This window comes from Andrena cerasifolii, chromosome 3 (assembly GCF_050908995.1).
Source record: "Andrena cerasifolii isolate SP2316 chromosome 3, iyAndCera1_principal, whole genome shotgun sequence".
In the NCBI taxonomy this organism is placed as follows: Eukaryota; Metazoa; Arthropoda; class Insecta; order Hymenoptera; family Andrenidae; genus Andrena; species Andrena cerasifolii.
Genome location: NC_135120.1, coordinates 17,052,964 through 17,188,067, shown reverse-complemented (window position 1 = coordinate 17,188,067; position 135,104 = coordinate 17,052,964). Strand labels below are relative to the sequence as shown.

Below are 135,104 nucleotides of genomic sequence, written 5' to 3'. Positions count from 1 at the left end.
GGCCCGCTTGTTTCTTAAACGCTGTGATTAAGGAGAATTTCTTTCGGTGCTTTGATTGTTTCTTTATTATCCCGACCGGCCAGAACTTTTCGACGCTACGAAGTTTTTAATAATTGAAACAGAAGCAGCAGCGACGGCACGGAAGAGAAACGTTTATCAAGAGACTTTTTAATACGGTACGTCGGTCGAGTAATTCCTGGACTTTAATTATTTCGCCCATTTTTCTAGGTCGCAGGGAACGTTCTCGTTTAAAAGTAGCAAAAAGATTCAATGTCCGTATGAAAGTTCGTTACGCGTGCCACCCATTTGCAGCTAGCTTTTCATTAATTATCTTAATTGTGCCACTTCCTCGAGTTTTCGTCCCCCTTTATCATTCGCTTCTCCTTCATGATTATTTCGCACCGCGCCGCGATACCGCGAGCACAAAGATAAAGATATCGTTCAGCACGTTTCGCAGTCAGAGGAAAGGCAAGCAATACTTATCTGTTGGTATATAAGTACCTTGGGGCAATTTGTCACCGGACGCAGCAGCTGCTGCACTTCCTCGAGGAGCAAGTCCATCGAGCAACGAGCCTGGGCTTCATCCCGCTGTTTCAGCTAGAAGTAATCGCGGCTGATTCGCCCTACGTTTCCCCGCGATTCATTCTAACGCGCTTTTCTTCGTGACAGCCGCTGGTTAGGTATGCTAGCCGCGTCGCGGAAATGCACAGAGAGTCCCGAGGGTTTGGGTGGGTCCTCGGGCAGAAGTGTGGAAGTGCAGCGGGCGATCGCGTGCAAAAATCTTCCGAGCCATCGCGTGTTAGCTCCGCAGGCCTGCCGCTCCTGTCCAACTTTCCAGCAACTCGTCTGTCCGTAGATCCAGCGAAAACACTAAACGTAATGACTGCAACGTATACCTACGTGGGTAGTACGTTGCACCCTGTTCCTCGAGATAGATTGATTTCAGGGAAGCTCACGGACGCGCCGCGCCCATTTCTAGGGCACGTGAATCGGTCGTTTAAGCACGTTACCTTTTAGCGAAACGCAACTCCTAATCCAGACATCCGAACTCGATACGCAAGATCTCTCTTTCCTTCTCCGTTTCGCTCGAATTCTTGCCCTCCACTCACTTATTCGCTCGCTAAATTACATCGAAGCGCGACGCTTCATCAATCAAATTTCAAGCAGCTGCGGCGGAACTGAGATGAAAATCAGACGTTACTGGGGGGGAAACTGCCGCACGCCACGGTCCAGGAAAGCGCGTTGCCCCCTGGAAATTCGCAATACTGCTCGGAAATTCGGTAGGTCGTTGATTAACGGGCGGGAATAGGAGCGTGTACGAAGTGGTTACAGCAGATTCCCGGAATACTGACTGTAATCGGACGCAGGTGTACGACAAACAGTTCCTGATCGAGCGTCATTAGCGAAATTATTGGTTCATTAGGGATTGGATGATGCCGCGTCTCGGGTGCTCGCCAAGACCCCTGGCGGTCCCTAACCCGAAACGATTGCGAGATAGAACTGTCCCTGTATGAAACTGCTCCCGGTCCAAGGGTCCTCGAGTCCGTGTCCATCTCTCAGATTTACGACGTTATTACGAGCGGTAACCGTTGACCCGCATCTGGCGATGCTCCAGGCCACATTATGCCTGCCGTTGTATCAATATCGCGGCGTGATATTCGACCAGCACACTCGTTACGAAGCAACCTCGGTGTCTAGATTATTCGCGCGCCCTGCGGGGAAACGTCGGCGCGGCGTCGACGCGCGACATCTTCGTTCTATCGAAGACTTTGCTCGTGTTTCCCTATCGAGCCGGCCTGCTAATTAATTATGTACACCAGGTAATTGGACTCGAGGGTCTGCCTCGAGCTTCCCTCTTGCAAGGCGACCTCTGCTTTCGCAATTTCACTTCCAGCAGGATCCAATGAAATTGTCGTCTTGTTCGGCGTAACCGTGGGACGTGTTCCACCGCATGGCCATTACAAACAATAACACCAGCCTTGTTAGCCTTAGTGTAGTTGCGTCTGTCTCAAACGCATACTGCTGCGGGCAGGTAAACATTTTCTTGTCTCGTCGAACCCATACAGAGGGATTTTTCATTTTAACGTTAGGTGACTCGCGTCGTATATCGGCGCACGGTTTCTCTGACAGTTCCTGTTTACCCTAATGCCAGTGATAGAGTTACTTCTACACCTTCGTGGCTTGCTTCGCGAACGAAACTCACCCGTCAAATGGGAAGAAAGGCTCTTGAAGACCTGACGGCAACGTTGACTCGTAAATAATTTAACAGTCGGGGGCTTTGGAAGCAGTCGAGACGTGTCGATGCACCGCGAATGGTGCGCGTCATCACGCTTTTCATATTTCCATTTGTTGCATCTTTTATTAAAGCCCGAGCATGGAAAGGTGCAGCTGTCGTAGGCAAGCTGGAGAAATGGACGTGAACATTTTGCATAACCCGATGACATGTTCCCCGGTCGTGTTTGGTCCATAATTCATGCGGCGAACGATATCGCCGGGCCGCTCGGAGCAGCCCGAATCCGCCGGTTCTTAAGCTCTCCTCTGTGCGACACGCGACTTGTTACTTCTTACCCATCCACGTCCACCCATCCGAAACAACTCAGCTCGAGGCGCGCGGCTGCATAGCGCATCTTTCCACTCATCGAAAATCTTCTCGCATTTCTTTTTACATTACACGCGCCTATTCGGTTTACAAAAGAGGGAAAACAGGTCGGCGCTTTCAGCGGACGCGACGTTCCAATTAAACCGTTCCTCGTGATCGTTGTCAAGTTTTTCCGATGACAGTTCGAGTGGAAAACACGTGGCAGAAAGCGGGCTTGCAGTCTCCGCCGTAGTTGTTTGGCCGAACGTTCCAGCATTTCGTTTACCCGGCAACAACAAAAACTGTCAACTCCCCGAAGAGAATTGGTGCGAATAATTCATCGAGCACGCTAACCGTTGAAAAACAGTTTGCAGAGACTCCAGAGGGACAAGGAGGAAATAAGCAAATTTGCTCGCGGAAGCTCCGCCGTAGAAAACCGGGGGATGTGATCGCGTGGACATTGGCTGCCGTAATTCAGCGTTTTTACGCCAGCCGATAGCGATCGCGGGGCGAACTTTCTCAGCGCTGGTCCCGGGACTTTTTTACGGGGAACCGTAATCGCGGCTGCGATAACTAGTTTTATATTAACTGGCCAGAGGCTGGACGACGTTTCGGCGGGCCAAGGAAACTGGACTAGCCGATTACCTACCGTGTAAACGCGTAACGATTCGCGTAACCATGGGTGTGGCACACTCTAGATAAACAACGAATCCACTTGTTTCGATCAAATATTAATCGTCCCGAAGCCCACCAAGTATACACTGACTTTAGAGGGACAGTCCCAAGTAGTTGCATTTAATAACTCGGACGGCGCGCACTTCTGTCTGCTTACTACACTTTCCCGTAACTAGCATTCGTAAAAGTCTTTGGGCAAAGCTTGATCGGATATCATTTGGAGTTTTAAAGTGCTGAATGGTACAGGGGGTAAATTAGCATTTACCCGGAGGAACTGTGATTGTTGCAACTTTTTGTAAGCTGTATGCTCCCGAGGTCCGAAGTTATACCGTACCTATTCGCCTCCAAGTGCAAGCTGCGTAACGGTAAGAAGTTTTTACGACGACTTTTATTAACCTCGTCGGGCCAGATTTTTCCCAGGGAGACTGCGTTTCCTGGCACCACTTCATAATGCTTCTTTATTCAGTTATGAACTTCAATTTTCAAATTATAGTACTCGGTTTGATCAACCGATCCCTGTACGATTGGAGATTCGTGTGAACGTGGAAGACCGTAACAGGTCCAGTAGTATAAGTACACGATGTGCCTGACGCCGTGGAGGTTTCAGTCAACCGAGAATACTTGGTCCTACATCTAATTGGCATTCTATCCTACACTGATATCGATATCGAACGTCGCAATAATTGCTGACCAAATACACGACGCACTCGTCCAGGTTTCTACTACTCCTGCTAAGAGTCCGCCTGGCTCGACGACAGGCCACAGATCGCTTCCGTTTTAAATTACAGTCGGCGAAGTGATCAAAGGTCTACTTCTCGTTTATTTTTCGCCCTCTCTTTCCCCGGATTATTCGCGGTATCATCGTTCCTATGGTCCAGTTGCGAGTTTTAACGATCCGAAGTCTATCATCAAACGGTCTTATTCCCTTTTTACTCTGCCGGCGGTCTTTCACCTTCCAGCAAAGCCCTCGACGCGCAAACACATGCACGGTGAATCTCGCCAACTACCATTGTTCATTGCCTTTGAACACCAACAACTACAAACATCTGCTTCTATAATTCCTGCGAGTTTCTAAGAAAATATCAAACTTGTAAAACGATGCAACGGTGACAACGTAGGTGTGTATATGCCAGTACGTGGGAAGTGTTGAAGGAGGAAGGATAAATCGTCGTTTCCAATCTGCCGCAAAAAATCCTTGTTCCTCGTTGCTTTTTTTTATCCGAGTCCACGTTTCTGCGTTTTTAAGCGCGAGACAAATCGCTGATTTATCACCACAGTCCCGGGGGCAGTCGAACGTTGTAGATCGTAGGGGTGCTAAATTAACCATTTCCACGGAATGCCAGCCGAAAATGGCTGACACTCGATTTCCTCGGTTCCAGGGCCGTCGCGACGATCGAGGGCAGGTACAAACTACTGCACACAGTGTGCTGGAATCTCTTCACAAATTTGCACCCTGATACCTGCAATTCCCAGGGAATCGATCTCATGGGAAAATGTGTGCGCGGTTACTCTCAATTATAATTCTAATTTCAAAATCATTTAAATTACTTTCTCATTTTTTCACAATGCCATATAAGTGTGTATTGTAAATTATAACGTTGCAATCTCAATGTTTATTTATACTAAAGTGGACATCGCTGCTCCCACGCTTCCACTAGTTGTTTCACAGCTGAATTACACGCTTTCTGAGGAGCGCTTATTGTACACTGTACAGACGGGAAACATACGTTATATTCCAGGTTTGGAATGCTAGAAAGTCGGAGCAAAGTTCAAAACAGAATCACCGGGAGAATCCAGCAGAGAAACGCGGAACTAGTTTCACCTACTTCGAGGGGCCTGCAAGGATCAACCTTAAATTCGAGATAGCAAGAATCGTTTAAGTGGCACCACGCCGTGTAATCCCTGAGCGTACCTGATAAATCTTTTCGTACGTTTACTGTAGCTCTTGATCTATTAATTGGACTTGCTTGAATTTTCTAGGCGCTTTCCAAATATAAACGGAATGGAAGGATCGCCGCAACAAAGTAGAATTTAATTGAATCTCTGTTTTCACTGTAGAGAATAATGGACATCCAATTCCACGGTACCGAAATCATTGCCAAGTGTTCGGGTGTTTCAGCAAAGTAAAAGAGGAATATTCGACGGATAAAGTAGCCATTCATCCGCTGTCTGGCAAAAAATTTTTAATTAAATCGCTGCCGGCTATGTCGATATAACAATGGGGTCGTAAAAGCGGGAGTGCCGTTGCACTTCTTCAAAGGGGAAATTACGCGTACACATTGTTCGTCTTACTCCGAACGGTTCGCCAAATGAGGAATAGTGAATTCGACTTTCATCGATGTTGCGTTAAATGCGGATTTGCCATTCATTTAATTGAAATCGGCAACCTCGCAGCGGTATGCATTTAATCAAAAGGAATTTCAATCTGGAATTACCTAATTATTCCAGAGGTTGTACGAGTATATCTACGAATAATCCGAGGAAACAAGGGGCAGGCGATATTTTAAGAAAGGTTAGCTCACGTAGACGCGAATAGATATCATGAAATTTTCCTGCATCTGCATATCTATACGGAACTGAACAAGCCTTGAATCTTGAATACCCCTGTCGCGCATCGCGAGAGAAAGAGTTACGAATTTATAGGGACAGGTGTTTTTAGACTTCTGAGTGGTACGTTGGGTATGTTGGTATATCGGTGTGTTGAACAGGGTCACGCCGACATAGCAGAGAGAAAATTTTGGCCCCGGGGCGGAGCTTTCTTTGCAAGAAGAATAATACATCAAGCCTGTTCGATCCTCCCGACATCGCCGTTTCATGAAATTAGATGGGATCACCCGGCAGGTGTACGTTTCCTGGATCGATGTGTGTGTGTTTGCATCACCGCGGATCTCGCTGGGAAAAACCGTTTCTGCTTTGACGATTCGTTTGGCCTTCCACGAAACAAGTGCAGTCGGCCTCGTGATTTATCGCTAAGGAAGCTCCGCTCGAAGAAACCGATGCAGACACGCGATGCTCGGTCGATATGAGAAAAATAGCTGCGGCGGCGCTGAGCCACTTCTCGATTCTCTTCGCCACGAGGCTTTAAAATTTTTTCTCCAAACGAAGTTTAACTGCGAAATTAAAATCGTCGATTCTTATTTCTTACTATCAACTACCTACTTGCTTAGTTACGTACACTGGCAAATGTTCGCAAGTTTTTCTTCCCCACAGTTTCTTGGCATACATTCGTGTGCGAAATCACCGTTAAGGGGAGGTTCCGGTCTAAATGTCGATTTTTTTTTATTTCATTTTTCGAATGTTCCATCTTTTAGGAATACGGGTTTAAAAGGATTTGTTGAAATTCGTAAAATTCCCGAAGTTATAGGCATTTGAGTAGCGTACAACTTTAAACGCGTTTTTCTCGAAACAGTGTTCTCAAAACGGTGGGCGCTGTATCTCCAGAAATTATTATCCGATTCGACTGAAACCTTTTTTATTTTGAAGAATATACTTCTGGCTAGGGTGGGAACTAGACAAATTACAAAAAAATTAAAAATTTATGATTTTCAAAGGCGTTGAAAGGACGAAAAATACAGGGAAAAGTGATTTCAAACTTGAAATGTCGTTATTTTCAAAAAAATGTTATTTTTGTAATTTTTTCTAGTTCCCCCTAGACAGAAGAATAATCTTCAAAATAAAACAGGTTTCAGTCGAATCGGATAATAACTTTTGGAGATACAGCGCACACCGATTTGGATGAATTTCTTGACGCCTTGACTTTAACGGCTACCCAGGGCCGTCTGTAATGATTAATTATAAAACAAAAAATATATTTCCATAACTCAAGATATCCTTAATACAATGCAAAAAGTCTCATTAAATTATATATAGTAGTTTTCCTTTAATTAATTCCTAAATATCACCTATTTTGCGGGGGGGGGGGGGGGCTCTAGACCGGAACCACCCCTTAAGCGACATATCAAAATGCAAATACAATAACTGCACGACATCGTGTCTCCATGCCCCTTAGGGACATTGATTGGAGTCTCCCCTTCCACTTCCCTCGTCCGTCGTCATCAATCGTCCTCATCAATTGATACGATAAAGTAGCACTTCCCCTGCCCCTTCCGCCGCCTCGCCTATCGTCATCAATCGGGACCTCTGTATCGTCATCGATTGCTGACCCGAAGTAGCACTTCCCTCTGCAGCCCCTTGCCACGGGTTGATCAGAACCCGCGCTGTCATGTTGCTCGTACCTATTGTCGAATCGACTGGTGGTTCATTCATTGTTAATCGGTGAAGGACGTAGGTATATTTAGCGCGAAATCAGAACGTCAGAAGCAAAGAAATAATTCACTGCTGTGTAACAGTGCGAGCAGAAATATTCCTCGAGCAAAACAACACGAGAATAGGTAATAAACACACCGTCCCAGAAATTCAATTATTTCCATGCTGCTTTCAGATTTGATTAGAAATAGCGGAGTGTATTCCACACTGTTTTTTATTAAATAGAAAAGAGGATTGTGCGCTACTTAACGACGTTTTCGTTGAAATAACTGAAAATGTTCCTCGAACGCGAAGGCGCCAAGCTTCCAGTCGACGGTGCAGCTACGCTGCATTGTATGCACCTGCACACGATGCATGTGCAGAGCACGTTACATAGTGCATCTAACGGATGCGCGGCTGGGTGCACCCGATTTCATCTTCTTCTCGTTTCTACCCGGATAGATGCTTCCGTAAATCCATGCCCCATTCGTTCCATTTCGTTATCTTTTCAATCCCTCCCACCCCCTTTCGACTTTCACCGTGCAACGTTTGAAAGAACGAAGAAGCAGCGTCGCGACGCGAAACGTGAATTCGTGAGTGATAAAATCAATGGAGACCACTGGCGTTTAACTCGAAACCCTCGATGCTTAACAGTGCTCGAAATAAGTTCTCCAGCTTGACGCTCCTTTCGTAGTATCGGAGATTGCAGGTCGAAAGGAAAATTTAAATCGGGGAAAGGAAACTCGAAGGTGACCAGGAAAGTGGCAGTTTCTCTGTTAGAGGGGGGGGGGGGGGCGGAGTGTACAGAAGGTTAAACTCTTAATGGATTCCGGCGTCAGCCACGGGGCAAAAGGGTAAACTTCGATTGCGTAACTTTTGGATATCGTTGTTCAGCAAAGAACGGCGACCCTGCTTACGTAAAAATTGCACACCCAACTATTCCGAAACTTCTAAACTTAAACGCTCCCCTCCTGCTTATTCTTACTAAGAAAATGTAAACGTTTACCACGGCACTGTAATTTCAGCTGCGAAAAACCATCGACTCCCGGAACTTTGCAGACGCTCGATAACGAGTACGATAGGTTGCTGCAAGAAGTCAAACGTAACTGTTATCCATTATTATTAGCATACCGTGATCAGTGCGTACATATCCAAGTACCTCGTTAAATCTCCAATTTAAAATTCCTGAAAGACTGCGAGGCTGAATTAAGTTCCTTTCGCGACAGCGCTTCGCGAAAGCGACGCGTTAGATCGTCCTCTCCGAAAAGCTGAGGCACCCTCGACACGGAGGGATCGCTAAACTGGGAATACAGTTTGCCCATTAATCGTTTCTTCGCGCGGTTACGACATGGCGAGGTTCGCCAATAACTTGCTCATGCAACAGACTCTGAGCAAACAAAGTCGCGGTGGCTATAATAGAACGCCGTTAAATTTCCCAGTAATTCACAGGCACCCGCGTCGCGGAGTCATTAATAACCGACCCCGTAGCCGGCCGAATGCCGCAATTTTAGTTTCGGCGTTTCACAAATAAGGAAGGGCCCGGTAAATATTTGAACGCGACGCGATCTGCGGGGCAGAAATCGAAGGCAGAGGAGGCCAGGTTGACTGTGCCCCAGCTACACCCTGTTTCCCGAACCAACACACGAAAATACGTCTAAATCTTTAACGAACACACCGGCTACGGGGATAGACTCGTTCCGGCATTAAGACTCTCCTTTACGTGTGCCGTTTGCACGCCAGAACTTCCTAGTTACGCTTCAGTGTAATGATACACGGTTTGTTGGAGCGCCGCGTATTTAAGACGCTGAGTAGCGTCGATCCGAATGCGAGTCACTTCAACTACACCTTTTGAACTCGTTGCAGCGCCTTCGTACGCGACCAAGTTCTCGGTTCTCGGTAGCATCGCGGCAAAGGCAGCGGAGTTTCCGGCGTCCTTTGATCGATTCTATGCTATGGGATGTGGCACACGTAACACCGACTGCGTCAAACACTTCAGTATCTCGGGAAATTCGTCCCTACTCGTGCAAAAATAAATTCTATTTCAAGGAATAGGTATCGAGGATTTCGTGTGTCAGTATCACAAATTGATTTTAATATAATATCACTATCTCCTGGTGGATCTCGGGAATCCAGTTCTGGACTCGCTATCCTCTCTCTCTCTCTCTCTCTCTCTCTCTCTCTCTCTCTCTCTCTCGCTGGAATAATTAGGAGCGTCCACTAAGGAATTATTAACTTTCAACTTGCCGCAGGCTCCGTAATCGTCGGGCAGCGTACGATTCACGATTCGCGACTGATTCTCGGTGTACGTCAACCCCTTCGTTAACTTCTCGTAACGACAGCCTCGAGGAGCGTTTCATCGCTACGACTGGGGCCCTGCAGAAACAAGGGCCGGGCTTCTAAAGCTTGGACGCTTCAGTTAATTGTGCTGAAACAAATACCGGGTCTTTAAAAATTGAGCCGTAAAAGTGGTAAGCTCGAAACGTCCGCATAGAAAAGTCAACGGTCCTCAAGGTCTTGACACAGTTCTTTGTGGCACAGTGTCGTTGCGACAGGGGTTTCGGGATGGCCGCAGATTTATGCGCTCGCCCGACCACCATCGAGCTCGCCTTTCCTATGTAAATACCAAACCATCGTGTTTACGCAGGAGAATATCGCGATGCAAAGTCCGTTTTCATGGAATCATCGTCTTCGCTCGGCGAAGACCGTGAAAGGCGTTTTGACTTCGATCAAGTAGTAGGGGAGATCGGGGCAAAGTGAACCTCGGGGTAAAATGAGCTTTCTTAATTTATTCTTTAACAATAGAATATATTTAGAAATTTTGGTGACCTAATAAATATGTGTAATACCACAATGATAATTATGCACATTCAGATATCGAAAAATGGAAATTCATTTAAAAAATTAAAAATGAAGTTTTAGAGACTTCCAATTGGTTTTCTTTTCAATTTAGCTTTTTGGATAAATCAGTCTGAATTTGTTATTTTAACTCCAATTTTTTCTGCGTGTTTGTAACAAGCTTATAAACATACGTGTACACGCGTTTGAGAAAACATTAATCCTAACATTATTAAATAATTCATTTTCCACTGAGTACACATTCGGGGCAAAGTGACCGGGGTAAACTGACAAGGGAACATCCCGAACCCGGAAATTCAAAAAATTCTGAAACTTCATGAATATGTAGGGAATTTCCCCCTGATTACAACGCAATTTTTATTTGCTGCCTAAATTCACTCTAAGGAGGTGTAATTGACCCCTGAAAATCCAGTTATTTTCCGATTTTCTGTTATAACTCAAGAATTGTAAAATAATTTGTTCGCCAAATGATAGATCTACATAAAAGAAGTAACTTTTGTCTTGAAACTTTTCTTCTATTTCTTACATTTCGCGAGTTATAACACAAAATCGGAAAATAGCCGAATTTTCGAGGGTTAATTTCACCCCCTTCGAGTGAATTTGGGCAGCAAACAAAAATGGCGTTGTAATCAGGAGGAAATCCCCCACATATTCACAAAGTTTCAGAATTTTTTGAATTTTTGGTTTCGGGATCTTCCCTTGTGAGCTGCAAAGAAAAAATGCGCGAGTGATGTGCGCAATAACCGAACCTGCCAGCTAGCTGGGAAACCACGCGACGTGCTGGAACAGAATTTAACCACAAATAAATGAAAAATCTACCACAGTTTTTGATAACCACAAAGGGTTAATAATTACCTATATCCTTAATTAAAACTCGTATTCTATTTCAGCTCACTTTACCCCATATATGATCGTTTTGGCATTTTCTTTTCAAGTTGAATATGAATATACTTTAAGTTTATTTTAAGCATTGCTATTCGTCATTTATCAATAGTAATGTTCAAATTATATTATAAATCTATTTACACGCATTTTTATTGAAAGGGAAAAATTTTATTCGACTTCAAACTTTTTTCGCGTCACTTTGCCCCGGTCTCCCCTATTCGTTGAAACAACGCGCTTACGTCGCTACTAAGTAGTAGAATGCTTGAACATTCCCCACGCACGAAGGAAACCTTGGCCGATTTTTGTGGCAGGCGATTTATTCCAATTAGCTTTGGAAATAGCCGCAAGTGTTAGTTTAATTGCAATTAGGAGCGCATTAATATGAAAATTACTCGGTTCATCGTGAGGATATTCAAAGGGGATGTAAATACCGAGATTCCGACTCGATTACCATATGTTATGTTGCTATCATAATAATCCCTTTACGCAAGAAGTTCCTGGATATGGAAAGTGGCTATGTGAGAAGTGGAAGTTTTGATTGCCATATCAAAATTCATTGGGGTTAGAGCTTTCGCACCTAGTTAGGAGCTTCGGTTGTGGTATCGAGAACGTAGTCTAAATCGGAACGAAGTCTGAGTCTTTCCCAAGAATCATAAAGTGCACTCATATTTCTCTTCAAGCACTGGCGAGAAGGGTCGCAATATTTTTTACAGATTTCGAAGATTGGCGAAGGTTTAACGAGTGCAGGATTGGGGAAAGTGGGGCATAACCGGGTGCCTAATGTATTTTTCCTGCTAGCATAAAGTCAGACGGCAAAATAAACTTTGGACACCGCTAGAAATCTTAATCGGACCATACAGAATCAAAAAATAAGAGTTCTTATTTGAAAAAAATTAATTGGCTAGCAGGAAAACAAGTTTTCTCGGAAGTATGCAAGTACCCTATAGTTGTGGGTAATATCGGGTACCTATTAAAAAACGCATAAAATATGATATAATTATAAAACCATTATTACTATTATTTTAGAAACCGTAAAGAAAGATATTTTAACAAATATTAGTTTGTACATAAATTTATTTTAATTTATCTAGTGCACAAAAATCACAAATAAAGGTCTCGTCGCCCTCCTCAATATTTGTGCAAATCTCATGAGCCCATCCGCGATCTATGCACATAATCAAGATTATTATTGGATTGTTTAAAGATTAGAAATCAGCTTCTACAAGACATTTACGCCATACATAGAAAGTATGGGTACCCAATTTTTCCCCATACTCAAATACCCGGTTTTACCCCAAATGAGGTGATTTACTAAACATTAAATATTTACACTGCAAAATGCGATAAAGAGCCGGGTAAAACGTAAAAATACTGTGTAAAGACTACAGAATACAATGCAGCACTTACCGTAATAGATTCTTTAAATCCAACTGGTATAAAAATGGCAATTCACCAGCGCAGCACTGGAACTTTTCAACTCGAAATTCTTAAACTTCTCTGGATGAAAAACTACGAAGGTCTTTGCGCTGCGATTGATCTCGTAACGTCGTGAGGTCCACCCGAATGTGACACCATACGTTGGGTGCATATCGCAGCTCTTGTCTTAGAAAAACAGTGATAACCCGGTCTGACCCGCGTAGCCGATTTCGCCCCGCTTTCCCCTACTAGAAATATATGTCAGCGTAGCGGTGTAAATATCCAAGCATATTCGGATTATTCGGGAAGAAAATGTTACGGCTAATGGATTACAGCGTGAACTGTATTACACAGGCTGTTTAACTTGCGCCAGTTATAAATGAAGCAACTTCCCACGAGTCAGTTTGGAGAGAGAAGCGGATTCCCGGGGTTGCTGAAGTAACTTCTTCTAAACGCCACTTTGAAAAGCAAACGAACAGTGAAAGATGAAACCGCCGTTAATTCTGACGGTGAACAGATTTCAAGCGTGCCGGCGACAGTGGGAATAACTTGGCTGCACTTTTCCGAATCATTCGGTTACAGTTTCCAAAGTTTTACTATTAGCCCTGCCTAGCATCTGAAATATTAAGTGAAATCTGCTTCTTCCCGGATCCGTCCTAGTTGCGAATTTCGTGCGGCGACTCGAACGAAAAATTTTTGTAGTAGCGTAATATTTCGTCCGTGATCGCTATCTCAGTGTTTGCTTGTCGTTGCCACGCAGGCCAAGGCAAAGACTGCGAGGCTTCGTTAACAAAAATTCTACGAGCACACACGCGGAAGAACGATGATTAAATTGCATGAAAACTTTTTCTGACTCCAATATTTCTATGCAAGTGGAAAATAAACGAGAGCTGAGAAAAACGACGACTGCGCTCGTGCATTTGATCCGCTTGTACCCTGCTACCTACTGTTTGTTTAATGCGAACCGTATTAAGAGGAAGAACAAACGTGTGAAATTGTGCTTCTGTTTTTTTTTTTGTCAACGTATAATGATGCTGAATTGTTTGAAAACAATCACGGTGGGTTTTCGACTGTGCAAGGGGATGAGCTTGGGCGAATAAACTTGTATTCATTCTAGAAGGTGTTGTACTTTGAACTTTGAACCTAGTTGGCTAATTGGTCAGGATTTTTGGCACGAGTAATCGTGACTCGCGTTATCGCTTAAAAATGGTGGGATATTGTATAATTTGTCGATTCGGGGCGCAGTTCGATCAACCCGAATAAGGACATAGGGAAATGGATGGTCGAGACGCGGGGAACTCAGGGATTTATTCTCGTGCCACTTCCACAGTTCCAATTATATATTGACACGCTGCGAGAAAATTGATGACCCGATAAGTAGATTACCTCCTGATCTCGAACGAATCAGAGTTGCTTTTCTGTCCTCTCCACTTTAATTACTAACTTCCGTTCGAGGAAAGGAGGGCAAACTGTCCAAGTAATCCCTCCGTTACACCTACATTTTTAATAATTTTTAAACGACTACGACCCTCTTTAGAGGTTAATAGAATAAGAGTAGTACGAAAGAAAATTAGGGCGAGTCGGCATTCGGGGGGGAAATACCAGGGAATTGAGTGGCTGAATTTCGAGTATTTCATCGCGGAGGGTAGACGTATCGTTTCCCTGCTACTGTCCCGTTGCATTATTAAGCGGTTCTTTAACGAGGCGCATTCGGCGGTCAGAATATTAGCGAATCAAAATTCAAAGCACGCGATCCACGGTCGTACCTACGAAATGAAACGATCCCGTTAAAAAAACGATCGTGGTGGTGGGAAAGGATGCTCGGCGGTAGGGAGGAAGGACGGAGGGCAACCGCCAACCAGGGCGACTGAAATATCCTCCTCAACGAAACGTTAATAGCCTCATGGACGCCGGAACGGGGATGGAATTGTCCCGTTGCCACGGAAAGAACTTTCCACGGGCTGAAGTGACACAGATTGGTCTCCGTGAACTGCTGTCACTGCTGCGATGCTCTTCGCACGTGGATCGCCGAGTGGTGTTACTTGATAAGAATGGGGCGCTCGGTAATGAGACAGGCTATGTAAGCTGTATCGATAAAAAGTCCCGCTAATTCCCCAAGCAGAACGCTTCAATTCTCGGTGTTTAATGGATTACCGTGATCGTCGCGGGTGCACGAGCACGAACGCGATGCTGACGAAATAAAACGGATCCATCGATCCGTCGTAGGGGAAAAACAAGCGTGGGCGTCCTCGAGCAAGAGCTGGGATGGGCAGGACAGGAATGGACTGGGCTGAAACACCTTCCCCTCCCCGATGAAGCGTTAATAGCAGCATTGATACTAAGGCACGAATTAAACTGCGCCGTCTGTTTCATCTCCGAGCGGAAATTAATTTCGCCCATCTCGCTACCTGCCGGACCGACTACAGATTGAGCGTATTTTAACGAGAACGCCAGATCCCGTTTTACGTTCCTCCCCGACGGATTAACGGGTAACAGAGCACGCCTATTCTTCTCCTATTTGGCTTTGCATTCCGAGTCCCGTTAACGGTCACGTACCACCCTCTGCTTTCCCTTTATCATATTATTGCGTTGAGGGGCGAATTTGCAACGCGCAGGGGTGGACGGGGGGGGGGGTGGGCGTCCGTGTGACGGAAATCGGGCAAAACAGATTTTTAGCAACACGCGCCTGTACTTCTGGAATAATTGTAAATTATAATACTTCAGCATTGGAAAAAAGGAAGCTTTACGAATCGGCTATTTGAATACCTACTAGGCTGGGTTTGGTAAACGGGAGTTGGTAACGCGGTTCCATAATGAAAACGGTAATTGCTTCGATCGCGACGTGAGCGAGTATTGTCAAAGTGCTAATCGATCACTGGCATCGAACAAATGGTAATTAATATATAATTAAGGAGGGAGATAATGATCCCGTTGAACCGTGAATAATGATGCGATGAATAAACATCGTTGAGTAATTTTAGTGGAATATCGGAGACAGAGAAATTACAGCGTGTATAATGTATATCTTGCATTTATTATTAAAACAAACTTCTCACTGCTGACGTACGAGCGACGTAGGTTTCATTTACTATTTCAGGCCGTCTCAACAGTGGCGCGATGGGAAAGCTTGTAAGACAATCAATCGAAATAATGCATTGAAACGGAAAGATTAAAAAGACGCAGAATTTGTTAAATAAGATCTATCGATTCGCTGGAAGGGGCGCGCTGGACGCGGAACACCGCAGCTCGTTAGGAGAATCGAAACAGAATGCACGCTAAATACCGGCGGGTATCGAGCTCCGCGACGGGAATTTTCAAAATTTACGATAATTAACGACGAAATAATGGAATTGTCCAGCTGCCATGGCCATAGTCGGACTTGGAGCAAATACCCACGCGAAGTGATACCGATTGAAACGCGTTGGGACAAAACGAGTGCGTCATTGAATGATTGTTACGTTTGATTGGTAGTTAACGCTGATTAAACGAATGGATGCACGGGCACGTGAAACTTTCTAATGCGGATTCTTTCCAAAGCGGATGATCGAATGGAGAATAAGCAGATGGGGATAAGCTGGAATTACACGGAGAGGAGTAGTAATTAGCATAATAATGGGAACGTATTTGCGAGCATGTGAAATTCTACGGTCGATGCTGGATTGGAGGAGAGGTAACAATTCACGGGGTACAAAGACATCTTGTAAGGCATACATCTCGCGGGATGAGACATAAAGATAACAGGACGGCTGTGACTACCCAGCTGGAGCCAGGAAAGTTTCGCTGCATAATGCAGCCTGCCGCGTGAATCTTATTTTATGAGCGACACGCACGGGCAGCGATACCCGGCAAAATAATTCTTATCGAAATAATAAATGCACGGATGCGCATCTCGAGGCTTGGGACGGCTGCGAGGCAAGCTCGGCCCTCTATCCCGAGACGCCAGTCTCGTTCTAGCAAGATGTCGTAACGAGAATTAATCGCGGCCTGTCGTCCATCTCATTCGGGTCGCTGATTTTCCAGATGACAAAATGAGATGGCGTGTCGTTGTCACTGATTTATTGAATCCCCGTGCAGCTCGAGCCTGGAAATTGTCTTTCGTTTCGCAAGCTTCGTCTCCCGGTTCCATCCAGGCTAAATGCATACGTGCATCGTCGGGTCCTTACTTGCTGGGCGAGAAGTGTAACAGCAATAGCAGATTTAGCAAAAGCGACTCGTTCGATTGTTAGATATCGCGCGACAAAAGCAAAGCGAACGTGAAGCTCGAGTTCCCGACGTTTCAAACTGTTAGCGTGCTTTAAGGACGAATGCAACGCAGGGAATGTTGTTACGGAAAAGTCGCAGGCAGGAGAGGCTTCTATCGATGCGATGGCTCGGAGAGTTGCTAGCGCAGTTCAATTTCCTCAGCCATTGTGAAGCGTTCTGTGTTCATAATTCGCTCCGGAGCAACGTTTCATTCGGTCTCTATTTTCTCCGCGCGACACATCGATTTCCGGGCGTAATCGAAGAATGCGCGTGCCGCGCGGAGAGCCAGCCATTCGTGTGGATAAAGTTTGAGGGATCTGAGAAGGGTCGTCCTCGAGGCGCCGATGAATTTTGAACGGCGGATAGCTGGCTAGCTGATGATTCAAACGTTATCAGAGGAGGACACGCGCACTCGTACCTCCTGCGCGAAAAGGCGGCTTTTCCACGGCTGCTGCACCGCATAAATGATACATAAACACTAGCCTGTAAGTGTGTACATAAGCGCGAAAAGCGCGAAGCCAACCGCCGCGCCGTTCCACGTAACGAGACGCTTCAGGAAACTCGGCAAACATACATAGGAATTGGAGCCTACTTCTCGTTTCTTCAGCTGAAGTAATATCGGTGCGTCCTTTTCCACCGTTCTTCTCTGATTCCTCTTCTATGGCAAGTATAGGTTTTCGTACAGAACCATTGTAGGTATCTTAATGTTTCTTTGGTGTTAGTAGACCAGTGCACGGTTCGTTTGGACGATTTCAGGCGATATTTGTTCGTCGGTAGTTTTTATATTATACTGGCAAAGAAGTGACAAGATTGCTTCTGCGGAAATGGCGATCTTTTTGTTCGTTTGCTCGGCTGAAGAGTGCCATCGCGCTACACGCATTTTGTAGATTGTAGAGAGACGCGGTCTCCGGAGCCTCGCGCGAAGCGTTCGTTACACCGCGATTCCGGAAATGTATTCTTCCAGGTTGATGCGGGCGGAAAGATGCGCGTACTCTCGGCCCACATGGTCGTTTTAGCACTCTTCACCGCGTCACTACGTGAAAAAGAAATGGAAAGCAGCCGGCATAACGGACGCATTGACGTGTCGGAGCTTGGCGTGGTCGTTTTCTGCCACCGCCTCGGCGCATTTATGGGTTCTAGCGAAAGGAACGACAGCGAACAAAAACAGAAAAATTCAACTCGAACGCTTTTAGCTACGAAATCGCTTGGCCGAGTGCGACGCGATAGTGCCCGAAGCCTTCCCGTCATTCCGCCGGGAGGCGGCTATCACTTGTTAATCGTTCGATACATTTTCAGCTGCCAGGAAGAATTCCCACAGTAACGTGTCGATGATATTCCACTGATGAAGGAAGTGGGTGGTTGTGCAACTTTAACTGTAGCATAGGTCTTGTTGTGAAATGGCTATCCACGAATTTAGGTAGATTGTAAAAGAGTAACCGAGAAAGGGTGGGTACATACTAGGGCTGGGACTATTTGTCGAATTTTTCGGTATTCGAATATTCGAATACTTGAGTTGCTCAATTATTTGGCGAATATAATTCGAATATCCAAGTATTCGAACTCTATTCGAATATTTAAGTATTCGAATATTTAAGTATTCGAATACTATTCGAATATCCAAGTATTCGAATACTATTCGAATATCCAAGTATTCAAATACTATTCGAATATTTAAGTATTCGAATACTGATGTATTCGAATAGTATGGTGTGAATTATAAATCAAGTTCTTTAGGTTCATTTGTCAGGGTGAAATCTTGTAAGCTAATTTTGACCCACTTCACAGCATACTATTCGAATGCCTTACTCATAACGAGGCTCACTACCCTCAGTGACCGTCGTGTCTTTTCCGACCTGATGTCTCTGTATAGGGTTATTCACGGTCAGATTAATTGTCACGAGCTCGTTGCATCGTTACGTTTTCACGCCCCTGAACGGTCATTGCGTCTGAGACCCCTCTTTAAGCCAAAGATACCGGAATTTCACCACTATCCTGCTGACCCCATAAACCGTGCCATGGAGGAGGTCAATCAGTGCCTCGCGGATATAGATTTCTTCTCTATATCTCAAAATTCATTTCGGAATCAATTGTTATAATCTTTCAACCTCGCTGTAGCGTTTTATTGTTTTCTAATACGCGGACGGTTTAATCTTACTTGTATTTACCTGTATATTATGTACTCTAAAGGGTTTTACCCGTATATAATAATAATAATAATAAAATAATAATAATACTGATATATTCGAATAATAACATTCGAATACTGAAATATTCGAAGTTTATTCGTAGCATTCGAATACTTGTAAAATATTCGAATATTAAATTATTCGAATAGTCTCAGCCCTAGTACATGCATGCGTTGTAAGTTGTAACACGTCTCCCCCCAAGCAGAATGATGTCTCCTTTACCAAAACAGCTTGCCTTCATACGATGCAAGGAGCGTTAGATGCGAATGCAGGTACGCTTGCCAGCTTCTCGACGCCCTGCAAGGATAATGCGGCAGACAATAATAATAATTATTCGCCTCGCGGTGCTCGTAATTGCCGAGTGTAACTCGTGATTCCACGATGTCCGCCGCATGTACGAAGTTTGTTAGGAGCGCAAAGCGTCGCGCCGCGATGGAAATTTCCATCGTAACGCGGTTATTCCGCGCCCTCCCCTTTTTCACCCCGCCAAGGGGAGAGGAATAAATTAATTCCTGTCAAATGATTCCTTCCTTTTCCTAATATAGTCCAAACAATTCAGCCTGCAGGCGGAACACTCGCGTCTCCGGCAGCTCTTGTTCCGCTAAGGCGCGCGCGCACACACGATCCCACTGTGCTCTCATCTTTGTCCCGTTTGGCCGGCTGCCGCCAGCGTTTCGCGCGATAACACCGAGATTATTGCCGTCTGCGATGGCACAGGGAAGCTCCTTTCGCGCCTGTTTTATAGGCGCGAGTACCGAGGGAAGTTGGAGAGATTTGAGCATTAACGAGATGCTCCGTGCATGCGGGCAGAGCGCGGTGGAGGCTGTCGCGCAATCCTGTAAATTTCGATGCGTCGGCGTTTCAAAACCAATTAGGAACGTTAATATTTTCATTCCTCGCTCCTACCATTCGTGACGCTCCGAAGATGGAAATGTCTCTTTGAGAAGGTGTTCGCCAACGAGTTACCTACCGCTGAAAGTATTTGTATTTGCCGAGTCATTAACTATGCCGCGGGATCAAAGTTTATTTGATTGCATCAATTATGCAGCGAACGTTCACCGGCGTGGCTCGGTGTCTGAGAGAGATGATCGCGGTTGGATCTGAGATTATCCGAAATCTGAGCAGCATACATACCGCTACTTGGCAAGTTCAGCCGAAGCCGGGCCCTGTTTGTTCGCCTAAGATCGTCTGCCTACCGTCGAGCATACCGGAATCCGAAGTGACTGCATAAGAAAGTTTGGCCGACCGACTAACTTATCACTCCCTTGCTCCCGAGCTTTGAATCGATTCGAAGTTAACGCAAACGTTCTTGTTGCTTGAGTAATTCGCAGCCGGAAGTTTGCGTCGTAAGAGATTCCGGTTATTCCCACGGATCCACGCATAAATTAGATAGGGCAGGGTGGGAGATAATTGAGGCGACACTCGTATCGACTTGGCGGGAACTCAAGAGGCAGAAGGAACGAGGAGCGAAACTCCCCGTTGGCCATCGAGCCCATCGAGCCCATCGACATAAAGGAGGATTTTCAATTAAGGCACAGCGGTTTCCCAGCTCGTCGAGAGACCGTGGCGCGGTGTTCCCGTCACGAGGGCGTCCGTATGCCGAGAAAGGGAGGGAAAGAGACCGGTAAAAAGCTTAGCTTAACGCGGCGAGGGTGTAGATTAACTGACGCGTCCGTGGCTCGCACGCGGCTTGCTCGGCAATGGGAAAAGCTGCTTAGCCGTTGGAGAAGTCTGCAGCCTACACCCTCTTTGGATCCGCGCAACTTTGCCCGAGGGTCTTGCACAATGCCAACTATAACTTATGCGCCATCCTCCCTCCCCGTCCTCCCAGCTTCTCCTTCACTCGAGAGTAGTGGCTGCATTACTCTTTCATTCGCCTCAACCCCCCTCGCGGTTTACCTTTGCATACACGCTGGCGTGCCTTCACTGCGACACCGTGTCTATTCGCTTTTCCTCCGCGACGAGTATGGACTCTTTCAATGACAGCGTTTTCCAAGCTGTTTTAACTCGCAACGCGTCTTGAAAACCTGTCTCAGCTGTCCGACCAAACGGATGCTGCTGGCGTTTCGACAGCTAGCCCCGCACATTTTTACGCTTTTTCATTCCTCTTTGCGCTTCATAACCGTGTACTGCTTATGTAGCACAGACGAATAGCCAAGGACCAGGGATAAATCGCTACTTGCAGCAAGTAGACAGCGTGCAAAAAAAAAATAGTAGTACCCTTTCGATTTAACATTTCAACAGTTTACCGTCAAAATAGGAGCACTAGGTATATTACTCTACCGAATTTTGTCCCTCTTTTTAACTTCGACTTCAAGATCATTCTCATAGAGAGCGCAGAACCAGCTGTCTCGTGTCGGTTCACCGATGCTGTATGCATGGGGAAACAGTATCCACCGCAAGTACTCTGCCAAAAATCTGTATCCCAAGTTGGGAAACCCTGTTTCAGTGAAAATATCCGTGTATGCGCGGCCCGATTGACAACATTCAACCGTTGCGCGGAGGCGTGCGGTTGCAAACGCATTGCTTTTTCCGTAGCGGTTCTTCCATTCGTATTCATACACCCTTTTTATCCGCTTTGTCTTCCTTTCCCTTCTACATGGGGGATCATGTTCCATTTTCTTGTTCCCTCCCTTTTTCCGCTGCATTTCTTCATTATGTCCATCTTCGTCCCCCTCATTGTTATACAGAGCGCGCCGAGAAGCTTACGTAAAATCTGGCGTATAATAAAACTCCCCCCGTAAGTCTTATTCCAAATAATAAGATCGTCTGTCCCGGGAAATTTGAATTACTCAATTAAATAAAAGGGAACGACCCGGCCGACGATAAAGCGAGAAGGAAATATTTAGAAAATTTAGACAACCCTCTAAGAGACTTTGGATTAAGCCACGTCTCTGCTGTTGGCGACATCAGAAATATCACGCGGAACACGCGGACTTTTTCTGGTTCCATTTCCAACAGCTACTTGCCATCGACAGCTTGGTTTTTGTTTCCGACCCTCGGAAGACGGGGGATTTAGGCCGGCATTCATAGTCGCTACTTATTCTTAAGCAAATGCTTAAGCATGCGGCATCCTCTACTAACCTAGTAGCTAGTAAAGGATGCCGAATGCTTAAGCATTTGCTTGAGAATAAGTAGCGACTATGAATACCGGCCTTAGTAGCGATTGGGGTCGGAATGAACAGATTTCCCGGAGAATTTTGAGGAAGCGTGTTTCAGCCCACAGTATACGGTACAATTCGAAAGGTGACATCCCTCGAAATCGATGAATGAATTTCGTGGGTAGCGAGAGTTTTACCAGTCACAAAGGTAATAGACTTTTAGAGCAGCCACTTTTCGCGTTACACCCCGAATTACGAGACGCCCCGCGCCCGGGCCCCGAGTATTCCCCGACTACCCGGTGAATTATTGCCGGCGTAATTGTTTCTCCGATTCGTTTCGTATCCGTTTCCTTGGGAGCTTTGGTGGGAGCGATTACCGAACACCGTGCCGCACCGAATTGGCTAGTTGTTCCATTGTAATTGGGAGATTAATCGTGTCAGTGACGATTCTATTTTCTCGGGAACAGCACCGCGGGAACGCCACGGCCGCGGCGGAGGAAACAAAGTGGCTCGGCGTGTCGGGGGATCGCGCGGAATAGAGATCGCGAATAATAGAGACACGTAGCTTTCCTTGCCTCTAATTAGTAGCGACGTGTCCAAGGCGGGTCCAAGTCGTTTTAAAGATACCGAAACGGGGCAACGAATGAAAACGACTTGTCGGTGAAGCGACGACAAAAAGGCCAGCTTCTTATTCCCGAGGTCACGTCGAGTCTTGGCAAATCTCCTGGTCCATAGAACTTCTCCATTGTACCTCCTAAAGTCCAGGGAATAACAGCGCTGCCCGGTATATCCGGCGACTGTTCGAGGAATGGCTTTCATGCCGCAAGTGTATAATCTAGATGGGTAACGAGCGTGGAACAACGATGGACATCTCCGCGGGACCAGCAAAAGAAGAATTCTGGACATAAACGGTCTCCGCGATAGCTGTGCTACCACCATGACGACGAACCTTCTGTATTTCAAACTCGCGATCACCGCAACACTTATTTCCTTTCTTCCGTCGTGTTCGAGTGAGCGCAGAGTTTCGTTGCATCTGCCAGTTCAATTCGGTATGAAAACGTCACGCGATACATTTTACCACTACTAATTGCTGATCGCTGGGATTTTGCCGCACGACAGGCATGTCCGAGTTTGTTGTAGATCGCTTGGCAGACGTTTGAAATTCTTCTGAGAAAATTGAAGCACGAGCTACTACGGACATGTAGTGCCTCTACGAGCTATAGTGACTTAGGTGTGAGGTACCCAGCGGGGTCTTAACCGATACCCTGCTGGGTACGCGCCGCTAAACGTGCCCCCGCTACTACCTCTTGCAGGACTGTGTTTAGGGAAGACCAGTACAAAACCTGGGCCCTAAAGGGTAAAAGAAGTTATTAATATAAAATAATTTATATTGCTACTGTTCTAATGCAGTACATACACCTTACTGAAATGGATTTGTATTTTATATGTGCTGACAATGAGACAATTTTTAACAGCCAGTAGTAAAGTTTAATTGGTGTCTTTTAATAATGATAAACAGTATCTTCAATTTCTGTTTTATTGAAATCCTGATTTTTTATCGAGATTTTGGCACGAAAATATCAGGATTTCAACTTTAAATAGCCGCCATTTTGTTTTAAATTAATATTTCGGAAAATTCTCTCCTTCAACCTGAGGATACATTATTATACTAACGAAATCTTTTTTGTTTTTTGACTTTAAATAATCTGGTCCCGAATGGCAGTGCTCACCGCAAAACGAAATTTTTAAAAATGCTCCTTGGATGTCGGTTGTTACTTCATTATAAACGTAAATATTTTTCTACGAAAAAATTACCAAATGTTCATTAAATGTTGCTCTTTAAAGCGCCAAAAGTTTCGTAAAAATATACGCTTCCGCTTCTGCAAAAAAAAATCACAAATGTTCGTCTCTTTTCGGCCGCCTGACTAGGTATAACCCCTTGAGACCCCGCTGAGTGACCCTTACACCTAAGTCACTATAGCTCGTAGATGCACTATACAATTAACTGGAAACATTCTCTATGAATTATACATTTCAGAGGAATGCTGTTAACAAGCAACGTCCGAAAATATAATTATGAAACAAAAAACTCCTTTTTCGTCTGCAATTTTTTCGTACAGTGCTGCATTTTGGGCTGCGTGCTGGCAGCTATGTTAATTATAATAATTTCCACGAAAACACAGTTGCAATGAAAATGTTCTGTTTCTCCATTTTCCTTCGTTCGCGGTAGTTGCCCGGGCTTAACAGATTATCTTCGCCGAAGAACCAATCCTCAGCAGTCAAGCCTCGTTACGTGCCATGAAACAATTCTCAGCCGTGTATAACCGCTTCAGATACAGCGCAGAAATGGTAACGCAGCGGAGCTGAATCTTCAGAGGGCGAATAAAATACCCGCAATGAGAAAATTCCTCGGTGAGTAGCAGCCTGCGGTAGGTTCGCTTATGCCTATATGGGTGTGTTCACTCTTCAGTGGGAATATCTCGAATGGAAAGGGACTTTTAAAAAGGGGACTCCCTCCGTAAAGATGTCGAGTTATGATAATTTTCACCCTCGGTTCGGGAGGGGTCGGCGCGGCGGGGCGAATGAATGTCACGGGGTCGAAGATAAGGCCGCCGCGCCGCGCCGGAAGGCGGAAAAATCGTTTTTCATCGAATCAACGGGGCCGCGCGTTATTCTCGAGCGGGAGGACGCGAGAGAGGAACAGAGTAAGGGAGAGGGTCGTTCGGGAAACGCGCGAACAGCTCATCGACAGGGACGAGGATGCTGGACGGAAACTGAACGCGGTCCGCGCGTGCTAACGTATCTCTATGGAAATAAAGCGAGCCGAATGGATTTACAGGGGCAGCTTTGACGTCCCTTCGCCGGAACGTGGCATTTTGTCGTAGCATCCGAACCAGCGTAAGCCACTTTCCCGAAGAGGCAATTCGTATACGCAAATATATACATACATCTTATTCATTCGCGTTGCAATGAAATTGAATGCGTACTTTTACCCACGTCCCTTTTATCCGGTCCTTTCTCTCTTTCAGGCATCCCCTACCTTTTGATCCTCCGACTTCCACTCCATTCTCTTTACCGTTCCTTTTATCCCTACCCTTCCCTCGCACTCCCCCGTGTCTCTCCTCTTCTCTCGGACAGAATGTTTCCCCGCTGCTCTGTTGCGCAGCCCAGTCAGCCCGTGGAACTTCGTCCCGTAGAACAGACGTTCCCCAATTATTATTATGAAGGCACAGTTCCAGCCACCACGTCCAATTACACCTCGCCAGAACTAATCTGTAAGTTTCTTCGGTAGAATTTCGCGCCCGCAACTGGTAACAGGATTTTAAAAGCATAACTCATCCTCCCCCGCCACGGTAGTCACGCGAACCGAGTCTCTGATAGGCGAGAGGGGGGCGAGTTATTGCTTCTTCGTTACGTTGATGGGAACATTAAGGACCGCCACCGTCTCCGATTAATATGTAGGTACCGTTACGACATTGCAGCGAGCCACGCGCTCGTCGGCTTCACGATGGTCGTTGCGTCCTCTTACAGCTCCTCGTGCCCGGGATGCAAATGGCGAAAGTATACACACAGTCGCTTTCTCGGCAAAAAACGGCTCGTTAATCAGCACCGTAGATTGCTAACGCCCCGCCGAGTATTTTCGCGAATTTTATAATCACTTTATTTCGCGTATACGCGCCTCGCTACGCTAGATAGGATATCCAACCGTATTATCTTATTTTGCTCGCGAGAATTTTACACGGTTACGCGATTTATTTTAATCTCCGTCGCCCCGAGTTTTTTCTGGATAACGAGTCTCTGGGAGCTGCAACTTTCTCTCAGCTTACAGGATCGTCGCGAAATGCGACAAATTCCCGGCCTTTCTAAACAATTCAATTAATCACAAACTCTTTGAGATTTTCCACCGATTCGTTGAACCGCGGATAAAGCGAGTCGAGTGAAAGGCTAGACGCGAAGCTGCGAGGTCACCGTTATTCCAGTGGAAAAGATCAAAGCTGGTAACTAAGGCACCCTGGTTCGTTTCGCACTTTTACAGTGGGCAGCTGGTTACGTAACTCGATAAGCGCCGAAGCTGGATGCAACGGGTTGCCTAAATTGAACCACGCGAGAGATATGTCGGCTCCACGGGAACGTAAGTGGATGTTCTCCAGCAAACTTTCACCCAGAATAGCATTCTCTTCTGCACAAGCGTCTTGCACGATTCTCACGAATATTTGCCGTGCACTCCGCTCCGCTGCAGTTATACATTCGATACTTGCAATACCGATATACATATTCGTCATTTCCGTATGACCTTCCACCCCCGACCGTCCAACTAGTCACATCTACTTAGTATTTACAGGTCCACCTACTTTCGTCCTTTTCCGAGCCTCTTGACAGCAGTACCTCGCGCTGCCCACTCTTCCTAATGTTTCTTTACTTCCGAATACGTTCGGATGTAACGAAACACGCTCCTGCGTATAAATTAAGCTTAACCTTAACAAGAATCTTAAACACAAAATGCTTCCTCCGTATAAGCAAAAGTAATTTTCTGTTCCATAATGCATTTCTGTCCATAACACGGGGACTTTATTTATGCCGCGTATAGCGCACGTTGCGTAATGAACCTGGCCACGCTAGAAATGTTCTACGCGTTGCTACGTCGCGACTGGTCGATGATTTTTCTGTGAAAGCGATCTTTTAAGGGGTCATTATGGTAATCACGCCACAAAATTCGGTAACGTTCAGGCTTTTTTTTTTGCACAGTGAGTACAATGAATGGCAATGTCAAACATCTTTTTCATTTATTAAGCTACTTGTAATGTATACGGAACAATTTTTTATATACACTTTTAATGGTGTTTTTTCAATGTTATCTGGAGTTCAAAATCGCGCCTCTGAAAAGAAATACCTCCCTGGCGGGAGTGATTTAAGCTCACAGACTCATCTGAGACAAAAAAATCAAGCTGATTCTTAATCACTATGAGTACCGCGATCGCAGGTGCCAGAATTAGCCGCGTAAGTCAACATTTAACAAAATTACGCGCATTCAAACTTCAAGTAAGAATGGATAATTTCGAAACTTGGTTAAAAGAAAATTAGGTTGAAAGAAAATTCTCATTGCGCCACGTCATTCCTGACACTAGACGCCTCTCATTCGAGGCATTATTGTGTATTTTCAAGGAGTAAGTTGTTCAAATGGACCACTTCGAGTGGCTCGCCCTGTATAGAGTGAAAGCGCGGAAGCCAGGTTGAATGTATCCTTTCTGAACGGAATCGAGCGCTGAGGATCGATGGAATGGAAAGTACGAACGGTGCGCAACATTCGATACTGGACGTGTACGAGACCTGAGAGCTGCATTATCTAAGCGTTCACTGAAATGCGTGGGAAGTTACAAAGTGCCTGCGCCAATGTCAACCGAAACGAAAAAAAAGCGACGCGTTCGGACCATCCTTCCGAAATGCATAATTAATCGATAGGGGAAAGAGGAAGCAGGAAAATCGATGCGGTGGTAACGCTGCATTCCCCATCCATGTATACTTCTCCACCAATTATTCGGCCAGCCGTTTGAGCGATACCGTTGACCGTACTCGGCAAGAGCAGCGTTCAAATTAACTGGGGTAGATCCCAGTGTTATTGTACGGTTACAGTCGCAGCACGGTGGAAACCAAAGGGAGGAAAAAGAACGATCGGACTTCCGTTTCTAAATGACATTTCCTTTTTACGCAGGCGGGATTCTGCGGATGGCGAAGGAGGCGGGAGTGGAATTACCTACCTCGCATTTTAGGGAATTAAGTCGTGTCCAGCGGAAAATTCTTCCTCCAATCTTATGCAAATATGGGATTCGCTGGAACTACGTTCCGAGTCCCAGAATATCGTAAGAAAACTCGTTACTCCGTCTTCTTTTTATTAAAATCCTGCAATTCCCGTAACAAGTTTCATAAAGATAAGGTAAACGGATGCATCGCTAAACACCCATATAAGAGTTTATTCTTGACACGCAGGGACAATTAGCACGACGTCGCGCATAATGTTTTCCTCTTGTTTATCGATTTGCAAACAATATTAATTCTGTCAGCTATTTGCGTTTGTCATGCTCCATTACGTTACTTGTTTATAAAGCAAACAGACTATAAAGCTAAAGGTTGAAAGAACTGTCTGAACCGTACTGTAACCAGCTCTCCGAAATATAAAGCTCTGTGCAAAGAAGTATTTATCCTACACTGTCAACTTTGGACAAGTAATGAATGTCCTAGAATCATATCCTGCGCTACGAAGCACGTGGTCGCGATTAACAAGACACGCTTCTCAGCTATTCTACAAGGGGCCTTGTATTTTAGTGAAACAGAAAAGGATACTCTGAAGGGTGCCGAAGGTTCCGGGACTTCCGGGTGACTTACGGTTCGATGTATTTGACAGGTACGTGACGTCTATAGAAGAGGAACGAGAAGAGGAGGGCAGCTGCGGCGATAAAATAGAAAACTAGTCGAAAGATCTTCACGATCCTGATATTGGCCTCGTCCACGCAATGCTTCTTGGCGGTGGCGGCCGCGCAGAGAACGTAACTCTCGATGTCGATTTCCGTGGCAACCGGAAATGCATCTTGGTCTTCTGGGGTGAGACGTTGCTGGAGCAGGTACACACGATTCCTCTCTGCTGACCACGGCCTCGATGAAATTGACTCAAGGGATCGAAGTGCATTACGAACTCTCCCGTGCTCTTGAAGAAGCCTGCGGAGAAGCAAAGGTTTTTACCTCGACGACTGATCTTCTCCCCCTCCCCTAATGCCGGCCTCCTTCCAACCTTCTGTTGCCCCCCTCCCCCGCGCCCCACAGTTGCATCTATTTCTTTCAAGAGCGGCGCTACTTCACTTCACCCAACCCGTCCCGATTTCCCTCCAACTCGTTTTATGCGACAAGTTCCACGCATCCTTCGCCATCCTCCCACTCCTGCTCCTCTGACATAAGCGTGCATCCATTCCGTTCGATCTAGCTCGCGAATGTTTACCGCTTCTCGAAATGTCAACGCTGGACCCTCGAACCGACGCGGACGACCGCGACGAATGCAATGAAACCGGGATGTCACTCGAAATTCCAAACTACGGGAAAACTGCGGATATTGAGTTACCACCGGCTCCAGACGTTGCCACTCGTCGAACTCGACCCTTTGGCATCGGCTAATTAAAATTTCATCTCTCTTCGCTAACGAGTTACTCGCGTTTCCTCCGTTGAAACATTCCGCGGAATTCTCTCTGCACGCCTCTTTCAGCTTTGCGGAATAAGAATCGAGGCTGTTGGTTTATGGTTTACACTGTCGTCGGAGAGATTCGCTGCTGTACTTCCGATAGGGACTGGTGGCCGATCGAAATGAAACTTGGTGGGTATTACGAGGGCGTGTGGAAAGACCCCAAATATAAAATTTTAGCTGCGGCAATTAATGCGTTCAAAAGATACAGGGGTAATTGTGCATAAAATAGTAGGGGAGAGCGGGGACAAACGTAACGGTGTCATGATAGTAACACACCTTCTCTCCTCTTCCACAAACAATTCCAAAACGTTTGCTAAAAGGTAATTGTAGGCTAGGCCAAATGTAAAAAATGTTACTTTTGTCCCCGCTCTCCCCTACACCTTACAGATTTTTTTTAATCACTTTACCACGGTTCCCCCTCTTAACAATATTTCTGTTGACTTATACCGACACAACGCATTCCACTTTCCAATTTATCCCGGGTATTAGTATTGGTTCGGACTAGATTAGTGCGCGCAAAGCATGGTAGCGAACCGATAAGCGTTTGGCGATGCTAAAAATGAGACTGCGTTTACAAAATTTCAAAAATAAAAAATGACAGCACGGGATGGTTCCCGGGTAAGGGGGCCTGCACCAACGGCCCAAAAAAATTTCAAAAAAAAAAATTAAAAATAATTATTTATTAATATTTCGGAAACTAACGAATACCCGTAGCTACAATTTTAGATTTAGGGTCCACTACCCCCTCCCCCTAAACCTCATCTCAATCGGCCACCGGTCCCTTTCGGAATAATATCCCAATTCGCTCATTGACGATCGAATCTGTCTTTGCTGGCACGCGCGTAGATTTGTAATTAGTCAAAAGTATCGGTTGCTTAATCGCCTGGTATAATTAGACGCAGAAGCCGAGCCGTAATTTCCACCGACTGATGAACGGGCTTTAGACGTCGCGCTCGAAACAACGTGCACCCGCACGAGTGCATAGATCGATGCGATTGACTCTATATCGGTTCCCGAGGGTCGGAACTAATTGCAGAACTTGCTGAATGACGGCTGATGTTTCGGAGATAATAAGGAGCGGCAAGTTCTATGAGGTGAACTCGGTGCATTGACGTTATCGGATTTACAATTTCCAGAGCAGAAATCGCGAGGAAATGCCTGCTTAAAACTTGAGCATGTTTGCCGTCACGGTGTTAGCGCTATATCGTGACTGTTCTATCGAAAGTACAGCATTAATAATGGACGATGGAAAGGAAATTGGTAAAAGTTTCAGCTCGTATAGCGGGGCATGCAGAAAGGGTAAATGGTCGGAAAAACATCTTCTTCCGTTCAGCGTGACGACGGTACAGCATATTTCATAACTAGAGTGCAGAATCCGATAGGTAGCCGAACTCTCTCAACTTCCCATAGACAACGATTAAACTCCATCGACAGGTCCGCGGAGAGCGTGAACATTTTCGTTGAAAATGTAAGTTGCAAACGGCACGGCGCGGCCCCGCAATTTCTTCGCGAATTGCTGGCTGGACGGAGAATCACGCGGTGGGAAAAGTTAAAATCGCGCGGACCAGTTCTCCGCTGGCAAAGAAACGTATTTCAATGAGGGAGCCGTCAGGAATTTTCGGAAAGTTTCTCCGTCGCCGGACCAAACTCGCGATTTTTAAAAGCAATCAGAGACCGAGCCCGCAAGTTTCCCCGCGGGAAAAACGAGTTCCCTTTCGGCTGTTTGTCTTTTTGCCTCCCTCGATCCACCCCCCCGCCCTTCTCCACTGTCCCGTCGAATACCGCGGAAAACGTGTTTACTTTGGTATTCGGCTAAATCGTAGTTCGAGACAACTTTTACTTTTTTACGATTGCATCGCATTCGCCAAGTGTGCCGCGGTCTTTTCCCAGCGTAGCCTTCTGCAACTGAGTGCATCCCGCGCGCCTCCGCGAACACTGTGATCAAACTTTCCTGAAAATCTTTCTCAATGGTTCTTTCCGGCAACTTCAGCCGCGGATTTCCTTCTCCCCATCCTTCGCGGGCTAGCTCGCGACCGGATAACTCAACTCCGTTTCCCGCGAATTCATTCTCAAGGGTCGCGTACGTACAGGCTCCGAGTTCCCAGCTTTAGCGCGTGGCGTCGCGTCGCAATGGAAATTGACTAGGAATTGCGAACCGCGCGAATCGCAGAATATAATGAACTGCCAGGAAGAATTCTGCCGCTGGATGGTGGGAGCCAACTTTCCCGATCGAGATTGTCCGCGATTACAGACCAACTCGGGATCGTGCAAAGTTTCCGATCGACGTGGATTTCGTCGGCTCTCCGGCTGAATGGTCGCGATGCCCTTTCGCAAATTTCTCTAGGTTCCCCGGGAAGTAACTTCCCGAGTGTCAACAGAGTCCCTTCGGACTCGATAACCGGGGCAAATCTCGGATATCGTAAATTTCCAGTTCGTTATACCTCTTCTTCGCTCCGAGCAGGCCAAGAATCGTGTCGCAAAGCGCGGATGGTAACCATTCGAAGAACAGCACCAAAAGCCAATGCAGGAACGCCACGGACGTCATTCCGCGCAGCCCAAAAGTCGGGTATGCAAACTTTCGGTTGCCCCGGCCACCCTGCTTAACCAGCTCGTTCCATGTGCACCCGATCGGTGCCGCATTGTACACCACTGCCCCCTTTACGTCTTTCCTGCGGTAACAAAAACAGCAATCATATACATATGTTTCCGTAATATCTAGATCGATCACTCTAAAACTTCGTCATGATATTTATAAAGTAGTATACAGCAATTCGATTCTTAAGAAATTCGAAGGAACGCTGCACGCGCGATACAATTACAGGCGCAAAAGTAATTGAGCCTGCAGCTCTCCGCGTTTGAAGGGTACGTTCTATAAAAAGAGCAGCCCTATCGCGGGATATGCAGAATACGTGACGAATTTAAAACTCCACTTTGCCATGGAATAAATTGTGGTCGTTAAACTCCACCCCCCACCCCCCGCACCCCTGTCACAAACGCTTTGCTTTGAAAAACGAACTTACTAGGGCCCGAAGCAGCAGAACAACAGTTCTTTCTTTCATTATCGTCGCAATATCATTCTCGGCGTCCATTTCGCCGGGACAGGAAGCAGGGTATATAAAATCCTTTACCGCACGAACGAAACAATTTACTCTTTTCTAGCTGAATTCCTTTCTTGGATTATCGCATAATAAACTGGAAGCTACGTAATGCCAGCGATCTAGCAATTCATTAAGAATACGTTTGTTAATCAACTGGCCCGTGGAATTGTTTCGGGTTTCAAAGAACCTCGAGGGAATAGGAGTGGGAACCGGTAGACTGTTCATTTGGATAAAATACGATTGTTTTCTCTGTGTATAAATAATTGCTGATTTGATGTTGGGTACCGAAAAATGACAAAGTGATCCTTAGTTCCAACATGCGAATACTTGCTTGAGTTACATGCACTTCTGAGAGAATCCAATCCGCGAAATTGAATAGAATTTTAAAGCTGCTTTAACTGCGTTACCAGGTATGTAACATGGAGGGAAAAACGCAGCAGTATTTGCGCGTAATTCCTCGTGGAACAATAGCCAAGGCTATTTGAACCGGTAAACCGCCGTAATGCGACCTTCCGCTGGCGCTGCTCGATGCCCCAAATGTTGTGCGCTTAAACTGCTACCTTTACCTAGTCCCCTCAAAAGAGACTGGCATGCTCTCATAAAACGAAACCGCGTCCATTTAACGTAAACTTTAATTGCAACGTTTTATGGCTCTAACAGCGAGAGAGCCGGCTGTAGGCATAAAGACTCGCGAGTTTCCACTGCCGCCTCGATCGTTCCACCTTTAATACGAATTGCGGTTTCGCGCGACGAACAGCTTGTTTAAATTCTACCTAATATTTCTATTACGCGAAACCTTCCAAGGCAAACTCGACGATTGATTATTTAACTCCGCCCGCAGCGGTTTACATAAGAACGAGTGAACGAGTTACACGTATGCCATGCAACGTTTCCCTCCGCGTTGATTAACTTTCTCCACGCTCGTACTGGAATTACTGAATACTGCAACGTGCGTGAAATTATTCCAGGATTAGCAATTATTACGCGAAGCTGACTTAAGTAAACGTCAGTTTTCTAGATCAATGTTTTCTGCCAAGCAAACTGCCAGCGATGGTGATATGACTTGGGTGGCTTCGAAGTGAACCCGCCACCCTGACTTATTTAAATTCTGTTTCATCCAACCCTTTCTGTGCACTGCACCTCTATGCATTGCACCTATAATCGTGGCAGTATTTAGCGGAATCGCATGGGTTTAGTAGAGAAAGTGGAACACGCGAAAGGAGGGAAACAGAGTCGACTAGCAAGAGGAAGAGTAGGATGAAGAGAGCACTTACGCGGTGGCTCGTTCCCAAGCAACGGCGATGAGGGTGTTGACCGTCAGGTCGATTGGAATGATTTCCGCTTGAAGCTCAGACTTGCCCAGGGCGAGGCCAGCTCCTACTAGGAAAGCTGTCGAACCTTTGAGGACGTCCACGTAACCAGGCCCGGGCTCGCGGTGAGCAGGGCCAACCAGCGGAACCCGCACCACAGCTATCGCTCCATCAGGCACGCGTTCGTTCTGCAACGACTCGGTGATCTGTCCTCTGTGTCGGAAAATGCTCGAGACCCCGACCAACACCTCCAGTCCGGGCAGTTCTTGGCAAAACTCGTACACCACGTCGTGTGGCCCTGCCGCGTGAAACGCCACGCTGACACCACGCAACAGTTCCTTGTCCTCTTTGCAGATGCCGAGCCCATCGTACAGTAGATTACCCTCCAACGCCTTCACGCGAGAAATCGCGTCTGGATCCTCTGTCCGTAGCCTCTCGAATCTGTGACAAACGAATGCGAGACTGGTTGTTTGTCGGGTTGGACCTTGGCCAGCTTTCAGCCGGGTATCAAATTCGATGATATTCCGAATTATGAGCTGCTCTCGGCTCGCAGAGGCCATAAGAAAGCGCTCAGGGTTATTGGATTGGAAATTCAATCACTGTTTGTGCTGCTTGATCTTTAATACCCGGCATAATACTAACAGGTTAGCCACGCGACTGAATCGAAGAATTGTTCCCTCTAAGTTCTCCTTAAGGTGCCTTTCGTTCGGTAAAAGCAGCTTTCGATTCTCGGTACAATTCCCTGCCCGAGACACGTAACGCGCGAAATTGTGGGCAAACACTGTTTTCAATAACAGCTGAGGGCGTCTCAAGCACACTTCCACGCCCCCAACTACAGGTACTGTATTATTGAACGACTATGCACGCCATAACCACTGGGTCTGCTATCCTATCAGCAGTTTGTCGCCTGGAACATCTAAATTCAGAGGGGTTCAAGATTCTTGAATCACACTTCTGATTTTAGCCTTTAAGTTTTTACACACTTGGTATCGCTACTTCAATAGTTGTAATCAATGATTAAGTAGTAACCTAATTTAATTCTTTTCGACGTCATTACAACGCTTTTGCTTCTGACCAGTGATCCACGCGTTACGGAACGTCTTTGAATTTCCGCAAAAAGAAGTAGCTGAATTGCGGCGAAACGAATCAATCACCCACAAGCACGAAAACACCTCGAAACGAATCGTCCCTGTGGCTTCAACTGTGCCGTATCATTCGATTGGCGGGAACGAATGAAGCGCAGAGATTTCTCCGGGGAGCGTCGCTTCGCGGATTTTAATTCCGCGAAATTTCAGGCGCGTCGACGAATTTCGCGTGAAACTGGTAGACGGAGGATCTCTCGCCGGTGCGGAATCCTCTTTATAATCGCGGCAGAGAGGGCACCGACGCGTCGGGGAACGCGTGCTAATGAAAATAAATTTCCCCGTGCCGCAGAAAGTACCTGACCCGGCCCTTGGTTGCCGTGGTTGAGTTTTGCCTCGCGTGTCTTACGATGCAACTGGGATCGTTACGGTGGACGATCACGTAACGCCGCAATCCAATTTATACGTCTACAAGCGTATACGTACGTGATGCCCGTGCATTTCTCGGTGATGTTGCGCGTCGTCCTCTCGAATCAAAACATTAGAAAAATGGAACAAGCTGCACCGCGACCCTTCGCTCGAGTAATGGTCGTTCGTAGGATTTTACTCGGGTAATTGTGCGATTAATTTAATGACCGGTTGGCCCTTAATATTCCTTTAAGCAGGTTTGCCAGCCATTAGTTTGATGTTCTATTCCACGTAGCCGTTTGAACGATGAATCTGTTTCAATTCACGAAGCAAGTATCTTCAGATCTGAAGGACCCTGTGTTACGAACAGCGAACGCGAGATAATTAGGCTTTCTGTAATTCGCTTCGAGGGAAGCAGGTAATTATTTGCTGCTGTATCGTGCATGAAAGTGCATCTCGGTCGAGGCTTACGTGTCACCGATAAAATGCAATTAATCCCTGACGATGTTGCTACCATTTATTTTATTCGTGGATAACTTGCCACGTCACTGTGCCACGTCAATGATATTAAAGCGATAAACAAGAGTTATTTCTGTTTTACTTGTTCCCAATAGGTAGGGGAGTTAGTTGACTAATTCCCTTTAATTGTTGTATTGTGGAATAAATTATGCTGCGATTTGCGATATTGAAGCATATGAATGACCAGCTTGCCATTTAATGTGTCGCCGTGACAAAAACTTGCGTGTTCTATCAGTGAGAATGAAAAATCGAAAAAGGTCGGCGGGAAGTAAATATTTTTGAACCCATATTTGTGGGTTAGTTGACTTTTTCGTCTCGCTACTCTAAATACATTAAAAACCACAACCTAGACTCGATTAAAACGATTTTCAAAATTAAGCCTGTATGCCTAATGAAATTTGTAAACTTTTGATATGCAGCAAGTCAACAAAATACCAATGGTCTATTTATAAAAATTAGAAATGTTAAAAATTAGTCAATTAGCCCCGGTCTCCCCTACTTTTCGTTTAATGCATAGAGGATGAATAATTCTATCCCTTTTTTGAGTGTACCTATATTTGAAAAGACTTAATGAATTGGCACAATTCCTGGGGGCGACTATTGCATTCCTAATGGAAAGCTAATCCCCATCCGCTAGTGTGTCTAATAAACTCTTGATTAGAATGGAACGCTGCAGCATCTAACGAATGGTTGATTAAAGTCAGACGCAATATCTAACGAATATGCAACCACCGACTGATTACACTGCCGCGATACACTGTGTAACGAAGGATCGAATGCAGAGGGACCTAGAGAGAAACAAATAATCGGAGGAACAACCTCGATCGTTACGCAAACTAGAATGTCACGGAGAAATAATTTGCTTCTCTGTATCAATTTTACTGCATCAAATAGCGAAGAAAAATATTCCTTTTTGTTGCATGAAAAGTAATCTTTACAACAATTCCACTTGCAGCGTAGAATGCTTTTGTTTTACAATGTAAAATGTAAAAACGAATAATGGCAAAGGTGGAAATAATGCAGAACGCCAATATTTAGCGTTGTTTTTCCCTGCAGTAACTGTTTCCGTTGCGTCGCTATTAACCATTGTTATAAAATAAACTTTTGCCGACAGCAATATCTACTCGCCAATACTTGCATTCTACATCCTGCCAATTTACTGTTACGATGTCAGCATTCAACGATAGCTTAAAGTGAATAATTGCAAGGAATATGGAGCAATTGATATGCACGACAGCATCATCTGATCATAGTTCAGGACGACCGGCGCGCCCGTTTGCATTAATTAACTGCGCAAACATACGTATTTTCAGCAAACTTCATTACCGCTTTGTAACCATTTACTGTATCAAACATCCACTACAGTCTATAAACAGGTCTTTGAGGGAGTTTGCAAATCCCTGCAAATTACCATACATTACTATCCCGCAAAATCATTCTCGCCCAGCATAAATAAACGTAACCTCCACTATTTCGATCCTACCTGTCGTCCAATTAATCCTCCGGAAAAAGTTTCAATTTCAGTTCCCACTGAATCTTCTCACTCCCTACTAGCTTCGCACAAATGAACTACCATTCTCTGTAACTTCAAATTCTGTCAATTTGAATGGAAACACGGAAACAATGTCGACAGTGGGTGCAGTTAGCTCCATGTTTGCACGCTGTATTGCAGAATACAGAATTTGCAGAGGATATTTAAAACTCGCGTGATCCTGTTAGCAGGCAACGAAAGCCGTCATGTATCGAGAATGACAAGAGCGCGATCTAATTCGGGGAACAAAGTTCCAGAAACGTTACGTGTCCCTGAAGTTTGATCGAGCAGAAGGTTTTCACGCGCACCAACCGAGCCTCTGCTCCGGGCAGATAGTCCGTTTGCGATTGAAAAAAGAACGGAGGAAGGAAAGTTGGCGTTCATACCGAGGCGACAGGAAGATCTTCTTGATCCTGTCGTCTTTATTGAAGCCGTTCCTGGATCTGATCACTGCATAGACTTTGAGGTTGGGGAAGGAACGAAGGATCTTCTCGAGGAACGCCCGACCCACGTCACTGGTGGCTCCTGTTAGCAGGAGCTCGCGGTCCGCGTACCAGTCGCGCAGAGACATGTTCATTGACTGACTGATGGGAAAAGAAAGCAGCGGCAGCGGCAGCACGCTGCTCCACGTTGCAGCCCGCTCAGCGTTCACCCGATCGCTATGCTACCGGCTTTCCTTTGCCATTTTCAACGCTATCGCGGTGTAACGCTGGCTCCTGGAAAGCACTGGGAGGCACGATCGGAGCACGGTGTAGGAGACTGCGGTCCCCCGGTATCTAGCAGAATCGAGGAAATTGATTCCCGAGGTCGACGCTCCGCTGACGCGCGAACAAACTGCTCCTTTCGGCTGAGGTGCTTTCTCTTCCCCGGAAATTCTGATTCCAGGGGTTCGATAGCAACTCTCGACGCGTCGCTCGTTCGACAGTTGGCGGGTAACAAAGTGGAAATTGCGAGGCTCCTCTTCAGCCTGGAAAACATTCGGCACACGGAACGGTTATATTCAGATTCAATTACCTTCGCTAATTTGCCGGCGGATTTGCCGATTTCACAAGTATCTAGTTACTACTTAGCTAGCGGTGACGAAGAACCGCCGACGCGTTTATCTGTGAAATTGTCTGCTAACGGTGTTAAACTTCTGTATGGCGTTCACCTCGTTTCTGCTACGATTCAGTGTATTAATAGAAGACTCGTCTCATGTACCGATTTAATTCAATCGGAAGCTCAATGATATCCCGTGCACAGGTTTCCTCTTAATGCCGTATATATCGGCGCTGTTGTTGCAGTCCAAGCAGCAACGATACTCGAGGATCAGACAGTCCTTGATCGCGTTCAGACGGCTCACAGACGTCCGGGGCATCTTCATGTAAATGAGGCTACAGGTACGTTTACCAAGATTGCCAACAACGCGGGGTTTGCATGAAATCGAGCACTACGTGCTCGCACCGCCCAGCGAAGAGTTTGAATATTACGCGTTTATGCACTTACAGACATCCTAACGTATACCCAATGGTAAACTTAGAAGGATATAACATCATCATCTCGAATTGGGCGGTCCCGGACACGTGGTGGAGAACGCGGAACAATCCCATTTACCGCAACCCGCTACAAACAATGTCTCGTTTACATAATCGAGTACTGAAAAACGAAATTTGAACGCAGCTATCAGTTTTGTCCCAACGGGATAAAATCGTTTTACAGAAATAAAGAGGGATTGTGCTTTCAGTGGCGCTAACTATATAATACATGATCAACGTTTTCACACGTCGATTTCACTGGTCCGCCTTGAATTTTCGGAACACCTACTCGCGACCGAAAAAAAGGAGAGGCGTTAAGAAGATTTCGCGGCAAGCACGGTAGAGAGGGAACTCTCCAAATAAATATTAAACGGCACACCGTGAAAGTTGCTCGTGGCGCGGCGCAGAATAACCTCGAGGGAAATGAAACAATCATTAATTTGCATTTAAACAACGAAAATGGTCCAGCGGGCGTATGGTGTCGCGGGCTGACGTTAATACACTCAGCGAATCGGAGCGGTGTGACGCTGAATAATTATAAACAGAGAATCCAGGAACATCGGTAGCCCGCTGGTTTTTTTCACCTTTCCGGCTGGTCGACGCACGATTCTCCTGTAACTCTCCCGTCCGCCACCCCTCTTTCACCTCCCGCTTTATTTCCATCCATGAATATGTACATTTTTGCAGCGCATTCGCGCACGTGTTTCGCCACACGGCCGGCTACTCGCCTAGGACGTGCCAGTTATGCGTTGTTTGCGAATGCAAAATCGGGCCAATTTGAAGGAAACCCGGCAACTGGCGGCGCGAAAGATGCGTCGGCGGACGCTCTGATGGACGTTCGTTATCAAGGAACGTCGATATCCATCTGTTCCTCCCTATCGATGATACTGTTTGCTCCCGTCACGAGTGTGTTTCGGTCTGCCACTCACTTTCGGCACGTCTTTTCGGACACCCGCAAACTTTGCCTCGGACGTTCGGATTACACCTGTTTTTACTATTATCTCTTCCGCAAGAGATCTGTCTTCGCGTAATAATTCGGCAATGAGTAGCCTCCGAGTGCCAGCGCCGCGAATTATAAATAGAACGATATCCGTTACTCGACTTAGGATGGCTATCGCAATTACCGTAAGCGCTATCAGGATTTGCAATTCCGATGGCGAGCCGGAGTCGATATCGATCGGTACTTAATAGAACGCCGTCGTCCGAATTAGGAGCGAACGAGATTAGAAAATCCTCGTTAACATAAGTGATAGAATTCGAACGGGGAATTGGTGAAAAGTTTGATCTAATCGCGAGGAAATTGAAACGGGAAGGAAAGTTGAACCAAATAGGATACACCGTCAGGCAGGAATTAACGCTTCAGAGTTGGATGTAACGAAGCACGAAAGCGACAGACTATTTTCACTCACTATCGATTACGAAACACGGGAGTGTAGTTGCAAAATTACGTCACCGTTACACGTACCCGCTACCTCGTCGAAGGGGACGCAGAAAACGTTGCTGCTGAATTTTTGTGGATTCGCTTTGCCGAGATTCGCAGGCTCCAGTCGAAATCATTTCGTCAGTCGACGCAACGCGAGTTAATTACCGTAAATTAATAACAACGGTTATTAACTCGTCGACGCGACGGGGAATTACCGCGCGCGAACGGTGTAACTGGAGGAAATATCGTAACTGGACGGAGCGGAGGACTGGCAGCCGCTACAAAAGCGAAACAGTTGATTTCAGCACGCGTAAACGAGCGAAAATTTTTAATTACGATTCGTTCCGGTGATTGCGCCCCGGATTACAACGATGCGTATTGCTTGTCCACCTGCGTCCCGGAAAGAATCGATCCGTCGCGTCGTTACATTGCTCGTTACGGGAGAATCCGGGTCGAGGAAGGAAGCGACGACAAAGAAGCGTGAAAGTGTTTCAGAAGGCGCGAGGGAGATCTCGAAGAGAGACGATCCGATGACCTCATGGACACGTATTGTGCAAGAGACCGAGTCGCTACGATACGGTAGCGCGCACCGATACGGAGACGCGTCAAGGTGCACGCAAAATTAGAATTTTAAATTCGATCCAGGTATAGCTGTTTAACAAGAAATGTTTTACAGATTACTGCCTCGGTACTGCGACGTTGCGTGTTTACTGAACGAAGGTGCAATTACCAGCTGTGTAATAACAAACAAATTGATACACATCGCGCTCCAATTTGACCAGCACAATCTGTATTACCCGATACTTTCGATTACGCAAGTTTAACTGCCGTTGCAGTCCAGCGTACAAGTACGCATAGTCTGTTGCAGGAATATTGGTTCGCAGTAACTTAACTGGCAATGTGATAGTATTCGTATACTTAAGGAAAGAAAATACTGCCTATTAGGTGACGCGTTCAATTTCTTGAAATAATAATCATTTTTATTGCGCGTGCAATCGAATAAAAAGGTATTACAACCTAGAGTCCTAGAATCTACATGCAAAATCTGTACCAAAATTTTGGTGCACCCTGTATAGGTAAATGTGTGACGAACCGATCCGGTTTCGCACGTAATCCTTAAGGGGACCTTCCGGTCTAAAAGGGAACTATAGGGAAAAAGTGATTTCAAACTTCAAGTGTCGTTATTTTCTAAAAAAAATGTCATTTTTGTAATTTTTCTAGTTCCCCCTAGACAGAAGAATAATCTTCAAAATAAAAAAGGTTTCAGTCGAATCGGATAATAACTTTTGGAGATACAGCGCACACCGATTTGGATCAATTTTTTGACACTTTGACTTTAACGGCTACCCAGGGCCGTCTGCAATGATTAATTATAAAACAAAAAATATATTTCTATAACTTAAGACATCCTTAATACAATGCAAAAAGTCCCATTAAATTATATATAGTAGTTTTCCTGTAATTAATTCATAAAGATCGCCTATTTTTTTGGGCTCTAGGCCGAAAGGTCCCCTTAAGGTGGAATCACACGGCGCGTGTATCGGCGAGCTTGCTCGGCTCGCCCAGGTTCGGCGATTCGGCCTGGCGAGCACGACTCGGCGAGCCATGACCGAACAGACGGCGCGTTAATCAGCGAATCACGCGCAAAGATCGCCGATTCACGCGCCGTCTGATTCCACCTTTACACATCGAGGCTCAGGCCGTAAAAACCTGCCAGAAACCATGCTTCGGACTTTAACCTTTGAAATCCGACAGATTTATTGCATCGCAATGCAAGTATCTTTTACTTATCCGGTTCGTTTCATTCGGTATAACCAAGAAGCTCCAGCCGCATCTCGTAAGCTTGATATTTGCAAACGTTCTCTTCGCAACACTTGGTCGGTCTCGTCGCGCGTGCCAAAGAAGCAATCGCAGCCTTAACGAGCTGCAAAGAACACAGAAGTTGCGCGGCTTAAATCTGTAAAGGAGCTTTTCGAAAAAACGGATGTCGAGCGGGATTTCAATTTGTAAGAAGCACGGAAGGTACTTTGCCAGGATTAAATCTTTTTATAAAGGGAGATCCGCGCGGTGCGCGTAAGAACAAATTACAAGCGAGTTTAAGAATTTCCCGTGGAACAAACTCTACCTGCTCGAAGATAAGGAAAAAAGGAAGGGAAGCGGAAAAGTATTACATCGAATTAAAGTCAGGGCGGAAGTATGCCGTGAATTTCCCGAACGCCGACGAGCATTTCGTTCCTGTTTAGGGTAAATTTTTCATCGGGAACGGTTTACGCGTAAAATGACAGAGTCCCTTTCAAGCTGCTCCCGCGAAGAGCGCTCAAAGGCCGGGGAAAGGGCTAATAGCGTACAAAAGTAACGACGTCCTTAAAGCCGCCTACGCATCACCAGCCTAATTCCTTAAAGTGCTCTTTCGGCACGTTAAATCACTTTATCACATGCTACACTGCAACTCATTCTGAATGGCTAACACGCGATATAAGAGCCACCGCTGAAAGATCACCTTTCCGAGCCATTACTGCTGGCATACGTTCGCCACCTGTCCGCAGAAACGTTTCATCCTTGGAATGGTTTTTTGATAACGACGACCTTCAAGTCCAATGAGCTCTGACTCGTGTCGTGGCTTCCTTAAAATCGCCATCTTCGCACACAATTTTGCACTCGTGCCAAGTCTTGCGCGCTTAATTTAATCTTTACGTGGAGCTAACTTGATGATATACGATTATTCTTACAAGCTGCCTAACCATCGTGCCGCGGGCTTCCGTTCAGCGCTTACGGCGCTTACTGTTACTCCTATCCATGCCTATTATGCTAAATACCGTGAACCAAGAGGAAGCATCGTTTTTCCCTTACTAAGGGAAACAACCGTCGAGATGGGCCATTCGCGATACCGTACGGCTCCGGGTACGCGGAACACATGGAATCGCGCTATTACGCGGCAAGATTAAAATTTGAATTGTTGCAGATACAAATTTCAACGTCCCGCGAGCCATCCAAGGTATCCGCTGCTTTCTAAACAGTATTAATGCAGGCTACGGGCCTGGGCACGCGTTATTATGTACACGACGAGGGTAAACGTGTTCTTAGCCTGATTAATCTAGTTGCACAAACACCCGCTAATTTCCCTCGTTTTCACGGCACGTGGGTTTAATCGTAAAACACTGCTGGAAATAGCTACCGCTCTGCTTTCGGGAAGCACGCGCGGCGATCAAAGGGGGGACTCAAAACTGCTTTATGATTGTTTTATTACTGTTAGCCGATATATAACTGCTACTCTGTCTTGAAGGATGCAAATGGCGTTGGTACATTATATTAAGCGATTGAACTTTAAGAAGACGTCTTCCAAGCTCGAAAACACGTAATTATTTTAAATTATGGTAATTATCAAAAGGAAGGTTGCGGAATTGATTGAGTGACAATTGCCAGCCGATCTTGTCACCGTCCTGACGATCATCTCGATGACGCTGAACGTCTCCGTCTCGTTCGCCGCGGCCTCGGCCTCTGTCAACATCTCCTCTACAGCGGAGTTCACGGCACACGCTCTCTGCTCTAGATCGTAAACGTAGCCGAACCTGCAAATGCACTCGTAACCGCCTGGCATGTTGATGCAAGTCTCCCCGTCGTCGGACGAACAACTGTGCTCGCCGCGAGAGCACTCGTTCACGTCCACGCAGAGGCCGAACCTCGATGACCATTCGTAGCCAGGCTCATGACACTCGCAGCTGATATTTATCCGATTCCCCATCAAGCTCAGGAAATCGCGATTTTCTTGCTCGTTTAAAGTGCACGTTCTGTGCGCTGCAAACAAAGGCGATTAATATGCCAGAGCTTGAATCCTTGATCTACGAGAGTCTCATATATGCACGTATATTTTGACAATTTCTACGTGAAACTAGCCGCGTACAAAGTCTATAATTAATCGCCCTACTTTGTAGGTAGCGCGAGAGGAGCGCTATACAGTTCAGGACACCTTGGATAATTGGTAAATAGGTTTTCAATGATGATTAGCTCTTGGACCACTTTTAACCGCGTCATTCTACTAGAGATTAACGCGTCAATAGCTCGCAAGAAGCGAAAGCAAGAAAATGTACGATGGGCTACTTAGTTGGATCGGTGAATTAATGGAGAGCTGTAATTATAACAAGAACGTTCCACGTGAGGGAAATTATTCAATGCCCCAGAATGAAATTAGCCAAGGTAGCTTATACCGAAATGGAAGCAATCCTCTTACAGCATGAGTAGAAGGTGATTTCTACACACCCGCTGTGTTCCCAGCGTAGCAAGGATTGAGCGGCGACTGGTAACAATCGGTCATGGTTCGGATTTGCTTCATGGGGCAACAATGATCAGGGCAGAAGCTATAAAGGGCGCAGGCATACGGCTTCGAGTCATCCGCTCGGGGATCGTGGTTGTCACCTCCGTATTCGATCTGACAGTTTGCGTGATTGCCACAGGACTCTCCGAAAATGCTCAGCTCCGGTACGCCGAGCATCGTGTACCAGCACATGTAATAACTCACGGTGCTGCGCCACTGAAATCGTTCTAAGTCAATGTCCCTTTGTTTTTCATTGCGTCGACGGAGCAGAGCTAATTAGTAAACGCCTTTGACGCGCAACGAATACAGTAGAAAGTAAAAGAATTATTCAAGGGATAAAGATATCATCGGTACACTGACCGTTTACTCTCCCTCTTGATTGAACGTATGGGTACTTGCCTATTGGACCTTGAAAGGGAACCATGGTTAGATTGTCGCGTCTCTGAGCCGCCATACAATCCTTTTGAGCGGCCAACACCTGATCGGTATTCTTTATAACATCCAATTTTTGTTCGTTCATAATCGTGACGGTGTCGTCCTCCCGCCTTAGAGCAATGAGCTTAATGATCCTTTCGAGATACCTGAGACACTCGACGAAGCTAGCCTCGCAATGCCTGCATACACAATCAGGTCGATGCACTTGAATTCTTACGATTTCTGTATGACGGTTTCTGTGCCAACGGCATAACAAACTGTTCAACTGATCTTCAGTCAACTATTAACTCTCGTCACGCGGTATAATCATGGCATTGTTTATCTTGCGTGTTGGAAATTGAATCGAGTAATCAATTTAGGTGCCGATTGTAAACAGTCTATTGCAAACGAATTAATTAAAGAGGAGCCTGTACCTAGTCCGCGAATAGGACGTGGATTCTGCTCTGTCTGGCAATATTGCCTCACGCGTTGTCATAACACTGTCGAAACCCGGTAATTATACCAGGAAGTTATCGAACGCGTTTCGGCAACGTAACTATCGAATAATTCGGTATGGGTGAACAGAGCATCGGATCAGCCGCGGTATCGAGTTAATACCTGCGCACTTCCCAATGCAAAGACCTCAGCGGCGGTTTCGGGAAATCCTCGTACAGTCTGCTAGGCGAGTCCTCCGGCCTCCTGTAATACCGGCGATCGTAGTCCTGAAATTTATGCGCCCGGATGTAATAAGCAACGTCTCGGATGATCTTGTTCTTGTCCCAGTTGGCGTCCCAGTCCTCGGTGGCTTCTTCCACGTCTGGCACGTCGGTTATTTTTATGTTGGGATCCATAACCTGTTCCGTCATTGGTACGGTCACAATTTCCTCTTCCTCCTCTTCCGCTTTCCCAGTTTTCTCCTCTGCAGACCCCGTCATCGTTGTTACAAGTGGTAACGTTTCTCCCTCCGCCGAGCAGAGTGCATCAAGGATGTAAACGTGAAGAAATGCGTACAATATTATCCTCATTATACGCGGCTCCTATAGTACTGACGATTCTGCATTGTTTACTGGATCCAACTTCACTACCCTCGAATCTATCACACCTCGGCTTTTCAGTGCCCAGGTTGCTGTTAAAAATAATTCCTTTGAAGATCGTAACTCGAAGAGCATGAGAACTTGGATAACCTTAGAAATTTCTAAGATAAACAGTGACCCAAGAAATAGCCTCCTTTTGGTTCCACGATTTTGGAATTGAATTTGGTGTCAAATGCTACTTTATGATGAGACATCAATCACAACAAAGTTTCAGGTTGAGGTGAAAATTAATTTCTGAGATGTGGAATTGTCACCTCAACTTGAAAATTTATTGCGAATGATGTCTCATCGTAAGATAGCATTTGGCATAAAATTCAGTTCCAAAATCGTGGGGCCGAAAAGTGGCTAAAACAGGCTTCATTTTTGGGTCACTCTTTCGGGTCAGGGAGTTTCCTGACAAAGTTCCTAGATAGCCCGAAATCAGATGCAGCTACTCTACGTGAGAACGATCGCTCATTCCGATGCTCGATCTCTAAAAGAGATCGAAAATATCGAAGTTTCGGATCGACAGTCAGAGCCCATCTGGCCGAGTTTGGTTGGACATCGCAGAGGCGGTCGGTTCTTGCGGACGTATTTCGTTCTTTTCTCAGATTGGCGAGCAAATGTTGACCCAGTTTCAGCTTTGGATTGGACGTTACCCGCTCTTCCGAAACTGCTGACTAGAATACGCGATGAGCGAGAAGTTAGGGTGGTTGTTACGTTGTCTTTCCCCCGCGGGGTGAACCATCGGCCACCCGAAATTCATGCTGGAAATACAATTTTCGTATCCCGGAATGTTTTCCCTCGGAGGCTTCATTTTTTATCGTCTTTGCTTTCCCACGCAATATTACGTCGAACGATGAGCCTGCCAACCTGTTGACCGTCACTCAATCTACAGAGTTTCAGGGCAGATCTAATCGTTCGCACGAGTAAAAAACATAATTTGAAAAAATGATGTTCAACTTTGAATAATCGGTCTGAATTTGCTTCGGTTAATTTAAACTGTGCGCTAAGTAGTTCTACTTAGGTAGGGGCGAGTTGAGAGAAGTTGAGTGAAAATTTTTTCTTAGTTTTTAGCAGGGGTTGAAAACAGTTATGGTATCGGTCTCGGTTCTCGAAACAGTTACGAGAACCGAAATAATCTTGAAACAGTTACGAGTGAAAACGGTTCTGGTCTATATCGGTTTCGGTTCTACAAAACCGATGTTATATCGGTTCCGTAACGGTTATAAGATCCTTCATCGCTGAGCCTCTCTATCTAGAATCTCCCATTTCAATACTAAATTTACAGATGCTGTCTTTCATTTCGCCCTTTCCTGCATTGATGGAGTTTTGAAAAGAGAGACACCAGACGGAGAGGCCCAGCGATAAAAAGACTTATAAACAAATCGAATTTCCATTAAAAAAATGTGACTTTGATCGTAAATATTTTGGAACGTGCTACGCATACCTGATGCGTAACAAAGAGAACACATTACTATTATAAAACCGATATATAATCGTTTCGGAACCGATATAATATCGGTTCTGTAGAACCGTAACCGAAATCGGTATGGCCAGAAATTTCGGTTCCCTGTAACAGTTATTCAGAATATCGGTTCTTCATAACCGTTTCAGTCAGACCCGATATATAACAGTTCGAAACAGTTATTATCGGAACCGTTTCAACCCCTGGTTTTTAGTTTTCTCTATAATAATCCTACTTTCCCAAGAAGAGATCTAAAATGTATAAGTTCAGAAGGCAGTTGCTCGCAAATCAACGAGGAAGGAGATTTTAAGGTGAAAACCTCGACTATCATCGCGGGAATGCATAGAAAGTCGCGTTTGTGCATGAACAAAATTGTACGTACAAAGTGTTACGTGAAATGTGCCGATTTCGAGCGTTGCAATTGTCCAATCGCTCTTTAATTGGCAATTCGAGATAAGATTGAAATACAGCGCGCAATCGATGCGAAAGGAAACGCTATCTGGGTAGCGTTGAGACCAATCTAATGGGACGGTGCAAAACCACACCGAAAATTCGATACCACCGATTCCACCCGTGCCGTGGGACAATAAACTGAAATGGGAGAAACGGTTTACTGTCCCATAAACCTATCCGCGGGTTCGATAAATGGTGTGTTCATAGAAAAAAAGATTCACTCCTTAAACGCCTTATGTTCGTTATACACTCGGTTGATCTGAGATTTCTCCAAGGTATAAACGGCAATATATACCTGCACAGTTCTTATATCCAGCTCGAAGGCTCGCAACTGATGGAAGCGCAGGGGAAGGGGAAGAATGGAGGAAGGTCCATGAATGCAGAGCATAATCGAAAAGGAAAGCAAGCACGGATGACACGGTTCTTTGAGTGTTTCACGGGAATAAGGAAGGAGGGTACGTATAGCTGTCGCAATAGCGAAATCCATTTGACGATTGGAAGCTTCCGCACACCTTTGATACACTTCGTTCCGCGAAACGATGAACCATAATGGAGAGTGCACCATTTTCGTCAAATGCAAGCTCGCACCAGCGCTGAGCGGTGCGCCTAAGGATCCTTCCGGAAGGCTCTCGTGAAAGAACAGAACTCCATTTAAAAAGTGTTCCATTTAAGCCCTGTTCCTCGTCAGAGCCGGGCGGGGGTATGTTTCTCTAGAGGAGATTCTTCGAACAATGAACTGGGATGAAACAAAACGGAGAGTGACGTCGCCGACCACGTTCTTATGCGAATTATGTTCCCGTCGCTTGGGAAATTTCGAAATTAATGGGCTGTAACGAAAGAATGGTGCACGCTTAGAGACAATCCCCGAGTCAGAGTTCGGTTGATACTTGGCAACAGGGAGGAAGTAAAGCGTGCCGTACAGACGTACAGACCCTGACAACAATGGCGAAATCCATTTGGGGGATGACGCGCGACTACCCCCGCCAGAACAGACCCGAGTTATTGAAAGCTTTTGTAACTTTGATTCCCTTCGAGTGGAGACACGATAAACTATCGTTGAAAAAGTTCGTTCGCTGCCAGTAACGGCTGTTTAACGGGAGCAGCCTATGGTTTGTATCCTGTTCCTACTGCCGCCACCTTTAAGGGTACTAGGCAGTCGTTCCTGTCTAAAATGAAGCATTTCTGTTTCAATTAATTGCCAAGAAACCAATTGAAACTGAGACTTGTTCTTTGGCATGAAGTTTATTAACATCATAAGCTTTAAAAAAATTGTTTGTGTAGTCAAAAATATGCATTATATACGACGCTGCAGATGGATCATTAAAAAGGCTTTTTAAAAAAAGTTTCTTCTATTTCGCAGGGATAACTAAGAAACGGAGGTTCCAATCGATTCAAAACAAATTCGAGGATCTTCAGAAAATGTGTAGTTTCGGACCAGACCTAACTTAAAGTTAACGAAAACTATTATTCTTTATGAAAATAAACTAAAACCCCATTGAGACCCCATTGATGAGGTTTTACCATCCCCCAAGCCCCAACAGTTGAGGTCTTAGTTTATTTTCATAAAGAATAAGAGTTAGAACAAAAAACCAAAAAGTTTTATTTTCTACATGCCTAAAACTAGAGAAGCACCTATGGAAATCCAGAAATATTAATTTGTCTCGAATTGTGAACATGGGGAGAAAAAGTGCATTTTTTAAAAAAAAATGTCAATTGTAAAGAATATATTCCAGATATCGCAAAACTGACAAGCACTTCGCTAGATTTAGGCATGTAGAAAATAAAACTTTTTGAGTTTTTGTTCCAGGTCAAACGGTATAGCCGTGAGATTGAACAGCGTGGAAAACGTCGCTCCTCAGGATCTTGCGTATCACGGCTCTACCGCCGCCATTTTGTAGGAAAAAAAAATACGATTTTTTCCGGCGAGAGTTGTACAATAAGAGGCTTCATATTAAATTGTCTGTTTATTTCATTATCTTCCTAAAAAAAAATGCCGAAAATGACTGCAATTTTGCTCCGTCCAAGGTGGTTTAACCCCTTGAAAGGGTGTAGACTCCGATTTGAAATAAATGCTATACAGACATCTCTCATTAACGAATGATGGATTAGACGATTAGAGTCTGTTCCAGCCTTAGACAGAGTTCGCGTCTTCGTTTCAGTCTTGTAGTCGAGTTTATCTAACATTTGCAAGTGACGCGCGTGGTTCCGAGATAATTCTCTGTATGCACAAGAGCGCGCATTCAGGAACGAACATTTTTCATTACTTCGATGCGCGCGGAACTCCCCGAGAGTTCGGAAACGTGGCGCGCGAGTTTTGTCGAGTGAATCGAAGGTAAGGGTGTATCTGTCGCAGAAAGATGTCTGAATAGGTTTATCGATCGCCGCGTCGCGCCGACACGTTTCGGAAGAAAATTACATAGATCAAGGCTGGTAATATCTGGATGCGGGATTTGCGGCTCGGCCGCCGCGCGTCGTTCAGGCGACTCCGAGCGGAAATTTCCGAACGCGCTTCAACTCTAATCCGTTTTAAAAGATCCCCGTTGCGGTACACCAGCCATTGAATTTCAAATCGGCCGACGAAAATTCGGAGAACTCCGGTAAACAGGACTTCACTCTTCCCCGATGGTATTTCGGAACTTTTTAAATATCCGAACTCGCGACGCGAGATCGCAGTCGTCGGACATGAAAACGGGCTGAGAGGGTGGGGGCAGAAAGTCGAGGATTTGAAATAACGTTCGGGGAAACTTCGAGGTAGAGGAATGTCGAGTGTGGAAAGAATGTTTGACAGAGCGTCGCTTGAAACGGAACGTAAGCTGCGTTGCTGTACTGCGTTTTTGCTCCACCCTCTGCCCTAGAATAATTCGTCTCTAAATATGCAGGTAGTATTTCATTTAAAAGGACAACATGTCCACGTGTGCATATAACGACGGTCATCGATATCCTCCTGAATGAAATGTCCAGATCCGCTCTGCGGGCAGTTCTTCTATGTCCTCAAACTTTTAAAACAATCGCAGCAATCGATCACTTTATATGCACCATCTGTATCAACCCAAAGCTGCCGTACTTTTTATATTCATGCGCCTATTCTTACGAGATCGCAGGCACGATTATGCAATGTGTACCGCGGTGGTTGGTGGTGCATAATATCTTCTCGGATATCCTCGTCTCTCGAGCATCAGCGACGTTCAACGAGCCGCTCGCTTGTTCATCCACTCTTCCTTTTCTCTACCTACATCGCGACAAGATATCGCTCTCAAGAGAATCTCTTCATTGGTTCAAGATTATACGCTAAAAGATTTACTTTACTCGGCTTCTAATTAATTCACCTGCCAATTTAGTTTCCCGAGATATGCTACCCCTAAAACAACATATCGTGATGCTGCCACGATTTTATCTTCCTTTCGATATTTATTATGCATTAAGGAGTTACTTGCTGGGCTACTTGTAGCCCTGACCAGTTAACGACAAGGCAAGCTGGAACGACTTCTGCGACGAGGATAATTAGTTGCCTTCCCTGGAGCCTCGTCTTGTTCGCGATTAACAAAGAGTATATCCATTTTGAAGCCATCAAAGTCAAGGGTATCGGCCACTCGCATCACATGGCAAAGGAGAATGGCGCGTACCGAAGCAAGCGTGCCCCAGCAAGAGTGCGGATGAAGGAAAAGGGCAATTACGCGGTCGTTGTATAAACGAATCAAGCGCTTCGGCGTACCTTGTCACAATCGACTGAATTAGTCGGCGGGGTAAAGGGTCGCTTTAAGGCGAGCTGCGAGCACAAAGGCCGGCGATAAGTAATGGCGAAAGCCACGAAGAAGGAAGCCAGACGCAAAAAGCAGCCGGCTAACGGAAAGCTCGAAAGGAGGAGAGCTTTAATTGCTTTCGAATATCGACGAGTGTCGCGGGAACTCCTCTAATTTGAAAGTCAATCGCCAGACGTGAAAGGCGCGAGCAACGGCCGATATTATTTATTCGAGCTCCGGCCGAGGCCAGCGTTCGCGTCCTCGCAACTTCCACTAAGGGCCATGCGAAAACGTTGATCGATATTATGTAGTTCGATGTTGTTTTCAACGACTTCTTCAAGTGGCGAAGCAGTTGAAGCGCCTACAGCCCCTGCTGAATTCTTGCCCCCTCGGCATCGTTAAATCAGCTGTTTTCCATTCTTCATTTTCCGGTTAGTCAGTTGCGATGAGAATTTAATTTAGTCACGCGACCTGACAAAGGACACCGACCGGTCACTCTGATACTGCCAGTATATACGGGTTTCAATTATGAATCATTAGCGTTTTCCTGCCGAGCCGTATAGGTTTTTTTTTTCCGTTGACAACGCGGATGGCGGGGGCGGAAGTCGTTGCCGCCGATATTGCCGAAGCCGCCTCCGGGCGTAGCCGAAGAAAAACAAGGAACGACGATAGTCCCATTATCGGGAAAACTTACCACTCGTCGAACAATTCTGCACCCGTGCATTTTCATTGTTTTTCAGACCGCTGCGCTCGCTCCAGCAGCCTCCCATCCCTCTATTTGCACCTCGACAAATGCAAGATTTAACGAGCTTAATGCAGAAAAATGACGAGTGTGTGCGTAATAAGACGCTTCTCGTCGTTTATGTGGTTCTTATGAAAACGTACGCTCAACAGACGCAAACTACCGATTTTCCCACGCGATGATGCCTCGACAACTTTCTTCTCGTTTCTGGCGAATATCTTGAAAGGATACAAAAAGAGCGTTTGAAGTTACGCTTGCAACGCGAAGATCACATTTTCTTTCTGTATATTACACAAGTGCCTCAGAGTCAAGCGGAGCGTACGCTGTTTTCCTTATTTGTTTCGTTCGCTTTCCTTTTCTGATGTAATGTAGCTATAATGGTTAAGAGATGCAATTTTTCAAATAGAAATCGTGCCGAGTACCTACAGTGGTTACGCCTGCACAATTGTGGCGTATAATTATATTGCGCAGGTTTGTAACGTTGATCGTTGAGTCACTCGATATCAACAATCATTTATCCCCGATTTTTTTAAACATCGTTGGCTTCGCGATCGCACAGCAGAGTGTTTGGGAAAGAATTTAACAGTGAGGCGAGAGGGCAGCTTTTACCGGTGATGAGCACACTTGGCTCGTTTAACGTTTCAATTATCTACAGCCGTTCAGCTGGAGTATTTGAGTAATTTTGTCAAGCCACGTAAAGACAATGTGACAGATAATGCATTAACGTTACTTTACGACTGACAAAGTGAAATATAATGGCGTTGGAAGCGTCAGCCCTGTGCGTTACATATTGCATCTATAAAAGTCAAACGCCTTTCCTATGATACTCCGAGTCAATATACTTTTCCATCACTCCGATTCACTTTATGGCATTTTTTCGTCTTCCAACATACTCGAATATTTTAAAGCAGGGTGGCCTGTCTATCAGTGAATTCTCAGGCGACAAAACACATCGGAATGTTTTCTCAAATATTTTCTAATAAGTTTTAGCCCAAAGGTTGATGTCTGATGTTTTAAGGGGTTACCTACCGTCAGGAGGTAGAAAAAGAATCGATTCTTCGGGAATTTATTTCAGAAAGTACATGCATATTCTTATGCAATGGTTTTTGTATTCAAATGAGGGACACTTTAAGACGTTATTATATTATGTTTTGGTATAAAAATATTTAGCTATTGCAAAATTACAACTGATTTCCCGGAAGCTATTTTTAGAACGGCGACCACGATTTCTCCAAAGCCGCACCACCAATCTTTCTGAAACTTTGTAGGTTTCTTCTAGACATTCAAATCTAGGCTTCAATCGAAGCATTTATTTTTCCAATGCATAGTTTTTATTTTATGGATGAAAAATGAGTGTTTTTCTACGAAAATCTATCATTTCACTTTAAACATCTGCCATTTTGTCCCAGATTAATATTTTGTAAAACGGAACGGTTAAAGACTAGATAAACTATTGTACTAACTAAATCTTCTTCGTTTTTTTATTTCAGATAACCCAGTTCCGAATAATGTTGGTCACCGCAAAACGTGTTTCTAAATACAGCTTCCGGGAAAACAGTTGTAATAGTGCAATAAATAAATATTTTTATACCAAAACATAATATAATAACCTGTTAAAGTGTCCTTCATCTGAATACAAAAGCCATTGCATAAAACTATGAACGTACTTTCTGAAATAAATTCCCAAAGATTCGATTGATTTTCTATCTCCTGACGTTAGGTAACCCCTTAAAGAACCGTTTCTTTATCATAGCTTGTTAAATCTATCCTGCGGTTACGATATTCCCAGTTATCACTAACCACTGCTGTCACGCGACCATACACGCTGTAACTAGTTTACGAACTTTCAAATTGCAAATTAGCAGTGTGTCTAATAACACGTTCCACGCAATCCGCAATTACACATCCACGCTGTATCGCAAAACGAAGGGAACAAGTTCCCCGCAGACTGCACAACTTGCCGCGAATTGAGCAGCATTTTCCCGCATTCTCAATTCCATTTAATTTTTCGCCGTTCTCCCGGTTGCCTGGAGCTTCTTCATTCCCGAACACAATCAGCCGCCCGGCAGCTGGTGACGCTGATACGCTGCCGTTCAAAATGAGAATAATATCTAGCGGTGGGCTTAAAACTCGGCGGGTCGGTCGAAATTTATCGCAAACATTTTTATTTCAGCTTCGTACCCTCGGCATTCTAAGCGTTCGACGCAACTGTAGCTATTTTTCAGAATCGCGCCGACGGAAAAGCGGACTCCAAGAACTCGGCGTCCACGAAATGTCTGAAGTTCTGATAATGAAAGGGTATTTAAAATGCTGGCCATTCTGCGGAGGAGAAAATTGCTTGGGAAGTTGGACGGGAGAGAATCGAATGTCCATTACTAATCGCGTCACGCAGCAAACGCTCGAGGGATCCGAGTCGGTCAGCCGTGCTATCCGAAAACGTGGCGGTGGAGGTGCGCGGGAGCTGGCGGTGTATACATATAGGACATAGCACGCGAGATGCAGAAGCTGTTGGCTGCGTACCACTCGGCGGACAGGCATGACTTCTATGGGATGTCGCGCGTCCCTGTACTATTTTGTCGGATATTAATGGAAGCCGGCTTGATAAATGAGCTGGTCGTGGGAGGCACGCGAAAAGATAGGGGAGACTCTCTCTGGACTACCATCGTTCCACGACTACCGCCTCCGGGCTTTAAAGAGAAAAGCCAGTCTGCTGTCCTCTCCTGCTACACCTACCCGGCCAGCTACTGGGTGGCGGATAAAACACGCATATCCCGCGCCCGCCTGCGAATTCCCGATTCGAGGATACGATAGTGCTCGAGGGTAAACCTGCTCGAACCGTCCAACTTAACTGGCTTCTAAGTGAAAACGCAGTGGAAAGTCGCAGCAGACTCGCGCGGACGTCATTTTTAATCGATTTCAATTCTGGCGGCGACAATTTCTTGAAACTGTCGGTGTCCACTTCGCCGGCTAAAATGGTACCTCGTAGCTCGTACAGTGCCGCGGAGTAGACGGATGGCAGTGTTCCCGTGAAATTCGCGTGTCCGTCGCTTGAAAATTGTCCCCCGAATCGGCCGTTCGGAAGCTCGTTTCGACCGGTGACATAATTGCGCCGTTCAATATTTTTCCTTTCGCCAGTCCATTTATTTAATCCCGCGCGGCAGATAGCCGCGATAAAATACATAACACCGTGAAAATATTTGCTCGCTTTTCACGTTCATTAGCCCTTGATATTTCTGCCTCCCCCCAAGTCTCGTTCGCCCGCCCCGCTTTGCCGGCGCATTTTTACTTTTCGCTTGTTAATTTTCGGTCACGCACCACAAATTGTTCTGCGTCGCGGAACTCGTCATTGATTAATACGTACACCGTGCCCGGCGCTTCGGTGTTTTGAAGTTATATACGAGCCTGCGCGAAATCGCGGCCGTAAACGGGGGCAAGCAACCGGATTGCAACCGTGCAGGGCTCGCTACGTTTGCGGCAACTCTTTCGTGCGACTTGTCGGACGGTAAAAAATTTACAACCGGCGTAAGAGGCATAGGTGCGCGTCCCTCGCCGACCGCGCCGCGGACGCTTTATTCCCAACGTGTCGCGCATTTAAAACGCTTAAAACGGGGGATTTCAAGCGACAGGTACTCTCATCTTGCCCGACCATCTTGCGCGTAGTAGGATTTAGTCGCGCGTTTGTCCCTAAAGACACGCTGGAACGCACGAATCCCGGAGCACCGCGGGCGAGCGGACGCTCGCGCGTAAATCATGGAAAGAAATACGTAGCCATAAATCGGGTGAAACGTGGGGAACACGGGATGAATTAAAACGCCCAGTTCTCGTATTTACGGAGTCCCTTCATCTGGCGCACGTACCGCGGCTGTAATAGGAATTGACACGTAGACGCGGCGCGTACGCGTTGCGAAACGCGCACATCATCCGAACGAGCTAATTACACGTGTATCGAGTAACGAGACAAACCCGTTTATCGATTCGAATTACCGAGAGATCCTGAATTAACGGGCACGAACTCGCCGAGTTGCTTTCCCCTGAGTTTCTCTGTTCGATGAGCGAGCAACCAGCAACACCAATGCGTGTTTAAAGGGAGAAACTGGAGCCGGTAGCGGGGGAGGCCGAAGAAGCCGCAAGCTTTTGCTGGTTTCGCTAACTCGTTCGACCCTTTTCACGATCGCATTAATTAACGCGCAAATGACAATCGATCCCCTCCGATCTCGGCATCCGGGCGGAATAGCCCGAGCCCGTAGCCGTAATTGCGACGGATTTTCGTCGTTAATTATGAGCCGATGATTTTTCAAATAATCTAGATCGGAGGCAAGTCGATTTGCATGTTAATCGTCGCGTCCCATCGGCGTCGCGCCGTCGATACAGAATGCCGGTAATTAACGACGCGTTTTCAGCAATTTTTCCGTCGGCCGGATGAACCAACCGCCCGCTGGCAATAAAACCAAAAGGACGGAATGATTAACGATATAATCACCTTTCCGCGTCGCGTACCACACACCCGTCACATCGTGCGGTATTAATTTTCAAGTGGCCCAAAACTACATCGTTAGCTCCGATCAATATTCGGATGATAAATCGAATCTTCTTGCTCGAATTTCTTCGCCCCGTCCGTAACCATTTAATAGCGTCGTCCGAGGATCTATCGTCCAATGAAATATCCAGCTGCATTGTTCAGTGAGAGCCCGATCGAAACACGCGAATAAAGTGTTAGACCCCGGGGGGTAGTTCGTTAGAATTCCGCTTTCCTGGACGCTGTCGGAAGTTCTTTTTGACGTCGGTGCCTCTGCAAGGTGCTCCCAACAGTAGATTACTGTTCGCAATTTAGTATTTGTGTTTCAGCAACTGCGATGCCGGAACTTGCATCGAACCTCTGAGCGTCGTTAACGCCTCTTCAATAAATCCCCTTTGGCAACTGATCCCCGAGGACTAAATTACCATGTCTAAGCTGTCGAATGAATCAAGACGTTAGGCCTTGTCAATTGTCAATTTAACATAGGATTCGCGCACTGATTGCAACGCGACTGCCGGTCTAATTGTAAGTAGAGCAAATTCTGACGTTGCGTCGCTTGAGTAAAACAGAGGTGGGGGTAGGAACAAGCGAAATGAGGGGCGAAATCGAGTAGTCAGTGATTTGTCGATATTAGTGGATAAACTGAGGCAGACGGCGGTGGTACTGCTTCAGCCTCGATACGAGTTTCGAGAAAATGAACGAGAGATCAGCTGAATAATCGTGGATATTCAAGGGTTGTATGGAGAAACAGTGGGAGCCGTGATTCGTCGGAAGCGCAGGCAGGAACAGTTATAATCGACATGGTTGCTCGAAATCAAAGAGGTATAGAATAACCATCGACGAAACGTTGGTCTCATTTGCCAGACGCATAACAAATGGAAGTTTGAGGGAGGAATCTCCGTAGCGCCCGGCTAGGTTCGTACGTGGCGACCAAGTTCGCTATATCTACTTCGATTTCCAACTATTCGCAGAAATTCACCGTCAGCGTATTGGCGCAGCTCCGGGGAATACTAATCAAGTTTTCAGGTGGTTCGTAATAGGGAAGGGTGGCAGGGGGCAAGGGGGAAAGGGAATTAATTCCAACTTCAATTAATACCTACGGAATACCACGCTTAACAATTCCGACATTCCAATATGACGAGCGCCTCCTTTGTTTGCCGACAGACGATCTTGTATCGGCTACCTTCTTTTTCGGCTCTATCGACTTCCTGGTATTTCCACTCGGTACAAGATGATACGGCGAGAAATAATTTAATCACCTAAAGCTGTGTAATTTCAATTAGTCGCTGGAACGATTGATGGACGAAGCCTAGCGGATCTTCGGCTCCTCGAATGTAATTTTCCGTCAATTACACAATAAATAATGAAATCTGTATAGGGTAATTTTGGGAGAGATGCCGCACTGAGAGAGGTGCCGCACTTTCGGCATTTCAGGGTTATCGGTAATAAAATACAACACTGTCGATTTTATTTACTTTAGGCTGTTAGTTTCGGTTAGATTAATAAACGAGAATTTGTTACTTTTAAAGATTTTGCTATTTTTCAAGGCAAGCCTGCTGCACATTGCCACAGTGGTTATTCGTCGAGTTTATTTTTGTTATTGTAGTAGTTAAAAATTCACAGTTTTTCGTGAATTTTTATACAACTTTTATAATACGTTACTCTGTGGAATATTTCTCGGCCAGAATAGGTCACATTTGACGTAGCACTTAGAAACACGAAAGTGGTTGCTATGTCGACTAAATGATGTTTTTAATGTTAAAAATACAGAAAATGAGTTTCAAAATAGATACCGCGATATCTCAAGGCAAATTATATATTTTTTAATGACAAATCTGATAATCCAAACATATTTGTGGGCTTTTTACTCCTCTTCCACATTTTACTTTTATTTTATGTGTAATGAATGTGGAAGGAAGAAGAAAAGACAATTAAATTTAGAAAACAGAAATAATATCTGAACCTATTTATTTTTCCACTTTTATTGTATTTTATAACTGTATAAATTAAAAAGATGTTTCATTTTACTTTGAGTTTACTCATTTTTTTTAAATAAAAACTTAAAATTAACAAGTTTAAATGGAAAATTAAGCGTTTTTCGAAATGCGGCACCACTCCCGCATGTGCGGCGTCTCTCCTAAATTGAGTATCTTTTTAGTTACAATTTTTTAAGGGTGACAAATATTAAAATTTTGATTTTCTTTAATACAAGTAGAAGCACAAGATGTTCAACTAATAATATGTATCCTTGAAAACAAACTTCATTACGAAATTTAGACACGGTGACAATTTTGCGTAAGGTGCGGCAACTCTCCCATAATTATCCAAACGTCGCCTTTATTCCTTTCGAGGGTTACTTGGAAACCCACATGATGCATATGTAATAATATTTTGAATTCCTTCCTCGAAATCACTTAAACTTCATTTCACATCAGTCTCGATGCAACAGTTCTTAATTTAGAATCAATTTCCTAGCCCGAGTAAGATGCCCAATCAGACGTAATTCTGATGTTATTCAAGTGAAATCAGCAAGCTGTCCCGACTACGGTACAACGCTGCTTCAAATGAAAATCACCCGAAGGAGGTTGTAGGAGAATGGCGTTGCGTATCGTTTGCTCCCTGTAGGCATATTCTATCACGGAGCAGGCATCTACTTGATTCGTTTAAACGAGACGATCACTTTGAACGTTAGCGTCACGGAAGGTGCACTACTTCGTCGGTTCGTTATTAAAGTTACGTTCCTCCGAGGCAGACGTCGCGTTGCTTTGAAAGTGGTGGAACGACACCACCAAGCCGGCTCGGTTGGAACTACCGAAAGTCTTAATCGCGAACAGCTCGGTTGTCCTCGAAGCTGATGATTCGCGGGAGAAAGGAACGCTCCTATTAAGCAGGATCGCGCGATTACGCGAGGCTGTCGCGGAGGGGTACGTTTTCCAGGACGACGCGACGGCGTCAACCCGCTCCAATTTGGCCGTCCAGGAAGGAGCGCGGCACAGTAATACCCTGGACAAGCTGGAATCGTGCTTGTCAGCTCGGTTACCGCGAATAATGGATGTGACGGTAACTCACGTTAATGAAGCGCACCATTTACATCTCCTCCACCTTCCCGCGCTACCAAATGCGCGTTTCACCCCTCCGTGGCTTTGATAGCTGCGGAAGCATCAGCCCCCACGGTTTCTGCGTTCCATTCGGCGAACCCTCTAGCTCCAGCACGACTAGTGACTACCAGTCGCTGAATAGCGGATGCGATTGGCAACTGCAGTCATTTCCTGCTGCGTGTATCCTCCTTAGAGTCATACACTGGTACGCCGCGCGCTGTTTCCTCAGATGGCAGATAGTAGACTAAGAGCATGCGAGCATATGTCTTCTGGGGTAACCGAGTGCCCGTCCCTATCCGTGTTAATCGTATCTCGGTACTCTCCAGTTTTCTTTCAAAGGAATGGAAACGTCGCCTACACAGTGGTGACGTCAAGCGACGCGGAACACATCACTAGAACGTGATAAGGAATTGTCGAAAGGATACTCGACTGGCCGCGGTAATTCTGCTAGGAATCGGGGACAAGAGGACTCTTTCTTTCGGAAACAAGCGCGGAACGTGGAACACGAGCCAGGGGTGACCTGCGACCGCCGTGAAATCGTGAGCAAGAAATGGGTGGGCGCGTGACGGAGCACTGACCCCCTTTCGCCCCCAAAAGCCTCGAAAAGAATGGAAAGGAATCGCACCAGTCCTCTGTTCTTTCGTCCTTTGCGCGGAGGGTTGAAGGTTGAAGAGGGAGACTCGCAGGCTGGTTGAGTGCTAATGGCGCCTTGGGCCGAAGTGGGATTTCGCGGATGCAGTCCCTGGGGCGGCACACTCCCCGCGGTTCAGAAAATACTTTTGCCTCGATGCCATAGCTCCAAACAACAGTCTCCTCGGCAGCTCAGCGCGCGGAGCAATTCGCAACCCGATAAGCAATTCGTCTTTGCGCATTACTGTGCACGTTAGTCATCCATAGTGAAAATTATTCACCGTGCTCCAAAACACGGGTTCAACTAGGCCATTATTGATCGCCAAACGCGATAAAAGAACTCGTAAGTGTAAGGCATGGTTAACCCAGCTCGCGGTCGTATCCAACTGAACCCTAACCCGGATCGCGGGAACCCACGGAACGTCTAAAATATATAGAACGTCTAGGTAAACCTAGATAAACCTAACTCGTATGTCACCTTGACGTTCGTGAAACATGGGACGCTTGCGTGAATCTAGATAAATCGAACTTTTATCGAAGCTAGATGCAACTATCGCATAGAAGTATACTTACGTGTAGAAATTTCGGTTGGTTTAATCTAAAGTGGATTCATAGGTAATCCATACGGTTAACACAGACATCCGAGTTTCGCGAGGTTAATTTGAATGCAGAGCAGAATGAAGTAAAATACAGCAACGAGCAGGATTACACGATTAGTCTGTAAAAAAATGGTTTTTGAAGAGTATTACATACACCGTGTTAAGGGATTATACCTAGTCAGGCGGCCGAAAAGAGGCGAATATTTGTGAATTTTTTTTGAAGAAGCGGAAGCATGTATTTTTACAAATCTTTTTGCGCTTAAAAGAGCAACATTTAAAGAACATTTGGTAATTTTTTTGTGGAAAAATATATACGTTTGTAATAAAATAACAAGCGACATCCAAGAAGCATTCTTAAAAATTCGGTTTTGGTTTTCCGCTTCTTGAAAAAAAATTCACAAATATTCGCCTCTTTTCGACCGCCTGACTAGGTATAATCCCTTAAGTGCAATGCATATTAAACTATGCGGAGGGGACGTTAATTAGAAAACGTACATAGTTCTTGGTCTATGAAACTTTAGCCAAAACTCAGGTGTACGCAAACTATCGATGTTCCGCGAATAAATTTTACCCCAAAGCTTCTGAACTTGCATGGCGTACTATCTGCTCCACTTAAGCTATAGATAAGTTGTATAATTCAAACGCGAAATAATTAAAAATTTAACGGTGTGTCTTCCACTAAAAGACCATATCATAAATTTCGAACTTCCTAAAAACAGAACAAAATTCCACGAAACCTAGTTCCCGCCGGATGGAAATTTGCAAGAGTATAAAAAAAAACTGCTGCTAGTACGCTTGTTCGAAGTTCGAACGAAGTACCAAACAGCTACAAGGCTCGCCGAGCCGAGCCGACGCGAATTCATTATCAGAACATACTATTGGCCGCTGGCAAGAGGGTAACGTTAAAACGTGAAAACGATCGTTCCCCACGGAACGAATTACCTTCGTAAATCAAGAGATTTAGCCGTGGCAAGATTCCACGGGGAAGTATCGAACGTTTAAAGACACGCATATATGTTATATGTATAGGCGAGCAATGTTCGCGAACGTTCGCGTCTTGCGTCATTCGTAACGACCGGAAGCCGTCGGTTGGCCGTTCGATCGCGAAATTATTTCGCAATCAGTGCCCGTAGCAAGATTAATTCGAGCTCCGGCTCGACCGCAACCCCGAATCCACGCCACCGACACCCATGGAAACAGAGAAGCATCCTCCGACACAGGCGGCGGGAGCGAGAGGCTGACGAGAACCGGAAACGCGCCGAGACGCCTACCGGCCACCGTCGTGATATATGTGTTTTAATTCCGCGGCAAAGCCGTCCTTTATTTATTGGCTTTCGTTACAGGATATTGCGACAGACTTCGTCACCCACCGCCCCTCCCATCCCTTACCAATACCTACCTCCTTTTTTCTCCCGTTTTGTTTCCTCCTCAAATACACACATACGCGTGCTTGTCTCCTCCGCTTCTTTCCCCCCCTGGAATCTATCAAATTTTTCCACCCCTATCCGTTCGGTTCCGCTTTTCATCGTTTGCCACCGTGCAGTTTGCATCTTTTCGAATCAATCGGCTCTGCGCTACCTCTTTCGATCCAAAAGATTCAATCGGTCCATCAATATCGAAAGTAATCGAGGTAATTAAATTACGCGGCTCACCCTGTTAAGCGTTCGAATCGTGTCTCTCTCGTGTCCACCTTTGCCTACCTCCCTCCAGCTTCAGTTTCCAACCGTTTCCCCCGCGCACATATCTACTTTTCATTCCGTTTAACTGTCCCTCCCTTCGCCCTTGCTCCTCCTGCTGCTGCGGTCTCCATCGTCGCGAGCTTTCCATCTTTGTCCGGCGACCATTTTGCTTGGCACGCGAAATTTGTCGAGCGTCCAATAAATTCCCCAGTATGTGCATACGGGTTAACCGAGTAATACGATTGCTCGTGGCGAACATTGGCGTCGTTCCCTCTTTTCGTCTTTTTCTACTTCACTCTCGCGCGGCCACCCTCCTCCACCTTCAATCCCTTCGTTACTGCACAATCTCCTCCACTTCGTGGCTATTTGTCTTCCCCCGGCCATTTTTTGCCGAATGAAGATATCTCAGCAGGCACGAGCGCATTTGCGAACCTGATGGTATGTCGCTTCCTAGTTCCTACCACCCCGGAGACTTCCGCGGGTACTTCTAACGCGAAAAAAGTACGTAAAAACTGGCAGATATCTCTGAAAATAGCGCTGCCACTAGGAATTTAACATACACCCATTTTTATGAAGGCTGAAGGATGAAATGGAAAAGAACTTAAATTTGCAAAGATGTACGAGTTTCTCCTCACGTCCACGATTGTATACGGCGCAACTGTAACAGGAGTAGCACACGAAGAGTACCTACCTATTGAGCAAGTTTTATTGTCAGCCATATGTACGATGAAATTCATGATGGGTCATTATTATCATCCGCGTGACCACTTAGAAAACACAACGTGTTGCGGCATTACGCTCGTATTCGTTGTACATTGCGTAAGGATTTCTAAAGTACGTCTACTACTCGTCGGAAATGTCGCTATGCGTGTTGCAAAAGAGTTCTACCGCGACATCAATAGCGTTGATTCGATGAGCAATATTACATTCACGGTAGCTCTTGAAAATTAATCCCAGGGAGACGTGGAAGACAGGCAAATCCACTTTCACCTGTCCCGGGCTAAGTAAATATCTGACATATTGCTAGGGGGATAGTGTAACGACATACATATCTTCGTTACAGTCGCTCGGAGTGTTTTGAGTTTTGATAAAATACAATGATGGGCAAGAATGTTCACAGGGTTCACAGGCTCGTAGATACAGGGTTCACAGGCTCGTAGAAGCGATTACCATAATATGGTTCAAGCGATATTTTACTAACAAAGCCTGATGGCACCACCAAGTAATTTGCTTCACCACTTACATTTAAGTGCCCTCCGATGTATAATCAGACGAATTCTATTAGCGTCGAGTGTCATGACTCACGAAGGGAGTCCGAAAATCGGCCTTGCTCCGTTTAACTACATTTGACAGAACACCATGGAAAATCCAATTACGTCCGAAAACAGGATCGATAACTTGCTCGATGAGAGAAAAAAGCTTCTTAAAGGTAGCTAGTGCTTTACGAGTAACGACATCGCAACGAACAACACTCGTAATCATTAGCTAAGTGTGGTGCATCTCAAGTTTCCTTGCGGAAAGTTTAATAAAGGTGCTGTTCTATTCTAGGTCAGGTATGGTGTAATCTCATAACGCCAGAACACCGGCTCAAGTAAGCGTAAGTAAACGTTCCAGACGCCCTTAAAATGTTGAATCTATAATCGATATTGGCCTATTCTACTAGCAACCGCATCCAACAGCGGAGTCCTTCGCTTCGGCGGCTCTGTAAAGTAATTCCATTTAGATCTTCTGAATTTTCCGTGGTCGAATTTCATTTCGAGATGTCCCTTCGTTTATTTCCAGGCTCGCATTATTCTCGTGTATTAGCGTTGAAGTGTAACATTTGGAAGGAAGGCGAGTGCCTAAGTCTAAGGTGACCAAGGAGGCTGCTGGAGCTGCAGTTTCGACTATACGTACACGGTGACCGTATAAATCACGTCCCTGCACGAGATGAAGCTCACCGGCACGACTGACCGCCCCGTTTTCTGATTTACGACCCGAACTTCGTCCCTGGTCTTATCTTCGTAGATATTTTCGCCTGCGAAAAACCGTCCACGCCAGGTATATAAAGTATGATAGCAGCGACAAAGAATTTATAGTCCTGATTAACATTTTAACGATCTGTCTTTCGCGACTCGTCCCTCTATGGCATTATATCATTTCCCCTCGAGATTATACGCTTGCCATTTGTTGGGCGTAGTAAGCTTCATCCATTGTTTCCAAAAACTCCTCCAATCAAGCGCTCTGTTATTTCTCAACTGGTTGCTCGCATGCATCATCGCTTCCGAGTTTCTTCGACAAGTGTTCCAGCAGGACACTTGGTCTTTTATATTCCTGCCGCGCGCACGCGTCGGATATTAGCGAATGATTAAGCGCAGTATGCCACCGGTTTGCAAGGTGCTAGCACTTGCCGGCGTTACGTTCGATTCAATTTAATCGCAGAGACGTACAGGCCCGTGGAAGCCCAGGAGATTAATGAATATCTTAATCATCAAAACGCGAATGTCGGCGGTGGGGTGCGGTGCCGTCTTTCACGGCCGCTGAATCTCGACCACTAGCCGGGATCAGCCGATTAAACGGCAGCTTCGCCAAATCGTTTTCCGCGACAACGCCGCCGACCCCGTCTATGCCCCCGTACGTAATTCCCACGGCTGTTGCGTTAATACGCGTACACGGCATAGATAGCGAAACGCAGGCAACGCAGGTGCATTCGATTACGCGAAAGATGGCAACGACGAAGTTGTACGTCGCAGGTTTACGTAGCTTCCCCTCCGATAGCTCCTCCATTCGATTTTATCGCGGGCCACGGCACGTTAGATAAATGCACCGCGGGCTTAATTAATCGATCGAAATTTAATAACGGAGCAGATGATATTTTTCAAGCTCTCTGAATCGCTACGAACAGCTGCGCCTTCCTCCCCTAGCGAATCGCGATCTAGGAATTCCTCACGCGTCTTCCCTTTCGTTTGGCTCATTTCATCGAACAGACTGTCAGAATTTGAGAAATTCCAACGACTCATTTTCCTGCTGTTATAGAAGATGTTTCATAAAATCTCGAAAATTTCCCCCCCACTTTGTGATCATTTTTTAATACTGAAATCAACTCTACGACCTGAAGTTGGCTCTGTAGGAGGACATAGGAAAGGAGCAACGTTTATGACTAAGGAATAATTAGCATTGCTGGGAATAAATATCAAATGGAAGCATCGTAATAATAAACTGCTGCAAATGGTGTAAAGGCGGGAACACACTATTGAAACAGCACGCTACCCGATGCGTCCACACACGATGCGAACTGTGCACATATGTAATTTACACATGTAACTTACACATGTAACTGTTAACCGTCGTTACCCGGAGCATCCCTTTATCTCGACACTTCCGGATCGAACCGTGCGTGTAAGAGATATTACTTCCGGGATATTTCGGGGGGAATGTATTGAATAGTTTTACTGCGAATGCGGGGTCGGTCGTGAAAACGGCACACGGAGATCGTAATGAAGGACGGTTTATGTACAGTGGGTCTAGAATCATGCCGGGGCAGGATATAGAATGAAGCTTCCACTAGGCAAAGTAAATCAAAAGGGCGGGATGAATCTTTTCCACTGGGAGCTCTTCCGAGAAAAACAATTTTGAAAGTGAACCGAGTGTTCTCGAATGGACTCGATTAAAATGTATATAAACGTAACAAATTTTACAGTGGATCGAGAGTGGCGGTAGAACAGAAAATAGGACGACGTTTATGTGAGTGAAGGATCGTAGCAGAATAGCGAATAGGGCAACCCTCCGTAACAAAATATATAATACATATAAGAAGGAGGAGGAAGTTACTTCTATGAATCCTTAGAAAATGAAAGAAGGGAAATGGTCCATCTGGGGAACGGCTAGAAACTTGGCGCTCTCAAAGGATGTGCGTTAAGCTTGTCGCACCTGCGAACAGGGAATCGAAATACAGTTTAAAGTAGAGGAGACTGGGGCTAGTTGACCAAAAGTTTACAAATTTCATTAGGTATACATGCCTAATTTTTAAAATTGTTTTAATTCAGTCTAGATCGTAATTTTTATTATATTTAGAGTAGTGAGACGAATAAGTCAACAAACCCCGGCTGTGGGGTTAGTTGACTTGACATTTACTTTTCAGTTTTAACCCTTTGATTTGAGCAGCTAAACTCTTTGCCTCGACTGCATCTTGAGGATAAAAAGTACAATTTTTAGTGGTATTCCTATGCTTACAATTAGTCAAGTAACCCCGTCAGACACTGTCAACTTGTTAAGGGTCGTTCGTACCAAACCTCCACGCACCGGATAAAATAAAACACCCTAAATTATAGTCAATGTATCACTTTTCCACAAAATCTTCATGAAAAAACATCAAGCAATACTTAGTGGACAAAAATTCATAAATAGTCGAAACAAAATATTTACTTCCCGCGGACCTTTTTAGATTATTCATTCTCACTGATAGAACACGCAAGTTTTTGTCACGGTGACACATTAAACGGCAAGCATTTATATTTATATGCTTCAATATCGCGAATCGCAGCATAATTTATAACATAATACAACAATTAAAGGGAATTAGTCAACTAACCTCGTTACTCAACTAGCTCCGGTCTCCCCTACTTTAATGAGCAACAATTTCTGCTCCTACTGGCAAAAATATTGCCCCAATTTCGGTATATCATTTAAGCGACGAACTCAACTATCATTTCGGCCCTCTTTTATTATGGAAGCATTGCTAAGATTCTTTCTCTTGAACTTCCTATTTAGGAAGCGTTGGCAGTAGACACCAGCTTGATTGCGCGTTCGCTCATACAATTAGCTCGGAGAATGTTCAACTAATTGCTTCATCTAATGTTTAATACCTACCTTGTATGAAACAGGTAGAATGTTATACCTCTAATATTGAAATACACAGGCCAGCAAACAAAGAAATTTCCTCGGGGACAGGATGTAGAACAGTCCAAAGCGTTGCGGTGGCAAAGACAAAGAGAAACGCTGCTTCTACTTACGTAGATTTGCGATATGAGGACCGCACTGTTCCTTTCAATTAAGCTTCAAAGCCGCCGAAATCTTTTCAAAGCTTAGCGGCTGCTTAAAACTACGTCGTTGAAAATAATTCTCTGTGACATTTACGTGGACCGAATTCAGCAGGAAGCGGTTGCGATGTCAGATTATTAGAATTTAATCGGGTTCTAATATCGTAGGTAGAAGTATCCGGAGGCACGGAATCCATTTTCGATATGGGAATCCCAGTGTTCAGGAGAAACGGCATTGCTCGAGTCACGAATGTGTGGAAGCCAATCTCGCAACTTGACCACGGATTTGTCCGAAAATGGCACGGAGAAGTATAGCAGGGAACCGGTTGGAGCAATAAAACTTTCGATATCTCCTAAGGGGTTCCAGTCCCATGTAACATCTCCGGCAACCCTCGTGTACACGACTCATGAATATTTAATCCCCGACAGTGGCGAATCGGATGTTAACAGCGTGCGAAAACCGACAGGGACGCCGCGTCAGCGTATAAATAGTTATAGCGGTTGCACCCGAGTGCCTCGAATTTAGTCGATTTAGAAGAATAGTATTTTAATTGGACATCATCCTAAACCAAGGATATTCTATCGAGGAACGTCAATACCTCCCTCGAGTTTCAACGGTGAAACTGTTTTATTTTCTTCTTGCAGGAACATGACGACGTCAACGTTTTCAATGAATGCCAATCCTGCTCCGACAGAATTCATTTTACGGCATTAATGGCAGCACTAAAATTGGCCACAATGAGTAAAGCAGATCGGTGAAAATTCATAACTGGAATTCCCGCAGCGACGCGTGCATACTATTCACGGCCGGATCAATGAAACACTCTTTGTTACGGCAATTTTTGTGGAACAACAGAGACGTGCTTGACAATTGTCTATCGCATGCCCGCATCGCGTCGGTACTGGAAACGTTGATTACGAACGGGCGGCTGATATTCATAGGTTTTCTGAAACACAGTGTCGCGAGGTGGCCGCGTTTCGAACGATACATCGATGCAGCAGCAGCAGCAGCAGCAGCGGTAACAAACGTCACACGGCAGAACTGAAAAAGGCGGACGTTTCGTTGTTCCCTAAAATTGATTTCCCAGTGTGGGGCACGCGGGCGATCCTCTTAAAGTAACGGAGGGTCGGAAAGAGACAGCGAAGCAGGAGAAGGAGGAGGCAGAGTGCGAGGAAAGGATGGAAACTCGGTTGCTGGGTGGCACGTCGAAGTGAAACGGTGAAAGCAAGGGAGCGAAAGGGAAGGGCGGAGAGTTACCTCGTTCCCCATAAATAACAAACAGATTGGACATTATCCAAAATCAATGCCAGCGAACAACCCGGTCACGAAAATCGGGGAGAAACGAGAGTGCTATTATTTCCGGATCCCGGGCACCGTGTCCCCCGCGAACGAGATCGAGGGAAAAAGAAGAGTGAGCAAAGGGAAGAGAAGAAGCGTAAGGTGAAATATAATTGGTTCATCGATAAAGTACCGAGCACCGACGGTCGAACGTCAATCTGCTCGGAACTTAATTTCGACCTCGATTCGTCCAAGGTTCCCTTTGACTCGTCACCTTCCGTCCAGATTGGTCCGAATTGAACGGCCAGGAAACTTCTGCAGAGCGGAGCTTCCGATACCAAAGAGGAGTCAGTCGATCATTTAATCGCCTGCGACGATACAGCCTCTCAACCCTTAACTTTACGATTCCCTGCAATCTCGAATCTCCCTCCGGCTTTCGGAAAACGCCGCTTCCTAGTTCCCTTCTGTCCGTTTTATTTCAGTGGCAGCTTTACGTACGAAAGGGAACTCGTGCCGTTAACGCACTTAACGATTAAGGAAACCGTGACATCGAATTCCAGGGATGCCGAGTATCATTATTCCGCACACCGGTACAAAGAGATCAGCACAGGCAGGGTAAATCGATACCCCCTCCCCTTTCCCGCGATCAAATAACTTCCCCATTGCATCGCATAGTTCCACTACCAACTAATTAACGAACAATTAAAATTAATTTCACGCGACAGCGAGCCAGAGTTATCCGCATGATCGCCGTGCCGACAGATGTTCCCGTTCTACACCGACGATCGGTTACCAAACCGCGGAATCTGGATCCGTCGAAAGCGTAGAATTTATAAGGATAACAGCTTTTTTCAAGCTCGAACAAATTTCATCTGACTTTTTCTAAGAATAGTGCGCAGCCCCCGCGTGAAACGTCTCGCGAAAAATTGGCACATCGACACGCGAGGTTTAAAGTCGCGTGCCTTCAACGAACGTCTGGCCATTATCCGAGGAAGTATCGCGGCAGAGGAAAGAAGAGGCGCAGAGACTGCGGAGAATTTCTGGGACGTTTCAGGCGGCGATGTCCCCGGGTTATGTTCCAACGTACAAGGAAAGAAGCTTATCCCGAAGATGCATATCCCGGCAAGTGGGCGCATCTTGCGTACTTAACATATAAAATGGTATCTGTTTCCCAAGTTCGCCGTGATAACGCCTGAATTATGGCCCACGGCGCGAAACAGTTATTCGATCACGGCGGATATTTCGTTTCCGCGCGCGAAACTGGAGCCCCGTGACTCTGGACCGGGCAGCGGTTTCTTGAAATTTTAAGCTGAAAATTAAGGCCGGTTCTGAGCGCGGCTGCTCGCGACACAGGGCGCTTTAATTCCTCGGTCAAAAGCCAGTAATGGCCATTTACATTGTAACCCCGTCATGCGGTCGTGTTACTCTGCTATTAGTCTGAAGTCTCCATTAATTATCTCTGGTGAAATAGTACGCCCCTGCAGCCGGTCTGACCTCGGCCAGGCCGGTACGTTTCTGTGAAATACATCCAGGTATTTAGGCATTTCGAATAATTAACCGCACGGCCAACCTGCTCCCGATTCACTCGATTACCTAGTCCATAGTTTAGTGCGAATGGCTCCGAATCTACAATGAATTACAAATATTGTCATCGAATCGCTGGGTAAGCGATCTCCGCCCGGTGTTTCGATTACAAACAAATGCATCGCCTCCGTAAAACATCATCCCTCCGGCATCGCGGTAAATCCCGGAATTCGAAGGCGGAATGCGTCGACAGGTGTGCGCTGCACTTCTCCCGTTTCAATATTTCAGGGGAAACGTTTTCTGCGAAAGTTGCACGCATTTGCGTGAGCATCACTTTCTACTGACTCGAAAAGTTTCTCAGGAAATTTTCCCTGCACGTGACCTTCGATGAAAATGGTTTCTCCGTGCGGTGTCCCTGGCGAGACCACGCAACTTTTGCGGAGAGCGTTGCGCGGAATATTCTTTCAGGAGCTGAACAGTCCGGGAATCGTTTCAGGTGATGAAGTTATAAAGCAGATATTCTAGATTTCGCAGACTTTCCAGTAACAAAAGCAGAATACCATTTTGCGGGCAACATTCTCCCTCGGTAATCGCCGGAGCGCGTTGCGTTTTAAATCATACAACGAGCGTAATTGATCGTTATTGATGCAATGCCCTGTAAATAATACCAATTTATGCGGCACTGAAATAAATATACGTATACATATAGCGCGGTGGCTGGAGCCGCGTCCGCGCATACATGAATTCCAGAAAACCCTCGGGACGCGTCCTCCTTGGGGACACCGCGAATTACCGTGGAGCCAACGAGTGCCTTTTTCCCCGTGTATTCAGGAGATCACGGGCTTATGAATTTTAAAAGCCCGCCAATTCCGTCATTGGGTTTAACAACGTCGCGGTCGCGCGATTCGCCACTCGTGACATTTACCGCGCGACACACGCGTTAATATTAATTCTCCTCCGTGCTCTGATATTCGTGCCAATAGCGAAGGACCCACTCATTGCGTTCATACGTATCACACGACGCAGCAGAAACACTAATTCTTCTCGCTCCGGTGTTTTTATAATCCGCGCGGTAAAATTGCAAATATTTTAGCGGAATTGAGTTGCGTTACTGATTTAAGTACGCGCGTTACAAACAAATGCCGCGCCGATCGATAGGTTTACATATTCCAGCCCTCCGTGCCGAAATTCTTCCATTACTTTCGAACATATACCGCCGAGGCGGGATTAATTTTCAAAACCGCGTTAGATCGACCGCCACAATTAACGCGCACACGGTTAGAATTTACATTAGATTACAATTGAATTCGATTTTGTTCGCGTTAAATAACAGCAGGGATCGTGCGGTGGACAGTTGGATTACACGATTCACCGGACACATGCATATAAATATACGCGCCCGCAGATAACGCTCGAAAAGTGCCGTTCAGCGACAACTTCGATTTCACGCGATAATAAAGGAGATTATGGAAATGCCCGGCATAATAGTGAAATTTATCGAGCCTCAAAACGTGGTAATTCGGCTGTACCGTTCTGCAAATCCCGATTAACTTAATTACCGGGCGTAAATTATCGGCTGCAACATTTAATGGCAATCGGAATTTCATTTTCCTCGGTAGCAAAAAAAAAATATCGCGGATAATCCGTAACAAAGTTTTGGCAGCAAGTAAAGCGGGACGGGAGATGCGAGCGATATTCAAGGGATCTATCCGAAGCTCCGTATGATAATTTCATTCGTAACGATCGAATAACAATAGCCATATTATTTCGGAATTGCGGCCACGGCAATTAATTACCAGTAGTTGCCATCTGTTTATTCGAGAGCGGAGCTTTCGGTTATTGTAAGGTCGTTTATTCAGTTTAATGAACGAGGTGGCGGGGAGATTACACGGACAAATCGTCCCGGCCGTTTCAAAAACGTTTCGACATCAAAGGAGATCGCCCGCGCCTCTCGGAACGTAATAGCCGCAATCGCGTGTAAAAGTTTCAACGGCCTGACATAAATAGCCAGCCAAAAAAGAATCTGCACAAGGAGAGGCAATTCCGCCCTCCAGCTCAGCCGACTTGATTCCAAAGGAAAAGGATCAAAGCGTTGGGTTTATGAGAAAAAAAAAGCTATCGACACCACTTGACTCACGGCTGATCTCACCGCAACTTTCAGTCGAGGGGAATAACGAGCAACGAGCATTTCCCTGGCTGACCCAACGTGGGATTCCTATAATTTCATCGGATTTCGGTTGCGCAGAAAGTGCTGGGACCCGGGTGATTTTTTAACGAACAGGGCCGACTCCCCTCGAAAGCGTTTCGACTTTCGAGACTGCTTTCCCTAGGAAACACCAGCAAACGAGCACATCGCTGGCAAAACCCACCCGTAGCTTTAATTATGCCCTTTACCGTAATGTTTGAAACTTTAAATTAAATGACTATGAAGAGCAGCTTTTGGTAATTAAATGGGAAATACCGGCTTCCCTTTTTGCCCACCGTTCGGCTAATAGGTTTCCATGGCAGCGTAATTGTATCGATTGTTTGGAAAATCTCCCGGAAAATCCTGGCCACTGCGCCATCATTTTCGGAATAGACACGCTGCGCGTCTTTCTCCCCTTCCGATTTTTATGGTTCTTCCTTTCGCATCGATGGGAGAAACAAATATCTACCCACCAAAGCCTTGACGGTATGGGAAGACGCGACAACGGATCCTCAAATGGGAACTCGATCGATTTATTGGCGTTCAGAGCTGTCCCTGGTTTTACACGTCCGATTACTCTATCCAGCGTAGAAGTATCACCAGGCAGTATGTGCCCTCGAAAATCACGTCTCGTTAATCGATCGTATACTGATTCCCGTAATTATGAAACGTTGAAGGGCCATCGGTCAATCTTGATTCGAGAGAGATTGTTAAATCTTCGCGGCGATGTAGTTACGACGCGTAATTACCGGGCGTTTCCAGGTTCTGCGTTCAATCCACTTGTGCCGCAGCCGCAACCACGTTTTCCACGCCCAGCTGCTTGATACACTGCGAAATTGATTACTGTTTCGCCCACCCTGCCTTTCTGTGCCCCATCGAACCTTTGTTCAGATAGTGCTTGTTTATTTCAGACTTTGCAGCATGCACGCAATTGAGAGATTACAATGGAGAGGCAAAGTGGAATCTCATTTAATCTTCTCCTCTTTCTGTTTTTCCTTTCTGTATTCCGATACCAGCAAGCGATGTACGCACACAGTTGAGTGCAGCGAGCCCTGCCAGCTAAAGGACTCAATATTTTTTTCAGCACTACAAAATTTCATAAAAACAACACCGGCACCGGTCCACGGATCACTGGTTGAGGAACACTGCCATAAAAGACATTGTTCACTGTTAAATAAAATGATCTAGAATTTCGACCGTAAAGAACTTTTAAAACTTAAAAGTAAATGTTATCGGCGCACCGGTTCGGTCTATTTTTAAGAGATTAAATAAAAGCTGTTGTGCAAATTTTAAGATTAAATTTCCAACGTTTCGGTCAATATTGCGACCATTATCAAGGAAAGAATTAAATCAGGAAGAAAACTGCGTCTGCTTTCATAAATTTGGCTCGTGTTAAACGTGCGAACGACTGAGTCACTCTCCAACCGACTCGTATGTTCGCACGTTTAACACGAGAAAGTTTAATTCATGGAATTTCCTTCATTATGGTCCGAATTACGTCGTTCTTGGTGTCAGTTTCACCGGTGAAACATGAGGAATCAATTGGCGTCGTTTTCGGAATGATCTGATGAGAAATACGGAAGTAGAAGATTTCTCACTTCTTAATAGGCACTCCAACCCCTATGAGGGTCGAAAGTCATAAAATTCGATGAGGCACTGCGGGGTGTTGTCCTCGCCACGGGGCGACGGGCGTAGCTGAAGAATCACCCTGCGAGTGTTGCTCGAGGTAGCGCGAGACTGCCACGGGAGCATCACGAGGTTGCTTTGCAAAGCGACCATGCCAGGGAAGTCCCCACAGTCCCTCCACTGCGCGAGGCGCGCCTCGCGCTGCAGCCTCGCATCGTCGATACGCGCCTCAAAGTGCGCCGCCAGGATGCAGCCACTGTGCAGGATTCGCAATCGAGCGATCCGAACAGACCGAACGACTAGGCTGCGCTCGTAAAAGAAGGCACAAAGACGTGCGGGGAAGGTGGCCGCCGCGAACTTTCCACGTAAGTTAAGGCCTGTCTTGAAAATGTTCCCTGCCAGCGGAGCTGAGAAGTTTGGGACGTGACGAGAAATCACGACCGTTCTCGCCCCATCGATCACTCCGCCGAAAATAGTTACGCGCAATTCCGCGACCGGGGATCCCGCGATAAAGTAAATTGTACGCCGAGATAGACCAATTTCATCGTCACTGGCAACAGCCAGACTTGGTATTCCGGGTCACGATTCTCGGCCCTTTTTGCCTTTGAATTTATTTGTCCGGCATCGACACGTCGGTGCAATTGATTACCATTAAAACTGATCACGGCAAATAACGCGAAAACACGAATGCAACCAAGTGACGAACGATCAAACATTATTTACTGCGCAGTGACCGTTGAAGCCAACTTTATATTTATGCCCGTGTCGCCATCAAATCTTGGCATTAGTTTTATGGTTTACCAATCGTGCCACGTGCGTGGCGTCGTAGTAGTTTGTCGGTAACGAGTAGGTACTTATTGTTAGTTAGTCAGCATTTAGTCATCGTTTTTTAATAAGTCTAACCTACACTGCGTTCCACATAAGAGCGTACCAGCGCCCCTACCGATTTGCGACCGATCTGCGCAACTCCCACGGATCTGACACACGCGATTGGTCGTAGCACTTTCGCGATTGGTCGCAGCACTTTCCCTGCCGGTTTACTACCAATCAACGGTGTATCCCTGCGCGAAACGAGTACGCTCTAATGTGGAACGCAGCGTATACGCAAAACGCGTGGTAACAAATGAATTATCGATATTATTTTTTTTCTTTCATATCAAATAAACCATTGTATGTAAAAAATACAATCGTTCCTCCTGCGAAACAGTGACAGCTGAATGGGATTCTCTATGGATATACTTAGATATCGACAGTTTTAATGAAGAATATTGCACATGTCCGCGGATGAGTGTCGACGTTGCTCGCATTGAACGAAACGAATTACACGACGCATACATACCTACGTGGGAGGAAAAATCCAGGCACTCGAGCGTCGCCGGTGGTGCGGGCGTGTGCACTGTGCAAATGAAAAATAGCAGCAAGTCTCTTGAAAGGAATGCGTGTTAGCTGCAAGTTTGCCGGTGGCAGTAATTTGCATATAAACCATATTTTACCGTGGCTACAGGCGTCACGCGTCATTCGGTATTGTTTTAATACGAGAGATGTCATCCGAACCAGCGTGCGACATAACGAAACCCGCTCGCGTACAAAACAGATGGCTCGCGCGCGTTGCAACTGCACCGACTGCAATTGCAACCAAGAAAATAGAACGGCCCGTGAAACGCCTCTCCTCTTGCCTGCCAGCCTGCCTGCCACCCAGCAGACTGCTCCGATTTAATTTCTTATAGCTCCGCATTACACGCCCCGGGAAAAATAATGCTCGTGTCTGTGCATCATTTATCTATCCTCGCGAAACACCTCGCAAGATTCTACCGACGTTCCTGCGTTTGATAAAGATAGGTGCCGCGATCTGCCAGACATCCCCGTCGCTCAAACCGTTTCCCCTCGCGTTTCCTTTCTTTCTGTTGCATCGGCATCTCCCCCTCGGCCGGGAAACAAAGCTGTACCTTCTACTCGACTCGATGCGTGTATCGTAGGAAAATGGAACAGACACGGGACCCTTCATCCCTCTACGATCCATCAAGAAAATACCTGCAACGGATAATCATATCGATAATTTTAATAATAGAGGAACGCATTGCTCGAGTAGTTCGAATAGCCCGTGTTTCACTCCATTTCGTTGTGCTCTAGTCCGCTTCAGTTGCCCCCAAGTGTCTCGAGAGTTTCCCCGGCCTTGACGTTACTCGTGAATTTTTCCTGTACCGAGTATCGCTTGCCTTCGCAGCTTCTCGTCTCCGAGCGGTGTAGAGCGAAGGAATCGAAAGTTCCTCGATAGTCGTCGGGCGTAAGAACACGAATACGAAGCGGGCGGATGATAAATTCGCCCGAAAAATGTTGGGAGCGAAGGGAAGAAAGGCGTGGGTGGTAGGGTAACGTGAATCATCGTTTAGACTCCATTACCAGCCGGTGTAGATAGTTCCTTCGCCGGTTAAAGAAAAATACAGCTCGCAAGCGCGTTTCCCTTGGTCGTTGATAAATTGAAGCTGCGCCGCGCGGCGCGGAGCGTCTGGCGTGACTGGGCCGACTTCGTCTACCTTTATTTATGCAACCCCTTTACGCCGAGATGTATTATTTCGCGACAACGTCAACCGTTGAGTTCCTCTTTCTTCTCGCACGATTTATTCCCCGCTGATGCTAAGAAGCTTGCGACACCGACGCGATGCAGCTCGGGATTTCCCGCAGCGCGACTCCACTCGACTCCACTTCCCCGTTTCCCAGATATCCCGCTGTCCCCTGAATACTCCATTTCATTTCCCCTCGCTCGTTTCGCGTCGATTTCGGGATCGATTCAAATGCTTTCCAAGGAAAATCATAACGCAGCAGCAAGTACGAGCTACCGGCGCCGTCAGTGAGCAGCGAATCAATGAGACATGTGGACGCGTGACGAAGCTAGATCAGAATTTACAATTTATTGGGACTTCCTTACTTGTTCGTTATTTTTAGCACCCGTGACAGTGATATAATAATATAGAAGATCTCCGGTATATGTATGTGTTTCTGAGGCAGAATTTTGCTGGCTATAAGGTACGTATATTATTTTATACTTTTGTAAATAATGCTTCGGGCAGTGTTCATATGATTGTAGTGAGACGAGAAGGGGCTTGATGGGGTAACTCTCATTTTCATTACCTAGAAATAAAAATCAAAGTTTCTCATTGTTCCAGGATGGTTAAAAACTACAGACGGAAGACTGACCGAGAAAAATGATACTTCGTTTCTATTAATTAGTCCAAAAGAACTGATTCCCTTGTGGAAAGGTGGATAAGCTGCCAAATATGTGGCAAATGGGCTCATTTCTCCTGTGTTGATGTAGGAGATGAGGACGACAAACCCATACATGTGTGCCTCCTCTGTCAACCCAATAAATAATTACTATATATATATATATAAAGTAATTATTTATTATATATATTAGTAATATATATAATTGGTAGTATATATATATATATTGTTTTTTAATTTGTACCCCATCTTACTCCACCCGTGGGACAAGATGGGGAGAAACGACTTTTTTTTTAATTTTTGTATTTATTCCATTTAAACCTGCAAAACTTGGGTTGATTCACAGTTAAACTGAAAGACTTATTACCAAAGAATGATTCAGACATAAAACTGATTAGTTGATTTCGAAAATCTGTGTTTCATTCATCATCAAACCTTAACTACCCCGTCTTGCCCCACCTTCCCCTATGTGTATTTTACTATTCATTTCCCCGGATGAAGTCATTCAAATCCCTGCGACACCTGTAAAGGCACTCGCGCCCAGCATGTAGTCTACGTAATGATATTTCATTAGGTGCTGACGTTTTAGTTTACCGAATGTGGTATCACCGAATTCCGTGCGGAAAGGTGCAGTCATTGTGGCGGAGTGCAATGGCGCGGTGCATTGCATCGTGGAAATTTCGACAATGTCGACCAATTTCGAGCTGATTAGCGGTTGCACGGCCCGTTATCTGTACGCGCAGAACGCCGCTCAATTCAACCTCCCCATTTTCACATTTTTCCGATAAACTTTTTCTCTTTCGTGTTCCCGCCTTTCCATCCGCGCTGAAATCGCGATTCTCGTCGCTGCCGTGCCGAGCAAATTAGTGTCTTTGAGCGGACTCGACCGATTGTTGCTAATGCCCACGGGGAATGTTCGTCTTTCCGCTTAATCATAAACGCCTCTACCCGTTTCCAGTCTATTTTCCACACACGGCACCTACTCCTTTCTTATTATCGGCAGCATTCGTATTCCGCAACCGTTGCCAACCACTTTACGTTAATCGTATTTTGCACCGAAACGGTTTAGTTTCGCAATTACTGGCGGGAAATTATTCGAGAAAATAAATTGCGGCTGTTCATTAATGGAACAACATTGACCGATGTAATACGTTTTAAATTCTCATTTCGTACCAATATTTGATTTACACGCTGCACGCCCATACAATGCCGTAGATTTATGCGGAGTATTCGTTATGTCAGGATCATGGCCGCGTAATGAGCGTATAAGTCGGGGAAAAATCGTTCACCCAATGAAATGTATAGCGCGTGACATCGTATTAGCGTGAAAATAGTAGAGACGCGCAACGCTGAATTCGCGATTCATTCGGTCTCTTTGCGGGGGTATATTCGAGGCGCGACGTTAATTAAAAGCGTTGCGGTTGTGGCTGGAAATTTCCGTGGCACGTCTGATTAAAATAATTCGCCGCTTTTTCAGCGACATTGCCCCGGGATTTCATACGATTTTCTATCTCTTGCCGCGCAACTTGCGGATATATTACCCTGAATCAATTATATCGCGATGCGACCTGTACAAAGTAATGTTTCATATCAAAGAGAACCGGTGCAGCTCGGTGTAGCCTTTATCGGTAGACTTCGGAAGTAACATTTGTAAACGATTAGAAACTACGAAACTCAACAACGCGCGGATTAGAATCGTTATCCTTTTATGGTCGGACAGACGTGAGTAATTAAATCGCCCGTCCGCTGATATTAAAAGTAGAATGTTTTCTCAGACGGACTCGTCATTGCTCTCGTAGGTACTCATAAAGTAGACGTGCAATTCATCGTTTAATACTGGAATTTTTTACGTTTCTCATGACGCGGCCCGGAACTCGCCGCTACATCTGAGAGATTAATGCCTGCGGGGGTGTAATTGAAGGAGATGTGGGAAATTGAGATTGCACCTTTGACCTGGTCCAACCCGCGGCTTCTCTTAACAATCTTGTAATTTTCCTTTTGCCCGTCGACCACGGCTACTAATGAATTCGTTCTTCAGCGAGAAGAAGCTGGAAAAATCTAGGTGGAGAAACACAGCGGCGAACGTTTTCGAGGATTCAAGCGAGCCCCACAATCGGCAAATTACTACCTCGCTAAAGAGTCGAAAGTTTATTACAGCGAACCAGTGCAAAGGAATAGTAAATACGCCTTTGATTCCTTTAATCGCGTTACGCTTCACGATGAAGGGTCATTCTGAATAATACCGAGAGACGAGATTACCACGTTGATGGTTAATTATGCGAGGTTAAAATGAAGATCCCGATATAGGAAGCTAAGTATATTATTCTTTTAACCTTTGCACTATTTCCTTTCAAGTGAGGTTTGTTCTCGATATTTATTCATATCCACTTGCGCCATTCTTCGCAGAACTGGGTTTGAAACGGTGTTTAAATAAAAATTCCCCGGAAACGTTTTTATCCAGCGGAATGGTCAATATTTTCCACGGGGAAACGGAGGCCAAGAAAAGACGCGAATGAAAGGTCCAGTTAAATAAATTAACTCGCCTCTAAAAGAAGACCGGATGAATGCATTGAAATATAAAAGAAGTGGTTAAAAGCACATAAGTGTTGTGTTTGGGCAGGATTCGTACAAATGGGAAGGGCCCGATTCGATCAGAGAGACCAGTGGAAAAGCATTAAGAACATTCGCATTAGTTCGCGAATCGAGAACAGCCACGTGTCTTCGATTAATCCGTTTCTTGTTCCGTTCGCCGCGAAACAATCCTGAAAGTCGGTGAAAGATTAATGTCCGGATACACGGTGGACGCCGCATAAAACGAAAATTCCGCGCCGACGATAACGAGTAGTTTGCAAAAAGCTGCAGCTTTTTCTCGGTATTGCTTGAATACAAATGGGAGAGCGCTGTACCATGAAGCATCGATTACTGCCGTTTTTCCCCTCGCCTCCTTGTTTCGCTGAAATTATGTTTGCTCGGTCACTTTTTCGTGGTTCGATCATTAGCTCTACTTAGAGGGTGTCTTTAAAGGCTCTGACCCAACTCCGCAAAGATATTCCACTCGCGTCGAAGAAGAAAAGAATTATTGGAGCGTAAATTTTGAGACGTCTTCCTCTTCCTCGTGAACGATCGTGGTAGGAGTTAGAATCTGTTCTCCAAGTTCCGACGTTCTTCTAATTCTTTCTCGTATCTTGGGAGAATGTCGCAGTGGACGGGTTTAACGTTACAACTGGAATCTATTGAAATACTTTCATCTAGAGTTGCTCCACACGTTACGGGCGAATCCATTCCAATTATTATTTCCAAAGCTCCGCCGTCGAATTCTGTTTGGGCGTTCAGATCACACTTGATCCTCGAGGCTCAGATTTCCATTTCGAAATGGCCAGAACTAATATTTGACGTTCCTTATTTTAACAATACACCCGTCGTAAATTTTGTTGGTATTCACGGTATCTTTGTTAGCCTGCATTACCTTATTCAATTCGAAAACCAGGTACCTGGTACAATATTGTTCAAACTCGCTTCAACACTGATGGAAGACTGAATACAAACAGTCGGCGAACGTACTGCTGTTTGAACGGCCAGAATTGCGCTTATTGTGTCAAAAGCGCAAGGAAATGCGCAGAACCATGAAATGACACAATCTACTTGTATGACTTTGTCGCACTCTCAGTAGAAACAGAGTAATAACAGCTTCCAAGGTTCAATCAACTTCTTAAAGCCGTCCACTGTGTTTTATAAATACTATCGATTTCTAATTAACAGAAGAAAAGCAGTTAGACTTCGGCTTGAATCGATTTCACGATCAACCGAATTTTACAAATGTTACTGTTTTACGGCCAATAAATAAATTCAACTTATCTAAGGCTTCATCTGTATCAGCGCTTGTATCATCAAGGTGGAATCAGACGGCGCGTGAATCGGCGATCTTTGCGCGCGAATCGCCATATATGGGGTAAAGTGGTCGTTTTGGCATTTTCTTTGAATTTTAATATACTTTAAGTTTATTTTAAGTATTGCCATTCGTCATTTATCAATAGCAATGTTCAAATTATATTATAAATCTGTTTCCACACATTTTTATTGAAAGGGAAAAATTTTATTCGACTTCAAACTTTTCTCGCGTCACTTTGCCCGGGCCTCCCCTACATCCGACTATCCGATCTCCTATTACCTGTTGCCGATTATACGGCTCCTCGGAAGAATTTTAACGTTCCTCTACCCATTACACTTTATAGTCACTTTTATAGCATCGTTTGCAAAATAAAGCTCTAGCAACATACCGATTTGCCATTTCCAGGCTTATAGTGATCGAGGATCGAAATACTGGTCGGAACTTTTAATGTTATCGCCTGTATCGCGGTGGGTAATCATTTTAAGGCTGGAAAGTTTCAAGGAGTCCATGCTATGCTTGCTAATAACACCTTGTTCTAGTGTGAAACGTATTTAGGTAGTTAGACGCACTGGACCCTTTGATAACTTTGGGAATATTAATTCTAATCAAAATTCGTTTGTGCGATAATTGCGTTGCACAAACAGTCTCGTGCAACGTTTTATCGTCCCTTGCGGTGCTTCATACTGCACACATAAGATTTCTCTTTAAACTCGCGAGTCACCTTTCATTAAAAGCAATACTATTTATGTTTCAATTTACGCGACTCGATTAATTTATTCTCGTTGATTGCGCAATAAACGAGTGTCGCTTCCATAACAATTATACATTTGCAACGACGCTGACTAACGTAAATCTTCGTCAATGCTTTGTATTCAAAATTAGTGCGCAGGATGCAATTTGCTAATAAATTTGCGGCTCCGCGGTTAATATAATTCTGTGATTTATTCGCGTGAAATGGCAATCGACGCCATGCGAACTGACCTGCTATCTAGCTAGATAGATAATTAAAAAGCTGAGGACTTGTAAACGTTGAACGAGGGCTCGAGAAAAAACTACACATCGGTGTAATGTCCAGCAACTCTACGATTAATGGCAATTAATTAGCGGGATTAGGCGACGATTTTAGTAACGCGAAACGGTTGCGTCGAAACACGATTAACGCAGGGGACATTAGCGAGATTACATTAGCCCTGTGCACGACGCTGCGCCAGTGTTATTGCAGCAACGAGCTTACCGACAAGAGAAAAGAAAAACCAAACGTTTCAGCGCTGCAAAACCGTTTCGCAGTGTCGTCGACGCGTGTATCGTCGGCTATACCGAATGCTATAACTCTCAACGAATTTGCTCTTTGATTATTTGCATTCACAGAGTTGCCGCGAAAACATCAGCACGGTTTTGTTTGTAATTTCCGCGGAAATTTCACCGTCTGGGATGAAACGCTTTGAAACGATACTATTGAATACGATACTATCAAATGTTCTTTGATTCGCTTCCATAACTCATGTTATTACATCTTTTATGCAATATTATATCATCCTCAAACGAACCGCTATTCACAACACCGATGCTGGTCTAGTACGCCTAGCGAATGTTCCATTAAGTGTATTCACCGTTTCTCTCAGTAATACGGGCTTGCGGAGCCCCGCTCGTAGGAATACCCTTTTAATGCGAGATACGATCCCATGAAAATGTATTTAACTAATGCGAATTTAAAAAGATTAACAACGCCTTTTACATCCACAAAGCTTAGCATAAAGACACGATGCCGCATAGCTAGGCACTATTTTCGCCTTGACATGTAAAATTGAACGAATCCCTTTAAATGCATACTCCATTGAAAGTACCGACTGGTGCCGCAAGAACTGCTTGCGGATTGTGAGCACGTGAAACGATAACTCTCGCGCAGGAGCATTTGGCAATGATTTTTCTGAGCGACGCGACGCGACGCGGACGCCGCAGTCCGCGAACGAGTCTCGAGTTAACAATGAACGAGCCTAGACGGTGCAGCAGGTCTCGACATCTGCGCGAACTTTTGAATACCCTTGAGGAGGGAAATCCGCACGTTACTCGTTCCAGTTCAGCCGGCTACACGTATAGCAGGTATGCGCAGGGTACACGGACCGTAGGTAGCCAGCCGCTCGCGCCCGTACGAATCAAGTCGCGCACGTAGCTAGGTGAGTCAGCGGTGCTTCGGTTGTCTCAGGAGGCCACACCGTGGACAATATCCACCGGCAGCCTCTATTGACCGAGCTGCTGAAATTCTACAAGACCGGAATATTCGTGCAAGTTTTCACCATCGAGCTCGCCCCGGCTCATTGCTCACGCGGCACAGCCTTCAGCCGCCCGCGGTCCGTGCAACGCGAACGCTTTGCGATAACGGACGACCACCTCTCGCAACGCTCGCGGTATCCGTCGAAAGTATAACTCAGCCCCTGAAAGATTTCCCACATTTAATGCCGGCAGATCGCCCCGCTGTTTCTTTCCGATTCCATCTTTGGCGCAGGCAATACGTGTTATCGTTACGGAGGACCCTACCGTTCACCGCGGGATCGCCCGACCAAACATTTGTACAACTGCTGTGTGTTTAGGTAAATCACGAACCTGGAGCCCACAATGTGCAACAATTACGTGCGCAAACACGGACCGCTGTCGGGCTTGGAATTAACAGTTTTCTAACGATACGGCGATTAATTAAAACAGCAATCTTCTGCGATAACGATGCGATAAAGTTTGAAATTTCAGGTACGGGACCGAGCTACGTGCCCTGGAAATTCGATTAGAGAAGCCTAACGGTTTAATTCGCAGACTTGTTTTCGCAGAAAATGAGATTTTCGGCGAGGTGGAGCAAGTGGTCACGGGATTTCTCGGAGTCGCTCACTTTTAGTCCGGGAGACCGCCTCCCGTCTTAATTCTTATTATCACCGAGGCCTGATTGAATAGCAGAGATCCTGATAATAGCGGTTCGTTACAGGAGGCGCGGCCTGAAATTTCATCCGGCAAGAAATTTCGCCGCTTTACGCGACGACTGCTCGTCAATCTGGTCACGTGCCGATCCACCAGACGCTCGCTTTGTTGCCTGGAAATCCGACTAATGAAGATTCAACGAATCAGTGAGATCGATATTACGGTTCACGGCTACGCGGTGGGGGATCTACGCGAGTCCAGGTTAAATCTCACCCTCCCTCCCCCTCTCCGTCTCGTGGAAAAAGCCGCAATAACACCGGAATTAATAATATTGACGTTATCGCTCAAGTAATAGGGATTCCATCCGTTCCGAGTAACTTAATATGTGACGATATCGGCACGCTCTTTTGGCGTCTGCTTGAACGTTAAGCCCCAGCGGCAAAACGTCGTTGCGCAACTTGGGAATTAATTAAGATTGAGTCTTCGAAACGAGGCCGCGTGGCTTTAAATCTATGTACTTTTATAATTTACATATTAATGAAAACAGTAGGGTAAAGTAGCCGAATATGACGACCTCTCCTAATATGAGACCCCAGCTAGCTTATCTCCGCTGCAGAACTCTTGAATGTCATAGCGATGCTATTTCTTTACTAACTAACCGTGTATTAGTTGTTTTGCCCGCACAGTGGCATTGTAATCAATTGAGCGTGTCGAGCAAGCACATATTTCTGAAATATGTTGCAGAAAGTTTTCGAAGTGGTTCGATTAACTTACAAATACCTCTAAAGTGGTAAGTGTGTAATAGGGCGGAGCGGAAAATTTAAATTTGAAATTTCAGTTGGCCTGGATGCGGGATAGTTGTCTTTTGATTAACCAAACACAACTGTAATTTTTTTTTTGGAAAATATTCATGTCTGCAGGTTCCTTTTTCTCCTAAAAATTATTATATGATTATATGATGTTATGTTTGGTTAATCGAAAGGCAACTGGACAACCCAGGCCAACTGAAAATTCAAATTTAAATTTGCGCCTATATAGTATCGCTGCGCCCTAGTGTATAATGATTTTCACAAATACTGTTGTATAGTGCTTGCAATGAAGTTTGAGGCTTACTACTTAGTTGTATATCATTAAATGATGAAGACTTAACTTCGAAGTAGTTATAATGTTATTGTTTCCAAATATGAGACCCGTGAAAGTTCTACTGATGAGAGTGAAGAAGAAATTGTTCCGAATGATGGAAGTGATTAAGAAAGACAATTATGATACAGAAGACTGCGTCCACGAAGACTGCGGTACTGAAGAAATAGATTTCACATGCCGACTTTATACAAAAAGAAAGAAAAAATAAGTTTCAGGACAAAACAAACTGGGTCTCATATTAGGAACCCATTGTTTTTTTATCTGCCTATTTGAATGACTTTCGTTTTTATTTTATTATGATGAAACCTAATTTTTGTTATAGTACTTTCCAGTAGGTTGCTAAAGAATACATACTCTACTTTTAAAACCTGTATCGAATTTTAATAAAAGTGTTCTCAGTCAAGAGTTATGATGTTTTTAAGAAAGGGGTCTCCTATTCGACTACTGTACCCTAATGAAACAGCAAGGAAAAGGGCCTACAATTGGGGTGGAACGAGAAGAAAGTTAACTTTACAAGTGGCATCGTTGCACTGAAAGATAAATTGTATCGGCCAATGCGGTACCATTTGAGTTTCAATTGCCAGGTAACGCGCTTATATCTACTTTAACAATTTGTTGTAGGTAGAAAGTCTATGTATCTGTAATCATTGTAAGTGACAAATAAGCGTTCGGTCATTACATAACTCTCAAGGATTTCCCGAAGAAAGAAAACCACTTGGCAGTGTCCTCTTTAAGCACGCAATTCGTTAATTGCCCAAAGAAACGCCCAGACGTAATGTCCAAGCGAGCTCCTTTCCCGCGGCGGAATTTCCTCGAATTTCCTCGAATTTTCTCGCGCGATAACAGAAACGGCTCCTTAATTCGTTTCGGAACGTTTCCCCGTATCTCGAGCACGACTTTCCTTTGTCCGTTGTTTTCGGCCGAGAAGACGTATCGCGACGCTCCGCGAAATTGTTTTCCGCGGTGGTAGCATCGTCGTCCTTTCTCTCTAACTCTAAACAGACACCGAAAGCGATGTAATCGTTCAATCCCCAGGTTCGCCCGTGCTCGTAGCAGAATGACTGATCCTTGGTGTAATCGTGGTGACATTAGCCATTCCTGATAGCCGTCATCGCTCAAGTTTATGCATGCGAGGGATGATGCAACGTTGCACGCATCCCGCGGAAACGCACAGCTGCGCCCCCAGCCCTCGGCACCCTATAAAACTCCATGTATATTCGGACGGCCGCGTCCCTGTAGTCTGTGCGCATCATAAATCACACAGAAAAACCTGTGGTTAAAAAAAACGCCCCGCAATTCGTGTCTATCATCGAACAATAATTAGGGAAATATAAAACTGTTACCTATACTAGCGGCACCAGTGAACATCCGCGCAAATTCTTTTCAGCGATGGTACCCGAAGCTTCCAGTGGCTTCGAATATAACGCGCTGTCATTTGGAATCAGTAACTGCTAGGGCAGAGCGCAGAGCGTAGACTAGCGCGAGACACGCGATAGGAGTCGAAGAGGAAAAGTTCCGAGCAGATATGCGAGCGTTACTTTTACGTGGCGCATATGAAGCGCGCTGTACAATGGTGGCTACACCTGCCGCCCGCCGACATCTGCGCTATTCCCGTGTTCTTGTCTTCCCCGATATTGGCTGCATCGAGCCGAAGGTACTTGGAATATTTAGCATTTTGTACGGGAACTAATTTTGCCCGGTCACGTAGCCGTTCCTACTGCGAAATTCCCGATTATGTCTGACGACTCCTCGTGCCAGAAACGTAGATGGAACAAAGATCCTCTGGGTCGAATCCAGCTGGGAAGAAGTGTAAAACATTGCGCGGGAACTATTTCGTAAAATATGCGGAGTTCCAAGCTTCTAAGGATGTTCTCCTATTGGGAGGCTACAGTTTGTCAGGTATTTCCCTAATGTCCCGGGAGAAGCTTCGCCTAGGTTCAATGGCGGAGGAAGCGGGACTTGGAATCGGGAAATAAAATGCGATGTGGGGATTACTTTGGGAATGGGCTAGCGACACCAGCATCCCCTTCTCGGAATCAGTGGGAGACAGTATCGAGCATATGTCGCTATGCTGTTGGAGGAGCATTGAAATTGCCCGGGCCGATTTACGCGGTGCGATTCGCGCACGTAGCACGAAAGGTGCAATTATACGGAGATATTCCGCGCCCCGGGCTAAACGGCGACCTGTACACACGGGCAACTGCCTAGAAAGATCGCGCGCACACCCACCAATCCCTATGCAAACGATACGGAGCACGACCTACCTATTTGCGAACAGGACGTCGCATGCACGGTGACTGCGCAACGGAATATTCATAATTTCGGCCTGTGCTTTTGGGGTCGGTTAACCCTTCCGCCGTGCGGGCCCTCGAAACTCTTTGCATTCGTTCTTTACGCTCGTTATGCCGTTGTAAATGCAGCGAAAACAGGAAAACCGTATTTTTCGTTTCGCAGAGGCCGCCAACAACAACTGAATTTGGAAGCGACTTTGGAGGCTGGCTTTCAGTCGCGACGAGACAGCCCCTGCAGTGAATAGAAATTTATAAAAAAAAACAGTTTAATATTCTTTGGTTAAGGGGCACTTGTTCTGGAACACCCTATGCGCCCTTATGATCCGAGCTCTTTATATTTAGCCTTAAACTTTACGTGTTATTTGGCAGTTACGCGAGCTGCACAAGATTGCGTTAAGGCGCGACACGACCTTTTTAATATCACTGGTTCCGAACTACGCTGGCACCTGCAGGGGTGAACGCGATTTAAACGAATCGCGATCGAGAGAAGTCCTTTCAAGTGCCGATTTAACATTCCCAGATATAATTTAATCATCTCGAGCACCAAATCGTGCGCCGCGCGATAACGCGAATCCAGAATCGAAAATGCTTGAGTCACGTTAAGTAAGAGCGTCGCGAAGTGTAACGCTAAGGGCACGCACGTGGAAGGTAAACGCAGGAACATCGGTGTAGGGGAGAGGTGCTGTAAAAGGGACAGGTTTTAAATGGGACAAATCGAATTGCCAGTCATTTGACGTAAACTTCACTGCGGCCCCACTTGCTATAGGGTAGTAATCCGCGGTTGGTGTTTTTCGGCAGTAAAAGAGAAATTTTCGTTGGTTTTCCTTGTCGTTTTCTGCGGTCAAGATATATACAAAGTGTTGAAGTTTTATATCATTAAAATTGCCTGTTTTCAAGTGAAAAGAAAATACTTAACAGGTAAGCTTAATTGATTATTTTCTTTGTTTCGCGGTTATTTTATATTAAACTCACTTATAGTCTTAAATGGGACAGCATAAGAAGTCTTAAATGGGACGCCCGTTTCATAGCTGTCCCTCCAATACACATGCAACACTGGACACTATATTTCACTTTCCTGTAATGTGATTAATGTATCATCTGACACATAGATGGCATTGTTTTAAATTAACAGTTATTAGTTGATGGGGTATTGTTTCAAATGTAAGAATTAATAAAGTGATTATTCAAAGCGACAAACATTATCGTAAAAAAATAATAATAAAATCTTTAATCTGCAATATGAAAACGTACCTACCTATTTTAGTAAAATTCATCTCATTTTTGTTCAGGTAGAGTTTAATTCTTAACTATTTTATTATTTAAGTGTTTTACAGATTTTTTATATACGTACTTATATTTACCACTCATGGGTATTCCTATGTTGAACTTAGTTGGTAAGACATAAATTTTATAAATAAACATTACTTTATATAACTAACAAAGCTGCTAAAGCATTAAGGATAAGTCACACTCTATGAAGATAGTAGAAAATATTGATAATTTATAGTACAAAGAGTTAATTTTTTCATAGATTCCATTGTTTTGTATCATTGAGATTTATAATTATAATTGTAATACTTAATAAGTTTATTTTTATTAACGTGTCCACTTCGTGACTTATAACGTGTTATTAACGTCTCCTCTTCGTTTCATATTTCATATTTCATATTTCATATTTCATATTTCATATTTCATATTTCATATTTCATATTTCATATTTCATATTTCATATTTCATATTTCATATTTCATATTTCATATTTCATATTTCATATTTCATATTTCATATTTCATATTTCATATTTCATATTTCATATTTCATATCTCATATTTCATTGCTGAATTAGTTTTAAGTATGTTTAGTATTAGTATACGTAGTACTAATTAATGTTTAGTTTTATGTTATGGTTAGGCCTATTAACAGTTTATACTGCGGCCTCGCCTTTACTCTCCTTTACTTTCTCCTTATGTAATATACCTTTCATTTACGAGTAATAAAGAAGAAATAATAATAATAATAATAATAATAATAATGTCCCCTTTAAAACCACCTACTCGTAAAAGGGACATTTCCCACTTATTTGAAAATCGAAGATTTTGTTATTTTCCATTACAATTGACGAGTTTGTAATATACTTTTATTGAAGGGAAATAAACACGCTTCCTATTAATGTGCTTCTTTTAAACACCAATGATGACATTGTCAGAATTGGACGCTAAACAAAAGTGTCCCTTTTATAGCACCTCTCCCCTGCGTATTGACGTTAGACGTGTACACGCACAGTGTGCACGGTGACAAGGGTGCGCGAGCCCTGAACAAATAACATGGACAATGCACGCGCGCGTGCTTTGAGGTTTAAGTTACATGTGCACGTATGTATGTCCGCGGGTAATCCGTCGTCGCGGCCGCGCGAACATACATCACGATCATGTTCAAAGTCAGGCATATAACTTAACCAAACGGCTGGGGCTTTTATCGTAGGCTAAACTGTAGTTTGTCCCAGCAGAAAATACTACGCAATCGTGATGGCTGCGGTTGCGGTGCTCGCTTTCCAGCAAACACAACGAAACGAGGGATTGCAACAACTTCGGCGAACGCTCGAGGATTTTCATAGCGTTTTCACAGGGAAACGGGCGTTTTACGAAACAATATTTTCTTATTCGCCGCTTAATACGATAGTCGTCTTTTATCGTGTTTCATTATTGATCCAATATCGCGTCAAGTTGTTGAAACCCTTCTGAAGCTACCATCCATCCGTCCGACTCGTCGAACGTCCGAGGATGATTAATGATTTACTTATACCACTAGCTTCGCGTAGTCTCGGGCGAAGTACAGCGGGTGATCGATATTACGCGCTGAGAACAATATTCCATCGACTTAGACCGTCCCTCCCTAAGTTACTCTCAGCGAATGCTGCAAGGAAATACTTGTCATCTTGGGAAGAAGAAATGCTTCGCTACAGAATGGCACATTCACGAAGAAATCCTTTTCTCCTAGACTGTTGCCAGTTTCTGGGTAGCATTTTGAAAACACCGTGTTCCTTGGCCCGTGACGACAAAAGCTACGTGCACTAACAATAACGGTTTATTTCCACGACGAACTTTCCTCTTCAACATTGCAGCAGTTGCCGCGCAGCCGCGTATGCAAATGCTGGGAGAAGAAACGGAAGACGAAGACGGAATGAGGACTCGTATGAACAGGATTCAACGCAGGGAACGGCCGGATATCTCCAATTATGCGACCGCTCGAGTCGTTCCGTGTCCGACATAACCGTTTTCCGAAAGTGCCGTTCCCAGCATTTGCTCCGTAATTCTGACCGTAAATGTACGCATATAGACCTAACACGTCCCTGCCGGATTCGATACCAGCTCGCGAAACTTTAGCCCCAAGTCGAAGGGAAGGGGGCTATTAGCCCGCATCAGGTCCGCTTCCGGTGGCGCACTTAATGCAATTACCGACAAAACTCGCGCGAAGAACGGCTTTGCTCGATGCGCCATCCGAATGAATAAAGAAGCTTGCTTTCGGAACGGACCACCCTGGTCCCTGTTATCGATGCTTTAAGGGGACTAGGCAGTGGAAAAATCGATCTTCTTACTGCATCTCCCGAAAGTACTATCTTATCTGAATAAAATACCGCTTGGTTTATAGTAAAATCCGCAAAATTGTATATTTGGCAGCTAAAAACGTGAAGCGGCAACCTATAGCGTCGCCTTTGCCCAGAAACTTTAAACGCGTTTTTCTCGAATATCTTTTTCTCTTCGTTTTTTCCTGATGGCGAACGAATTGAGGTTCAAATCGACTTGGAAAAAATTACAGGACGTGTAAAACATGTGCCATTTCGTGGCAAACCTCTGATAGGGTCCGTAAAAATTCGAGATTTTCATAAAAAAATTAAAAAGGCACCGGATTCTGGTAGCGCACAAATGTTTTCAGGTCAATCTGAACCTCGATTCGTTGGCAATCATGAAAAAATGAAGAGAAAAAAATATTCGAGAAAAACGCGTTTGAAGTTTCTGGGCAAAGGCTACGCTATAGGTTGCCGCTTCACGTTTTTAGCTGCCAAATCTACAATTTCGCGAATTTTACTGTAAACCAAGCGGCATTTTATTCAGAAAAGATAGCACTTTCGGAGAATGCAATAAAAGATCGATTTCTCGACTGCCTAGTCCCCTTAACGAGCCTTGTTCTATCGCGACGCGACGACCGATTGGTTCTTTCTTCGCGTGGAAACAGGGACGCGCTGGCCATTTCTTTAACCTGTTCTGCAGGCGTTAATTAGGTGTTGCAACTTTTTATACCTTCTGCGCTACACAGCTGAGCCAAGTGATCATGTTTGCGAATTTTGATTGTGATTGGCGTTTCAGATCACATGACTCAGAACTTAAAAACGTCAATTTTATTTATTAAATTTTGGTAAAACGAATAAGTGTTTTATTAATAATTCTATCATTTTAGGCTTTTCATTAATAAATCTGTAGATTTTACTACTTTTCCCTTTTTTTTTTAAATACTGGCAACTCCCCCATTGTGTCAGCCGCAGGATTGACTTCTTCTCACACAACTCTGTCGTCTCCTTCAGAAGGCAGGCCAATGGCGCGCTGCGTGTTTCTGTCCGTACCTGATGACTTTAGTGCAGCTATTTATTGCTGATAACTTCGCTCATTTTTCCTGTACCTTTACTTGCATTTGTGTAACCAAAGGGTGTCCACCCGTTTAATTTAGTAATAATAATAATATCGCCGTCAGTTTTATTGTTTTATTGTTTTATTGTTTAACCGCACGGTCCTGAGAAAAACTGCGTTACTTACGGGCTGATCTAATATATCAGACGGATGGCAGAAAGGCGTGGTGCGATGTTACGTTGGCAAATGAAATTACCGATATTATCGTCCAGAAAGAGAACCACCGCCTCGCGAGGATACGAAAGGGCGTACTTCATAGTCATGGTAATTGCCCGAGCCGAGCGCGAGACGTAGAGCGTAGTTTATAATTAATTCATTGGATTAAATTTTACTTCACGTAGCTAGGTATGCATTACGCGCGTCCTCGCCGCACGTTCTTCCCACTCAGGCCTTTCCTTCTTCCTTCAATTTATGCGCCTTCGACCGACATCCCCCAACCGTCTTTATCAACCCTTAAAACGAACCTATCGCTTTATCCAAACTCCAGCCTCTGCGATTGAATTACGTGCCCATCGAACGCGTGGTAAGTTTTCGAGCGTACTTTGGGGGTGCTAAAAGACGGTCTAACGTAATTAGCGAAGTTTGTTTCCGCCAAACTTTCCTATTGAACGCCGCTAACTTCCGCCGACAGGTAAATGCGTGAGTAACCGAGCAAACGGAAAAAGGAAAAGAGACTGACAAAACAGTGAACTGTTTATAACCCACAGCGGCCGTCCGAAGGATTCAAGGTAGTGGTAAATTTTTCCCTTAGCAGTGAATTGCGGACATATCCTATTTCTTTTTGCTTAGGGACAACAGGGGTGAAGGTGAAATATCGAGAGCAACGTGATACCTGTTAAAACAGCATCGGGATGGAACACGAAGTTAGGGCGTTGCGCTTCACAGTGAACGGCGCGGCGCGGCGGATGCCTCTATAGATATTTGATACGCGTTTCGTAAATGAAATCAGGGTAGCGGCTGGGGAGTCGTGGCAGTTCCCAGTCTCTTTCTTGGGGCTCCCGTTGCGGAAGGTCCCCGAGAGAAATACGGCAAGAGAGCAAATTACGAAAGTTCGTTGTACGATGTTGAAGTTCCCCTCGAAACGTCGGATTCGTCGCGTACCTACGGATCAGATACTCCCAGGAAATATTCCGACACAGAGGGGCTAACGTCTCTAGACTCCTCGATGCATCCTTTCTTGACACGTCACTGCCGTGTTATCCGTGCACGAACGTCGCTGCAACGTCTCAGGGGAAGTCTAGTATCAATTCGACGGTTTCCACTGGCTACACGTCTCCCAGCAACACCACCTGAACTCAGCAACCAGCAACATGCATCGTATTTACAATTCTTCTTCGTTGCGATGATTAACTATGCCTCCCACTTTTTAGTCCAACGTCAGATTCAAGGACTTAACGATGATTTTGATAGGCAAACTCAGTGCATCCAAACGGAACAACATTCTAATGATTTAACCGTGGAATTGAACAGCACCGCGCTCTTTTAAAACATTCGTTTCGCACCGCACATTTTTTGCCTAAAAAGCCTGACGACTATTTGAAAAGGGAATTTAATTTGCTGCCAGGTCACGTAATTAACATCGTGATCGCTCGCGCGAAAAGTTGCCGTACCGATGTATCGTTCAGGGAAGCGGGACCAGTAATTAAAATCGATGCCGTAACCTTAATTAGTGCGTGTTTCAAAGATTCCCAGCGTTCTGCATTTTCGCGCGACGGCAGCTTCTGTCGAAGCATAGAAATCGAGATGCACAACCGAGCGGAAAGGAATTTGCATCGGCAGCGTCTCGTAACACGGGACAAAAGGAGTTACACGTGGAATTGATTGCGACGAAGCGTTCTAAAGATACGCAAATCAATTGCCTCGCGTTTCACATGGAATCATCGGTATCCTGAATCCTAGCATCCTTTTTAAATCAGCTCCTTTCAGTAGCGACGATCGAGCAGCGCTCCGAAAGAAATCTGCGTCTGATCTCCGTCGCAAATTCTTCTGCTATGAAAAATATGTGGGCGCCCGGCACGTTTCATTTGACAAATACTAGAAGACACAGACAAAGACACAGATCCGATTAACTGCTAAGGGAAAAATAGCTATTTAAAGATACAACTTGTAGGTACCTATGCCACTGCACGGAAGAAAAATGAGGATGTAAAGGCTCCACGGTTTAAGGAGGTATTCCACTGTGAACGGTCGAACAATCAAGCTATTTTTAAAGATTTTTTTCTGTGTAAATACCACATATAATGAAACAAATCTTTTTGGTTTTTATTGAGCTCAGTACTCTTATATTATACTAAAAAAGTTAAAAAAAAAATTTAATTTGTTTTACTTGGTGGTTACTTAACGTGGTTTCCTGGCTCAGGCTTATCTGAAACAAGAAATTTGAAAAGATTCTTAATCTGTACGAGTGTCACTATCGCCCGTAGCTCAATTAACAATTTTTGTTGAGAAATAACCAAGTGGCGCCGGGTTGGAAGAAAAGTTCCCCAAAATGGTCTTTTCTCGAATGTCCCCCGAGAGAACTCTCGGTTATTTTTCATATTGACGCTTTGTAAAAAACAAGTAAAACAAATTAAATTTTTTTTTTAACTTTTTTGGTATAATGTAAGAGTACTTAGCTCAATAAAAACCAAAAAGATTTCTTTCATTATGTGTTGTATTTACTGAGAAAAAAATCTTTAAAAATAGCTAGATTTGTCGACCGTTCACAGTGGAATACCCCCTTAATCAGTTGTTGCTTATCTTGATTATTTACAAGTGAAAACCCGTACGTGGAAGCAAATACGATGGAAATGCGCGGCGTACTGTTTAGCATATTCGTTAATTAAATGCAGAAACAACATTGAATTAAAGCCCATACACCGGTTCTCCATTTTTCATTTTAATTTCGGTTCAACATTATCGCGAGCGATTTCCCTCTATCCAAGGGAAATTGATAAAACGAATTCAGCGTCGTCGCGCGCGAGCTCCGGCTTCGTTAAAAGTTAAGTACAATTTCCATAACGGAACATATTGAGTTTCCAGTTCGCGAATAATTTATTTTTGAAAATAATTTCGCGCCCTTCTTTACTCGAGCGAGCGCGCTAAGGAAGTTTCCGGCGAAACTTCGCCAATGACTGTATACAAATTTCGGTGTGCAGCGAAACTACTTGCATCAGCTATTTTTGTCAACTTTCGTAAACCGCTTTAAGAAGTTCCACGCACGACTCCCCGACTATGTTATCGAAAATTCAGCTGGTACCCTCGATCCTAAATAATTCACCTAAACTTCCCTAGGAGAGCTAAATGATTTTAGTCGCCGTGCAAATCGAGGTCGCTTCGATCCCTTTCGTTCCGCAGCATTGCGTTTCAAGATAGAAAAACCTTCCGCCTCGCGTTTGATGCATTTCGCTGTAAGAAAGACCGTTACCGTGTCAGCGACGAGCGAGAATAAATAACAGACATTGAACTTCTTTGTCGGCGATGCAAGATTGATACGAGAGAATATCGCGGCAGTGAAAATATATAAACTTTTTTCGCACCGTTAATATCTTGCCTCGTACATTCAACCGTGTCCTCGAAGGAACGTTTTGTCAGTGCCTCCACGTCCACCGATTACCGAAGGCAATACACATTCTAGACTTCCAATATTTCTCTTATTTATAGTGACAGAGCCACGACAATTTTCTAACACGATTTTTCTGCCGAACTACCTCTCTGCAAGAAACCAGTCCGTTGGCTACTCCTTTCAAGACATTTTCCTGAGCAGCACGGGGCAGCGTCTAACCCTTGTTCGCCTCCACGCGTTGATATAATACATTCAGCAGTCGTCATTCTGGAGTTCAAGCAACATCGGAAGGTGAAATGAATTTAAGGGTTTTATGGATGGCAAGGAATCGAGGGCAGCTAGGGAAGTTGGCTGCTATAAAATTCTACCTGTTTGCCGGCAGGTCGACATAAATAAATCATGGAAGCATGTAAATCAAGCGGGACCTATGTTCCTGCTAGTAAATACATATACATACGTATTCTTTCCGCAGCAGGCGACAGCGTGTACTTTTACCGATATAATCCGTGAATCGACTACGCATGAGACTCTACAAACCGTCCGCGGGAAAAAAAAGCAGAAAAGTCATATACAAGAAGACGCTCGTTAAACTTTCCGCATTTTAAAGGCAGCCGGCTCGCTACCACGAATGCTAAAGCACACTCCGCATACGAATATTGGCCGCTCCTTCGGAGTATCGACGAGGTGTTGGCAAACTTGAACAACTGGTGCCACCGACAATTACTGTTTACAGCGTTGCACTCGGGTTCAGCGTAAAACAACCAAGTGCGCGTAAAAGTACATTAGTGGCCGCATAATTAGTTCAGCAGATTCCAGTTGTTTCTATTTTTCGATACATTAGACACGGCGCTTAAAGACATTTATACACAACGAAGCAAATTGCAAAGTACATTTCCGAAAAACGCATGGAAAACAAAGTTGCCGGTCAGCGACGATAAAGAATTTCTCCGTGACGAAAGTCCCTACCCTAAACGGATTTATCGGGATACCCCGGATTACCGCTCTCAGCTGGCTGGAGATTTTTTAGTGTCACGCATCAAGATATCGCAAGCCCGGTACTATTTTTTCGCCTTATCTCGCCTTTTGACGTTTATTCACTCGTTACCGAGGAACCTACAGTTTCCTATAGTAGGTCGAGTGCTGCGCCTGGAAGCTTTCAAGCTGGCACAATCCTCATGGACACAAAGTTTCGGACAGTATCGATCGTTCCAGGTCAGTTACATTCGAGTAAAATTTTATTAACAACGTTCCCGTGGAACGTTTTGTAGGAAATTATTATTCTATACCTACGCGCGAAGTTCATACGATTATGTAAAACTTAAGGTGAAAATGGGACACTGGTCTCCACTACGACCCCTTTGATCTTGCTGGTAGGTCGAAACTGTTCCCAAGTATGAGTTACGCGGCTATAAGGTGCGTATCAGACACGCTGGCCAAGAATCTAAAAGGACACTTTGATCCACTGCGTATCGTAAAACGGATAAAGGGTCAGGGGAACGGCTTTTCGTTGTCCCTTGCTCATCGTTCCATCGTTTCGCGTCAGCTAATATCAATGGATATAGGTCACCGATAAGGGAATAAAACGTAACGAGGGGGACGTCGCGGGTACTTGGCGCAAATAACTCCTAAAATTGATGACTCTTCCTAGGAAAAAGCTTAAATTCAGCTTCCCCGCCCGAAACGCATGAAATTGATTGACCGAACTATTTTCGAAGATGATCAAATTAGAGTTGCAGAGTGCCGTAAAGTGCGAGCGTGCTAAATTAAAATTTAACGCCAACGTGGCATTCGAGTGACCCCAATAAAAAATTGTGCTTTCGTAAGTCGCCTATATAGCGCGCCGCATATATGCATAACCTCGTTTCTGCCTTCTCTTGTAATATATATTACGAGAGCCGGAAGCAAAAGGTTGAAACCGCCAAACGTTCCTCGATACGTATCCTGGCGATTAGTTTGTCCACTATTCCCCTGACAAGGGAACATCCCGAATCCGGAAATTCAAAAAATTCTGAAACTTTGTGAATACGTAGGGAATTTCCTCCTGATTACAACGGAATTTTTGTTTGCTGTCCACATTCCCTCTAAGAGGGTGTAATTGACCACTGAAAATCCGGTTATTTTCCGATTTTCTGTTAAAATTCATGAAATATAAAATATTTTTTTTACCACATGCTAGATTTAATTAAGAGAAGTAACTTTTGTCTTGAAACTTTTTTTCTATCTGTTACAGTTCGCGAGTTGTAACACAAAATCGGAAAATAGCCGAATTTTCAGAGGTTAATTTCACCCCCTTCGAGTGAATTTGGGCAGCGAACAAAAATCGCGTTGTAATCAGGAAGAAATCCCCTACGTATTCACAAGAGTTTCAGAATTTTTTGAATCTTCGGGTTCGGGATCTTCCCTTGTGAGACGCGTTTGGGAAAGAACGAAATAACAGAGAAGATTTCTACGAGTAGAATCAGGCGGAAACCCAGTCCATCGCCGAGGACCAACTAAAGGAGAGTGAAGTGCGGACGAATGCTAGCCGGAGTGTTAAAAATTTCAAAGAAGCAGTTCAGAGATAGAAGTGCTTGACATTATCAAAAGGGATCGGATCGCATCGAGACTCTCGGAAATATCGAACGCAGCAAACTGTCCAAGGGTGGGTACTGCCCAAGAAAATCAAAGTAACGCGGACGGCCGAGTAAGCGATAAAATTATCGTGTTCTTCAAACGAGCAACAACGCGTCGCGTCGGCTCGGCTGGTCGAATGTCAGAAGAGCTGGTAAAACGTTTGCTGACGGAGCGGTGTTCCTCGGGAGCGAAGTAACTTGTCGCGCCAGTTCTTCAAACGGTGCTCCTGAACTTATTTCGAAGCTCTTCCTTGAAGAGGCACTGCCAGTTCGCGCTCCTTCCGATCCGCACGGTTTTCGCCAGTCAAACAAGATTCGACTCTCGGCGTAAAAGTTTAACGGAGCCTGTTCGTTCGCTTTAACAGCCCACCGACGGACCTTGGGGTATAAAAAAAAAAATGGAATACCGTCGACCAAGTCCATAGAAATATAGCAGCGACGGATAGAACCGATCGATTGGTAAAAAAAGAAAAAAAAAGACGAGGGCAAACTTCTCAGAAGGCTTACGCTTTCTCGGCTCTTTTTGCCTTTCAGGGATCCCGGTGCTTTTCAGTTGCTTTTACGATAAAGTCTCCATAATTCGAACTAAAAGGGACTAATGCAGGCTCGAATTCAACATTCGTCTACTTTGAGTTACAATCAATTAAACGATGAATAAGGACCGGTTCCCGAATGGAGGGGAGCTCGATTGAAACGAAGCTGGAATTAAGTGAAACGCAAATTGCAGAGACTCGACTGTTTAGTCGTTGAAAATTAAATTAGCGCATTTCGCCCCCCCGTTCGTCTGCAGAAACGGCCATCTAAATCTCCGCCTGCGAGATTCACTCGAACCCTCCGAAACATCTAGTATTCACCTCTGAACAGCAATAAAAGAAGGAAAGAACAACGGGGGATAGGGAGCAGGTTTGTCGCTGGGAACTATCACCGGCATAGACAGCCGGGGAGATTGGCGTGAAAGCCGTAAAGCCCGTTTCGAACTGTTCGTTTGTTCTCCGATCGGTGAATTCAACGATGCTTTCGCCCCGAAGGAGGAGAGAACGCGTTGTCCTTTCTCTATCCCCCTCGCTAACGATCCCGTAGTCGCGATCGATTCTTGCAGGCAGCGGCCGCTGGTAGATTGGCTGCGGTGAATTTTTCGTCTGGTCTTTTTTATTTCTCCCGTGCAGCCCGCCCGGTAATTCCATTTCGGGCTAAAGTGACTCTAAAATCGATGAAACCGTATCGAGCAATGACAAAACCATTATCGAACGTCTGTAACGAAATTAATACCACTGCTCGATACGATCGCTGTGTTTTTCCGCGAGACTCGCCCTCCCTCGAGCCGAACCCAGTTGTTCCTACGTGAATTATCGCTGTGATGCAGTTTTCAGGGCGGTAATTTCGAAATTGCACGCAGACGAGACGCTCTTTCAGAACGCATTTACGACCGGTCGATTGGTAATCGTTTTATCGAATTGTATTCCCCGTTAATTTCAAACGGACGGAAGATCGCCGTGGATCGATCGCCGCTTCGTTCCAGAGCTGCATGCGCATTATCGATAAAGGGAGTTGAACGAATTTGTAATCGTGTTATGAAATCGAATCACGGAAGAGAACACGGGCTTTGTTTTAAGGGGTCATTCTGGTAATCACGCCGCAAAATTCGGCAACACTCAGGCTTTTTTTTTCTCAGCGAATACAATGAATAACAATGTCAAACTTTTTTTCATTTATTAAGCTACTTGTAATGTATACGGAACAATTTTTTTAATACAGTTTTAATTGTGCTTTTTTAATGTTATCTGGAGTTGGAAATGCCTGCCTAGCCGGAGTGATTTAAGCTCACAGACTCATCTGAAACAAAAAAAAACAGCTGATTCTTAATCATTATGAATACCGCTATCGCAGGTGCCAGAATTAGCCGCGTAAGTAAAAATTTAACAAAATCGCGCGCATTTAAAATTCAAGTTTCGAAATTTTCCATTTTTACTTGAAGTTTGAATACGCGCAACTTTGTTAAATTTTGACTTACGTGGCTAATTCTGGCACCTGCGATAGCGGTACTCACAATGATTAAGAATCAGCTTGATTTTTATTGTTTCAGATGTGTCTGTGAGCTGAAATCACTCCCGCCGTCTTTTCAAAGGCGCGATTTTGCACCCCAGACGACATTGAAAAAACACAATTAAAAGTGTCTTTAAAAAATTGTTCCATATACATAATAAGTAGATTAATAAATGAAAAAAAGTTTGACATTGTTATTCGTTGTATTCACTGAGAAAAAAAAACCTGAATGTTTCCGAATTTTGCGGCAGGATCACCAGAATGACCCCTTACTTGGTACAATGGGAACTTGAAACAGTTTCATTTTAATCTAATTAACTAAATCTGCAGAGTATCGTCGCACCCTCAGGCACGTGTATGTGCGGTTTCCGATCAACTGAAAGAAAAAAAGGAATTTGCGTTGCGTCGAGCAGAAGATACGCTTCCGGAAGCAATCGGGTCGCCATGAATCCCAAGTAGAATAAAAGTTTTACTGGAGTCGTGGGCGATCGCTTCCCAGGGACCTCCGATGCACCGTGCGCGACTACTGTGATTGCCGGCGTATCGGTTGCCAGTGGATATTAAGATAGCCTTCGCATTCGAAATAAACATAGGCGAGAGAATATGGAGCACTAAAAGCTGAAAACACGTATTTCACTTTTATGACGCCCTGCTGCGTAGGTGCGCTTGGCAAAGAAGCCTCTCGCGCAGGTGCACACGGTCAAATAAATATCGCAATTTCACGGACGAATGCGTTTAAACCCACCGTGTACGAAGTAATATCAGTTTCAAATTTCCTGTCCGAAATTGGTGTTTATCAGCAATTATGAGATCCGTTCCGAAAGTGCTTCGACTCGACACGCGGAGCTTATAGCTTAATCTACGATCACGGAGAGACCAGTGGTCGCACGATACTTTTCGCTCAGTCAGTTATTTCGTAATACTTGCCGGCATCTATTTGCTAACCGCGTCATGCAATCAACAAAAGACAGACACGCAACGCACGTGGCAAACTGGAACAAAATTGAAGGCTCTATTCGCGTCGAAACTAGAAGCGTTAGTCAAGCTTCACTTTGCAGCGTATATTTTGTTCCGTAACTAGGTTTGAGCAGAGTGTAATTGCAGCACGTCCCGCAACCGCGTCGGGTTGAAGTCGAAATCAAAATGCACACTGCAGGCTGCAGCGGGACGGTGAAACGGTGTCCGTGTGCCGCGGCAACTGGCATTGCTAAACATTTCAACCGAGCAGATATTTTAACGCTTTGCCGGCGGGGCGCGGAGCCACGCGAAATTCCTCGCGTTCTCGTGACCGAACGAGAACAATTATTCCCGAAACGTCTTACTTCACGGGGGAATCGAGGAGACCGGGATTTTTCAGAGCATTTCCACCGAAAATGGATCGCGTTTCCTCTGCGCGCTATCTGGGGTAGTTTAAATGACACGTTCATGGGTATATCATTGAAACGGGCAGACAGATTTAGTGAAACGGAACGGAACTTCGCTGATTTATAGCCCTGATTAAACGAGAAGCCAAAGTACATCCACCCTGGAAAAAAATGGGAATAACGTAGGGCGATTCAAAAATAAAAGGAGGCACACTCTGGGGGCGAGTTTTACCACCCTTGTTCAAGACTGTTCAGTGAGAGATAACTCACAATATTTTCCAAAAAAAAAAATATATAAATTCGATAGTTCTCTTCAATCGTGGCAAACGTTTATATAAAGCAGCTAGCAATAAGGTAGATCCTGTCAACCGACCTGGGGATCGTAGGGAAGGAAGAAGTGTAGTCTATAACGAAGCTGGTGGTGCGGGTGTGTAATTGGCGAAAGGGGAAGGAAGAAAGGGAAACGTGAAAGTGGAATATATCGTGCAGAAACGGACCGCGTTTCTGGCTTTCTGGGCGGCAATAAGCGAAGCCTTGACGACGGTGCATTAAGGCAGAATTGAGGAACATCGCGGGTAGGAAGGAGACGAGGAAGAAGGCCGAAGGAAGAGAAAGAGGGGGAGTATCGGGGCAAAGGGAAATGAGCAGTCGCTAAATTTTTCCGCGCTAAAAATTGCTGAGAGCAGCAGCTTAACGGAATAGCTTCTGCCCGTTCGAGGGACATTTCTATAACGGGAAACGTTTCGGAATTTTCAGACACGGAAAGAAATATTTCGCCCCTACTTCCGAAGCAGCCTGCCAAGAATGGCTGCGGAATATTTTCTATCGGAAAAAAGTTTGATCTTTGCGCCCTGATGACTTTCAGCTGGGACGCATTACCTAACCTTCAGCTGTAATAGCAGGAGCAGTAGTTCGACAGTGACATCGAAATGCCATGATTATGATCCAACTTTGCTCGGTGCAGATTTCCACATGTTATTCGTGTACAATATTGCCCCGAATGCGCTGACTATCCTGCACAACTTTGACCACCGAGTGAAAATTATTCACTAGGATCGTACTCGCGCGATCCAACTAGTTTTCGCGAAGCGATTGAAATCAGTGGTGCGAAATTATTCCGCTTTACGTAGCCGAGCAATTGCGAAATACTTAGGTGCAGCGTTTTAATGCCGCTCAAGTTATTGGTGATAAGATCTTTAATTGTCCCAGGGGAGGGGAACGATCGATATTCACCGGCTTCGAGAACGAGGTCGAGCGGATCAGATGAAGAAGAAAAATCTCCCGGAGAAATTACATCGCAGGAAACATCGGAATGTCTCCGCGCAGCTATTATTCTCGCAAATGCCAGGTGTAACGACCAGCAAACGTCATCTGCTGAAATTTTACATAAATCAGTTTCTACCGATTCCAGTGTCCCGGTGCATCGCCGCCCCAGATCGTCAGGATTTATTTTCAGAGGATTCACACGATTACTTAAAACCTAAAAGACGATCGGAAAATGATCGTTCACCTCTTAAAGGGCGCAGTCTGTGGTATAAAACTCGGTTTATCTCAGGTCCGGACAGACTTTATCGAAGCTGCTGTCAGAATTAGCGAGACCAGCTACCGAGATACGAATCTACGACGCGGGATGATCACGAGGTAATAGATTAGTATCGAGAAGGATGCCCTAGCTGAATCCCCAAACTTTTTCCATTTCTAGCAACAGCCTCGCGCGAAGTTTCAGCAACGATGAATAATAACGCGAATGGATCCAGCGCCGGATCGGGGCGTGAATACCCTTTGATCCGCTTCGCCTGAACGAGGGTTGAAAAACTCGATCACGGACAATGGACCATCTCGCGGAATCTCACGCTGCCTCGCGCAAACATGTGCGGGAAAGGGAATACACGAGACAAGAGGGAGGCAAGAAAATTGAATGGAACAGAACACGCCAGTACTTCAATGACAAACATTAAACAGTGCACCAATGACAGTAAGCAACACTATATAGTAGTGTTTCCTTTCGAGAATTGTTTCTCGAGAATTTCTCGAGAAATTTTATGCATGCTAATTTTTTATTTCTCAAGAAATACTAATTTTCTCGAGAAACTTAAATCTACGAAAATTATTATAAATCTCATTTATTTTCGGAATTGAATTTTTAGTTAGTTCAATTTGTATATTACTAGTTAATCGCGAACGTATAAACACATCTACAATTTATAATAAATCTTATTAGTAGCATTAGAACCTATATGAATTACAATAGAAAATCTCAGTAGAGAAGATTCGACATTATTGACTGGTGAAGGTGATCTTGAATTCTTATTTAACAATTTAGAAAAATGGTATACCTACTGAATTAAGTAATGAGATTCTTGTGGCTATTAAAGAAGAAATATCGAAAAGAAGAGACAAAACTATTGTATCCCTTATAAAATTGTTGCATAGGTAATGGAGAACCTCTTCAAAAAGATTCAAAGACGCGTTTGTCATTTAATATCCACCACAGATATGTATATAACGCCAAAACAATTTTTAAGTAGTTAGACATTTCGAAAAATATAACAGTAACCATGATTCTCCTGAAAATACTAGAAAATTTACGGGTCCTCAAAATGAAGAATTACCATTAAGAAAACAATTAGAGATAGCAATCGCAGAGAGCCTCCAAGAAATTAGTATCAACCAAGAAGAGGATAAATTCTGGACTTTAATAAAGGAATTTCATATTTTTCAGTCCACTGGAAGGACTCCCAATTTAACATAACTTTTGGATATGCTACATACGAATAAGTCAACATCCACTCAAAACGAAAGAAACTTTTCTACAGCTACAGATTTTATCACAAAAAAAACATATGAAAACCCATTTTAAAATAAAAAAGTAACGTTTCACTTTGCACAAATTTTGAATTAAATAAATAAATATATAAATAATATTTAATATCTGTTTTTCAATTTACACAAGGTTTGTGCAAATTAGGCAGGAATAAACAATTAGTTAAAGGTTCCTTGTGTTTTTGATAAATATTATCAACATTATTCCAAAAATATAAATTTTGTAATATTTTTTTTCAATTTCTCGAGAAGTATGATCTGATTTCTGATTTCTCGAGAAACAAAAAATATCGTGAAATCAGGAACACTACTATATAGTATCAGATATTGTTGGATAAACGCGTCCAGGGTAGAATCTGCGTTAAAATTCTTTGTAATTCGAGTCGAAAGTATAACTAAACGCGGATTAACGACCTGATTTCAATTGCTTAAAAATAGTAAAGCGATCGAAGAGTTTGGAGCTGGCAGGGAAGCCAGGATGCAAGCAACACGCATAGAGAAGCACGTTGGTGTGCGTGTGTAGGGTGGCGTAATAATGGAAGCACATAATCGCGTGTTTAACGTCTCGTCATGAGGCCCCGATCCCGCAGGAGCGGTGCATTGCGGCGATCCTCTATTCGAGAATGATAAATTGACAGTGAACGCGTACGCTCGCCAATGGGAATGGTCGTCGGTGTGAAAGTGCGTACCGATAGCTCTAACCACGCCGGGCATCAACGACGCAAATCATTCGGAGCTTCGTGACTTTTAAGACGCATTGACTCTTGCCGCGCGTTCATTTTAAACACAAATTTTCGTGCAACAACGCAACTCATTTCCCTACAATTCTTTACCTTTCCTCCCTTGAATTGGAGAACAGAAACCTGGAAAAATCATGGCGGAGAAAGTTGAATTGCAGGACGTTCGCGCGTTTGCAGCTCGATGAAAATTTGTCGGCCGAGGAATTGAATAGTTTGGTTACATTAAGCCTGGGCGGTATGCAATATTGGTTTGTTTTTAATATCCGCTCGCCAGCAGATGCACGCTCTGGAAAGCGTCCAGTTCGGGCGAGAGGGTAAATCGACAGGATAAATAGCCGCAGTTTGTTAAATGTTCCAGGGAAAATCAGGCTGGCCGGCAATTTTGTCGAATCGAACGTGTAAAGCAACGTATTGTTGAAGCGTATCGACAAATGCACAAGTTACGCGCGCCCGAACGGCCCGAAGTGCAGATGACGTACCGCATTGTACTTTATTGTCCGCCATTGTGTTGCAAATCCAAACAAACGGACGGCAAAGCGATTTGTTTATGAATGGAGCCTTACCAGGCGTCATACATATTTATCTAGCGCGGCGGTGCTCGCCGTTATTAGCACGTCGCGAGCGTTACCGTCCGCGCTAATGTCCTCGCGATTCGACAGCGAGTCGCTGCTAAATGACACTAACGCACCAGCATTGACAGTTTTTGTCACGAGAAAACGCGCGGCCACGGGCGAATTCTGTCGGAACGCGTACTCGTCTTGCGTACGGGCAAATTTAATCGACGCGACGGCCAGGGCACTCGACCATACAATAGACGACGTCGCTGTAAAATTCGCCACGTCACAATGGCCCTTTTTAATTTCGCGTGATCCGAATAAAAGGCAGCGGTTCTTCTCCACGGCCCCACGGATTATCGATGTGACCGTTTGTAATATGACGCAAGAGAACCGCGAGTCCCGAATAGGTTGGCAAATATCTGGAAGAAAAAGATAAGCAAAATGCAGCTTCGGTGACGTTAAAGAAAGTCGGGAATTTCTAACGCCCTACTCCAGAGTATTAAGGGGTGATACCTAGTCAGGCGGCCGAAAAGAGGCGAATATTTGTGAATTTTTTTTGAAGAAGCGGAAGCGTATATTTTTACAAAACTTTTTGCGCTTAAGAGAGCAACATTTAAAGAACATTTGGTAATTTTTTCGTAGAAAAATATTTAGGTTTATAATAAAGTAACAACTGACAAACAGGAAGCATTTTTAAAAATTTGCTTTTGCGGTGAGCACTGCCATTCGGAACCAGATTAACTAAAATTAAAAAACAGAAGAGATTCCGTTAGCATATTAATGTATCTTCCGATTAACGGAGGGAATTTCCGAAAAATTAACTTAAAACAAAATGGCGGTTATTTAAAGTCGAAATCATTATTTCTTCGCGGGATTTTTGCATGAAAAAATCACGAGTTCGACTTTAAATAACCGCCATTTTGTTTTAAGTTAATATTTCGGAAATTCCCTCCGTTAATCGGAAGATACATTAATATGCTAACTAGAGATGTACAGACTAGGGTTTTGGCCGACTAGCCGATTAATCGGCCCCCAAGAAGCCGACTAGTCGCCGATTACAAAAGTGGCCGGATAAGTTGGAAATGATTCAGCGTAGTGCAAATCGACACGGGATGAATATAAATACGATTCTGATCGGAAATCGAGTTTGGAAATAAATGTAAGGGCGGATAAATTCATGCCGTTACAGATAAATATATTTCCCGGCGGAATATTGAATACAATTTTCAAAGTTGATTTTTATACTTACGCTGAATTCTTCAATTTACAATGGCATTAAATTCTTCTAAACAAGGTTCTCCTCTGTTCGCTTTGCCTTATCCTAACACGTCGAAGGAAATACTTGCAAGGAATCAAAGTAGTTTAAAGTGTTACTATGTCAAATAAGAGAATACGCTTTCCTACGAGTGTTACCAAAGTCATTGCAGGCGTTCGTAACAAGTTTCCAGACAACTGTGCATTTTGAAAAAAATAGTGGAGACCGAAGCTAGCCTTTGTTGATACCCTATATCGTTGTTAAGCACACCTGGGGTCGTAATTCACAAAGATTTAACGTGCCACGCGAAACGCCGTACGCGAGAATATCTTAACCCGAAACTGGAAGTTCCAATGTAACGTATACAAGTGCTACGCTCGGTTGTTACCGGCCACGGTTTCTCTTTGAGAACTTCGCCCCTTGATCCTGTTTTGTGGTCAACTCAGCTAAGTTTCAACCGCGTTCTCATTTAAATATCTAGGTATATAGGGCCGCGCGTAACAACAGACCGCAGTGGAATTCCACGATTGAGTAATTATGTAATTTGGCCGACTACAAATTAGCGGCATCACCATATACATTCCTAGGCAACCTTGTGGTTGGATATAATTTAGTCAAGCCTATTACTCGAACACTGGCCCCAATCTTCGATTAAACAACGCCAACCTGAATATCTTACGCAGAATATCCCAAAATCACGGGACAAACTCAAGCCTGCTGACTCGTCGCATCCAAAGGGATCGAAGAAATCAAAGGGTGACTTAACGCTTAGGAAAACTTCGTTTCCAGAATACAAGCAGACTTTAGGGGAAGAGATTTTAAGGGGAAATTATTTTAACCCTTTCCGTCTGCGTACACGTTACTATTTTTTCGTGCGCACTCTCCGAGTTCGCTCATGCAAAAGCGTCCCACGCAATTCAGCGCACGTCACGCGCGCAAGTTCCGTGGTCCGCCCGGGGTGGTTCAAACTACTTCGCGCTACACAAGACTTCGTCCTTCCAACCCCAGTAGACAAAGAATTGTTAATCTTACGATGAAATAACGCGACACTCCCGTGGGCAAATCCGCAAATCGTAAGACCGAAACGCGAGGCAAATGTGCGGCGACATTTTTCTTCGCCCTTAGGAAATTAAGTGCACAGTGGTGGCGATGATAATTCACTGCGGGGACAAGTGCATAAAATGATGCGACGCAGACGAAACTCGAGACAATTAGAAATTGAGCTTAAATGGTGGGTTAATTGATTACCCCAAGGACAAGAAAATGGATGTAGCGCGGCAGAGAACGGATTCGGTGTAACTCGGTATAATTACGTGCGTGTGTAGAGCATAATGCCGGCCGGTTTCTAGGCCGACATTAGAGTTTACTTGGTGTCCATAGCGGCGTCGTGTTACCTGTCTAGAGTTAATTAACTTAATTAATGGATTGGCCACGCCGTCGGAGTTTACTTAGCGTTGCCCGGCTACGTAGCAAACCCGACAACAAACATCAAAGATAAATCGCCCAAGTTCTGCGTGGGCCTATTGAGAACCACTCCTTACAAATAAACAGCAGGCAGCGCGGCGTCACCGGACAAAATTTCAATTACAGACTCGCCGCTATTCGGCCCGAAACGAGCGCCATTGTTCGAAAAGAAGTAGGTGCATGCTACGCCTTAATACTTAATGAATTCTATTGTTGTTTCAACTTCGGCTGGTAACGCAGCGATTTCTGGTGGCTACTTCTGCCAAAACAAAGGCTCGCAGAAAATTACATCAAGTGTCCCTTCAATCGGGATCCGACAATTATGAAAATTTCAAGTTTCACGAGGACTCGGTAATCGCGCTGCAATTTGAAAGAATGGGGAGAATTGCGCTCGGAGCGAGGTAATCGGTTACCCGATTTTTACGTAATTGTCTTATGAAAGGAGCGGGGAGTGGCTCGATCCCGTGACCATGTACCTCCCTGGTGAAATTGCGTTCCCAGTGATCCCGTGGAATACACTGGAGGGTCGGGATCCTGAGGATTTTGTCCTAAGCGTGCCATAAATCGAAAGTTTTCTGCTTGCGGCAATCGTACGGCAAATCGGATTATGAAATTGAATAGTCCTGGAGCCAGCTCTTTCCCTCACTGCCCCCCCCTCCCTATTTCTCTCCTTCCGCGGCAGAAAAAGAGGGAGGGAAAATTCTACCTTCCGGCTGTTCCGTGGGGATCCGCAATCCTCCACATTTTATTTGTCCTTGGATCTCACTGTGCTTCCCCCTGCCAATGGATCCACGATATTACGTTAAACAAAGACCGCAGCAAATACGAAATGAAATCAAGCCAACACGAAACGGCGAGCCACCCACCCTTCACCGTAATCCTCACCGTAAATGGCTTCGAATCGCCAAACCTTCGACCATGAAAATGCGTCCCGAGTCCAATCGGCCACGAGCTACGAGGCGAATCGCGAATTCGGGGATTTCGTGTACACTGTACATATCTGTTTTCAGACATTACCCGCAAATGCTCGATCGTTTCCCGTCGTGGCAACAATTTTCCACGCGATAAACGTTAGCCCAGCTTGATGATGCGAAAAAAACATGTAGGAGAGATCGGGGCAAAGTGAACCTCGGGGTAAAATGAGCTTTCTTAATTTATTCTTTAACAATAGAACATATTTACAATTTTTGGTGACGTAATAAATGTGTGTAATACCACAAGGATAATTATGCGCATTCAGATATCGAAAGATGGAAATTCATTTAAAAAATTAAAAATGAAGTTTCAGAGACTTCCAATTGGTTTTTTTTTTCAATTTAGCTTTTTGGATAAATCAGTCTTAAATGTGTGATTTTAACTCCAAATTTTTGCTGCGCGTTTATAACAAGCTTATAAACATACATGTACACGCGTTTGAGAAAACATTAATCCTGACATTATTAAATAATTCATTTTCCACTGAGTATACGTTCGGGGCAAAGTGATAACCAAAGCTTATGCCCTTCAGTATTAAATTCTTTTCTATGCGAACTAAAAAGATTGTAAAAAAATTCTTTTTAAATAATTTTTATAGCACGTTAAAGTCAAATGTTGTTTTTAAACAATAGACATTCTTCTTATCAAATTAAAAAAAATTATGATTTCGCGCTTTTTGCTGCTTTTTCTTAGTTCACCCAGAAGAAAAATATACGAGCATTAAAAAGCATTTCGATTTTTTCATTTCAAACAAGAATTACAACCAGAATCCTTCCCGCTAATTGGAGACTGCAGTGGCAAAGCGCTCCGAGAATCGGCTGATGAATCTGCCATATTTTATAATTTTGTGAGAAAATTTTGTTTTTGTACTCATCGAATATATGTTTAAATATACCTAAAAGTTTACGAAGATCAATTGTTCCTTTCCCTTCCAAAAAAATTCGCGAAAAAATCATTTCTTTGGACTTTGTAAAGCAGGACACTCCCTTAAATATTGCTATTCGTCATTTATCAATAGTAATGTTCAAATTATATTATAAATCTATTTCCACGAAGTTTTATTGAAAGGGAAAGTCTTTATTCGACTTCAAACTTTTTTCGCGTCACTTTGCCCCCGTCTCCCCTCCGTTACATGTAGGCTTAAATAAACTCAAGACAGCAGAGAATACGTAGGTACTCTACAGTGTTCAGATTGCCGAGGAAATTGTAATTGTATAACGCTGAAGCGTCGTCGGTGGCCTGGACCTGAAATTATTCAGCCACTGAGCGAAATCAATATTTGTCGCAATAAGTTGGCACACGGGCCATAACAAATATTATGTTTACAACCCAATTACTGCCGCGTGGCAGTCAATGGAAAAGTGTTTACCGTAATCGTGAGTTACTTCGCTGTAGTATCGGCACGCTATCCAACTATGTACCGGAGGAACACAATTAAACTTTCAGGACAAATGGGTAGGATTATGCAAATGTTGCCACGCCAGTGGAAGCTGCGCCGCGCTGTCAATGCGAAAAACGATTTCGAATACGCGGCGAGCTCTACGCCAAATTCTAGCCAATCCCTGAAATTACTGCGAAAGCTTCGCCGCTACTTTTCCCTCGGAATTTTACCTCGTCGCTCTGAAACGTTAACGAGGAAAGATATCTCGCGTGGTTTAATCACCTTATGGCTTACTTGAAGGGGCGAAAAATCTTGCTCGGCCAGCTTCGACGTTGGAATTGAGGCATTAAAAATAGAAGCTGGAAATTTGAAGGTGGAGAAAGTAGAGCAGTCGTATGCTCGTATGGAGTGTCGGTGCCGTTTCACAAGGTTGGTTATGCAGAGCAGGGATTAGCACTCATTGGAAGTACATACACAGATACGTACAGCACGGTTCGGGAAATCTATTACAATACCAAAGTAAAGTGATGAATGTTCAAACCGGAAGGGAAACCGAGCCGGAACGGGTCGATACCAGGCTTGTTTCGGTATTGATTTCCATTTCAAATCGGATGCAGTTGCAGTGCTTATCGGATACTGGTGTCTCAGGTCAGGTCAGGCTACACGACGATGTATTTGCATAGATACCATCTGATTGAAATAAGGTGAACACTCGACTCGATATTGCGAAGTATTTCCTCTTTAGACTCCATCGAGATAGCCCGATACCGAGCTTGAAAGAAAGGATATACATGCCTCCATCTTCGATAACTATCGCACCTTTGACGGTAATCGCCTAACGTTTTGTTTATCGCCTCGAGAATGCAGGGTGCATCGAGAAATCACGTTATCGCGATGGGACGGAGAGCGAAGCAAAATAATGCTTACACGTGCCTTATTAATATCTAATAAATTCGAGCGCAGCAACTGGGAACTTCGCGTTTCACGCCTATCGCGGGTGTCCACCATTTCAAAGCTGTATTAAAAAATGCGTTTTATAGCTTCATGTTTCGCGAGCAACTTCTGGTAACGCCGGTAAGCACGACCTGTATAGACGCTGAAAATAATTAAGTTGCGCCGCATGTTTTCGATCGCGCGGTCAAAACGATAAAAAACATGCAACGTGTGGCGCGCGTTGCATTCGATATTTTATAGCTGGCTTACACGGTAAAATTATTTTTAAAACACAAAAGGGACCAGCTGGAAGTTAAAGCATTCTCACGAGCGTCCATTAAAGAGAAAATTTGTTAACGGCCAAAGTTTTTTTCACCTGGCGTTCCGTTAAGTAGATATATGGATGTTAGCTTTGAAGTTCCGAATGAAATGTTGCCTCGGGCTTTATCGGGCTCCGAGAGCCATTCCATTTCAAACTCGTACTAGAAACACTCTTCTTTTTTTTTTTTTTTTTAGCTGGCGTTAAAAATTATGCCTGCAAAGCTGCGAGCCACGATTGAAATACGACGAGCGACCAGAGTCATTCCGATATCCCAAAGTTCTACGGAAATAAACGTTCGATCGTTTCCTACGTTCAATCGCGATTTACCGATTCATTTCGCAGCGAACGGTTCTGTGTAGCAGTATCATTTACGGAATGTTACCTGATCACGGAAACGAAGATGTATGTACGCTTGCCTCCTTGTCTGCCGCACTTCTGCCAGCTTCCCTCGGAGGTATCGATGTCAACTTTTCGTCAAATGTACTCCAGCCCCTCCCAGTTTAGGTAAAATATCGCAATTCCCGCGACGGTGGAAGAAATCGGGCGGCGAACGGGCGAAGAATCTCGACGGAGCCCGGCCGCGGAACGAGCTTCTAATCAGTCGGCGAAACAGCGATTTGCCGAGCCGAGGAGCCATCGACTTTCCTTCTGCGTACAGCACCGAATCTGGAATAATAGATGGTTTGGAGTACAAAGGCAAGAGCGTCGCTTGGACGGAGCTACCGGCTCTCCTTCCAGCGGCGATCCTTGCGCGGCCATTACGACGTGCCTGGCATTTCCCTATTACCCACGATCGCTTAATTGATCGTTAACTCCGGGCTCCTTTGATAATGAATGCGAATACGCGGTAAACTGGCAGGGAAATTTCGATTTCCGAGCAACCCTTCTCCTCTGAATATTTCATGGAAATAATCGAAATTCATTGGTTTACACTTGCCGAGGACCGACCGACCGACCGACCAACCGATCCCTTTGGTCGGCGTAGTCTAGAATCTGGAGGTGATCGCGCCTCGCGTTGCAGCGACAAACGGTCCAAGGATCGATCACCCACCGCCCCATGGAATACAGTAATTTAAGAACGCCCTGTACTATTTAGATTCCACTAGTTTACAAAATCCAAACACTTATTTTTTACCCAGACCCCACTATGAAATTCTTATGTAAGGTGGTCCCCTAAACTCAAAAATCGACATGAAAAAAATCCTATGGATACGTTCTTGAGATATCGCCCGATGAATATTTTGATAATTTTTTAAGAAGACGACCCAATGTTTCTGGCCATATCTTGCGTTGGAGTTGACCGATTTGATCGCGACAATTCTTAATTCAATTTCCTGCCACCAGATCTTTGCGTTGTAAGCGACGAACATGGCGAGAGATTTCATCAGCAGATGAAAACTATTGAGAAACGCTACCAAGGATTCTGGGATGAATCAATGATTGTAGACTACAACTGGTTCCTTGTAAGAGAAACTGATCTCAATGCGGGCAAAAGAAACAGAAAGAGCCAGAATTGTTTTTAAAAAATGATATAAAATAAAATGAAATATATTTAAATTTGTTCTCATTGAAGACAAATACGTAATTCGCCAAAAAACGGGAAGAAATGCAAAAATAGGGGAAAAGTTGAAAATAGGCACTCCCACTCTATCGCCCGTAACTTCCTTATTTGAGCATGGATTTTGCTGAAATTGGGCGTATTTTCTTCGTAAAGGTGCGCACTCTGCGTAAAAAATAAGAAACTGGACGTCACAGGATAATTTCTATGTCTTCCAGGCTATGTAGTGAATCTTCGATTTCAATTTCGGCCCCAAGACATTACATTTTTCTTAAGTTTCGCTCGATTCCGCCTAAACTATTGGTCCGATTGGAAAACACTGTAAGAACTAATTGAATGCAATTTAATTGCCTTTAATTTAGGAATTGTCGCGATTAAATCGGTCAACTCTAACGCAAGATATGGCCAGAAACGTCGGGTCGTCTTCTTAAAAAATTACCAATACATTCATCGGGCGATATCTCAAAAACGTATCCATAGGATTTATTTTCATGACGATTTTTGAGTTTAGGGGACCACCTTACATAAGAACTTCATAGTGTAGTCTGAATCAAAAGTAAGTGTGTGGATTTTGTAAACTAGTGTTCTTGCGGATTTTGCACAAGCGTAGACTTGCGTGGGCGAGTTTGACGAAAGTTTAACGATCGATAACGACCACTCTGCGCGAATAGTTTTGCCCCGTTCTCGCAGCAGAATGGAACTATCGACTCGAAGATAGACAGAGGCGCGACGCGAGGCGAAGTCCACCCGAATGAAGCGCAATGACTTCTGGAATTGGGGCAATTTTTCAAATAATTCGAAGAATTTCGAAATTTCCACCGGCCAGATAACGGCGCAGGAGGAGCTGGACGAGCGTGCGACCGGTTGCAAGTGACGGGCCAGCGTACACTTACTGCGCTCGTATCGGATTCCGATCGTTCATTCGCATTACGCAGAACTTTTTGCACGCCTACCGATGAACGGCCTCTCACATTTTTCACGGGGGTCATTTAAATACGAGGATTTGTAATTTCCATTCCGGAGCGAGGACACTCGATCATCCTAGAATCGGTAATCGCGATCGGCGATCGAGCCGTTTCGCGGGGGCGAAAGGCGAACGTGATACGTTCGCCAATAATTAAACTGCAGCTGCGAATTTCGATGAACGCGCGAATGATAAAATATTGACTCCGCGGATAGCGCGAACGCTTAACCGTTCTAACATTTTATTAGAAATCGATACCGTTGATTTCCGCCAACGAGCATGCCGAGGCTACGTTATTAAAACCAGAACTTAGTAAAATCATCTCGGCAAGTGATTCGGCGAAATGTGTGCCGCGCAAAGGATTTCGCTTTCATGGAATGATTGCAATGACTGTGCAACGAACTTGGAAGATAAATTGAGAGGATCAGGAATTGAAGCTAGGGGGGTGAAAACGAGGGTGGGGAAAGTAAGAGGGAAAATAGACTGGTACATTAAATATCTAATGAATCGGTGTAGCAGTCGAGTTGTTATCCGAAGGCAGTGCAGTGTAGAAAATATCTGGAAATTGAGGAGATCATTTGCCAGGTCTTCTTCAAGATCGCATGTTAGGGTCGTCCCCATAAAACAATCGACTTAATCGTCCCCGAAGGACGGTACAGCCAGCAAGGAGCATTAAGTGCCTCCACAAAGAAACTCAATATCTCGAACGATTTCACGATGTAGCAACGTTCCGATGGCTTTGTCTTCGAAATAAAGCAGTTACGGTGAAACGGCGTACGAACCAGTATAATACCACGGCGTCTAGTCGCCAGTTCCGCGTGAATTTTGCAACTATAAAACCAGTCCGGATGGGGTAAATAACTAAATGCAACTACGTCAGTGTTTGAACGTTCAGCCGACTTACGGGGCTTCCCGTCTGCTACTTCGACACTTGCGACCGATTCTTTGGCAAACATTCGCGCTGAAATATTTAGGGAACAAAGGTGATACGGGGTCACGGGGCATGCTCTAGTTAACGATATTTCTGGAGGAGGAGGCAGATGGCTGGCAACTATTCTTCGCGCAACCGTATATTCTGCGGACGTAGGTAGGTCAGAGGGAGGTTTTAGACGTTCCTGTGGGATCGTGTAACAAGGCTGGTTCCATAAAACGATCGATGTAATCGCTCCCGCTGGACAGAGGAGCCGACCTGTAGCAATATGCTGCACCCTACGAAGGAGCGAGCTAAGCCGAAAGATTCGCTAGGACGGAGAATAGCCGCCATCCTTTTTCACCGGTGCGCCCTCCGCTCCCCCGATGCCACTTTCCTTGAAATATCACCGTGACTGGACGCAAATTCGTCTACCATAAATAACAATCGCGGAATTCCTACGGCGTCGTGGCTCGTTTTACTACCCCCCCGCCTTCCGTCCCGTCAGCTTTCACCTACGCGTGCCTACGACGCCAGCTCATGCGGTGCTAGATTCGAAGCGATTCAAAGAAATGTCTTTCCGCCTCCTAGGAACAGGGGGGTGCAATGGCCGATGCGTTATTTGTCACTAAACACGCTACGACTCCTTTCTCAGCACAGGTACCTACCAGAGTCGCAATTAAAAAGCAACACTGGTCACGGATTCGCGGAATGACGACGCCTCCGTATGTTGTTTATCGCTCGGCTCCCGAGCTTTGCCGCGATTTCGGTTTTCGGTAGGGACGATCGTTTGGCGCGATATAGCCGCGGGAAGTATAACGGTTGCCGCATATATTCCATAACCCGTAACCCCTGGCAAAATTCGGTCCGAGCGTGTAGGAGGAGCCGCCGCGAGGCGATGCATGGCTGTACGCCATAAGTTTCGCTCGTATGGAACTTTATTCCGAGGTATATCGGCAGTAAAGTTGCCTCGACTCTCCTAGAAACTGGCCGAGGGCTGCGTATCTCTTTTGCTTCGTAGGTACGATGGAGCGCCGAGCAGCGCCGCGTATCCCTTAAACGCTCGCGAACTAAAAACCTATATTTCTCAGGCTATGGACGAGTAACGCTTATTTCTCGCCGCCCCCCAGCATTCTCACTTGCTAACGAACGGTTCGCCCACCTAGAATTATTGCCACGCTCGACTGGTCGATGTACAGGCTGTTACAGAAGGGTGGGGGTTTGATCTGCACAAGACAAATGACTCGAAATTTGAATTTTTATTGACCAAAGGGGAAATAGAAGACAGATTTGTCATCGGCATTGGCCAAGGAACTGTTGAGGAGTACCTTTTATCGAAGGGCTCCGGTTTCTGTCGTAAATTCGAGGAGAGCTCGAATCGCCTCGTTTCCAACGGCGCCCAGGTACGAAACGCTTCGACGGATCGGGCGAATATTATTTTCATGAATTTCATCCCCGGCAAGAATGTTCGTCCCGCGAGGCTATACGTCTCTCCCCGAGGCCTTACCCTTTCTTTCTGCTCAGGCCAGGGAAACTGCCCTTGGCAAGACTCGGAAAATTACTCGGAATCGATTAGTGCCATGGGACGGTACATTAATCAAACCGGCAGCACAATTTCCGCGAAATACGCACCGCACGAGCGAGAGGCGGTACGTAAATACAACTGGATGAAAGAAATATGTTGACACCCTGTGCGAAGACCATATCCCCAGCCTTTCAACGCTTGTCAAAGATTTCGAAGAATCCTGCTCTACGCGTATTCGCCATATTGTTGATCTTTTTCTGCGCTTTGTACGGTACCCATTCAGCTTTTACTTTATTCCGCGATTAAGTACGTTAATCCAAGCCAATATTCTCATCCAGCGAACGAGTGGCTTGTTTGACGAGCGAAACGCATTCGCTTCAACTCATGAGGTAAAGACAGCCCATCTCAATGGTAGGGATGATAAAGTCAGTTTGCTGTAAAAATGTAATACTTTGTGAATTGTAAGTGAAACGTGTTGCTACCTTAAGGGGACTAGGCAGTCGATAAATCGATTTTTTTTATTGCATTTTCCGAAAGTACTATCTTTTCGGTGCAAACCTCTGATATGGTCTGTAAAAATTCGAGATTTTCATAAAAAAATCCGGTGACTTTTTAATTTTTCTTATGAAAGTCTCGAATTTTTACGGACCATATCAGAGGTTTGCGCCGAAATGACACATGTTCTACACTTCTTGTAATTTTTTCCAAGTCGATTTGAACCTCAATTCGCTCGCAATCAGGAAAAAGTGAAGAGAAAAAATATTCGAGAAAAACGCATTTAAAGTTTCTGGGCAAAGGCGACGCTATAGGTTGCCGCTTCATGTTTTTAACTGTCAAATCTACAATTTTGCGAATTTTACTATAAACCAAGCGGCATTTTAATGAGAAAAGATAGTACTTTCGGAAAATGCAATAAAAAAATCGATTTTTCGACTGCCTAGTCCCATTAAAACTTGGGAAATGTCACACGTACTGCTGATAGTATGGAGCAAGTGGTTTTTAGTCAAGATTATTTTGCGTGTTTTTTTTTAGTGATCCTTGAAAAGTGTGAATTTCCTGTTGCTGAGTCTTTTAAGTTAGTGTCCTTGTCGCGTGTCCCGGAGAAAGACACGTATATTTGCTCTCTTTGCTGCAAGTAATCTATGAAGCCATTACGCTGGTATATACGTACGCTTTAATGGCCTAAGGCATTTGTATCCTTCAGTGGTGTGTCGCGAATGGGCCGTAAAGAATACAAACCTTTGGGATTTTTATGTAAAATACAAAACACTCAGCTCCAAGTGGAAAGAAATTATTTTCCACGATTCTGATCTTAAATGCAATGGCATTGGAATAGAATCGCCTAAAAGTAAAACTTTCTGCATTTCAATTACTAGACATCGAGTGCTTCATCTGCAATTCATTTATCGAGCTTTTAACAAATTGTGAGCTTAGAAAAAAGTCTAATATTTCCCGTTACATCTCCTCTAAGGATATTCTAGTCGATTAATCTTGCAACAGTGTTCGAGGAGATTCAACTTCCGTGTATAATCTCCTACCCCGCCATCGGTTCTTGCCCGTTCGAAGGAAATTCATAAATTCAGCTCGTTCGTTTCGCTCCTCTATAAATCCAACTAAAAATATCCAGAAAGTCGCAAGAAACTCGTGCAACAAAGCTATAAATTTCGCAGCTCTTTGAAGAAGATTCAATACAGGTAATTAAGGGATCTCTTTCTCAGAAGATAGATATCACAGTAGGGTAATAATAATTCCATTGAAAAATGTGACGTTCCAGCTAATCTTTTACTACTTTTAATAATGGAGCGTACATATCTTAGGCACCGTTCACTCTTATATGTAGAACATCATCGTACTCTGATGGGTAAATAGAATCCGATAAACCGTATGTCTATGAACGCTAACACCGTATCTAATGTGTTCGATTTCTTCCACTGCTCATTTCATACATTTAGAACCGGAGTTATTAATCATATATGTAACTAGCTGTTATTTCGTTTTACATTGGCTTTTATGCGCTTATCTCTATGTGACTTATTCCGCCACCATATTGCGTATTGTAATTTTCTAATCTGTCCTTCGTCTCTCAGTGTATACACTGCTGTATATTGATTTATCAAAGGGCTTCCGTTTAAATAAATAAATAAACAAATATCTGGAAATAGGAATTGCAGATATTTAGAACGAATCTACGGGCCCGTGAAGCGAAAGCGAAGCAGTGTATAAATATTTTTCGTTACACCATAAATATGCATGTCAGTGGGAACGTAGAGGAGACCGTGTCAAATCGATCACCTCGAAATTTTATTCTGTCAAACGCTGGCCGTGTGCTGTGCGTCAAATTGTCACCTGTGCGCCATTGTTTTTGTTTCGCTATATGTCCCGTATAAATGGGCCACCAGGGGAGTTTGTCTTCATTTATTTGTTTAACAATCGAAGCGTTTGGGCCAGAGATAATATAAGTCCGCCATCTGTATGCTTTTCAATATATTAATCGGACGCGCGGTAAATCTCTCGAAAATATTGCGTTAGCAAACATCCATTAATAAAGGGGACCATTGAAGAATTGACTTCCGTTGGAGTAGCCGTTGCGAACGTTTCCCTTCCATGCCAATGTTCCTTCGCGGTGAAGTCCAGCCACCGAGGGATCGTCATTAACTCCTCCTTGCTTGCTGTTCTCCCCTTTCATCTCGCGATGAGAAGGTTTCTCGCGCTGGAACCTGGAAGCCTGACAGTCAATGGCTTCGACGTTTCATGGCTTCGCTCCACCGTGAAACTATTTATTGACGCGCGTACCTACCGCTCGTTTACACCTTTATTGTCGGACGCAAACGCACCCTACCGCGGAGGACTGTTCATTAATGGGTTTGTAGATTATTCCCAAGGAAGGGGATGATCTTTTTCTGCCCCCTTTTTGCAAGTCAACGCGCGCGCGATATGAACATTAAAACGTGTTTGAAAAATGGTGTCGCGATGCTCTTTGTAGTAGCGAAACATTCAGACCCTTCCCTTCCGAAGGTTTTTAAATAATCTTATATTAGTTTGCTCGATTTTGTGGTAGCCTTCGTAATATTCGGGGTTTGCTTAATGATGCTCATGCTCCAAACTTTCGGCTCATTGTCAGCCCTTAACGGATACCCGTAAGGTTACGCGTGGTCTTCGTAAAATAACGATAAATATACACTTCATTCCTCCACAAAATGCAAGTGTTAAACAGTGTTGTTAGCGACTTCCTCGATTGTTCAACGCGAATAGACCTGTATGTATTCAGGCGGACATGAGCCAAAGCTATTCCCTTTATCGAAAAGGAAGTCTGATGTTGATTAGAATGTAGAACGAGTGATGGCAGACGTTTATACGCGTTTCACCTTTTGCCGTAATTAAAGCTAAGCGCTTTGCCAGCATCGGCGTTTAACAAGCAACGCTTTTAAAAGTTCAGTCGCGGGATGTCGCTGGAGAAGCTGCCTCGAACAGAGAATAAACATCTGAACACGCTGCTTTCGATCGAACGAGAATGAAAATCGTGACGTTGACTTTCTCGCGAATCGTTCTTCGAGTATTGCACTCCACGGAAGTATAATATTATTTCTCGATTGCCCGCCCCTACGCCGGTGCCAACCCCCTCGAATAAGATGAATGGGCGCTGTCTTGGGAGCTCCGAGAAAAAAGCATTATCGCCGTAACTACTTAAGAAAAACATTATCCCGAAAAGTGACACGGGCGAGGGACGCTGAAGCCCTGAATGCAGAGTCCTTCTTAAACGCGATCTATATCCCTTTTTCATTTCACTTTTCCCCTCCTACCGTCCCCGCTCGCCGCTTCCCCTTTTGCCGTCTACGTTTCTCATCTTTCGTGAAACGATTCCGCCTCGGAGGAAGGCTCTGATGTTTCACTGACATCGCGCAATTTCCCCGCCCACTCTCCACGGCTCTCGAATTAATCGGATAATTCGCGTTTAGAGCAATTGCTTCTATTTGTTAAGGGGTTCTCGCTATCTAAATTTAATCAGATCGTTACGCCGAGCATGCTGAAACGAACAAAAGTATACGATCCCTCCAGTGGCGCCCACTATGTTGGCGCGTTTTCACGTAAATTGAAAAGTACGCTGTTCTTTCTTTATCGATCATTTGCCGACAACGCGTTTATGAAAAATGTGGCAGAGCGTAGCTGAACAATGTAGACGGGTTAAAAACTCACTTACGTTAATGCGCCGTCAGGAGAGTATCCTACGTAATTATTAATTTCTACGGGCGAAGATATATGGGACAGGAAATCGAATGACATCCTCTTCCGCGAGGATGTACCGGAAGTCCCGGACTGATAGAGGGAAATTAGAATCATCCAACGAATGTCAATGAACTGTCGACGTTCCCAACACGTTAAGCTCGTCTCCTTTTCGTGCTGTTTTCCAAAATGACAAATGAACTGTTGTTCAATCTCACAATTATATATGTAGGATAGTCGGGGTTTCACAAATAAACTAATCAGACACACCAGTGAATTTAAGTCTAAGCAATATAATAATAATAAAATGGTATAAATGAATAATTACAGCGCGACTGTGTCACTAAGTAGTAGAGCTGTTCGGGTACCTACTCGAATAAAGCGAGCCGAGCCGGGTAGGGTAGGCGTAACGTTTGCATTGTCCGAAAAAATTTGAGCTACCCGGATTTTTCGGGCCGCCCGGATTTTACGGGTATAGTGCCTATCCGAGATATAGTGACTTAGGTGTGAAGTCCCTCAGCGGGGTCTTACCCTGCTGAGTACTGGCCGCTAAACGTGCCCCCTACTACCTCTTTCAGGACTGTATTTAGAGAAGACCAGGACAAAACCGGGGCCCTAACAGAAAATAAAACAGAAATTCAAGATACGGTTTATCATTATTAAAAGACATCAATTAAGCTTTGCTACTGGCTATTAAAAATTTTCTCATATTAAATACAAATACATTTTAGTAAGGTATATGTACTGCATTAGAACAGTAATGGAGAATTTATGAATCAATATAATAATTAATCAAAGCTTGATTGATGTCTTTTCATAATGATAAACCGTATCTTTAATTTCTGTTTTATTTTCTGTTAGGGCCCCGGTTTTGTCCTGGTCTTCTCTAAATATAGTCCTGCAAGAGGTAGCATGCTCGTCAACCACTCCGTGATCGGGACGTTCACCGAGGACCACCATGGTAGTGGAGGATACCCCGCCGAGGTTCCCGAGGGCCTCGAAGGAGGGGTCAATAGGAGAATTCCTGGACCGTGGGACCACCAGAGTTAGGGAGGGGGTTGGGATCGATGGCGAACCGGGCCTGACGGCCGTTATCCCCGGGACACCCCCACAGATCTTTAAGGGGAGAACCCTGATACGGACCCCTCCCCCAGAGACGGTGAATCCCCAGAACCTACGGGGAGAAGGAGGAAGTATAGATAGGAGACTTCGTCCTCCGCCGACCTCCGTCTTCGCGCGGTAATGTATCGCATTCCGACCGCTACTACTATTCCTACATATTATAATACTATATCGCTCATTCGCTGCAACAACGACACAACTAAAAATTCGCAGTTTTTGATTTATTAGAATAGAAAAAGCGGCTGTTGTCTAACAAAACTTTTGAACCTGTTTCCCCAAATCGTGAATTGCGAGTTGTGTATTTGTTCCAGCAAATGAACGATATGTATAGCAGGCTTTCACACTGGAACAGCAGTTCCTGCGAATATCATGTGTATAAACAATTAAGGGAAGGTCCGGATTAGGCGATAGATAGACTACCTACTCTGTTTAAAGGATTAAATAACCAGTGTTTTAACAATCGTGGCGTTTCATTGTTTTAGATGCGAATATAGAAATATTTTTGAATTCACCCGCGTGGAAAACGAAAATTGGAAAAAACCAGTGAATGCAGCTACCAATAACTTTTCATTCATTCGTTTTACGAACCGTCTACACGCGCGCGTACGTATGTAAGCGACAAGCGCGTGGAATTTGTGCGTGTGTGTGTGTGTGTGTAATAAAATTGGTCAGTCGTACGAATACCTTTTTTGCAACGTCGACGCTGAAACCATTACAAAAACTTCCACGAACAAACAAAGTATGTTCAATCCATTACCGCAAATAAATCCATTGATCTCGCACTAGCTTTTGATTAATTCCTTTTCGCTGTGCGCGGCATAAAAAGAAATACGTACATTCAACGGCTCAGCCGACGTTCCCAATAATTCGATAAAGTCTTGCTAAAAATAATGGACACAGCTGAACTGATATGGTGATTATCGATGTAGGTATTACTAGCGTCCAAGAGCCGAGCACTTTGTAGAACGGAAAGCTCCACCTAATTATCGCCCGAGGCGAGAATCCACCTCTTTGTGGCTAATTACTCAAAACCAAGGGACTGCGATACACTGCTGTGAAAGGCCTGGGGAATCTTGAGGCTCGCTCGCGGACGAAACGCGAGAAATCCGCTGGACAATAAAGCGGGAGCGTGAAATTTCGGGTGACACGACGTGACACGCATAAAAGGTGCACGCTCTGTTCCAGGCCAGGCAGCGTTCAACCCTCGACGACGGCAGCAACGACAAGGACGACACCGTCAACAAACTCGTATGCAGAACGAATATTTGTTTCGACCAGAGGACAGAGAAGCAGCCAGCTAAATTACAAAGTCAACGGGCGGAGAGCCCGTGGCCTGTGTAAGACCTTTTACCCTGTTTTTTTCGGGCCAGTTCACATTTAGCCGGGGTATGTGAAAACGGAAAGGCACAGCGCAGGCAGCCACTGCGTGCTGACGCAGCTGCAAATAAAAGCTACCTGTTCATGTTCGTAAACACATCACAGCATAATAGCACCTCTTATCACGGTTTCGCCGGCCTTTCTACCGCCATGGAGAATCTGTTGTAATCATAATGTTTCAGGAGAACCGTAGAATCAGCGTTAAGCTGAGCTCTAAACGGAGCTTGTCGAACGTGCTTCTGATGTCTTATTAGTATCGCTGTATTCGCTATCGAACATGAAAGTATCGAGGAGTATGTACGCACGTTACGTGGTAGGAAGATGACTCCCAAAACTAATTCGAAACGTTTAACGCGAACTTCTCAACGAGACTTTTGCCTAGCTTTCGCATGCAAACAGGGGGTAAGCGGCCGCAGCATGCTAAAAGAGAGCCACGAGGGAATTCCTTGCGAGACTGAGTCGCCATGAATAAGAAACGACTAGTTAGCCGACTGTTTGACATCGTATTCGGAATGATTCGATGTTAAATTGAAATTCAGCACGTAACCGGTCCGCGGAGATTTTTTACGGCCCTAAGTTGGAAGCGGTGCTATACTTTTTGATTTAACATCGCCTCCCCGCAGTTACTGATGAGTTGGCGGCAGTCCAGTCGGTTGAATGCTTTCTGGAGCATCTTGTCCCTATTGTACCAACCCGCGAGCAATCTCAATAGTTTTAAATCATTTCTCGCGCGAGCTCGCGGCCGGCTGAGCCTTTGAACGTTCCTCCTCGAGCGTCTTCGAGACTTTCGCGAAAGCACTTTCGCCCAGATTCGTGTTTGAAAGGGGCGACAACCGGGCGGACACACGCTCCGGCACGCGAGGTCTCCGCAGAATTTTTCCACGACGTTGCCTTTCGAATTTACAATGCAATTATTTCCCCAAATGAAGGTACGAATCGTTAACGCAGCAGCCAACAGCACTCTAACGGCGCAAGTCATTTCTTTTAGAATACGAAACATAGAATCTATTTCTCTGGAATGAAAGCGAACTGATATTCCAATTTTCACGGAATGCACGTCCGCAATGCGTAAGTAGTTGCGCATTGTTTTTCAGCATTTCCCGAAACGTGTTAACTCTCCGCGGTTTTCTCGCAATCCTTTCAACTCAGGGCTAGCACAGTATGCTGCTGGTGTAGAAATACGAATTAATTCCACGTAATGTTTTCTGTATACACGTAATATAATGTGAATTCCAACAATGTTTGCCAGACGGAGGCTTTAACCTGAAGTTATTCTTTAGAAAGCAGTCTGTCGGCTTGTTTCGCTTTGACGCACTACTTTAATTTGCTGAACGACTGTCCACGTAATTAAAAACATTCGTAAACGGACAGTCCTGTTGTGCAGTGATAATATTTTAGAGAGCCGAGGAAAGAAAAACCCCGGTGAACTTCCTCCAAAGCACTCCATTTCAATCCTGTAAAATTGATCAAAATTGTCTAGTGTCTATATTCTGCCCCTATTTGGTTCAAACTTTCTGCAACAAAAAAATTGATCTTCATTGCAGGGGAACGAAATCTGTGTAAGTCGACTCCGTGAACACCGTATTGTGCTCCAAACGATGAGAATTAACAAGGGAACATCCCGAACCCGGTTATTCAAAAACTTCTGAAACTTTGTGAATATGTAAGGAATTTCCTCCTGATTACAACGGAATTTTTGTTTGCTGCCCACATTCCCTCTAAGGGGGTGTAATTGACCCCTGAAGATCCGGTTATTTTCCGATTTTGTGTTATAATTCGTGAACTGTAAAATATTTTTTACCAAATGCTAGATCTAATTAAAAGAAGTAACTTTTATCTTGAAACTTTTTTTCTATCTCTTACAGTTCCCGAGTTAAATCGGAAAATAGCCGAATTTTCAGGGGCTAACTTCACCCCCTTCGATTGAATTTGGGCGGCAAACAAAAATTGCGTTGTAACCAGGAGGAAATCCCCTACATATTCACAAAGTTTCAGATTTTTTTTTTAATTTTCGGGTTCGGTATCTTCCCTTGTAAGTGCTCGTGAAAATTCTACGGGACGACATCGGCAATTCCTTGGGCATCTGTCGAGATTGCGTTAGGAGTCATAAAGCAGACACGATCGAAGATCCAATTCAAGGGAATACTCCTCCGCGATTATCGTGGCCGATTTATTAGCGTAACAAGCAATCCTTGACGTTGCATAGATCATCCCTAACATCGAAATTAAGCCAGTCTAACCAATTGCCCTATTCGGTCGTCGTGGAAACGGAATTTCGAAGCTCGGCCCTTCAAACGGGCGGATATTGCCGCTCCCTAGGTTCTCGATCGTAATTACAGAAACATTAGATTCCGCGGTGACACGATGACAGCGGCGGGCGCGCGAACACCCGCCGATAACGAGAACGAAAAGCCGCGACAGGCTGCGAGCGAAAAAACTGCTTCTACGTTCACTGCCCGCCGAGATATGGGAAGAAAATGGGAAGCGGGTCGATCGAAATCGAATCTGAATAATATTTCGCTTGCTTTGTGAAAGCGCATTAGAATGGTAATCATTTATCATGCTTCATCCTTTCCCGCCGATTATTTATGCGATACAACTGTATGGAAAGGCCCTGGCCACTTTAACCTTGAACAATTTATTGGGTCGTACAAATGCGTGCACGAATACTTACCGCTTCTGGGAGCTCGCTAGGGAGCGCAAGATGATAAACGATGTCGTGATGTCTCGTGCAAACCACTCTAACTCGCCTTTCGGACAGTCCACCTTCGTTCTTTCGTCCACCTTCGCGTCCACTTTATTTTACGATTCGTTTTCAAGGGCTCACTTCTGGCTGGTTACTTTACCTCCTTTTTCGGGGATCACTAGTCCTTCCCATGTTTGAGGTATAACAGAGGTACCTGGCTAGAGCACGTACTAGCTTCAGAACACGTACTCTAGTTTGCTCTTACAAATTTGTTAATGTCACATGTATTGTCACGTTACCCCGAATAACAGAAGACCCACTCGACTCTTCGCGGTAATTTTTTGATCGCACAAATGAAGTTGTGCATCGATTAAAACACTTGGAATTCAACCGATGACAATTACATCGAAGCAGTGCTCGTCCGACATCGATTCATAAAAGTAAATGCCATGAAAACGAGACATCGATTTTACGCGGTAGGTACTTCGAACTTTACGATTCTATTAAATGTTTAATTGAATATTAGGTACTTAGATGGGGGGTAGCAAAACAGAATCGTAACGGAAGGTTTACGACGGAGATCTGTGGGGGGGATTCGGACGTGAATTTGACTTTTGTGACAAAGACGTCGGCAGTAGCTAGGGAATACAATCCCGGCCATTATTTACTATCCCGGGATTGCGGGATTCTTTAAAGTCTATCTAGGGATTCCGGGACTAATCCCGGGATTGGGTAATAGAAAATTTCAGTAGTTAAAATGATTTCTTACGTGCTGAAATTCTAAATCTTTATTTAAAGTAAACAAACTTACATTCTACCATTAGTCTGAAACATAAGCTAAACTCATTATTCATAATAAAACAGTAGAACAATGAAGAATAATAACGTCTCAATAAGTAGACAATATCAGTAAACCATTATGAAGATTTTTGGAAATGCGAACGAAGAAACAGCGAAGCACCTAAAGTACGTACATATCTACAATGTTTCGACTTTATGTGTTCAGGCAAGTAGCGATTTGCAACTCGCGCGATTTCGAAATACCGAAAAGTGAGAGTATCATTGTAAAAATAAATATGGTTCAGTTAGTTGTATGCGACTTGACATTGTTATTTAAATAAATCATTATCGTTATTATTGTCCTTATTATTATGGAATCACTATGTTTATTTATTCCGTTTATTTTTATATTTTTCAGGTGTTCATAAACTAATTCACGTGTTTAAAAAATCCCAAAACTCTCGGGTTTAGTTATATCAAATCCCGGGATTTTTGGAATCCAAAACACAGCCGGAATCACGGGATCCCGGGACTGTATTCCCTGGCAGTAGCCTTTCCCCCTGGTTAAACAAATAAGCGGAAGATGTACATACTTTGCGATCAGCGATACCGTGCCTGCTTCTAATGTCACGGTTAGCCAGGTTATTACACAACGATATCACTCGCTGGGAATCCAATTTCGGCCAGATGATATAATAGATTTCCGGTGGCCTAGTTCAGCCAGCAATTTATAGACAAGGATTTAACTCGAAATTAAAACTGCACCGCCCTGTGAAGGGAGCAAGGTTCCATCGCGGCGACCTCCGAGCTCCGTACCAAATTACGGTGAAAAACCAAAAAGTCCTCGGCCAATCGTGGGTCGGCGCTCCAAGTTCTCGAAATCGGGAAGATACCGAGAATCCCCGCGTACCGCGCAAGATTCGCTGACACTGAAATACGATGTCCATTTAGGATTTTACTGTGAATTGGAAATGCCCGGTTTCGCGGGCTAAGGAACGCTTTATGAAACTAAAGTATGACGTTCGCTTCCAGACCCGGGCAGGGATAAAATGCGGCCGTAACGAGTACCATTAGTACCTTGGCGTAACATATTACCGGGTGGCTTTTCACTTTTCAGTGCGCGGAACGCGGATCGTTTAATGTATCGAGATTGAAAATCGCGTACATGCGTTCGGCAGTGGACTCGCGATAAATTAGTCGGACGGCCGGCGATTTATTCGCGGCATTTGAACGTCGCGAACGGTATCGGGTGTTTAAGATTCGACGGGAAAAAAAAGTGACAGAACGTTGCTTCGCCAAATGGAGGCACGGTGATACGTGGTTTGTAAATGGGACACCGAAAGGTCGAAGTTGATGTCTCTCTCGTTAACGTAACATCAATATTTCTCGCAGGCTCCTTATCCGATCCCGACTAAATCCGATAACAAAGGACAAGGCAATTCGTCCGCCGACGCTTATAATAGGACCCGCGAGCCATTGTCTCGATGGAATAAAAAGTGGAGGAGACTTTTTCTATCAGGCCTGTGACAAACGTATCTGAAGAGCGTCTCATCAGCGAGCACGGTCGCTGGGTCTCTTCTCCTCTTTCTTCCCGTCGCCTCTTCCCTGCTCGTCTCTGCCTCTCTCGCTTAGCGTGCAATGTTTGCAGAAGCCTGTGGGCTTCTGGTGGTCCCAGCGCGCCACGCCGCGCCTCGCCTCGCCGCGCCTCGCCGCGGCACCACGAAGACGAGCCGAGCGGAGAGAGTCCTCGTCGAGAGCAGTCTCCTTCTCCGCCTCCCCCGGCGCAGTCTACGTCTCTTTATTTCACGGCTACCTTAGAGATAAGAGCGCCACGGAATAACGGCTCTTTATTATATACGGTAATAGGCGAACTTCAAGCCTGGAACTTAACCGTGCCGCCCATTTTCCGCTGGATAAGATGCTTCCTTTACCTCGACATAGCCAGCCCTCGTAGTACCAGCCTCTGTACACCGGCTCTCGCCCTGTGTGCGCTTCCTTGCCTCCGAGCGTTCACCAGCGGATGCGCCACCTATGCGCAATGTTAAACCGACGCGAAATTATTTGCTCCGAATCGGTTCTTGATGAACTTCAACGGGGCTATCTCTAATTGGAGGATCCAAGGGATTAAAGTTAGCGGGATGTACTCTTGTACAGGCTCGAGGCTTCTGATACTCGAAAGTCGACTAAAAAATACTCGCGCGTGCAGGTGCACGTACGTGCGGACGTAATCCATTCGATGGACCTTTGGCTCTCGTGCCACCGAGGCATTGGCTCGGGTAGAACGGTTCCGAAGTAAATTGTGACCGTCTGCCGCCAGCCTCTTACGCCTTACCACTAAACGGCCCGGTTAAATGGAACCACCAGGAATAGATAATTTCCTTCCGGTTAGCTGTTCTTTGAGCAGCCACGATTAAAGGAATCGTGGCGTTTACTCGGTCCTAAGAAACGAGAGCCACTTAGACGTGATTCGCGTCTCCTCGGGAAGCTGCTCGGGTAATTCTAAGAGCATCAAATAAAGTTGAATCTCCTCCACCTTCTTGCATTAGGAAATCAGGAGCGAGGAAGCTTCCTTCGATTCGACGAGTCTCCGGATTCTAAACTTAACTTCGATCCCAATGGAGAAATATTACGCCTGCTACAAGGGTGAATAATCTCCTGCGACGAGACACTGCGCCTCGCCTAGAAAGGAGCTGTGTTATAGAATTCCATTGCTGTCGACTAACGCGCATCATATTCTTCGCAAATGTGCTTCTGAAATTTTATTAAAATTAACGCCGTAAAGTTCGCTCAGCTGCCTGGCAGGTTACACGTAACTCCGGCGGAGGGAAATACGATTTAGCCAATTTCTAGGAAAATTTCGCGTCAAAAGGCACGAGCGGTGCATAAAGCGGCAGAAAAATTGGAAAAACTAGGCGAGCAATACCCTAGAAATAAAGGGAGTTATAAAGAACGCGGAGCAAGGAACCCGGGTGGTTGGAAATTTCTGGTTACTATTCCGTGGAAAGATAATATCGAAAGATGCGGATAAGGAGGACGACTTTGAAATGGAAATTTAATCTACCGGCGTATCCGCAAGTCGAATTTTCAATGTATTAACGCGGCTGGTTCGCAACGCCCGGTGTGCCCGAGCCAACCCCATTTAAAATTTTCCAAACAGTCCTTTAAACGTTGAAATTAATCTCCGCGTAAAGCTGCTCGAGCTGCTGGATCCACCGATTTTATGGTTCAATTTGTTTCTCGAGTGTAATTGGCGGCAGACGGCCCGAACTCAACCTTACCCCGCAATTTGGGTTGAAACTTGCGTACACAGAGACAGAGGTAGTCACGCGCGAGCGTACGTACGAGTTAAGTTGCCTTCAAAGCAGGATTTACATGGATTACGTTTCTCCTCGAATTGTAGAATCTGTTCGGGGATAGCAATCTCGCTTCACTTTCGCGCGAAATCATTAAAACGCCCCTATAGAAACGAATCTGTATTTGGAAGGAATAATTCCCGCAAAATAAGGTTCGCAAGTTAGCGGGCATACAGCCCAGCGTAAGTAGTATGAGACTACGCACGGTCAGACGCGGCGCGAAGCTTGTACAGGCATTACGATACACCTTCTTTCCATTCATAAAGAACAACAGAAAGAAAGAACAGCAGCGGTACTTATGCGTTGCTCATTTTTCTCGGGTGGTCTGTTTCCATCTGCTTCCCCTGATTTCCAAGCGAAGAAAGCGCGCCCACGCGATTCTGTCGAACGAAATATTCTGGTCCTGTTGCACAACATCGAAAGTCAATCGAGCATTCCGATGAACGCAGAATCGAGCCGGGCACGTTAGGCCTGAAATATCGGTACACGCCTAACGATCCCAGGACACTGCCGGCTGAAATTTCAGACACCTAACGAGTCGCTATTGTGCGGAAGATCGATATCGAGTAATTCCATGAGTTTTTGCTGAACAATTCGTACGAGGAAATATGGAGACACTTATCGGACAAACTGATAAGAAAGGAATGGGCGAATTAGCGAGCGCTGTGTGGTCTCTTTGAAGACGTTTGAAGCGACAAACTCGCGGAGGTGTTCGGCGACGCGCGTGCCAATCCTCCGGAGACCTCTTAAACTTCTCTTTCGCCAGATAATTAGGCTTACCCCCTATAATGGAACGAGACTTCTCTAATGAATTAATTAACTGATACCAACTTAAGGTACCTACCTAGACCCACCAACTATAGGGGCAGATATTGTTAAGTGACGCGGGGGGAGAGCAAGATTAGATGGAGAAGATTAAAACGGAAGCTACAGCAATTTTGTCCTCCATCTTGCGTTCCTCGTAATTAAAGCATGGAAATCGTACGTAAGTTGTCTCTAATATCTCAATCTGTTAACACAGGGGGAAACTGTAACTGGTTGTCTCGTTAAAGCTAAATACACCACTGCTCGAAGGCTTGAGTGCACTTATTTCTCCCTTGTCCCATAGCTTAAAGCGGAACGTTCAGGGCTGCTCGTTTCTCATTAATCCATAAAACGGAAGTGTTACGATATAACTGCAAAGGCACAAACCGTTCCGTTAACAGAAATTACTGGAAGCGTAGTTCGAAGTAAAAAGGGTCGAACAGCTTTCAGTCAACGCTAATGGATGCCGTCCCGGGCAGACATTTAAACGATCCATCTTTAAATAAGAATAACGAAGTAGCCATTCTGGCAGATAGAATTAATGAATTCCAGTACCTGCGAGAAACGCCCCGGCATAAAATAGTGTTAAGAAGTCTTCGCGAAAGGAACAGAGGAAAAGTGAAAGGGGACGAATTTCTACCGCGTGCGCAATTGTTTCTCAACTGCTAAGGAAACCCATCGGTTCATTATTTCCTGGCCTAAAGTGGCTCGATCTGTCGTTGCGCCGCAATTTCGGGTGCGTACGTAGTTCGCACTATGCCCCGCGCCAACTTGGAACGCATTTCAAGAACCCACGCCGAAAGTTTTCAGAATTGCTCGCGCATTCGCGTCGCGGGAAAGTCCGTCGTAAATCGAGGTCGCTGTACATAGTTACATACACTCGCGTGTCTTCGCGTCAGCGGGACGTCGAGCGAAAACAAGCACGAATTAATTTACGAGCATTATTATACGAAAGTCTAATCTGAAAAAAAATTGATTTATTAGAATTGCCTTCTCGAAGCAGTCGCCCTAACAAACCAGCAATTATTAACCAGCGTTAGCGTACAATCTCTAGTTCGTTACAACGGCGATGCACAGGGCTGTTGAGTGCGTTCCAGAAACACGGTTCCGCGCGCTCGAAACATTCCGGCAACATTTCCCGAGATACTTGAAATTATTCGAGAATATTCTGCGTATTCGATCGTGATACCAGCAGGGCGTCTAACAAACACTCCGTCTATACTACATATAATAGTCGGTACATAGCTGGATACAGACATCTGTACTTGACACGAGCTCGTGTCCCATTCCTTAGGAATCCAGTCGGAAAGCGTTAGGGTGAGTTTAAATGCACGGTGCATAAAAAATTCCTCTGTATTTTTATTTTATTTTTTTCTATATAGAAAGGGATGAAACGGCGCCGAAAAATTGTCTGCGTTACCATCGATCATGATGTAGAAAGGAAAGGCCTTTAGAGCCAAATCGTGACGATTTTTGACAAAGCGAAAGCACTCCGTTAGATTTCACCGCCATTCTCTGTGCCTATAATTCGGTGAAAGGTGCAAGTGCTTGGTCGGAATCTAGAACGCGCGAATATATCTATTGATCTCTCTCTGCCTGTCTCTCCTCCGTTCTCTGTACCTTGCCCCTTTTCTCGCCTCTCTCTCTCTTCTCCACTTGGAATGGATCATGGAAATTGAGAAATTGGGAGACTACGATAGTCCCTCTCGCCCTACGATCGAGTGCCGCGCGAGACGTTAAAAATAATTCCCTGAAATTTTTCCAATTCGAGTCGCATTTACCGATTCAGGAATTTATCGAGGTCTTCCTCGACTGGAACAGAAAAGCGTGTATACGTAAGCTGTCGATTATACAACTCTACTTTCGACGGCTATACAAGCTTGAGGTTCCCATTACCCTTATATGTGAGTTGCGTTATTGATAGATGCGTACCTACTTCCGAGGTATACATTTGTAGATATTGATACTCGGAAACTGAAAGAGAATCGCCATATTATACCGAGTTGACTGCATCGACTAAAGCATCCAGGCCAGGGCATGCACTCTATTCAGCTAATTCATTCCACTGATTCATAGCTCGACACGAAGATCCCGATAAGCATCCCTTTATGCTGGCACATCACCGCGAGTACAACTGAAGGGCCCTTCGACAACTCGTCGACCTTTCCTTCCGTGGGTAAGCATAGAAATTGCGTAGAAAATAGACGCGCCAGTTTTAGAATCGATGCGAAATTATGCCAGTCGGCTTCTCCGAACGGTCTGCGCCAGACCACAGTTGCCATCGCTGCAAGTAGGCGCAGCTGCATATTTCTATGTAGGACGTAAACGGATAGAAATGATACCCTCCTAGCTCTGTAACGTTTATCGCGTACGATTTCGCACCGCCGTAGAACGAAATACTTTCAATGCCTTCGAGCATGTTTGGGGATTGGACAATACCTTCTGGCCGAGGCATTCAGCGACTCGACGCACCCGCGTTTGCTTGGATTAGTAGTCGATGCTTGATGGACGATAAATTTCCTTCGGACCAGAAACACGCGGGCTATTCTGAACTCTTGAATATACATATCGATCTTGCGGGGAGGGGCGTCTATATTCGCATTTTCTGCCCCGTGGAACTTGAGTCAGTCAGCCAGCCAGTCGTTGGCGGACATGCGGAAAGAACGATCTTCCAGCAGTTAGCTTCCCACGGGACCGAGGATGGTATTCTTGGAATTTTAGAAACGCGTTCGAAATTACATTATTCTTGGATTATTCTTGGCATTTGGGAAACAGAGAGGTATGCCACGATCAACTGGATATTAATTCTACCTGCGATACGCACGGCAGTGCGGCTCGGCAATAGTTGCTTAACCCTCATAAATTATACGCGCCCCGCCGCTCGGAACCACAGTCAGAAATGGAACTTTGAATATTCTCGATTTCATTGTCGAACTTCAGCGTGCCGTCTGTTGCTTTGTAGAAAATTTATGAGGATGAATAATTAGGCTAAGGTAACGAAGTTGTC

The 135,104-nt window shown here is 44.9% G+C and overlaps 2 protein-coding genes across 3 annotated transcripts; both read right to left on the bottom strand.

The window, feature by feature from the left end:
- Positions 1–28,055: 28,055 nt before the first annotated feature.
- LOC143366689 (fatty acyl-CoA reductase 1) lies at positions 28,056–134,125 on the bottom strand. 2 transcript variants are annotated; one of them, XM_076807950.1, is made up of 4 exons: positions 37,747–38,022; positions 33,785–34,261; positions 31,854–32,081; positions 28,056–28,895 (listed from the first exon to the last, which is right to left on the bottom strand). In XM_076807950.1, the coding sequence occupies exons 1-4, from the start codon at positions 37,935–37,937 to the stop codon at positions 28,562–28,564; spliced, it is 1,230 nt and encodes a 409-aa protein (XP_076664065.1). In that variant the 5' UTR covers positions 37,938–38,022; the 3' UTR covers positions 28,056–28,561. The 2 variants fall into 2 exon arrangements, with proteins under 2 accessions (XP_076664065.1, XP_076664066.1); XM_076807951.1 differs by lacking the exon at positions 37,747–38,022 and adding an exon at positions 134,097–134,125 and having other exon boundaries at positions 28,134–28,895.
- LOC143367231 (uncharacterized) lies at positions 38,565–46,094 on the bottom strand. The gene is made up of 6 exons (XM_076808857.1): positions 45,642–46,094; positions 45,009–45,223; positions 44,555–44,836; positions 43,718–44,092; positions 38,846–38,852; positions 38,565–38,733 (listed from the first exon to the last, which is right to left on the bottom strand). The coding sequence occupies exons 1-6, from the start codon at positions 46,046–46,048 to the stop codon at positions 38,565–38,567; spliced, it is 1,455 nt and encodes a 484-aa protein (XP_076664972.1). The 5' UTR covers positions 46,049–46,094.
- Positions 134,126–135,104: the final 979 nt, after the last annotated feature.

Bases quoted from the DNA above. Each gene is read 5' to 3' on its own strand.
- LOC143366689 (XM_076807950.1), bottom strand. From the start codon at position 37,937: ATGAACATGTCTCTGCGCGACTGGTACGCGGACCGCGAGCTCCTGCTA. The intron at 32,082-33,784 runs GTAAGTGCTCTC...TTGTTACCGCAG, and splicing joins GCTTGGGAACGAGCCACCGC to GAAAGACGTAAAGGGGGCAG. The intron at 28,896-31,853 runs GTATAACGAACT...GCTTCTCCGCAG, and splicing joins CTGCTCGGAGCGAAGAAGAG to GCTTCTTCAAGAGCACGGGA.
- LOC143367231 (XM_076808857.1), bottom strand. From the start codon at position 46,048: ATGAGGATAATATTGTACGCATTTCTTCACGTTTACATCCTTGATGCA. The intron at 45,224-45,641 runs GTATTAACTCGA...TTGTGTATGCAG, and splicing joins TTGCATTGGGAAGTGCGCAG to GCATTGCGAGGCTAGCTTCG. The intron at 44,837-45,008 runs GCAAGTACCCAT...ACATTGACTTAG, and splicing joins TCCCTTTCAAGGTCCAATAG to AACGATTTCAGTGGCGCAGC.